At 43.0% G+C, this 117,749-nt stretch overlaps 5 protein-coding genes and 1 long non-coding RNA gene across 8 annotated transcripts; 2 read left to right on the top strand and 4 right to left on the bottom strand.

Moving 5' to 3' along the window:
* Positions 1 to 1,238: 1,238 nt before the first annotated feature.
* pms2 (PMS1 homolog 2, mismatch repair system component) lies at positions 1,239 to 11,348 on the bottom strand. 2 transcript variants are annotated; one of them, XM_052478057.1, is made up of 10 exons: positions 11,188 to 11,348; positions 10,134 to 10,221; positions 8,693 to 8,779; positions 8,478 to 8,580; positions 6,905 to 7,088; positions 4,416 to 5,953; positions 3,993 to 4,160; positions 3,804 to 3,904; positions 3,459 to 3,628; positions 1,239 to 1,673 (listed from the first exon to the last, which is right to left on the bottom strand). In XM_052478057.1, exons 1-10 carry the CDS (start codon positions 11,218 to 11,220, stop codon positions 1,530 to 1,532), a joined length of 2,616 nt encoding a protein of 871 aa, XP_052334017.1. In that variant the 5' UTR covers positions 11,221 to 11,348; the 3' UTR covers positions 1,239 to 1,529. The 2 variants fall into 2 exon arrangements, with proteins under 2 accessions (XP_052334017.1, XP_035657194.2); XM_035801301.2 differs by lacking the exon at positions 11,188 to 11,348 and adding an exon at positions 10,414 to 11,157 and having other exon boundaries at positions 10,134 to 10,273.
* Positions 11,349 to 13,163: 1,815 nt separating this feature from the next.
* On the top strand, positions 13,164 to 33,351 carry LOC118357713 (eukaryotic translation initiation factor 2-alpha kinase 1-like). The gene is given in 12 exon segments (XM_052478427.1): positions 13,164 to 13,186; positions 15,794 to 15,893; positions 15,981 to 16,061; positions 16,176 to 16,272; positions 16,403 to 16,463; positions 16,545 to 16,761; positions 17,781 to 17,817; positions 18,137 to 18,243; positions 27,532 to 27,652; positions 27,950 to 28,029; positions 31,072 to 31,305; positions 33,067 to 33,351. Coding segments are annotated over 12 exon segments (1,245 nt in total). The 3' UTR covers positions 33,154 to 33,351.
* Positions 18,245 to 26,869, bottom strand: LOC118402932 (ankyrin repeat domain-containing protein 61-like). The gene is made up of 5 exons (XM_035801302.2): positions 26,411 to 26,869; positions 25,289 to 25,383; positions 24,805 to 24,976; positions 19,245 to 19,445; positions 18,245 to 19,111 (listed from the first exon to the last, which is right to left on the bottom strand). Exons 1-5 carry the CDS (start codon positions 26,561 to 26,563, stop codon positions 18,455 to 18,457), a joined length of 1,278 nt encoding a protein of 425 aa, XP_035657195.1. The 5' UTR covers positions 26,564 to 26,869; the 3' UTR covers positions 18,245 to 18,454.
* A 399-nt stretch (positions 33,352 to 33,750) lies between the features above and the next one.
* Positions 33,751 to 60,937, top strand: LOC118402928 (ubiquitin carboxyl-terminal hydrolase 42-like). 2 transcript variants are annotated; one of them, XM_035801298.2, is made up of 18 exons: positions 33,751 to 33,910; positions 45,388 to 45,646; positions 51,375 to 51,584; positions 52,136 to 52,246; positions 52,566 to 52,665; positions 53,060 to 53,127; positions 54,197 to 54,267; positions 54,369 to 54,451; positions 54,579 to 54,690; positions 54,831 to 54,971; positions 55,221 to 55,321; positions 55,500 to 55,656; positions 55,737 to 56,348; positions 56,471 to 56,547; positions 56,874 to 58,010; positions 58,127 to 58,491; positions 58,610 to 58,716; positions 58,874 to 60,937. In XM_035801298.2, exons 2-17 carry the CDS (start codon positions 45,397 to 45,399, stop codon positions 58,675 to 58,677), a joined length of 3,663 nt encoding a protein of 1,220 aa, XP_035657191.1. In that variant the 5' UTR covers positions 33,751 to 33,910; positions 45,388 to 45,396; the 3' UTR covers positions 58,678 to 58,716; positions 58,874 to 60,937. The 2 variants fall into 2 exon arrangements, with proteins under 2 accessions (XP_035657191.1, XP_035657192.1); XM_035801299.2 differs by lacking the exon at positions 33,751 to 33,910 and adding an exon at positions 34,074 to 34,432.
* LOC118402929 (cytohesin-3-like) lies at positions 60,056 to 99,693 on the bottom strand. The gene is made up of 13 exons (XM_035801300.2): positions 99,264 to 99,693; positions 82,440 to 82,522; positions 81,847 to 81,911; positions 81,346 to 81,412; positions 80,948 to 81,066; positions 79,109 to 79,189; positions 78,805 to 78,917; positions 74,140 to 74,288; positions 73,955 to 74,066; positions 67,256 to 67,332; positions 66,302 to 66,373; positions 65,997 to 66,151; positions 60,056 to 61,739 (listed from the first exon to the last, which is right to left on the bottom strand). Exons 1-13 carry the CDS (start codon positions 99,280 to 99,282, stop codon positions 61,667 to 61,669), a joined length of 1,185 nt encoding a protein of 394 aa, XP_035657193.1. The 5' UTR covers positions 99,283 to 99,693; the 3' UTR covers positions 60,056 to 61,666.
* Positions 69,850 to 70,755, bottom strand: LOC127911433 (uncharacterized). The gene is made up of 3 exons (XR_008078478.1): positions 70,442 to 70,755; positions 70,310 to 70,408; positions 69,850 to 70,210 (listed from the first exon to the last, which is right to left on the bottom strand). It is a non-coding gene; the product is annotated as an uncharacterized LOC127911433 (long non-coding RNA).
* Positions 99,694 to 117,749: the final 18,056 nt, after the last annotated feature.

Raw genomic sequence — 117,749 nt, 5'->3', positions numbered from 1 at the left:
GGCAATTTATCTAAATCGATGTCGGAAACAGATTATTGGTTGAGAAATTAACATTCAATTCTCTGGCAACAGCTCTGTTGGACATTTGCCTTTTATTGTCTCCAGCACACAGTGCACATGTGTAATGATCATGCTGTTTAATACCATTTTTGATATGCCACAGCTTTCAGGTGGATGGATTATCTTGGCAAAGGAGTAATGCTCACTAACAGGGATGTAAACAATTTTATACACAATCTGAGAGAAGTACTCTTTTTGTGCATGTGGAACATTTCTGGGAATTTTTATTTCAGCCCATAAAAAACAGGACCAACACTTTACATGTTGCGTTTATATTTTTGTTCAGGATACAATGTGATATCGACACAATATGGAAATGGCATAATGAAATACCTTAAAGACATGTTCTCCCTGAAAATATGCCACACCTTCACCATGGAACTGCTTTTGATACTTATCATACTCGAGTGAGCAGATTGTTTTCATTGATCATGTAGTTAGCAGGCTGAGCAATTTATGCTTCCTTTATTATGGGAAAAACAAACAATATGGAGGCATTGTTTCATGTTCAGAGAGAGGCGAATGAGCAATGGTTTACCTTTGGACAATAATATTAGGAAGACCAGGGCTCATCACTTCTCTCAAATTGTTTGTCAGTGAATGGTGGTTGTCATTAAATGTGTCCTATCCCACTCTTCATCTACAACACAGGTGTCAAACTCATTCCACGGAGGGCAGAGTGATTGCAAGTTTCCTCCCCTCCCTTGTACTAAAAAAAACTCTCCACACCTGGTTGTCTAGAGCTTAATTGGAAACAAAAACTTGCAGACACTAATGCCACGTTCACGTTAGTCGGAACTAGGAAACTCTGAAATTTCCGACTTGCTAACTGGTTGTAGATATACACGTGCCGCAACAAATCAGCAAGTCGATTAGCATTTGAACACGGCATAGGCCCTCCATGGAATGAGTTTGACACCCCTGACAACGTGTGGTTCCAAGACAACACCAGCTTGCCAAAAGTTGACTTAATGACCGCTTGTGAGTCGTTATCTCAGGTTTTTTTCTGTTTAAACCCCTTTTGCCATTTCACTTTGTCATCCAGCTGATGCAGTTCAGTAAATATACCATGCTAAGGAGCTCAGTATGGAATCATCAGTATGTCAAGAAAGTATTAACAAAAAAACACAAATATTGTTCTATTCAAGTTGGGTTTATGTACTGAAATTGTCAGAGCATTTGTGTTTGGATTATTTTATTGAATGCGTACTTAAAATAATACAATTTGTAGAAATATAAAACAAATATGGAGGCTGAACATGAACATGCTGTGTCAAATTGGGGAAACGTGAAGATTGAAAAAAGAAAAACCTAACAGTGCTTGGTTTTACATAATGAGTTAGTCAATGTTTTGGGGGTGAAAAGCAACCTAGTGTCTATTCAGATAAGAGCAGGCCAACACTGTTTAGAGAGGTATTCAGTGTATCTGTTTGAGCTGGTCCAGCTGAGTTGAGAAACCAATGTAAACTTCAGTCTTCTGAGATGATATTCAAGTTTGCAAGGTGTCTCATAGTGGGTCTGCCATGTGGACAGTTCCAAGGCTGCTCTATGTCCCCCATATGAACCACAAGCTTCTTCATTTCACTGGTGCTCAGAGCAGTCCCGATCATCACCTTATGTGGGAGACAGAGTACATAGCATCATTGGACCAGGGCACAAATTAAAATTGTGTCGTTGGAAAACTAGCGCAAAAGTATGTTTAAAATACCAAACAAACATTTACACTTTCAATCACTGCATAACATATATTATAACTGGAGTATTTGTACTAATAATTCTTATTTAGTGGTTAAATCATATAGAACATTAAATCACAAGTCAATCACATTAATACATCACAAAAACATATACAGTTGAAGTCCGAAGTTTACATACACTTCGGTTAGAGTCATTAAAACTCGTTTTTCAACCACTCCACCAATGTCTTGTTAACAAACTATAGTTTTGGCAAGTCGGGTAGGACATCTACTTTGTGCATGACACAACTAATTTTTCTAACAATTGTTTACAAACAGATTATTTCCCTATAATTCACTGTATCACAATTCCAGTGTGTCAGAAGTTTACACTTTGTTGACAAGTTGACTGTGCCTTTAAACAGCTTGGAAAATCCCATAAAATGATGTCATGGCTTTAGAAGCTTCTGATAGGCTAATTGACATAATTTGAGTCAATTGGAGGTGTACCTGTAGATGTATTTCAAGGCCTACCTTCAAACTCACTGCCTCTTTGCTTGAAATCATGGGAAAATCAAAAGAAATCAGCCAAGACCTCAGAAAAACAATTGTAGACCTCCACAAGTCTGGTTCCTCCTTGGGAGAAATTTCCAAATGCCTGAAGGTACCACGTTCATCTGTACAAACAATAGTACGCAAGTATAAACACCATGGGACCATGCAGCCATCATACCACTCAGAAAGGAGACGCGTTCTGCTGGAGGAAACAGGTACAAAAGTATCTATATCCACATAACCTGAAAGGCCGCTCAGCAAGGAAGAAGCCACTGCTCCAAAACCGCCATAAAAAAGCCAGACTACGGTTTGCAACTGCACTTGGGGAGAAAGATTGCACTTTTTGGAGAAATGTCCTCTGGTCTGATGAAACAAAAATAGAACTGTTTGGCCATAATGACCATTGTTATGTTTGGAGGAAAAAAGGGAGGTTTGCAAGCTGAAGAACACCATCCCAACCTGGAAGCACAGGGGTGGCAGCATCATGTTGTGGGGGTGCTTTGCTGCAGGAGGGACTGGTGCACGTCACAAAATAGATGGGGAGGGAGGAAAATTTGGTGGATATATTGAAGCAACATCTCAAGACATCAGTCAGGAAGTTAAAGCTTGGTCGCAAATGGGTCTTCCAAATGGACAATGACCCCAAGCATACTTCCAAAGGTGTGGCAAAATGGCTTAAGGACAACAAAGTCAAGGTATTGGAGTGGCCATCACAAAGCCCTGACCTCAATCCCATAGAAAATTTGTGGGCAGAACTGAAAAAGCATGTGCGAACAAGGAGGCCTACAAACCTGACTCAGTTACACCAGCTCTGTCAGAAGGAAAGGGCCAAAATGTACCCAACTTATTGTGAGAAGCTTGTGGAAGGCTACCCGAAACATCGGACCCAAGTTAAACAATTTAAAGGCAATGCTACCAAATACTAATTGAGTGCATGCAAACTTCTGACCCACTGGCAATGTGATGAAAGAAATAAAAGCTTAAATAAATTATTCTCTCTACTATTATTCTGACATTTCACATTCTTAAAATAAAGTGGTGAGCCTAACTGAATTAAGACAGAGAATTTTTACTAGGATTAAATGTAATGAATTGTGAAAAACAGTGTTAAATGTATTTGGCTAAGGTGTATGTAAACATCCGACTTCAACTGTAACAGACACTTACCGACTTCCTGCAGGCCCTGGAGGCGAACATCTGCCTGACACGAGACGGCCGACACATGACCCCTGGGCTGTCACTCAACATAAAGATGAGCTCCTCGATGTCCCCCGGACCAAATGTCCAGTTCTTACTGGTTGGCAGGGACACCAGCTTCACTCGCTCCATCACCTGGGCTGGAACACAGAGCACAATGGAATTCAGAATCAGAAAACAGACAGGCGCCATACCCATGCATACTAGTTTGAAATCTACCTTTTGGAGAGTGTTATTGTAATTTCTTATGGCAAGGTATATTTTATCCCACTAAATATAGGAGTGAGTGAGCGTGTTGTTTTACATTTTTCTTACCCTCCTCATCTATGAGGAAATCAAAGCCATTCTTTCTGAAGATCTCAAGGTTCTCCATGAGAACGTTCTCGCTGACCGCTGTGAGGTGGAGATTCTGTGGACTGAGAACACCATAAAAACAAATACGTTTAACACAAAAGGAGTTAAGTTACCTATATAAAGTGGTGGTGAATGTCAGTGATTCCTTACACAATGAGTCTCTGTCCTTGCAGTGCAGTGTGTTGTTGAAGCATCTCAAAGTTGTACTTCTCGTCGGTGGCGTGCTGGTCTATCATGAAGATGTCAGAGTTGAGCTTAGTTATGATGAAGCCCAGGTTAAACTGGCCGATTATCTCCATGTCCTTAAAACTGTCTTTGCTATGGGGATTACAGATGGGAACATTTCAACAGATTTAAGTATAATAACTCGATAATAATCATATCGTTATGTTATGTCGACCCTGACGAATGCAGCGTGCACCTAAAAATTGGTTCAGAAATGCAATAGAAAAAATAAGATTAAATTGTGCCACTTTCTTTTATGGAGATAAAAGGTCAAATATAGTGGTCAGGAAAAAAATATTGTCCTTACAATTAACCAACAATAACCAAAAATATAAGTTAAATTCCCACCATATCTCTTTCTTCAGCTCATCCTCAGCACTCTGATTCTCTCCAGGGCTGATTTTGGCTCTGAAGCGTCTGTAGCGCAGCCTGTCTTCAGCCTTCTCTCTACGCTGTTCCTGAAGCCTTCTCACCCTCCCAAACAGCTCCTGTACAGAGAACTGCAGTGGCACTGTCCTCTTCTGTACACAGACTGGTGCGTCCACATTAGACCCAGAGGATCCTTCAGAACCGGCTGAATGTGTGGTCTTGTACTCTAAGGAGAACTGACCATCCTCTGGTTTGGCCTTCTTGGCGTTGGGAAAGAAGCTCATTTCCTCAGACATCTCTGAAATACGTGGTTCAATCGGCCGGTCGAAGTGCTTAGCAACTGTGCGTTCCTCGTTGAAAGGTTCATTGAGTGCCTCGCTTTTTATAATGGGCTCGTCATCTACTATCTTGTCTGGTGAGTTGAAGTCTGACCCTGTAGTAGCACAGAGACTCTCTGGGGTGGCTGTGGGGGAGCTGTGCTCCGACAGGACGCTCTCTCTGCCAGAGTCTATGTCGCTGCCCGGCGTCATTCCATACCTGAACCCCTCCAGCACAGACCTCCCCACAGGGGAACATTTCACTGCACCTCGACTGATTTTCAAAGGAGATTGTAAACTTGGCCCATGTGTGTTCTGACTCTTGTCAGAGCCTCCGAAGAAAGACTGCAGTTTCTTCTGGGTTGGACCAGTGTTAGCAGCTTTAGCAGTGCTCGACTTGGACCTACTGCCTGGGCTGTTGTGCACGGAGAAAGCAGCCTTCAATCCAGCCAAGTTGAGAGAAGACTGGGGGCTTGGTATAGCAGATTCTGAATCATCTCCAGCTTCAGGAGCCGTCTCAGATGATGGAACCTGGCATCCTTCCATATCAGATGGAGGCTCTGCTGGTCTGTAGGAATCTTGTAAAGTGTGTTTACTGGTGGTGGAGAAGGACATGTGGTTGAGGCTGATCTTGTTGACTCCAGTCTCGTACATGGCGATGAGAGAGCTCTTCATGATGGCTAGCAGGAGTTTTTCCTCCTGGAGGAAGATCTGACGCTTGTCTGGAGTGACGTTCACATCCACACACTCTGAGGCAACAGTGATGTTCAATGCAACAAACGGATACTGATGTCTGTTAAAGGTGTGATACACTTCATTCACAACCTTGGAGACCTTAGAAGGATCACACGGGCGGTTGTTGATGTAAAAGAACTGTCTGTCTGTGGCACTTCTCCCGACACCATGATCCCCTCGCGACACAAAACCGGAGATTGCGAAGAGGTCTTTGGGTAGGTCTGCATTACTCAGTCCATAATCCTCCTTGATGTTGTCTGTTGGCGAGAGCTGCTGGAATAGAAGCAGACTCTGCAACTGTTTGGGGCCAAATATGGCTCCAATGTTGTCTCTCATGCTCTGCCTGCCGCTGGTGCAGAGGACCGGGGTGCGTTTGCCCTGTCCCGTCTGGTTGGTGCAGGTGATACGAACCCCTGTTGAGACGATGCAGTAGGACTGGAGGATGTGAATCATCTTGGTGTATTCCTGCACACATACAAAGTGGGAGCACAATACTTTATGCATTCCCTAAACCAGTTCTGAAGAAAATACAAACAGTAGAATAAACCAGTCAAAGTAGTGTGTTGACATTCCTTTTAAAGGAGTGCTGTTATTTTAGTAAATTGTGTTGTGGTTGAGTAATGTACTGTCCAACCACAGCATGACACACCACTCAGTGTTGATCCAAATGAATATGACTGACTAAACTAATAACCTCCAGTATTTATGCTGCAATAGTTTGTGTCAGGGGGCTAGGGTCAGTCTGTTATATCTGGAGTATTCTCCCGTCTTATCCGGTGTGTCCTGTGTGAATTTAAGTATGCTCTCTCTTATTCTCTCTCTCTTATTCTCTCTTTCTCTCTCTCGGAGGACCTGAGCCCTAGGACCATGCCTCAGGACTACCTGGTATGATGACTCCTTGCTGTCCCCAGTCCACCTGGCCGTGTTGCTGCTTCAGTTTCAACTGTTGTGCCTGTGGCTATGGAACCCTAACCTGTTCACCGGATGTGCTACCTGTCCCAGACCTGTTTTCAACTCTCTAGAGACAGCAGGAGCGGTAGAGATACTCTGAATGATCAGCTATGAAAAGCCAACTGACATTTACTCCTGAGGTGCTGACCTATTGCACCCTCGACAACCACTGTGATTATTATTATTTGACCCTGCTGGTCATCTATAAACATTTGAACATCTTGGCCATGATCTGTTATAATCTCCACCCGGCACAGCCAGAAGAGGACTGGCCACCCCTCATAGCCTGGTTCCTCTCTAGGTTTCTTTCTAGGTTCTGGCTTTTCTAGGGAGTTTTTCCTAGCCACCATGCTTCTACAGCTGCATTGCTTTCTGTTTGAGGTTTTAGGCTGGGTTTCTGTACAGCACTTTGAGATATCAGCTGATGTAAGAAGGGCTTTATAAATAAATTTGATAATAACTGACCTTTTTGATGTTGCGTTGGAACTCCTTGTGTCGGACGGGCAGGGTGTAGAAGAGCTGCGACAGGCTGACCGTGGTGCCCTGCTGCCTGGGGTGGGGCGACTGTTGGGTCAGGTGACCGTTGTGGTCAAACACCAGCTTGGTGCCCACCTGTGCATCCTCATGACAGGTCACAACACTGAGGTCACTGAGGAGAGAAGAGAGGAGGTCAGCTGATAATACTGCAGAGGAGAGTAGGGAACTTGCATCTGACTCTTAGAGTAAGTACAACTACGTTATACTCTCCATCCATCCAGGATATACAGTGCCTTGCGAAAGTATTCGGCCCCCTTGAACTTTGCGACCTTTTGCCACATTTCAGGCTTCAAACAAAGATATAAAACTGTATTTTTTTGTGAAGAATCAACAACAAGTGGGACACAATCATGAAGTGGAACAACATTTATTGGATATTTCAAACTTTTTTAACAAATCAAAAACTGAAAAACTGGGCGTGCAAAATTATTCAGCCCCTTTACTTTCAGTGCAGCAAACTCTCTCCAGAAGTTCAGTGAGGATCTCTGAATGATCCAATGTTGACCTAAATGACTAATGATGATAAATACAATCCACCTGTGTGTAATCAAGTCTCCGTATAAATGTACCTGCACTGTGATAGTCTCAGAGGTCCGTTAAAAGTGCAGAGAGCATCATGAAGAACAAGGAACACACCAGGCAGGTCCGAGATACTGTTGTGAAGAAGTTTAAAGCCGTTTGGATACAAAAAGATTTCCCAAACTTTAAACATCCCAAGGAGCACTGTGCAAGCGATAATATTGAAATGGAAGGAGTATCAGACCACTGCAAATCTACCAAGACCTGGCCGTCCCTCTAAACTTTCAGCTCATACAAGGAGAAGACTGATCAGAGATGCAGCCATGAGGCCCATGATCACTCTGGATGAACTGCAGAGATCTACAGCTGAGGTGGGACACTCTGTCCATAGGACAACAATCAGTCGGTATATTGCACAAATCTGGCCTTTATGGAAGAGTGGCAAGAAGAAAGCCATTTCTTAAAGATATCCATAAAAAGTGTTGTTTAAAGTTTGCCACAAGCCACCTGGGAGACACACCAAACATGTGGAAGAAGGTGCCCCTGAATCCAATCGAGAATCTGTGGAAAGAACTGAAAACTGCTGTTCACAAATGCTCTCCATCCAACCTCACTGAGCTCGAGCTGTTTTGCAAGGAGGAATTGGAAAACATTTCAGTCTCTAGGATGTGCAAAACTGATAGAGACATACCCCAAGCGACTTACAGCTGTAATCGCAGCAAAAGGTGGCGCTACAAAGTATTAACTTAAGGGGGCTGAATAATTTTGCACGCCCAATTTTTCAGTTTTTGATTTGTTAAAAAAGTTTGAAATATCCAATAAATGTCGTTCCACTTCATGATTGTGTCCCACTTGTTGTTGATTCTTCACAAAAAAAATACAGTTTTATATCTTTATGTTTGAAGCCTGAAATGTGGCAAAAGTTAAAGGGGGCCGAATACTTTCGCAAGGCACTGTATAGAGAGATAGAACACATCTTTACCTGAGGGCACAAAGAGAGCTGAGGGCTTCCCCTCGGAAGCCAAATGTTTCCACGTGGATAAGGTCAGAGAAATCCTTCAGCTTCGATGTGTGGTGCTTCAAGGCTGTGGGCAGGAGGATAAAATCAAGGGCCTGAGTACAGTGTCCTACAAAAAACAGTATACTACAGTATGCAATATACAAACATACAATTGGCAGATAAATGGTGTTACTCACTTAGTCCTTCAAAATTAGCCTCTTCCACTCCTTTGCCGTTGTCAGACACTTCCACAAGCTCTGTTCCGCTGTCCTTCAATTTAATGTCTACAGATATGAGGTGGAAACAACTCTCCATATTTGGGATTTGTGCAACAACAACGCATTTCCAAAACAGAAACCATACTACATCCACAGTCCATTTACAGTACAGTATTTGCAATAGAGGTCGCCTGATTAATCGGAAATTAGGGAAGATTTTAAGTTTTCATAACAATCAGAAATCTGTATTTTTGGGAGTCGATTTGACGATTTTTAAATGTATTTTTATACCTTTATTTAACTAGGCAAGTCAGTTAAGAACACATTCTTATTTTCAATGACGGCTAAGGAACGGTGGGTTAACTTAACTGCCTTGTTAAGGGGCAGGACGACAGATTTTCACCTTGTCAGCTCGGGGGAGACAATCGTGAAACCTTACAGTTAACTTGTCCAACGCAATAACGACATGCCTCTCTTGTTGCACTCCACAAGGAGACTGCCTGTTACGCGAATGCAGTAAGCCAAGGTAAGTTGCTAGCTAGCATTAAACTTGTCTTATAAAAAACAATCAATCATAATCACTAGTTAACTACACATGGTTGATGATATTACTAGATATTATCTAGCGTGTCCTGCATTGCATATAATCTGAATGAGCATACAAGCATACAAATATCTAAGTATCTGACTGAGCGGTGGTAGGCAGAAGCAGGCGCGTCAACATTCATTCAAACAGCACTTTTGTGCGTTTTGCCAGCAGCTCTTTGTTGTGCGTCAAGCATTGCGCTGTTTATGACTTCAAGCCTATCAACTCCCGAGATGAGGCTGGTGTTACCGAAGTGAAATGGCTAGCTATTTAGCGCACGCTAATTGTCGTTGTGTTGCTGGTTCGAGCCCAGGGAGGAGCGAGAGGGTCGGAAGCTATACTGTTACACTGGCAATACTAAAAAGTGCCTATAAGAACATCCAATAGTCAAAGGTTAATGAAATACAAATGGTAGAGGGACAGTCCTATAATTCCTATAATAACTACAACCGAAAACTTCTTACCTGGGAATATTGAAGACTCATGTTAAAAGGAACCACCAGCTTTCATATGTTCTCATGTTCTTAGCAAGGAACTTCAGCTTTCTTACATAGCACATATTGCACTTTTACTTTCTTCTCCAACACTTTGTTTTTGCATCATTTAAACCAAATTGAACATGTTTCATTGTTTACTTCAGGCTAAATTGATTTTATTGATGTATTATATTAAGTTAAAATAAGTGTTCATTCGGTATTGTTGTGATTGTCATTATTACAAATAAATAAATAAAAATTGGCAGATTAATCGGTACCAGCTTTTTTGGTCAGCCAATAATCGGTATCTGCGTTGAAAAATCATAATCGGTCGACCTCTAATTTGCAAAGCACTTACCAACATTGGTGGCCCCTGCATCAATACTGTTTTCAACCAGTTCCTTGACAGCTGTAGCCAGGGTCAACACAACTTGTCCAGAGCAGATCTGATGAACAGAGTGCCTGTCAATGGCCTTGATGATTCCAGCTGGTTCAGAGCTGTTATGAAATATAATCATCATGACACAAATGGCTTTGGTACATGTATACAGGTGTTTTCATTCTACACAATTATGGTTCCTTGCAGTTGAGTGTAACATCAATGAACAAGGAAACATGTAGATGGGTACTCCTCTCACCTTGCATCCGTCATCTCGACTGTTTGAAGAAAACACCCTAGCTGGTGCACTGTCTGTCTGTATAAGGTCTATATTCTGTTTGTTGATTCTGTTTTCTCTGGTAGCACCATTTCACCAAATCAAATTCCGGTTACAACTAGATGGCTAGCGTCTGACAAACCAGCTAGCTAGCAGGCTGTCATACATGTTGTCAGCAAGTAAGAAAACTAACGTTCAGTTCACAGAATTCAGTTATCGCAACAACAAAAATCAGTAAACCGTGATTTAGAATGAAGTGGCTGCAATGAAAACAAAGGTAGACCTCTTCCTCCTCATGTTGACATCCATCTATCCGCGCGCTTGTTTTGGATTAATCACCATAGATTCTGCGCAGAGAACACGAGCAGAGCTCTTGCTCTTCCTCGTGTTCATCTTCTTCGTCGGGGTTTGTTAAACGGATCGCATCCAACTTTAATGTGCATACATTGCCACCTACTGGAGTGTGAGGCCAGTCACGGCCTACATTACATAAAATTTACATTTACATTTACATTTAAGTCATTTAGCAGACGCTCTTGTCCAGAGCGACTTACAAATTGGTTCTGCGCCACTCGGGAGACCCCGCAAATAGATTTTAACAAACAATTAGTCCCCCCCAAAATGCGGCCCTCCGTTGAATTTCAAAATCCCGCTGTGGAGCTCGAGCCAAAAAGTTTGCCCACCCCTGCGCTAGTGCCTACATTATATTCAACCCTCTTAGACAGTTTGTGTGCCTGTGTTATGACGTTCTCTTACTGTTAGTTGTTGGTGCGCAATGCGCATTAACATGTATCTCGGTTTCGCAGGGTCCAAGCAGGGTCATGGCTAGAAAGGATTTAAATTTGGTCAAATCAACGTCAAAAGTTGTTTGACAAAAGCAGTATCCCGTCTTTCCAAGACCATCCAGCGGGCCAATCCCTTGCTGTCTGCCAGAACCATTAAATTATGTTTTGCATAGGGTAAACCAAAGCCATATAATTTTGACTAAATATATGACTCTGGGGTGAACTATTGAACAAGTCAGTACTTGTAGTTTTCTTTTGAGCCCATCTCTAAAATGTGTATTTTTTTCTGATTAATAATATTTTTAAAAACATGTATGTCACCAATAAAGATTTGTAACATTTCATCATCATCCTTGCCAGGATCATGGACGAAATGAGATGCTGCTGGGAATGTCTGACTTGTAGCGCAAAATAATAAAACGAACAAGACCGCGTTAATGGATTACATGAATGGATAGGGTTACGGTTTAAAAGTGAAACAATCTCATCAATATATGATGATACAAATGAAGTCAGAATTGATTAATAATTCTCCTCACAGTGGACGTGAATTGATTAAACTGAACGTAATGTTCAGCTCATGCTTTTTTTAAGACACCCACCCTCTATTTCCTGTGTGTGTTGTTCAAAATGGATGACACTTGAAGGTATGGGACTCTTCTGGCGAGCTTTTGTAAATATTATTTGATAATAACATCTACCTAAAGTAGTTACCGTTCATGCGAAATGGAAAATATTAAAGCCAAAGTATTCTTACAGTTGGACATTGATTTATGCCAGTTAAATGGCCGACGTCAAATATGTTTAGCTCTCTAAACGGGCTCAGAGAGGAAAGTTCGAGTAGCAGCAGCATGATCAACCCCTTGATTCGCCGAAATCTAACGACCAGACATGAGGGGAGTGTGTTTTATTTGACCAACAGTGAAGATAGATACCTGAAATTGTTTCTACAAATATGGCTGTGCTGACTAGCCTCAATCTAACCAGCTAGCCAGAATTGAGAGAAGGTATGTAATGGTACTGTGGGCGGAGTCATCCTGCTGTCAGCCAACCTAACTACTGAATGTACCTGCAATAGGGTACAGTTGCGACGTCATCTCTCAGAGCAGTCATCCCTCAAGGGTCTCTATGCTGCCATCTACTGAAATGTTATCTTTCAATGCATTGCATCTCTCAGAAAAAGTGGGATATCGAAAAGAGTGGGCGTTTCGAAAGGGACCATATAAAGGAGAAGTGGGGATTTTGAAAGGAGTCAACACTAGAAGCGCTGGAATTCCATAAATACTAGAACCGCCATGACTTGATATTTCTATTATTATTTCAAATATTTAATAAAATACACTGTAAAATGAATGCTTCTTATAAGGTAGCTAACGTTAGCTACCATTTACGAAAAACGTAAAGTTACGTACATGGCAACGGGTAGGTAAAGTTCAAAGACAAAGCTCACTGTGAGTGAATAGACATTTTTCTTGGCTCCAACTGAAATTCCTTACTGTCATCTCTGCAGACCATGACTAAAGTCCGATAACACAAAGGACATCTTGAGTGGCACTTTTTGAAAACCCCACTTCTCCTGATATGGTTTCCTTCGAACCCCCCACTTTTCCTGAGAGATGCACTGCATTGAGAGGTTACATATCAGTAGGCGGTAGCATAGAGACCCTGAGGGATGACTGCTCTGAGAGACGATATCGTAGCTGGACCCCTTTCCCTACCTGGTCCGGTTTCCCAAAAGCGAATGCCGCGTTCAAAACAACTGGGAACTGGGAAATTTCTGACTTCAGTGCGTTCAAAACAACTGGGAACCCAGGAGAAAAAAAAGAGCTCCGACTGGGAAAAATCTATTTCAAAGGTCATCCAACTCGGTCCTCTTTCTAGAGAACCGACTTTCCGTCATAATTTTACGTCGTATTATTCAGAGTTCCCAGTTGTTTTGAACGCGGCATGAATTCGTTGTTAACACCTTCGTAAGAACATCGTTACATCTCCGAGCTGTTTCCCCAAACCAATGCATTTGAAAACGCCTGTAGTCTTACACCTGCCTCAGACCACTTGTAGAACAGCTAAGGGCATCGTTAGATGATTTTTTTGCACACTTGCGTCACTTTATACACAGAAGAGTATCCGTCTTTCTGTGTCCACAGCGTCAGAACAAAGTTCGTAAATTGCTTCCAGTGTGTCAGAATGCGCTCTTGACCACTTTTGTATCCAAAATATTGGCCGTTTCGTGGGCGTAGGTGTGAAACTAATCAAGTTAGTAAAAAAATAAGTTACGAACAAAATAGCACAATTGGTTACGGGCATGTAAAACGTCATCCATCCTCTTCGGCGCCATCATCTAGATATGTTGGTGCCACTGAATTCATTTAAAAATATTGATGGGAGACTGTTACGGAGTAGTGTAAATGCTTTTTATAGGCTGAATCATGTTGTTATATTTTTTAATTCTGTAATGTATTGATTGTTGCTGCCGCCTTGGTCAGGTCTCCCTTGAAAAAGATACTCTGGGTCTCAATGGGCTTTTCCTGGTTCAATAAAAAACTAATTTGCCTACATAAAGGTAAAATATATATTTATACAGTTGAAGTCGGAAGTTTACATACACTTAGGTTGGAGTCATTAAAACTCGTTTTTCAAACACTCCACAAATTTCTTGTTAACAAACTATAGTTTTGGCAAGTCGGTTAGGACATCTACTTCGTGCATGACACAGGAATTTTTCCCTCAATTGTTTACAGACAGATTATTTGATTTATAATTCACTGTATCACAATTCCAGTGGGTCAGGAGTTGTTGACTGTGCCTTTAAACAGCTGGAAAATTCCAGAAAATTATGTCATGGCTTCTGATAGGCTAATTTACATAATTTGAGTCAATTGGAGATGTACTTGTGGATGTATTTCAAGGCCTACCTTCAAACTCCGTGCCTCTTTGCTTGACATCATGGGGAAATCAGCCAAGACCTCAGAATTTTTTTTGTAGACCTCAACAAGTCTGGTTCATCCTTGGGAACAATTTCCAAACGCCTGACGGTACTACATTCATCTGTACAAACAATAGTGTGCAAGTATAAACACCATGGGACCACGCAGCTGTCATACCGCTCAGGAAGGGGAGATCTAGAGATGAATGGGCTTTTGTGCGAAAAGTGCAAATCAATCCCAGACGAACAGCAAAGGACCTTGTGAAGATGCTGGAGGAAATAGGTACAAAAGTATCTACATCCACAGTAAAACGAGTCCGATATCGACATAATATGAAAGACCGCTCAGCAAGGAAGAAGCCACTGCTCCAAAACCGCCATAATAAAGCCAGACTACGGTTTGCATCTGCACATGGGGACAAAGATCATACTTTTTGGATGATTGTCCTCTGGTCTGATGAAACAAAAATAGAACTGTTTGGCCATAATGGCCATTGTTATGTTAGGAGGGAAAAGGGTTATGCTTGCAAGCTGAAGAACACCATCCTAACCGTGAAGCACGGGGGTGGCAGCATCATTTTCTAGGAGAGCTTTGCTGCAGGAGGGACTGGTGCACTTCACAAAATAGATGGTGTCATGAGGAAGTAAAATGATGTGGATATATTGAAGCAACATCTCAAGACATCAGTCAGGAAGTTAAAGCTTGGTCTTCCAAATGGACAATGACCCCAAGCATACTTCCAAAGCTGTGGAAAAATGGCTTAAGGAGAACAAAGTCAAGGTATTGGAGTGGCCATCACAAACCCCTGACCTCAATCCCATAGAAAATTTGTGGGCAGAAATGAAAGGGTTTAAACACTGTTTCCCATGCTTGTTCAATGAACCATAAACAATTAATGAACATGCACCCGTGGAATGGTCGTTAAGACACTAACAGCTTACAGACGATAGGCAATTAAGGTCACAGTTATGAAAACTTAGGACACTAAAGAGGCCTTTCTACTGACTCTGAAAAACACCAAAAGAAAGATGTCCAGGGTCCCTGCTAATCTGTCTGAATGTGCCTTAGGCATGCTGCAAGGAGGCATGAGGAGTGCAGATTTGGCCAAGGCAATAAATTGCAATGTCCTTACTGTAAGACGCCTAAGACAGCGCTACAGGGAGACAGGATGGACAGCGGATTGTCCCCGCAGTGGCAGACCATGTGTAACAACACCTGCACAGGATTGGTACATCCAACACTTTTTTGGTTACTACATGATTCCATATGTGTTATTTCATAGTTTGATTGTCTTTACTATTATTCTACAATGTAGAAAAAAGTAAAAATAAAGAAAAACCCTTGAATTAGTAGGTGTGTCCAAACTTTTGACTGGTACTGTATTTGATACCGTTCCACTCAAGCCATTACCACGAGCCCGTCCTCCCCAATGAAGTTGCCACCAACCTCCTGCGGATGAGGGAAAATGTACCTACACGATTGTGTTGTCTCACCTAGCTATCTTCAGACGAATGCACTAATTGTACGTCGCTCTAGATAAGAGGGTCAGCTAAATGGCTGAAATAAAAATAAACGTACTGCTGTGTACTTCGTGTTGTGAGAGGAATTTGAGGACCTGTTTCTTTACTCATTTTCTTCATCTCACCGTAGACCAAAAGAGGGTCTGTTCCAGGCACAGACGTCTCGCTACCTCAGTGAGTTTGAAAAGCTCTCTATACTTGGAAAAGGATCCTATGGCAAAGTCTTCAAGGTACGGAACTGTCTTATCAAAATAAAAATCACACATTAATAAAACCAACAGTGGAATAAATTCCCCCTTTTTAATGTTTTGTGATAGATTAAAAACAAGCTGGATGGACAGAAGTATGCTGTGAAGAAAAATCTCATCAAGAATGTTTCAAGGGAAGACTGCATGAAGGTATTTCAAATGTATTGAGTTTTAATGTTCCAAAAATGCAGTATTCTTCAGTGAAGTATTAATGGACACAAGTGAATTTAGCAGTCATTTAGTATTTTCCTGTATTTGTTTCAGGTTCTCAGAGAGGTGAAAGTGTTATCCAGTCTTCAGCACATCAATGTAGTAGGCTACCACACTGCCTGGATGGAGCATATCACACATGCTTTTACTAGTGAGTTCCGTTACGTCTTTCCTCTGACATGTTCTAGTATAGAAATTCAAGTGATTTAGTTTATTCATAGCCAACCTCTCTTGTTTTTTCACTTTTTCATTTTACATTTGGTACCATTTCTTTATTTCAGAGCCTGCAGCAATACCCTCTGCACTGGAAATGCATGTGCTGCCAGAACGGGACAATTATTATCTCATATAACTGAATTACCTAGCCAATTATTATTCAGTATCATATTAGAAACCTAAACTTCTTTTCCCCCAATCTCACAGCAGTGAGGACAGTACAGTTAGTAGCAGCGGCTCCTCAAAATTCTTCACGAGCCCAGATCAGTCAAAGGAGCCAGTGGACATAGCTAAAGCACCAGTGAGCCTCCCAGTGAAAGAGGAGAAGAGCACGCAGGCGGTGGGTCCTAAAACCATGTGCCACACCCGTTTCCCAGATGTGTTGCTGGGACGGTGTGGTCAGACGAGGGACGGCTGCACTGTGGTCAGCTGGGATAGCTCGGCCTTGTCGGAGGATGACTTAGAAAAAACAAATGATAGTCCGACTAAGCGCAAACCAGATGGGATGGCGTATCATTGCAGAATGCTGTGGTAGTCATGCTGGCTAAATGTACCTTGAATTCTAAATAATTCACAGACAGTGTCACCAGCAAAGCACCACCACACCTGGAATACAAAGCACCCACAGGCCACCACCATGCTTCACGGTGGGAACTACACATGCGGAGATCATCCATTCACCTACCATGCGTCTCACAAAGACATGGCGGTTGGAACCAAAAATCGCAAATTTGGAATCATCAGACCAAAGGACAGATTTCCACTGGTCTAATGTCCATTTCTCATGTTTCTTGGCCCAAGCAAGTGTCTTCTTATTGGTGTCCTTTAGTAGTGGTTTCTTTGCAGCAATTCTACCATGAAGGCCTGATTCACACAGTCCCCTCTGAACAGTTGATGTTGAGATGTCTGTTACTTGAAATTACATTTACATTTAAGTCATTTAGCAGACGCTCTTATCCAGAGCGACTTACAAATTGGTGTTATCCCACTACTGGACAGCACGAAATCTGTGAAGCATTTATTTGGGCTGCAATTTCTGAGGCTGGTAACTCTAATGAACTTATCCTCTGCAGCAGAGGTAACTCTAGGTCATCCTTTCCTGTGGCGGTCCTCATGAGAGCCAGTTTCATCATAGTGCTTTTAGCGACTGCATTTGAAGAAACTTTCAAAGTACTTGACATTTCCCAGATTGACTGACCTTCATGTCTTAAAGTAATGATGGACTGTTGTTTCTCTTTGCTTATTTGAGCTGTTCTTGCCATAATATGGACTTGGTCTTTAACCAAATAGGGCTATCTTCTGTATACCACCCTTACCTTGTCACAACACAAGTGATTGGCTCAAATGCATTAAGATGGAAATAAATTCCACAAATTCACTTTTAACAAAGCACACCTGTTAATTGAAATTAATTCCAGGTGACCTTATGAAGCTGGTTGAGAGAATGCCAAGACTGTGCAAAGATGTCATCAAGGCAAAGGTTGGCCACTTTGAAGAATCTCAAATATAGAATATATTTTGATTTGTTTAACACTTTTTTTGGTTACCACAATCTATATGTGCTATTTCATAGTTTTGATGACTTCACTATTATTCTACAATGTAGAAAATAGTAAAAATAATGAAAAACCCTGTAATGAATAGATGTCTCCAAACCTTTCACGGGTACTGTAGGTAACTTGCACAATAGGATGCACCTCTTTGTGGCTTTGGTTTTTCATGCAACATTTATCACTTTTGATTAGGTTTACATTATGCAGAATTTGTTAATGAGTATGAGTATGTCTTTTGTTTTTCAGATCCTTATGGGGCTGTGGACACGAAACAAACCCTCAGCATTCTACATAAAATACTTCAAGGTGTAGAATACATTCACTCTAGAGGAATCATGCATAGAGACCTGAAGGTATGTTCTTTGCAAGTGTATATTATTTAATTTCATAAGAAAAAGAAGTGCACCATCAAATAATAACAAAGGAGGTTTTGCGGCTCTCTGATGAGGTTGATCACTTGTGAACCTCTCCATATCTCTGGAGATTCATGGAATATGTTGAGGTAATGTGTGTTAAAATGTTAAAGTAACATGCTGTAGCCTTCATCTCCTTGGACAGGAGGAGTTAGACTCCTTGAGGCATGGTGAAGTCCTCCATATTGGGAAAGCGGGGGAACCGAGGTGGGATGTCATCACCCTCCTTAACAAACATGACATCACATGCGTTTTCCCAATGGTTAAACACAAAGTCATGCACGCTGTCTGGCAGAACCTGCTTCAGGCATTCTCTACCATGACTCTTCCAATAGCGTTGGTAGATGTGGATCTTACATATGTCCATGAGGCTCCTAGGCTGCTGGCACAGGTTCAGTAGCTGGTCCCGCTGGCCAAAGTACTCTGGGAGCATTAAAGAGCTGGGCAGGTGGCCATCTCTGTTGCTGATGGTCAGGGGGTAGGTCATGGTGAGGAGCTTCCACAGCAGAGAGGTGTGCCTCAGGTTGAGCTTCTGATCCAGGTACAGGAAGAGGCAGTTTTCCCCTGCGGTGGTCAGCTGGTTGATGTCCGCTCCATACTTCAGGAGGAGCGCCACCACGGCCTCGTGGCCCCCGCTACAGGCCTCGTGCAGGGCCGTGCGCCCGGCATGGTTCACTGTGTTCGGGTCAGCCCCCTGATCCAGCAGCTCAATGATACAGCCCAGGTCCACTCCCAGGGCTTTCACTGGCTTGTTGGCCGCCGCCAAGGCAGCCAGGTGGAGGGGACTGTTACCCGACTTACTCATCACCTTCAAAGCAAAATATATTTAAAATGTGCACTTCTAAACATCAGTATGCTTTCACCAGAAACATTCCTCAAAGCTTGACAGCAGGAGATGAAAATCGGTTATGTAAAACACAAATAACAAAGAAACTAAAAACCTTGTTGACGTCGGCCCCAAGCTTGATCAGGCTGGCTGTCATCTCTGTATTGAGGATCCCTGCAGCCATATGCAGTGGCATCATCCCAAAGTGGTCGATGGTGTTGATTTTGGCACCGTGGCTCGCCAGGATGCTGATAGCGGGCAGGGCTCCGTAGCGAACGGCCAGGTGAAGCGCGGTGTGGCGGCCGTCACTGTCCACCTAAAATGTTGTATTTGTATTTACTATGGATCCCCACTAGCTCTTCCTGGGGTCCGGCAAAATTAAGGCAGCTATACAATTTTAAAAAACATTACAAAACATTCATTACAGAATTCACAACACTAAGTGTGTGCCCTCAGCCCCATACTCCTCTACCACATATCTACAACCCAAAATCCATGTGTGCATGTGTGTATAGTGCCTATGTTATCGTGTGTGTGTGTGTGTGTGTGTATGCATGTGTCTGCCTATGTTTGTGTTGCTTCCCATTCTCCACTCTTCCATAAGGTGTATTTTTTTTCTGTTTAGCCATCAGTTCCATGTAGTCATGGCTCTATGTAGTAATGTGCGCCTCCCATAGTCTGTTCTGGATTTGGGACTGTGAAGAGACCTCTGGTGGAATGTCTTGTGGGGTATGCATGGGTGTCTGAGCTGTGTGCAGACAGCTTGTGCATTCAGCATGTCAATACCTCTCACAAATACCAGTAGTGATGAAGTCGATCTCTCCTCCACTTTGAGTTAGGAGAGATTGACATGCATATTATTAATGTTTTCTCTCTGTGTACATCCAAGGGCCAGCTGTGCTGCCCTGTTCTGAGCCAATTGTCATTTTCCTAAATCCCTCTTTGTGGCACCTGACCACACAACTGAACAGTAGTCAAGGTGTGACAAAACTAGAGCCTATAGGACCTGTCTTGTTAATAGTGCTGTTAAGAAGGTAGAACAGCGCTTTATTATGGACAGACTTCTTCCCATTTTAGCATCTGTTCTATCAATGTTTTGATCATGACAGTTTATAATCCAGGGTTAATCCAAGCAGTTTAGTCACCTCAATTTGCTCAATTTCCACATTATTTATTACAAGATGTAGTTGAGGTTTAGGGTTTAGTGAATGATTTGTCCCAAATACAATGCTTTTAGTTTTTGAAATATTTAGGACTAACTTATTCCTTGCCACCCATTCTGAAACTGCAGCTATTTGTTAAGTGTTGCAGTCATTTCAGTTGCTGTAGTAGCTGACGTGTATAGTGTTGAGTCATCAGTATACATAGACACACTGGCTTTACTGAAAGCCAGTGGCATGTTGTTAGTAAAGATTGAAAAATGTAAGGGGCCTAGACAGCTGTCCTGGGGAATTCCTGAATTCTACCTGGATTATGTTGGAGAGGCTTCCATTGAAGAACACCCTCTGTGTTCTGTTAAGACAGGTAACTCTCTATCCACAGTATAGCAGGGGGTGTAAATCCATAAAACATATGTTTTTCCAGCAGCAGACTGAACGATATTGTCAAAAGCCGCACTGAAGTCTAACAATACAGCCCCCACAATATTTTTAGTATCAATTTCTCTCAGCCAATCATAAGTAATTTGTGTAAGTGCTGAGCTTGTTGAATGCCCTTCCCTATACGCGTGCTGAAAGTCTGTTGTCAATTTGTTTACTGTAAAATAGCATTGTATCTGGTCAAACAATTTTTTGCCCAAAAGTTTACTAAGGGTTGGTAATAGGCTGATCGGTCAGCTATTTGAGTCAGTAAAGGGAGTTTTACTATTTTTATGTAGAGGAATGACTTTTGCTTCCCTCCAGGCCCGAGGGCACACACTTTCTAGTCGGCATAAATTGAAGATATGGCAAATAGGCTATTATCTTCAGTAATTTTCCATCCAAGTTGTTAGACCCCAGTGGCTTGTCATTGTTGATAGACAACAATAATTATTTTCACCTCTTCCATGCTCACTTTACAGAATTCAAAATTACAATTCTTGTCTTTCATAATTTGGTCAGATATACTTTATAGCGTTTGTTGCTGGCCTGTCATGCCTAAGTTTGCATTAATTTTTTTTTTAATAAAGGAAACTCGATTCAACAAGATGGAATAATGTGTCCTTGAACAAAGGGGGGTCAAAATTGAAAGTAACAGTCAGTATCTGGTGTGGCCACCAGCTGCATTAAGTACTGCAGTGCATCTCCTCTTCATAGACTGCACCAGATTTGCCAGTTCTTGCTATGAGATGTTACCAAACTCTTCCACCAAGGCACCTGCAAGTTCCCGGACATTTCTGGGGGGAATGACCCTATCCCTCACTCTCCGATCCAACAGGTTCCAGATGTGCTCAATGGGATTGAGATCCGGGCTCTTCGCTGGCCATGGCAGAACACTGACATTCCTGTCTTGCAGGAAATCACGCATAGAACGAGCAGTATGGCTGGTGGCATTGTCATGCTGGCGGGTCATGTCAGGATGAGCCTGCAGGAAGGGTACCACATGAGGGAGGAGGATGTCTTCCCTGTAATACACAGCGTAGAGATTGCATGCAATGACAACAAGCTCAGTCCGATGATGCTGTGAACCAGCGCCCCAGACCATGACGGACCCTCCACCTCCAAATTGTTCCCGCTCCAGAGTATAGGCCTCGGTGTAACGCTCATTCCTTCGATGATAAACGCGAATCCGACCATCACCCCTGGTGAGACAAAACCGTGACTCGTCAGTGAAGAGCACTTTTTGCCTGTCCTGTCTGGTCCAGCGACGGTGGGTTTGCGCCCATGGGCGACGTTGTTGCCGATGATGTCTTGTGAGGACCTGCCTTATACAACAGGCCTACAAGCCCTCAGTCCAGCCTCTCTTAGCCAATTGCGGACAATCTGAGCACTGATGGAGGGATTGTGCGTTCCTGGTATAACTCGGGCAGTTGTTGTTGCCATCACACCTGCGGGACGGGTACAGGAGGTTCAGATGTACCGATCCTGTGCAGGTGCTTGTTGCATGTGGTCTGCCACTGCGAGGACGATCAGCTGTCCGTCCTGTCTCCCTGTAGCACAGTCTTAGGCGTCTCACAGTACGGACATTGCAATTTATTTTCCTGGCCACATCTGCAGTCCTCATGCCTCCTTGCAGCATGCCTAAGGCACATTCACGCAGATGAGCAGGTACCCTGGGCATCTTTCTTTTGCTGTTTTTCAGTTAGTAGAAAGGCCTCTTTTTTTGTCCTAAGTTTTCATAACTGTGACCTTAATTACTACCGTCTGTAAGCTGTTAGTGTCTTAACGACCGTTCCACAGGTGCTTGGTCATTAATTGTTTATGGTTCATTGATCAAGCATGGGAAACGGTGTTTAAACCCTTTACAATGAAGAAGTTATTTAGATTTTTACGAATTATCTTTGAAAGACAGTGTCCTGAAAAAGGGACGTTTCTTTTTTTGCTGAGTTTATTTGGCAATATCAGTCGTTTTTGTAATGAATGAGCCATCTGATTCAATGAATGATGAAGCTGAGTTTGCCATTTTTTCCAAAATTTCATTTAAGGTGCTCCAAAGCTTCGATCAAAATGTGGCTTAGGTGGTGGGTGTGGCAAGGGTGTGGCCATGGCCAATGATGAGGTCACCAGCCAGAATTTTTAGAGGCCCTCCGGTTGACCGCAGTGACACAATTTTTCTGTTTTAAAGCTATTTTCCTGCAATTCTACACATTTGGCCATGGCTTATGGGCATTTCCATCTAAAAGGACCCATGAGCATCAACATGTGAAGTTCATAGGAGCATTGGATGTCAAATGGGTGTCAAATGATAGCTGAGTCTATATAGTTTTGGGAAATGGAAAAACACTCTTGAACCATTTTCCATCTTAAAAATTAGGCATAATTAAAAGCTTTGATTTCTGGATAAACAGATGGAAAATGGGTCTTAGAAAACATCTACCAGAAAAAGCCTTGAAAGTTATCAAAAATACATCAAAATACAAAAATGTTGTCCTAAAGAAGAACCCTGCCAACTAATATCAACACTTTTATATTTAGTTTTGGAGAAATTGTTTACCTTCTGTAAGTTTAAGAAATATTGCCTTGCAATTCCGTTACCAAAAACCCACATATCTTTAGGATATTTTCTAATTTCTCTTCCTCATGAGGGAGGATAATGTAAACAAAAGTAACAAGGAATGGTAGACCTACCAATTAGTTATAGTGATTTTACTGAAACCAATTTTGTTTATGAATTATTAAGTGATCCAAACTCGTAATTCCATTACGTAATTGGTAACGGACATACCCAAAAAATCTGTAACGGATTAACTGCAACTGAATTGGCTACAATGGGAAATCATAACAGTCACAAACCATAGTTGGGTCACATGCTACAGTCCTCCCTTTCAGTTGCATACTGTTATGTTCAGCGCACTACTCTTTTCTTTGTCTTTCTGTTTGTATAACCAAGAATGTTAAAACAGCCTGTCTGGACAACCCCTCTCTTCTCTCTCTCTCTGCTTATCTCTCACTGTCCAGTTAATGTCACCTGTCCCAGGTCTTTCTGACACCTACTCATGAGCCCCCTCTCTTTCTGTAATTATGTTACCGTAAGTGTAAATCCACTTCACTTAGTCTAGTTAAATAACCAAAATAAATGTTTTCAAACTGTAGCTGACACCCTACTCTTTCAGCAGACATCTTTGAATCTTAATTCAGAGCAGATATTTAAGAATTTTTGGAAAATGTTGTTGCATGAAAACTTGAAGGCGATTTTAAAGTAATTCTGCACAGTTATTCCACCAATTTAGTTTTTGTGAACTAAGTGCATAGAGTTGTATGGTTTGTTAAACTTTGAAATCAATGGTTTTGGTTTGGCATACATTTTAAAGTGAAAACAGAGTCAAAGCGTAATTCTGTTACAGTGGAATAGTCCTTATGCTATCTGAGTGATTCAAACATTATAACAAAATCAATGGGGGCCCTATGCCATGACAAAAATACTCCTTAATGTATAGTTTTTTTAAATTTGAGATTCTTCCCGACTGTCTAGCTATTATTTGGGTGATTGTTAGTTCTCAAAGATGATCTTATTAAAAATATGTAGGTCCATTACCTTTTCTACATGGTTTTAGTCATTTTAAGTTTACACAAGTTTCAGTTTTTCCATCCCCAAAAACATTTTTTCTTTTTTCTTTACTTCCCAAAACTTTTCTATGCAGAAAAACCCCTGTTCATGACTTCTGGTTTAATTCCAATCGGCTGCGTTTAGGCAGCCCAATTCTGATCTACTTTTTTACTAACTAACTGGTCTTTTGACAAATCTGAATAAGATCTGATGTGAAAAGATCTAATGTGATTGGTCAAAAGACCCGTTAGTGGAAACAAATATCAGAATTGGGCTGCTTGTGTAAACGCAGCCCTTTAGGCACAGACCTTGGCTCAGCTTGAACCCTTGGGTGGAAATGCAAAACGGACAATAAGATCAGCATCTCTACAGGCAACTTTATCATGCTTTGTGTTTACCCTTGATAATTGGGTTAGTATATGCATACATTTTTCAACATAGGGATGGAACAATTTTAGATGAAATGTTCAATGAACCAATCAATCAACTACCTCTGCGTTGATGTTGACTCCGTGGTTGCAGAGCACCCTGAGGCAGGCCTCGGCCCGGTGCTGCATGGACATCATGGCCATCTCAAACTTGGTGCGTGGCTTGGGCCAGGAGGCCAGGATGGTGGGCCAGTGGGTGATCACCAGGTGCAGGGCGTTGCGCCCTCGCTGGTCCCTGAAGGTCGCAAGGAGGACATGGGAGAAATGGTCTTGTCAGAATGGTTTTGTTTTGTTGGTGGTGATTCTTTTTTTCACATAAAGGAGATTATGGAGACTTGTGGTGCCACTTCCAAATACTGGCATTACTCATAGAGCTTTTTTCATGTTTTAGGACATTTTGAATGGTCATGCTGAAGTTTAGGGGTGTAACTCAATAATCTAATGTTGCTTACTTATACAGAGCAGTATTATCATTTGAAAGCTCTAATATGGTCATCCCTTTTCAGTGTATGACTTAAACCAGTGGAACCTGTTCATATAGTGATACCTGATCTCCGGGTCTGCCCCGGCAGAGAGAAGGCTCTCAAGGCTCTTCACTCTCCTGTAAGATGCAGCCAGGTGGAGGGGGAGAATTGCTAAGCCCTGTAGGCAATGAGCGAGAGAGAACTTGTTTAAAGACTTAGAAAAACATGTTAGGAATGCTAAATGTTTGTTACCGAACGGGCTGGGGGACACCTGGAGGTCAGAGCCCCCAGATAGCATATTAACATGTCATACGCATGGCAAAATGTGTAGAATTGCAGGAAATTAGCTTTAAAACTACACAATTTTCTCTCCGTCTCATGGCAAAATGTGTAAAATTACAGGAAATTTGCTGAAAAACAGCACAATTTTCTCTCATTGTCATGGCAAAATGTGAAAAATAGCACAAGATAAGATATAAGATAATATAAGATAAGCTATAAAACAGCACATTTTTACAATTTCCGAAAATGTGCTTTTAAAACAGCAAAAGTATCTCTCAGCTTCATGCCAAAATTTGTAGAATAGCATAAAACGTACAATTTTTCTCTCTGCATCATAGTAAAATGTGTTGGATTGCAATGAAGTTTGCTGTTCCCTAACTTGTTATGTATTGTATTTTATGTATGTTGTATGCAAAATAGATTTTGCGATGGATATTTGAACGAGAGGGATAGCTGGGCCCAAAATCTGTATTCTCCAGCAGGTGGCTGTTTTTTTTTCTCTCTCACAAAGCGAGGAGTTTTTGAATGGAGGTCAATGAGTGTCGAATTTGGTTAACAAAAAGTTGCCAGGATGGCTTATTTGATCGAATATAAATTTCGGAATGCGTAACTTGTTACGAGTGTAGAGATAGATATAAGTAGGCCACTTGACATCCTGGCAACATTTAGAAAACACTTTATGTCGGTGTTGTGCCTGTTGTTCACACGCGTATCTGCCCTCTCATTGGCGAGAATGGCCCCACTTGAGTATTTAAACAGTATAATGGATAATCTGTGAGTAAACTAAATAACATGGCTATTACGCATGCTCAATAGTTTTGGAGGTCTGGGAGTTTTGGGTTAATAACTCCAGATTGCATGAAATCTTTTGTACCATACCGTTAAGAGAATACCATGTCTGAATTTTTTATTGTGGGGTTTACCTTTAAAAGGATTTCATGAAGAAGTCCCGTTGTTCTTAAATCGATGTAAAAGTTGGACCCCCGTTTTTGGGTAAAATCGTTAATACGCGCCAGGTCTTCTATCAAGATCGCATCATATAATTCAGCATCTGAAAAGTTGACGTTCGTATCCATACCCCATAGCTAGAAGATCAAGGTCCTACTAAAGTGTACGTTCGCTTTGCTCTACATTATTGAAAACGTTTTAAGGCTCTTTGTAAATGTCAGTTATCGTGAAATGCTGGTTATCAGCCTCAACATTAGCCTTTGAGCAAACAGTAAATTACATCGCTGTACTCTTGTCAGTGCTCTGATGTTTTTTCTCAAGAAGGCAGTAATAAGCACGTTTGGAAACGTCATCATTCTGCATCGCTGGTGACAGCTGTCGATATGATTGATGTTGGTGCCTCACCTATGGCTGATTTCACTGACGAAAATAACCTGTATGTATTATTACGCTTAGGCATATCCTACCTGAGCTATTTCATGATAATAATAATAAGGACTTTATTTGTTAAAAAAAAAAAAAAAACAACGCATAGACGCTCCATAAATTCTTACTCCAATTGATAGTTATTCCCTGTAAACGATGTACAACTTTTTGAGGGGCCTATATATTTAGGCTAGCGAAAATGGCATGTTTTTCAACACTTAACGTTACCTGTCTTTGAAGTGTAGAAAAAACAGTACAGTATTTCCAAATCTGAACAGGCTCATTGACAGGATGAGATCTTAAAAGCTTGATAATACTAGACACATCTCCTTTGACTATTGCTTCGTGAATTTTAAACTGCAAATGATCAAATTCACCGGGGACTCCATCGCTGAATCTGATTTTCTTATTAAGCTGTAGTTTATAATGCATGCAATAGGGACTAAGGCATGGTTTGTTACTAATATTACCCATTTTAAATAAAAAATGTAAGTTAAAAAATATACTAAAGCAATAACGTGGCCTAGAGGTAATGACAAAATAGAATTAATTACGCATTGTATAAAATAATCCCTGTTTTAGAATCTCCTGTAGCATTATGACCTCACAGACAACATAAAAATGGGATATTATGTGAATATTTTACATTTAGTATGATTTTGATTTACAGCCCAGGAATATTTTCCTGCGTGGACATAACTGCCATGTGAGGATTGGAGACTTTGGACTGGCTTTCAGGGATAACATGATGGATGACAAGGAAAAACCACCCTCCACCTCACAGAACACTGGTGAAAAACTGAATTAATCTATTTTTCTAATCTGTCTCTATCACCACAAGCTCAATGGTTGTTACAATATATATATATATGTAAACAGTTAACATCTCAGAGATGTATACAATGTATCAAAGTAGATCCATTGTACGCTTTTGTCCATGTGTAGTTCTTGAAATCACCAGAAGATGGTGATATGGGTTTGTGTAACTAAATCCCTTTTAGGGCATAGCACTGATCTTGACCCACACATTTCCCCTGGCTAGCTCTGGTCCTGTGCGTGTTCTTGATATGCTTGAAATCTTTCTGCAGGTTCCTCTCATACCGCTGGAGTGGGGACATTTGTTTACGCAGCACCTGAACAACTGGAGGGTTCCCACTATGATTCAAATGTGAGTCATCTCCATAATGTCAGAAATATATACACTACTGTTCAAAAGTTTGGGGTCACTTAGAAATGTCCTTGTTTTTGAAAGGAAAGCTAATTTTTTGTCCATTAAAATAACATCAATTGATCAGAAATACAGTGTAGACATTGTTAATGTTGTAAATGACTATTGTAGCAGGAAACGGCTGATTTTTTATGGAATATCTACATAGGCGTACAGAGGCCCATTATCAGCAACCATCACTCCTGTGTTCCAATGGCACGTTGTGTTAGCTAATCCAAGTTTATAATTTTAAAAGGCTAATTGATGATTAGAAAAACCTTTTGCAATTATGTTAGCACAGCTGAAAACTGTTGTTCTGATTAAAGACGCACTAAACTGGCCTTTAGACGAGTTGAGTATCTGGAGCATCAGCATTTGCTGGGTTCGATTACAGGCTCAGAATAGCCAGAAACAAAGACCTTTCTATTGAAACTCGTCAGTCTACTCTTGTTCTGCGAAATGAAGGCTATTCCATGCGAGAAATTGCCAAGAAACTGAAGATCTCATACAACTTGCTCTAACCAGAATAGAAAGAGGAGTGGGAGGCCCCCGGTGCACAACTGAGCAAGAGGACAAGTACAGTGGGGCAAAAAAGTATTTATATCAGCCACCGATTGTGCAAGTTCTCCCACTTAAAAAGATGAGAGAGGCCTGTAATTTTCATCATAGGTACACTTCAACTATGACAGACAAAATTAGGAAAGAAAATCCAGAAAATCACATTGTAGGATTTTTTATGAATTTATTTGCAAATTATGGTGGAAAATAAGTATTGTACATATTCTTTAACCCCTTACACTGTGTATAAGACAGTAGTTTTGGAATTGTTAGTTAGATTACTTGTTGGTTATCACTGCATTGTCGGAACTAGAAGCACAAGCATTTCGCTACACTCGCATTAACATCTGCTAACCATGTGTATGTGACAAATACATTTCGATTTGATTTGATTTGATTCATTAATTGTTTATGCTTCATTGAACAAGCTTGGAAAACAGTGTTTAAACCCTTTACAATGTTGTTTCTACTGTAAAAGGGACGTTTCTTTTTTTGCTGAGTTTATATATATATATATATTTCTTATTATTATGATATTTATATATTTTTTTGTTATGTTATTTTTTGTATTTTACTAGGCAAGTCAGTTAAGAACAAATTATTGTTTACAATGATGGCCTACCCTGGCCAAACCCGGACAACGCTGGTCCATTTGTGCGCCGCACTATGGGACTACGAATCATGGCCAGATGGAATACAGCCTGGATTCCAACCAGGGTCTGTAGTGATGCCTTTAGCACTGAGATGCAGTGCCTTAGACCGCTGCGCTACTCGGGAGCCCTAAAGATAACAGCACACAGGGCAAGAAGGTAGAGACAACAATGCATCACGCTAAGTAGCCACAAAAAATCAAATCAAATCAAATTTTATTTGTCACATACACATGGTTAGCAGATGTTAAATGCGAGTGTAGCGAAATGCTTGTGCTTCTAGTTCCGACAATGCAGTGATAACCAACAAGTAATCTAACTAACAATTCCAAAACTACTGTCTTGTACACAGTGTAAGGGGATAAGGAACATGTACATAAGGATATATGAATGAGTGATGGTACAGAGCAGCATACAGTAGATGGTATCGAGTACAGTATATACATATGAGATGAGTGTGTAGACAAAGTAAACAAAGTGGCATAGTTAAAGTGGCTAGTGATACATGTGTTACATAAGGATGCAGTCGATGATGTAGAGTACAGTATATACATATGCATATGAGATGAATAATGTAGGGTAAGTAACATTATATAAGGTAGCATTGTTTAAAGTGGCTAGTGATATATTTACATAATTTCCCATCAATTCCCATTATTAAAATGGCTGGAGTTGGGTCAGTGTCAATGACAGTGTGTTGGCAGCAGCCACTCAATGTTAGTGGTGGCTGTTTAACAGTCTGATGGCCTTGAGATAGAAGCTGTTTTTCAGTCTCTCGGTCCCAGCTTTGATGCACCTGTACTGACCTCGCCTTCTGGATGATAGCGGGGTGAACAGGCAGTGGTTCGGGTGGTTGATGTCCTTGATGATCTTTATGGCCTTCCTGTAACAACGGGTGGTGTAGGTGTCCTGGAGGGCAGGTAGTTTGCCCCCGGTGATGCGTTGTGCAGTCCTCACTACCCTCTGGAGAGCCTTACGGTTGAGGGCGGAGCAGTTGCCGTACCAGGCGGTGATACAGCCCGCCAGGATGCTCTCGATTGTGCATCTGTAGAAGTTTGTGAGTGCTTTTGGTGACAAGCCGAATTTCTTCAGCCTCCTGAGGTTGAATAGGCGCTGCTGCGCCTTCTTCACGACGCTGTCAGTGTGAGTGGACCAATTCAGTTTGTCTGTGATGTGTATGCCGAGGAACTTAAAACTAGCTACCCTCTCCACTACTGTTCCATCGATGTGGATAGGGGGGTGTTCCCTCTGCTGTTTCCTGAAGTCCACAATCATCTCCTTAGTTTTGTTGACGTTGAGTGTGAGGTGTCCAATCAGTGTCCATGATTGAGTCTTTGAATGAAGAGATAAAACGGTCCAGTTTGAGTGTTTTTTTGCAGCTCGTTCCAGTCGCTAGCTGCAGAGACCTTTTAACAGAATGTCACTGGCAGAACAGGTGTTGTATGAGGTGGATGAGGGCTGCATTAGACATCTCTGATAGAGGGGAGTATAAATAAGCATCAACCAGTGGGTCTTGCGACGGGTATACAGAGATGACCCGTTTACAGAGGAGTATAGAGTGCAGTGATGTGTCCTGCAAGGAGCATTGGTGGCAAATCTGATGGCCGAATGATAAAGATGATCTAGCCACTCGAGAGACACACAAAAATGATTGGGCACAATCAGTGTGACTTTTCTACATAAAACAAACTTATTGAATTGTAATGATGATAATATAACATTTTTATTTATAAAGTAATTGATACACAGTAAATCTAAATATTTGTCTCACTATGCCTTTTCTTCTCCAATGCAGTCAGACATGTACAGTATAGGAGTGGTGGCCCAGGAGCTGTTACAGCCCTTTGGGACAGAGATGGAGCGTGTTCAGACACTAGGGGACCTCCTTGAGGGGAAGGTCCCAGACTCCTCCTCCCAGCGCTGGCCTGTCCTGGCCAAGTACATCACACTGCTGACCAGCTGAGACCCCACTCTAAGACCCAGCGCCACACAGCTGCTGCAGAGCGAGCTGTTCAGCAGCAAAGACATGGTATGGATAACTAGGCTGGCTGGGAATGAGACTGATTGTTTAAAGTTTTATTAATCATATGTACAGGATACACATAGTATACGCCGTTGAATGAAATGGTTACTTGCAGGTTCCTTCTTGACAATGCAACAACAATAAGAAATAATAAAAGATAAGAATACAAACGTCAAGTAAACGGCTCAGTAGAATAGAATAAACATTTTAGCATAAGTTATGAACAACAATATAAAAGCAACATGTGACAATTTAAAATATTTTTCTGAGTTACAGTTCATATAAGGAAATCAGTCAATTGAAATAGTTTTATTTGGCCTGGGCCTGCCTGAGAGGGCATAGGCCCATCCACTTGGGAGCCAGTCCCAGCCAATCAGAATACGTTTTTCCCACAAAACAGCTTTATTACAGAGAGAAATACTCATCCGCAAAACATGAGATGGCATTGGGTTGTGTGACAAAACTGCACAATTTAGTGGCCTTTCATTGTCCCAAGCACAAGGTGCACCTGTGTAATGATCATGCTGTTTAATCAGCTTCTTGATATGCCACACCTGACAGGTGAAGGGATTATCTTGACAAAGGATAAAATGCTCACTAAAAGGGATGTAAACAAATTAAGTTAGTGCAAAAAACTTGTGAGAAATAAGCTTTTTGTGTATATGGAACATTTCTGCAATCCTTTATTTCGGCTCATGAAACATGGGACCAGCACTTTACATGTTCCGTTTATATCTTGGTTCAGTGTTTAATATGGGAAAGCACAATTTATTGTCCAATATTTACACGTGTCAGAAAGTGGGGATTGGGGGGCAAGTGTTTAAATTGTGCAGTATTAGCAATAGAAAATAAAAGTATTGTAGCAGCAATTGTGATGTGTGTGGGAGTGAGTGAGTGCATGTGTGCTAAGGTGCAAGTGGTTTGTCCAGTTCAAGTGTTTATCAGTTTGATGGCTTGCAGATAGAAACTAGCCTACCATTACACTTTACACTGAGCTGCTGTAATGGTTATATAAGACACAACGGAGCTGGCACAGGAAATGGGTCGGAAAACGCACCTCAATGCAGAAATGTTATCTTTATCCAAACTTATACATCGAGAAGATTGAAATACCTCTAGTTTACTGTCCCTTCTGTCCTCATGCTAGCATTGCGTTAAACAACAAAGAAGCTGATTGCCATTCCAGAATGACTGCAGTGGCTACTGCTCGCTAGCATGAGGACGAAAGGGACAGTTTTCTGGGAAAACGAGCAGTGTTTCAATCTTCTCAATGTATCAGTTTGGATTAAGGTAAAATTTGGAGTACAGTGGCATTTTCCGACCAATATCTCGAGTCGGCTCCACTGTGTCTTAATCTAATAATGATGGAGTTCAGATCCTGGTGTAACTCAGTGTAAAAAAGCATAATGGTCATTTGGAATCTTGTGGCTAAGATATAAACTTTCTCTGAGACAGTTGGTAGCTGTCCTCATGCCCCAATACTGTCTGCCCGACCATTAGGGATTGAACAGCTCATGACTGGGGTGTATGTGTTTGATGTACTTGTTGAATTTCTGCTTGCCATAATATTTTACACTGCTATTGTAAAAGCTCAAACACATATGATCCAAATGCTAGTAGCATCGCTTGGCTATAATGGTTTGACCTGTGTCACTTTCAGCCACATGTTTAATCTGGTGCCAACTACTGACAGTAAATATCAGGAGAAGAGTGTTACACATTGGAGATGTTTGATCTGTGATACCAATGTCCCTCTTCTCCTTACAGGTTATCCATGGCTTGCAGACAAGGGTTAAAGAGCAGGAATATGAGATAGTTCAACTCAGGAGACAGATCAGTCAGCTACAGACTTAGAGCATGAAGCAAGCATCCCATTCCACGGACAGGACCTGACGTCAACCATCTCTGCCCATCTTCAAATATTCGACCCCTTTACCTTACCAAATGTGAATAATTTGGTGCAAATGGTTGAATGTGTGTGGTCTCTCTGCCTGGATGTAACAATGTGACTAGAAATTAAAATTGTAGAATAAATCATTTAATTTACACTTATCTGAGAGTCTGCAGACATTGTATCTAGTCAAGAATCATTTACATATTTTGTGGTTGTGATTAACATACTCATATGATGAAGGTAATCAAGCCAATAAGACTGGGTTGTTTGTTTGACCACCCTTTAATTTGAGATAATTAAGACACTCACTCCTGTTAATTATTGTTATGCATGCCTCAGACAGTCATGAATCATCTGGGAGTAGTTGTATACGCTTTGCTTTCGAAGTAAACAGGCATAGCACACACACCTACGGATTGAAAACGAACCAAATATAATGTATGTATACAAACTCCCCATCAGCTGTGTTTAAAAATATATAGTATAAAGACAAGTTGAGCACGGTATTCACGATACAAAGGTCCGACGTGTACGTGCTTTCTACGACTCATATGAACACGTTCCACGCGGAGCCTAAGCGAATCAAGAGTTGCCTTTCTTCGGTAGTACCCGGATTTGCCCGTGGGGAAAATAGCTACGTCATTGTTCACCGACGGACTACCCCGCTTGAAATAAGAAATGGACCTACACGAATAATACATTTGTGAAAAAATACAGGTAAGGGTATTTCTGTTGTATTAAATACTGAACATTTTAGTTATATATTCGATGAATTCTAAACAATTTAACCTATTGGGTTTTGCTGTAGTTGGCTTACACCGGGCGGCTCACTGAGTGTCATGTCGGAGGCAAGCGTTCAACCACCAGTGAATTTTAAATCTCGAGCCCCTCCTTTTAGAATGTAGTTAGCCTAGCAGCTACATTGCTAGCCATATTTTCCGTTTAGATAAACCTGGGAAGGCTAACGTGTTTCGGGGTTCTTGTCTCCAGGTTAATCACGGAACCGTATATAAACACCACATTTATTGTTTTACAACTGAAAAGGCCAGCTAGCTAGCATTGTAACTAGCCACTAGCACAATGCTCATCGCCGTAGCATGTCTCGGCAGTATTAACTACGTTTCACCGTTACCATGGCGTTTGTGGTTACCATGCACTCACACCTCCGATTTAGACAGTCTTTGCTTGTTAATAAGAAATACATTGTTTACTTTCCGAACACTTGTTTACAAAAACACGGTAAGTAAGTTTGAAATTATTTTCTGATCTCCTTTTGAATTGCGTGTTTAGAGGCCTATCTCGTTAAAGCCTCAACCAGCCAGACTGCCAGGCAGAGGTGGGAGGGAACAGTTGTCGTAAACGTGCGTGTGTAAAAAGTAATGCCATTAATGGCTGGTTAGCTAGGTAACATTATTTGTTTGAAACAGCCACTTAAATCCAACGAATACTACTTTTATTTAAGTGCTTAATCGATGTAAATGTGTTTGTGTGATTTTAATAATCTGGGGAAATTGCGTCTCTAATTGGTAGTACTATTTTAGCTAGCTATTAGCTTTCTATGTGGTAATGTTAGTTAGCTTCTTGCACAGGCAGCTGGCTGTGCGGATGGTGATGCTTGAAATGCTGGTTGAATCATAGGAACCTCCAGAGAAAGCCAATGTATTAGCTAATTGGCTAGCTAAGTCTCCGCTCTTCTGATTTGGTTGACGTTAGTGGGATCCTTGGGATGTACTCCAAACCTTAATAACCGTAAAGCTGCATTATATAACTTTTGAGTCTACTCCACCAAATTTACAAAGAAGTGTTAGTAATAGCTCTGTCATTCTCATTGAAGCGGTTCGATCGTTTCTTTGCACTATTTCTATGCTTCCCTTGAGTTTCGTTTTTGCCTCTTTACTTTTGGTTTTGTACACAAGTTTCAGCAGAAAATATTTCATGTTTAAATAGTACAATTATTCTCGACACCCCTCAAACAGAACTCTGGACCTCGAAGCTTTTCAGTTGTTGCCCTCTAATCAGGAACTGATTTAGACCTGGAACACCAGGTGTGTGCATCACTGTTGACGTTGAGACTGGTATTTTGCGGGTACTATTTATTTAAGCTGCCAGTTGAGGTGTCGGTTTCTCAAACTAGACACTCTAATGTACTTGTCCTCTTGCTCAGTTGTGCACCGGGGGCCTCCCACTCCTCTTTCTATTCTGGTTAGAGACCGTTTGCGTTTTTCTGTGAAGGGAGTAGTACACAGCGTTGTATGAGATCTTCAATTTCTTGGCAACTTCTCGCATGGAATAGCCTTCATTTCTCAGAACGAGAATAGACTGTTTCAGAAAAAAAATGTATTTGTTTCTGGCCATTTTGAACCTGTAATCAAACCCATAAATGTGTCTTCCACATTTTACTCAACCCCTCTGAATCAGAGAGGTGCGGGGGGGGGGCTGCCTTGTGGGTCAACTGCCTTGCTCAAGGCAGAACTACAGATTCTTACCTTGTCAGCTCGGGGATTTGATCCAGCAACCTTTCGTTTGCTGTCCCAAAGCTCTAACCGCTAGGCTACCTGCCTAGTTCACTCAAGAAAAATCTTCAAACTGTACGCAGTGCCTTCAACCTGGTTTAGGTTATCAGTCAACCCTACCGGGGTATTTACAAATAGCACAGGAATAAAATCACTAGACATATTTAAGAAATTGCTTATTCCAGTTACTAATAAGCAAGCACCCATTATGAAAATGACAAAAAATTGTTAATTCCCCGTGGATTGATGAGGAATTGAAAAAAATTTATGGTTGAGAGGGGGTCGATGCAAAAGGAATTGCAAATAAGTCTGGCTGCACAGATGACTGGCAAACGTGTACTGTATATTGAGAAGTCGTGATTAACCTCTTGCCACGCAGGCGTCCCATCTAGACATCTGGAAATGCAAATGCGCTACGCTAAATGCTAATAGTACTAGTTAAAACTTAAACGTTCATTAAAATACACATGCAGGGTATTGAATTAAAGCTACACTCGTTGTGAATCCAGGCAACAAGTCATATTTTTAAAATGCTTTTCGGCGAAAGCATGAGAAGCTATTATCTGATAGCATGTAACACCCCAAAAGACCCGCAGGGGACGTAAAACAAAAAAATTAGCATAGTCGTCACTACACAAACCGCACAAATAAAATATAAAACATTCATTACCTTTGACCATCTTCTTTGTTGGCACTCCTAGATGTCCCATAATCACTATTGGGTCTTTTTTTCTATTAAATCGGTCCATATATAGCCTAGATATCGATCTATGAAGACTGTGATAAACGAAAAAAAATAGCGTCTAATAACGTAACGTCATTTTTTTTTTAATTAAAAAAAGTTGACGATGAACTTTCACAAAACACTTCGAAATACTTTTGTAATGCAACTTTAGGTATTAGTACACGTTAATAAGCGATCAAATTGATCACGAGGCGACGTATATTCTATATGGGGTACGTCTGGAAATAATGTCCGGGTAAATCTCAACCAAAATATCCGGTCGGAGACCTGAACAAATGGCTTGTCTCTTCTTCGTTTGACCAAGAAACAAAGCCTAGGCAAATGACAAGACTGTTGACATCGTGTGGAAGCTGTAGGTATTGCAACCTCAGCCCCATTTTAATGTGGTTCGCCTTTAACAATGGGTTGATGTGGCGGATGGATATATTTTTCCATTTTCAGTGATCAGATTTTCCTGCGCTTTTCGATGAAACACACGTTCTGTTATAGTCACAGCTGTGATTTAACCAGTTTTATAAACGTCTAAGTGTTTTCTATCCACACATACTAATCATATGCATATACTATATTCCTGGCATGAGCAGCAGGGCGCTGAAATGTTGCGCGATTTTTAACAGAATGTTCAAAAAAGTAGGGGGTAGGAGTAACAGGTTAAACTAAACATACAAAAATACAATCTAGAAAGAATGATATTTTTGGAGTTCCTTAAATGAAATTTTATGTAAAATGGTGAACTCTGCTCCATCCGTCATTGAATCAGATGGCTCATTCATCACAAAACCCATTGATATTGCCAACTACTTTAATGATTTTTTCATTGGCAGGATTAGCAAACTTTGGCATGACATGCCAACAGACTCTGAATCTACACATTAGAGGTCGACCGATTAATCTGCTTGGACAATTTTTAATTGGGGACGATTTCAAGTTTTTATAATCTTTAATCGACATTTTTGAATGCCCGATTTCATTGCATTCCACGAGGAACTGCGTGGCAGGCTTGACCACCTGTTACGCGAGTGCAGCAAGGAGCCACGGTAAGTTGCTAGCCAGCATTAATCTTATCTTATAAAAAAACAATCTTAACCATCACTAGTTAACTACACATGGTTGTTGATATTTCTAGGTTAACTAGCTTGTCCTGTGTTGCATATAATACATGTGGTGCCTGTTAATTTATCATCAAATCACAGCCTACTTCGCCAAACGGGGGATGATTGAAAAAAAAAAAAGTCATTTGTGGAAAAAAGGACAATCGCTGCATGAATGTACCTAACCATAAACATCAATGCCTTTCTTAAGGTTGCCGCCCGTTAGATAAAATACGGAACAGTTCCGTATTTTAGTGAAAGAATAAACATTTCTGTTTTCGAAATTATAGTTTCTGGATTTTACCATATTAATGACCAACGGCTTGTATTTCTGTTGTGTTTATAATTAAGTCTATGGTTTTATGGAGCAGTCCGACTGAGCGGTGGTAGGCATCAGCAGGCTCGTAAGCATTCATTCAAACTTTACTGCATTTGCCAGGAGCTCTTAAATCAAATCAAATCCAATTTTATTTATATAGCCCTTCGTACATCAGCTGATATCTCAAAGTGCTGTACAGAAACCCAGCCTAAAACCCCAAACAGCAAGCAATGCAGGTGTAGAAGCACGGTGGCTAGGAAAAACTCCCTAGAAAGGCCAAAACCTAGGAAGAAACCTAGAGAGGAACCAGGCTATGTGGGGTGGCCAGTCCTCTTCTGGCTGTGCCGGGTGGAGATTATAACAGAACATGGCCAAGATGTTCAAATGTTCATAAATGACCAGCATGGTCGAATAATAACAAGGCAGAACAGTTGAAACTGGAGCAGCAGCACAGTCAGGTGGACTGGGGACAGCAAGGAGTCATCATATCAGGTCGTCCTGGGGCTCAGGTCCTCCGAGAGAGAGAAAGAAAGAGATAATTAGAGAGAGCATATGTGGGGTGGCCAATCCTCTTCTGGCTGTGCCGGGTGGAGATTATAACAGAACATGGCCAAGATGTTCAAATGTTCATAAATGACCAGCATGGTCAAATAATAGTAAGGCAGAACAGTTGAAACTGGAGCAGCAGCATGGCCAGGTGGACTGGGGACAGCAAGGAGTCATCATGTCAGGTAGTCCTGGGGCATGGTCCTAGGGCTCAGGTCCTCCGAGGGAGAGAATTAGAGAATGCACACTTAGATTCACACAGGACACCGAATAGGACAGGAGAAGTACTCCAGATATAACAAACTGACCCTAGCCCCCCGACACAAACTACTGCAGCATAAATACTGGAGGCTGAGACAGGAGGGGTCAGGAGACACTGTGGCCCCATCCGAGGACACCCCCGGACAGGGCCAAATAGGAAGGATATAACCCCACCCACTTTGCCAAAGCACAGCCCCCACACCACTAGAGGGATATCTTCAACCACCAACTTACCATCCTGAGACAAGGCTGAGTATAGCCCACAAAGATCTCCGCCACTGCACACCCCAAGGGGGGGGGTGGGGGGGGGGCCAACCCGAACAGGATGACCACAACAGTGAATCAACCCACTCAGGTGACGCACCCCCTGCAGGGACGGCATGAGAGAGCCCCAGTAAGCCAGTGACTCAGCCCCTGTAATAGGGTTAGAGGCAGAGAATCCCAGTGGAAAGAGGGGAACTGGCCAGGCAGAGACAGCAAGGGCGGTTCGTTGCTCCAGAGCCTTTCCGTTCACCTTCCCACTCCTGGGCCAGACTACACTCAATCATATGACCCACTACTCTTAGCAATGCTTGCTTCACAGCGTGGTTTATGACTTCAAGTTTATCAACTCCCGAGATTAGGCTGGCAATACTAAAGTGCCTATTAGAACATCCAATAGTCAAAGGTATATGAAATACAAATGGTATGGAGAGAAATAGTTGACGAGTCATAATTCCTATAATAACTACAGCCTAAAACAAAAAAAAAGAAGCCCATACCGATTAAAAAAAAAAAAAAATGTATTTGTAATAATGACAAAACAATACATCAATAAAATCATTTTAGCCTCAAATAAATAATGAAACATGTTCAATTTGGTTTAAATAATGCAAAAACAAAGTGTTGGAGAAGAAAGTAAAAGTGCAATATGTGCTATGTAAGAAAGCTGAAGTTCCTTGCTGAGAACATATGAAAGCTGGGGGTTCCTTTTAACATGAGTCTCCAATATTCCCAGGTAAGAAGTTTTGGGTTGTAGTTATAATAGGAATTATAGGACTATTTCTCCCTATACCATTTGTATTTCATATACCTTTGACTATTGAATGTTCTTATAGGCACTTTAGTATTGCCAGTGTAACAGTATAGCTTCCTTAACTCTCCTTGCTCCTAACTGGGCTCGAACCAGGAACACAACAACAACAGCCACCCTCGAAGCAGCGTTACCCATGCAGAGCAAGGGGAACAACTACTCCAAGTCTCAGCGAGTGGCGTTTGAAACGCTATTAGTGCGCACCCCGCTAACTAGCTAGCCATTTCACATCACATCTTTACACCAGCCTAATCTCAGGAGTTGATAGGCTTGAAGTCATAAACAGCAGAGCTGCTGGCAAAATGCACGAAAGTTCTGTTTGAATGAATGCTTATGAGCCTGCTGGTGCCTATCATCACTCAGACTGCTCTATGAAGTCCTAGACTTAATTATAACATAATTACACACAGAAATGCGAGCCGTAGGTCATTAATATGGTAGAATCTGGAAACTCATCTCGAAAACAAGACGTTTATTCTTTCAGTGAAATACGGGACCGTTACGTATTTTATCTAACGAGTGGCATCTATCAGTCTACATATTCCTGTTACATTGCACAACCTTCAATGTTATGTCATAATTACTTAAAATTCTGGCAAATTAGATCGCAATGAGCCAGGCGGCCCAAAATGTTGCGTATATCCTGACTCTGCATGCAATGAACGCAAGAGAAGTGACGCAATTTCACCTGGTTAATATTGCCTGCTAACCTGGATTTATTTTAGCTAAATATGCAGGGTTAAAAATATATACTTCTGTGTATTGATTTTAAGAAAGGCATTGATGTTTATGGTTAGGTACACGTTGGAGCAACGACAGTCCTTTTTCACGAATGAGCACTGCATCGATTATATGCAACGCAGGACACGCTAGATAAACTAGTGATATCATCAACCATGTGTAGTTATAACTTGTGATTGATTAAGTTTAATGCTAGCTAGCAACTTACCCTGGCTTCTTACTGCATTCGCGTAACAGGCCGGCTCCTCGTGAGGCAGGTGGTTAGAGCATTGGACTAGTTAACCGTAAGGTTGCAAGATTGAATCCCTGACCTGACAAGGTAAAAATCTGTTGTTCTCCCCCTGAACAAGGCATTTAACCCACAGTTCCTAGGCCATCATTGAAAATAATCATGTGTTCTTAACTGACTTGCCTAGTTAAATAAAGATTAAATAAATGTGTAAAAAAAAAAAAAGATAAGAAAATCGGCAAAATTCGGTGTCCAAAATTACCAATTTCCGATTGTTATGAAAACTTGAAATTCGGCCCTAATTAATCGGCTATTCCGATTAATAAGTCAACCTCTAATCTGGACCCTCTCTTTCTAAAATTATTGTTGCAACCCCTATTACTAGCCTGTTCAACCTCTTTCATATCGTCTGAGATCTCCAAAGACCCTTCTTCAAAGGGGGAGACACTCTAGACCCAAACTGTTACAGACCTATATCTATCCTACCCTGCCTTTTCTAGGGTCTTCGAAAGCCAAGTTAAACATCACTGACCATTTCGAATCCACCGTACTTTCTCCGCTATGCAATCTGGTTTCAGAGCTGGTCATGGGTGCACCTCAGCCACACTCAAGGTCCTAAAAGTTATCATAACTGCCATTGATAAAAAACAATACTGTGCAGCTGTATTCATCGACATGGCCAAGGCTTTCGACTCTGTCAATCACCACATTCTTATTGGCAGACTCAACAGCCTTAATTTCTCAAATGACTGCATTGCCTGGTTCACCAACTACTTCTCAGACAGAGTTCAGTGTGTCAAATCGGAGGGCCTGTTGTCTGGACCTCTGGCATTCTCTATGGGGTGCCACAGGGATCAATTCTCAGGCAGACTCTTTTCTCTGTATACATCAATGATGTCGCTTTTGCTGCTGGTGATTCTCTGATCCAACTCTACGCAGACGACACCATTCTGTATACTTCTGGCCCTTCTTTGGACACTGTGTTAACAACCCTCCAGGCAAGCTTCAATGCCATACAACTCTCCTTCCATGGCTTCCAACTGCTCTTAAATGCAGTAAAACTAAATGCATGCTAGCATCACTATTCTGGACGGTTCTGACTTAGAATATGTGGACAACTACAAATACCTAGGTGTCTGGTAAGACTGTAAACTCTCCTTCCAACTCTCCTTCCAGACTCTCATGGCTCCAGGTCATCTAAGTCTTTGCTAGGTAAAGCCCCGCCTTATCTCAGCTCACTGGTCACCAAAGCAGCACCCACCTGTAGCACGCGCTCCAGCAGGTATATTAAACTGGTCATCCCCAAAGCCAATTCCAGTTGACTCCAACGTGGCGCTATGTGACTTATTCTGAGCGCCGTCTCAGGTTATTGCATGGTTTTATTTTTCCGTCGTTTAAAAAAAAAATCTGACACAGCGGTTGCATTAAGGAGAGGTATATCTATAGTTCCATGTGTATAACTTGTATTATCATCTACATTTATGATGAGTATTTCTGTTGAATCGATGTGGCTATGCAAAATCACTGGATGTTTTTGGAACTAGTGAATGTAACGCACCAATGTAAACTCAGATTTTTTAAATATGAACTTTTTCAAACACAACATACATGTATTGTGTAACATTAAGTCCTATGATTGTCATCTGATGAAGATTATCAAAGGTTAGTGATTAATTTTATCTCTCTCTGTGCTTTTTTTTCTCTCTCTCTTTGGCTGGAAAAATTGGCTGTGTGTTTCTGTGAGTTGTTGGTGACCTAACATAATCGTTTGTGGTGCTTTCCCCGTAAATCCTATTTGAAATCGGACACTGTGGTGGGATTAACAACAAGACTACCTTGAAAAAGATATGATACATGTATGTTTGAGGAATTTTAATTATGAGATTTCTGTTCTTCTGAATTTGGTGCCCTGTACTTTCACTGGTTGTTGTCATATCGCTCCCGGGATTGCAGCCATAAGAAGTTTTTTTATATATTTTTTTATTCTCGAATGATCTGGCACTGCGTAAAGCCTGGGTATCTATTTATGCTGGTGACTCAACATTATATACACTACATGACCAAAAGTATGTGAACACCTGTTCATCAAACATCTCATTCTAAAATCATGGCCATTAATATGGCGTTGGATGCCCCCCTCTGTTACTATAACAGTTTTCCACTAGATGTTGGAACATTGCTGTGGGGACTTGCTTCCATTCAGCCACAAGCATTAGTGAGGTCGGGCACTGATGTTGGGCAATTAGGCATGGCTCACAGTCATTGTTCCAATACATCCCAAAGGTGTTCGATGTGGTTTTGGTCAGGGCTCTGTGCAGAACAGTCAAGTTCTTCCATACTAAACTCGACAAACCATTTCTGTATGGTTAATGTACACAGAGTTAACATCAATGACATGCATGTCAATCTCTCTTGGCTTAAAGTAGAGGAGTGACTTCATCACTATTTGTCTTTTGTGAGAGGTATTGAAATGTTGACAGCACCGAGCTGTCTGTTCAAACGACTAGCACACAGGTCCGATGGCTACCCATGTATAACCCACAAGACATGCCACCAGGGGTCTCTTCACAGTTTCCAATTCCAGAACACACTCCGGGAAACGCACAGTACTACACAGAGCCATGATAACTACATGTAACTCTATTCCACATCAAGTAACTCATGCAAGCAGTAAAATCGAATTAACAAAACAACAAACTACACCTTATGGAACAACGCACACTGAAGAGAGACACTTAATCTAGCACTCTATACACACACGCACACATTTTAAAATTGTTGTATGGTGGTATTACACATTTTGTGCTGTAATGATATATTATTTTGTTTCATTTGTAGTTATTTTTGTGCCTTAATGTGTATGCACCCCAGGAATAGTAGCTGCTGCCTTGGCAATTACATGTTCTGTTTAGAGGCAAATTGTCTCTGTTTACACACAGGTGTTCAGAGGCATATCTAATTAGCTCAGGCAATCGACTGTCTTCCTTCTGTTTTCATTAAAACAAGCGCTGTAACATGGCAGTGTGGGAACCATATCAAGGTGTATAGTGATTTATCCTTTTTACGATTTCTTGCGGATATGAAAGATGTGTTCCTTTATGCTTCCAAAACCATACCGCAAGCTAAGCGCTGCATGTTGAGTAAGCATTGGGGCTCTTAGTATCTTCTGACCGGGTGTGTTTTGCTATCGTCAATAGGCAATGAAGGTAGTTAGTGTCTGAATGTCTTACCATAACCCTTACCATAACATTTTTACATTTCCACGTCAATGAGGACATCCAGCTGACGTCACTTAAGGATCTCAGATAGCAAGGACCCTTCTGATTTCAGGTTAAGATGGTGGATAAATTGTCTTACTCGGGCCGTTTACAATTGAAAAAAATTATAACAGTTCTGGTCTGCTTATGGGGTGGCTCTCCCATAGGCACCAATACCAAAGATATTGTGCCATTGCGATAGCAGCCGGGTCTGGTTAGTTCATTGACTAACCAGAAAAAATGAGGGAGTGGGAAGCCGAGCTTCCTCTATAGTCTCTGGTTTCATTTTGGTGATTGTTCCTGTATGTCATTACTACTATCTACAATGTTGTTCATTTGACTTCAGTTTTAGCTAGCTAATAACATAATCAATCACTACTACTGACTTGTAGTGATATAATTTTGTGTAATTTTAGTAAAGTTTTGTGTGTCAATGTATCTACTAGCTATACCAGTATGTCCCAGATGCAACTCAAACGCTGAGTCCCTACACCCTATACACTTGTGGTAGTTGTAAAGGTTCTAATTAGTTGCAATATGATGAAACTTCCACCTAACCTATCAGGACAAGGTGGAGCTATTTCAATATTGTTTGCACTTGTCAAATGTTCTCAGATCTCCACTGGAGCATAGGAGTCCATTTGGGATTTCGCCCTAGTCCCTGGAGTAAATGCAGTTAACTTTGTTGTAATAAAATATTACAACAAACTTGCAGTCAGTAAACGTATCACTAAAATCTGACTTTAAAGGGAGCTCTGTGTCACATGTAAATTCAATGCAAACCATAAGCAGAGCATGCCTTTGGGGCTACTCCACTGTCTGCAGAACTCCTCCTTTTCCCTCAGAGGCTACTTTTGCTTTTATATCCCACGGCCGTGGTGTTGTCTACATGACTTATGACCCATTTACACCACCAGACAGACCACCTGCTGGTAATTTAGTGGGTCAATCCTGTTAGATGCTCTGTGTGATTGGTGCTACCTACGCACTGAAATCCTACCCGGCATATCTAACAATATCAGTTGATTTATTTAGGCACTGGAAACCTGTTAGTCACATTGTGACATGATGATATTACAGACAATCTGCTGTTGCTGTGCAGGTTCTTAGAATACGACAACATACAATTCCGTATAGTGCAGTGAATTCTGCACAATCTGCATCTTCAAGTAGGATGGTAGTACTGAACCATTAGATTGTCAGGAAATAATGTGAGTTTGAAATAGGATGCTTTTGGGTGGTTTAGGGTCTGTTTCTGTAAAGGTCTTTCATCCTCTAGCCACAGAGCTAGTCTTCAAGACCAATTTTTGTCACAGACAACTCCGTTCACAGTTCTCCCAACTAAGCATAGGTTAGCTGTAGTATCTAAAGAAACAGCATTATCTAACTTCCTCTGTATTTATTTGTTTTTGTCTAACAGCAATGAACAATGACCATAGTTGACAGATCTTCAGAGAAATCTGACCACGAGTCAGTCGGGTGCAAGCGCTCCGGATCGCTGACCTTCCCCGGCGGCGACGGGAACGGGATGGACGGCGGGTGCTCCAGCTGGGGGGCGGGGGGTCCCTCATCCTCCGACACCCCCAGGGTGAAGATCGGGGGCTGCATGGGCCCAACCCCTGGAGCCACTGTCTACAGCAGCAGTGCTGTCATCACCGCAGACAGGCCCAAGGAGCAAGGTGAGGAGGGTTGATGTGCTCAATTCTGAAGTCTTTAGACGCTAACAGATAGGGATGGGGCGTCGGACGCATGAGCACCAATGTGAAGTTCATAGCAGCATATCAAATTGGGTGTCAAATGAAGACCAAGTCTATATTTTTGGGGAAATGAAGGCATTGCTGCATCTTTCAACCATTTTCCACCTTAAAAATTAGGCATAAGTAAAGGCTTTGATTTCTGGATAAACAGATGGAAAAGGGGTCTTAGTTTTTCTGGTAGATGTTTTCTATCATAAATCCATCCAAACACAATGTTGACAAACTAATGTCAACAATTGTATTTAGTAATTGAAATTGTTTACCTTCTGTAAGTTTAAGAAATATTGCTTTGTGGGTTTTTGGAAACAGAATTACATCTTTAAAGGTGCTACACAATATATTTTTTTTTAATTGTTGCATTGTAATTTCAGAAAATGTCATATATATATATATATATATATATATTCCACTATTAGTGATATATATATATATTCCACTATTAGTGATATATATATATATATTCCACTATTAGTGATATATATATATATATATATATATATTCCACTATTAGTGAGATGCTAGTGTTTCACAGTAATACTTACCCACCAGTTTTGTGATTGGCTGGGATATCCGCCTATTGATTTCTCCCGTCGGAATGGCATCTGTCAAACTGGGAAAGCTGTTTTAGTGTTTGCAGAGGTTGCATGGCCTGTATCCAGTGCGCGCTTTATGCACATGTACAAAACATTAGGAATACCTTCCTAATATTGAGTTTAGAGGTCGGCCGACTAATCGGAGTGGCCGATTTTAATTAGGGCCTATTTTCAAGTTTTCATAACCGGAAATCTGTATTTTTGGACACCGATTTTGCCTCTTAAAAAATATCTTTTTAACTAGGCACATCAGTTAAGAACACATTCTTATTTTCAATGACGGCCTAGGAACGGTGGATTAACTGCCTTGTTCAGGGGCAGAACGACAGATTTTCACCGTGTCAGCTCGGGGGATTCAATCTTGCAACCTTACAGTTAACTAGTCCAACGCAATAACGACCGTTGCACTCCACAAGGAGACTGCCTGTTACGCGAATGCAGTAAGTCAAGGTAAGTTGCTAGCTAGCATTAAATTTATCTTAAAAAAACAATCATAATCACTAGTTAACTACACATGGTTGATATTACTAGATATTATCTAGCGTGTCCTGCGTTGCGTATAATCTGACTGAGCATACTTAGATAATTGTATCTGACTGCGCGGTGGTAGGCAGAAGCAGGTGTGTAAGCATTCATTCAAACAGCACTTTCGTGCTTTTCTGCCAGCAGTTCTTCATGTGCGTCAAGCATTGCGCTGTTTATGACTTCAAGCCTGTCAACTCCCGAGATGAGGCTGGTGTAACCGAAGTGAAATGGCTGGCTAGTTCGCGCGCGCTAATAGCGTTTCAAACGCCACTCGCTCTGAGTCTTGGGGTGGTTGTTTCCCTTGCTCTGAATGGGTAACGCTGCTTTGAGGGTGGCTTTTGTCGTTGTGTTCCTGGTTTGAGCCCAGGGAGGAGCGAGGAGAGGGACGGAAGCTATACTGTTACACTGGCAATACTAAAGTGCCTATAAGAACATCATATAGTCAAAGGTTAATGAAATAGTCCTATAATCCTATAATAACTACAACCGAAAACTTCTTACCTGGGAATATTGAAGACTCATGTTAAAAGGAACCACCAGCTTTCATATGTTCTCATGTTCTGAGCAAGGAACTTCAGCTTTCTTACATAGCACATATTGCACTTTTACTTCTCCAACACTTTGTTTTTGCATTATTTAAACCAAATTGAACATGTTTCATTGTTTATTTGAGGCTAAATTGATTTTATTGATGTATTATACTAAGGTAAAATAAGTGTTCATTCAGTATTGTTGTAATTGTCTTTATTACAAATAGTTGTTTTAATAAAAAAAAAAAAAAATCGGCCGATTTAATCGGTATCGGCTTTTTTGGTCCTCCAGTAATCGGTCGGCCTCTAATTGAGTCGCATCCCCCCCTTTACCCTCAGAACATCCTCTATTCATTGGGGCATTGATTCTACACGGTGTCGAATGCGATCCATAGGCATGCTGGCCCATCTTGACTCCAATATATCTATAGTTGTCAAGTTGGCTTTGTGTCTTTTGGGTGGTGGACCATTCTTGATACACACGGGAAAACTGTTGAGCATGAAAAACCCAGCAGCGTTGAAGTTCTTGACACAAACCGGTGCACCTGGCACGTACTACCATATCCCTTTCAAAGGCATTTAAATATTTTGTCCTGCCTAATTACCCTCTGAATGGCACACATACACAATCGTTGTCTCGAGGCTTAAAAATCTTTTTTAAACCTATCTGGTATAAGAGTACCACCTCGACAACAGCCAGTGAAATTGCAGGGTGCCAAATTCAAAACACAAATCCAATAATTAAAATTTTGAAGATCAACTTCTTGTAAATCCAACCAGTGTCCGATTTCAAAAAGGCTTTACTGTGAAAGCACACCTTGTTAGGTCAGCACCAAGTCACAGAAAACCATACAGCCATTTTCCAGCCAAGGAGAGGGTTCACAAGTCAGAAATAGCGATTAAATGAATCACTAACCTTTGATCTTCATCAGATGGCACTCATAGGACTTCATGTTACACAATACATGTTCGATAATGTCCCTCTTTATGACAAAAAGCCTCCTTTTTGTTTGCGTGTTTTTGTCCAGTAATCCGAATGCTCAAGGCATGTGCACTAAGTCCAGACAAAAAGTACAATAAAGGTTAGAAACATGCCAACCTTACGGTTGTTCGGTTGTTTTTGTCATAAATAATATTTAAACCGGACAAAAGCTTTGTCAATAGAAAAAGAGAAACAAGAAAGGTGAGTTCCCGATCAGGCGCATGGCTGATGTCTGGAAATTTCCACTGGCCACATGTAGAAGAAGACAGAGCTTGTGAACTGGGACCTAAGTCTTTGTATGGTGGATAGGCTTTCAATAGAAAAACAACCTTTCCAAATAATAGTACTTCCTGGTTGGATATTCCTCAGGTTTTCGCCTGCCATATCAGTTCTGTTATACTCGGACATTATTTTAACAGTTTTGGAGACTTTAGTGTTTTCTATCCAAATCTACTAATTATATGCATATCCTATCTTCTGGGCCTAAGGCGGGTTAATATGGACACACGTTTCATCCAAAATTCCGAATGCTGCCCCCTACCCTAGTGAGGTTAACCTGTCTCTTCCCCTTTATCTGCACTGATTTGAAGTGGAAGCCTAGCGGTGAAGAGCGTTGGGCCAGGTCGCTGGTTCGACTCATCGAGCCAACTAGGTGAAAAATGTCGATGTGCCCTTGAGCAAGGCACACAACCCTAATTGCGCCTGTGAGTCGCACTGGATAAGAGCATCTGGCGCAGTGGTTAAGGGCGTTGTACTGCAGCGCCAGCTGTGCCATCAGAGACTCTGGGTTCGCGCCCAGGCTCTGTTGTAACCGGCCGCGACCGGAAGGTCCGTGGGGCGACGCACAATTGGCCTAGCGTCGTCCGGGTTAGGGAGGGCTTGGTCGGTAGGGATGTCCTTGTCAGTGCGCGCTAACCAAGGTTGCCAGGTGTTTCCTCTGACACATTGGTGCGGCTGGCTTCCGGGTTGGATGCGCGCTGTGTTAAGAAGCAGTGCACCTAGGTTGGGTTGTGTATCGGAGGACGCATGACTTTCAACCTTCGTCTCTCCCAAGCCCGTACGGGAGTTGTAGCGATGAGACAAGATAGTAGCTACTACAACAATTGGACACCACGAAATTGGTTTAACAAGCTACATCAATAAGGGATCGTAGCCTTTAGGGACCTGGTCAGTCTGTTGTGGAAAGTACAGGTGTCCTTAATGTTTTGTACACTTGGATGTGACCAGCTTTTTGCCTGTTTCACTAGGTCGCTTTCTTTGCAGTGTCTTTACAGCGAAGGGAAAGGGTTGCCTAGCAGTGTGCGTGCCCACTCCACCAGTGGTGTGGTGGCTTCTTGGGCATTGTTCAGGGGCATGATGATTGGCGATATCTGTGCTGCAGCGAGTTGGTGTTCTGTTTTGAGGTTTTATTGCTTGGATGTAACTGTTCCCAGTGTGGCAGCGTACAGGTTGTGCATTTATCTGAGTTACCACAATTCCCTGTGGGTTTGGAACTTGGGGTGCAGCAGTGCATAAAGCGCGCATCAGCAAGGTTACCACAGTTTCCTGTGGGTTTGAGCCTTGGCAGCGCGCGAGTGAAAGGTTTTAGCCTCTGCTTGCCCTGGTTCATTGACTATAGTCAATGCTATGCAGTGCGTGTGTGCTCTTTTACAAAGTCACGACAGGTGTTCTGTTTTGTACTTGCGGTTACTTGTATGCGTTCTGACATTTTCAGGCTTGCACAGTAAGTATTGTTCTTGGAACCTTTTTTGGTCTATGGACTTGAGCTGCAGTGGCAGCGTGTCAGTATCCATAGCCAAATTACAGCAGGTTTTGGTTACCGATATGAGACTCGACAGTTCAGGCCTCATGAGGCTCTCTGACAGTTCAGGCTTCTCAGATAAGTATTAGGGGAAAGGGTTGTCTTCTGTAAACCCTTTTTGGTGCCTGTGGAACTTGTGTGTGCTTGGGCTGCTGAGGGCCTCCTAGTTTTTGGTACCCTCTGAGCAGGCTTGGGGTGTGATTCTAAGTCCCCATAGTATGTTATACTGAGTGACCGACTGAAAGGGAATATACAGTTGTGAAAATAACTACTGTTCCCTGAAGGAGGGACCGAGGTATAACATATGTTGGCCCTATGCCGTCAGGCATAGGAGTGGAACTGATTGCAAGTCCTAGTATTATAGCCAGGACGGCAGGGCTTCCGAGGGTGTGCTTGGCATTCATTGGCTTGTTGAATGTGGTTTCTTCTTTTTTTCAGGTGAATGTGATTGGCCGTTGACTCTCCATACTATTTTATACCTCGTTCCCTCCTTCAGTGAACAGTAGTTATATTCATAGCTGTACATTTGTTAAACTTTCAAATCAATGTTTGTGGTTTGGCATACATTTTAAAGTAAAAAAAAACAGTCAAAGCGTAATTCCATTACTGTGGTATTGCCCAGTATCTTTGGTTGCAGGGCTCCAAATGCATAAAATTACAGAAGGAAAGGACCGTAATTCATTGGAAAATAGTCTTGAAAAATGTAATTCATGCCCGATTGTAATGAATGAAATCTTTCAAGACTATATTCCAAACAGGGAGTGCTGAGTTGAGTAGTGGTTTCCCAGATCTCTTCTCATAAGTGACTGCCTTAACCGGTTCCCCTACATGTTTCTATTATACTGGCCCAGTTATGTAACCATATTGCGGTTTTGAGGGGTGTAAATAGCCTGATGTACCCTGAACAATAGATCCTATGGCACCACATGTTATGTCAGTAAACCAGAAACACAGCATATTTCTGCTGTCCCCACCCACCCATCAAATATGCCTAGCTTTCAATTCAAATAAATTGATTGTCAATTTGAAAGTGCCTTCAAGTTGGAAGCAGTAAAAAAAAATGTATTCCCACTGATTTATCTACCAGGCAATGCTGTATTTCATTATTGCAACAAGAAAATAAGACATCTGTGATTTGAGGCTGCTTTCACACAGTTGTGCAATCTGGAAGACATTTGTAATATGTATTTTACCGTTGGTTTCCCTTTCCCCTCCGCAGTGGTGCTGACCAGTGGGGACGGCATCGCCTTGCCCCAGAAGGTGCTGTTCCCGGCCGAGCGGCTCAGCCTAAAGTGGAACCAGGTCAACCGCATTGGATCAGGTCTCCAGAACCTGGGCAATACCTGCTTCCTCAACTCGGCTCTGCAGTGTCTCACCTACACTGCTCCCCTCAGTAACTACATGCTGTCCCGGGAGCACTCTAAAACGTGTATGTAGATAATAGAACCAGGGGCTCTTTTGTTTATATTACATTTTCATAATGCAATGCAGGCGAAGGTTAGAAAGAGAAACATAAGTAATATTTAGACAAAGAAGAGCGGCTTCAAATCGATCAAAGTGTATGTTGATTCTTTGCCTAAAGGCCCAGTGCAGTCAAGTTTTTCCTGTGTTTTATATACATTTCCACACTATGTACTTGGAATAATACTGTGAAATTACGATAATGCTCTGTTTGAAAAGACTGCCTGAAATTTGATGTACTTTTGACCTGCCTAGTGACATAACCAGGTGGTAAATTAGTTAAAAGACCAATAAGAAAGAGTTCTAAACCGCTCTGCCAATAACAGCTAGTTTTCAGTTTCCCCTACGCACTAAGACCACTCCCAGACAGACCTAGCAAAAATCTTGCTTGAGAAATCGCTTTTTGCTAAAACACTTTCTTTTTTTGAACCATTTTAATTGAAAACACAGTAAGATACTGGCTGCATTAAACCTTTAATGCCTATTTACCCGATTGACCGCCTCTGTGTTGATGTTCAGGTCATGAGCCTGGATTCTGTATGATGTGCACCATGCAGAATCACATCACCCAGGTCTTTGCCAACTCTGGGAACGTCATCAAGCCGATCGGAGTCCTCAATGAGCTCAAACGTGAGTAGTATTTACTTTGGAATCAGAGGGGGAAAGACTTTCGCACAATGTGGATAGGAATTAGTCTTTGTGCAAACGTGTTGAAAGCCATTACAGCTAACCAACCTGTCAGCAAAAATTGTTTTCCATACAAAAATGGAAGGAGAGTTGAGACTGCATCACAGGTGTATAATTCTGGGAAACCTGGTCAGCAAAATTAGTTTTCCTCCTGAAAATATAGAGTTGATTCTGTAATTTTTGGAGGGAAAACTGACAGTGTCAAAGTCTAATTTATTATGTTGCTTCTTCACCTGTCTATACCTCTGTCACACCTGTGCAGGGATTGCAAAGCATTTCCGTTTTGGTAGCCAAGAGGACGCCCATGAGTTCCTGCGGTACACAGTGGATGCTATGCAAAAGTCCTGCCTGCCCGGAAGCAAGTAGGTGTTACACTGAAACTCACATCTCATCTGACCCACATTCACATTTCACTTACAGCACAGAGTGAGACATGATTAATAAATCATGTTTCAGTGACCATCTTCTATACACTAGGGACCCTTAACTGTCTTTAGAATGCCTTCCTCCTATGTAGAGTGGAGAGCTATTCTGCCCTCCATCAGGTTGCCTCTACTCTCTGGAATTACTTTTGCTCTATTTCTTCTGCTGTCTTCCTCCTCAAAGGGCTAGGACGGTGTGTCCCAATGAGAAATTAAATGAAGGCTATCTTGATTTAAATGATCCTGTGTGTACACATAGCCAGCAATTTCCCTTGAAGCTATTGGGAGTCGCTGATTGGCATCTTTAATGGTTTGACGTTTCCTTTTTCAACAGATTGGACAGGCAAACACAGGCAACCAGTTTCATCCATCAAGTCTTTGGAGGGTATCTAAGGTCCAGAGGTAGGCTTATTAGTGCTAGCTTGAAAAAAAATATATATAAATGGTACCAGTCAAACGTTTGGACACCTACTCATTCAAGTATTTTTCTTTATTTTTACTCTTTTCTACATTGTAGAATAATAGTGAAGACATCAAAACTATGAAATAACACATGAAATCATGAAGTAACCAAAAAAGTCCAAATGTATTTTATACTTGAGATTCTTCAAAGTTGCCACCCTTTACCTTGATGATAGCTTTGCACACTATTGGCATTCTCTCAACAAGCTTCATGAGGTAGTCACCTGGAATGCATTTCAATTAACAGGTGTGCCTTGTTAATTTGTGGAATTTCTTTCCTTAATGTGTTTGAGCCAATCAGTTATGTTGTGACAAGGTAGGGGTTGTATACAGAAGATGGCCCTATTTGGTAAAATACCAAGTCCATATTATGGCAAGAACAGCTTAAATAAGAAAAGAGAAACTACAGTCCATCATTACTTTAAGACATGAAGGTCAGTCAATGTGGAACATTTCAAGAAATGTTTAAGTTTCTTCAAGTGAAATCACAAACACCATCAATCATTATGATGAAACTGGCTCTCATGAGGTCCGCCACACAAAAGGAAGACCCAGTTACCTCTGCTGCAGAGGACAAGTTAATTTTCGTAACCAGCCTCAGAAGTCAAATATAAAATATTTTTTGATTTGTTTAACACTTTTTTTTTGGTTACTACATGATTCTATATGTGTTATTTCATAGTTTTGATGTCTTCATTATTATTCTACAATGTATGAAATAGTAAAAATAAAGAAAAACCCTTGAATGAGTAGTTGTGTCCAAACTTTTGACTGGGACTTTGTGTATGTGATATATATGATGCAGATACAAGCATTGCTTGCTCTTTGCGGTATTAGACCAGGTATCTGTAAAGAAACTTTATAAAATATATTGTATTGATATACTTTCTCTGTGTGTGCTGCGGGACACCATTAGAACTTTTTGAAGAGGCAATTATAATTAGATGACTGTCATAGTTGTTAATAGGTACGATATTATCTAATAATTGTCTACGCTGTCTTTTTACAGTAAAATGTTTAAACTGCAAAGCAGTCTCTGACACGTTTGACCCTTATTTGGATGTCGCTTTGGAAATCAAGGTAACAGTGAAGTACCTTTTTCATGGTGTACAGTGAGGAAACCTGTCAAACCTCTTTCTAAGAATACATTATTGACACGTGTCACCCATGTTACCTTTCAGACTGCTCCCAGTATCACCAAAGCACTGGAGCAGTTTGTTAAGCCTGAGCAGCTAGATGGAGAGAATGCCTACAAATGCACTAAGTGAGTATATCTGTATTCATTTATTGTTAGTCTCCGCATAGTGCTGCCTAAACCAGTGTTATTGCAACCTTGTGAACTGCGTTTTTAGTTTCATTGGTTTTTATAACTGTTCCAACTGTGTGTGCAGGTGTAAGAAGATGGTTCCAGCCTCTAAGAGATTCACCATCCACCGCAGCTCCAATGTGCTCACCATCTCACTGAAGCGCTTCGCCAACTACAACGGGGGCAAGATCGCTAAGGTAAGTTCAGAGTACGTTATTAGTAACAGAAACATTAACATGGACCACTTCTTTTAAGAACTGTTTTACCGGTCACATTTTTACTGAAATCTTTAATTGGGGAGATATCATCTCACATGGCCTTGCTCTCTCTCCCCTAGGACGTGAGGTATCCTGAGTGCCTGGACCTGCGTCCCTTCATGTCTCAGTCCCACGGGGAGCCCCAGGTCTATGTGCTCTACGCTGTCCTGGTGCACTCTGGCTTCAGTTGCCACGCTGGACACTACTACTGCTACGTCAAGGTAAGCCCCAACATGGACGCAAAACCACTGTTAAGACTGCTCCTAAACACACTCCAATCAATCAATGAGAGAGACTGCTTACAACCTCCAAGCGAATAAGCCTTTTACGACTTCTATGTCAGCCTGATGTATTTGATTACATATGTCTTCTACAGGGGGTTATGGTTACTATGGTGTCCGTGTGACGTACTGTATGTTTGTGGGATGCATGTCTATAATTTCTCTCCTTCTCCCCCCACTTTCTCTCAGGCTAGCAACGGCCAGTGGCACCAGATGAATGACTCCTCTGTATCAGTCAGTGACATCAGATCAGTCCTCAACCAGCAGGCGTACGTCCTCTTCTATATCAGGTGAGTAGCTAGCTCCCATTCACCTTTTGTTTGAATGATGAAAAATATATCTGAGCGTTGAAGCATTACGTGTGTTTCTAAAATGAAGTCTGTTTGACGATGCAATAGTCCTGTGCAGGATTTCCCTTTTAGTGGTTGTTTCTCATCTGTGATGGGTGCTGCCTGTTCTTGCCACCAGGTCACCTGATCTGAAGAACGGAGGGGACTGCAACCACATGAGTCAGCCCCCTGGACAGTCGTCCCCCCGCCCCATCCTCACACCCCGGGTCAACATTGGGCCACGACACACCAACACTTGCTTCATAGGACCACAGCTGCCCCCACACATGGCCAAGGTACAGCCTCAACACACACTAGCCTCTGCAGAATCTTCTGTTCAAAAGCAACGTGTAATAACTGTCTTTTTTCCCCCCAGAACACCTTTCACAATGGGAACGGCTCCCTAAGGGACTTCCCCTCTGGCTCTAAGCCCAGCAGTGGGAGCAGCAGCATGGGCAAGACTAGCTATGGCCTGCTCTCCTCTTCTTCTTCTTCCTCTTCCTCTCATTCTCTAAGCTGTCCTACAGGTATCCCTGACACTGCCAAGCGCCAGAAGCTCTCCTTCTTCATCGGTCAGGGCAAACAGATCCGCCCCTCATCATCCTCTTACGCCCAGCCGTCCTCCTGTTCTTCGTCACAGACTACCTCAGACATGTCCGCGCCGCGGGCTCCTTGCATAAACGGTACACCCTCCGTTAACGGAAACGGTCATGGAGCCTCATTCCTGGTGCCGTATAGCCAGGAGTCATCGGAGGAGTCTGACCAGGAGGGAGGCAGCGGTCTGGAGAAGGGCACAACCAAGCCTCACGTTAACGGGAGGAAGGGAGGGCCCGTCCCCAAAGTGCTGGCCCTCAAGCCCAACGGCATCATTAACGGCCAGGCCACCATGCACCATAACGGGTCTGGGACAAATGGCTCCTCCAAACTCAGCCAGATCGGACATCAGAATGGACACCACAAAGTTAATGGCATCAAACACCCGGAGAAGGTACTTCAGTCGAGACACACACACATATTTAAATACTTTACTTGAATCCACACATCACATTACATTTTCAGAATCTTCACACACACAAGCAGCTGTGTATTATCTGTGTTGTTGTTGTACAGGTCAACGGTCATGTACTGTCTCCTGGGTTGGGTCCCAACATTTCTAATGGGGTGGAGTCTCACCACAGTGGCCCAAGGTGAGTGTATCGCCTCGTGTACACCGGTTGCATCAAACTGTTCCGGCAGAAGTCTGTTTATTTGATTGTGAGGCTGCGACTCCTCTGCCGGACTAGGTTGTGGTGCGTGGCACTGCGTGCAGTGTGCCACATGCGTTGGTTTGCCGTGCAATGTGTAGCATGATACTTTTTGTTGTGATGCGGTGCATGGATTGTGAAGACTACGTGAGATGTACCATACAGCAATAACCTGTGTGCACGCAGCAATAGATTGTTTTACCTATTTTGTTTTATCAGATTCTCTCATGATCATTTTGATGTACAGTAATTGATGTATTTTTCTACAGCAAAGAGGTGTATAGTGCCATCCCCAGCCAGGACAGCCCGTCTCAGAGCCTCCACAGTGCCGACAGAGATAGCCACCTCTCCCCAACCCCAGAGAAAAGGACAACAACTCACTCTGACCCCCTCCCTCACCACCCACCATCAACCACTGCTAACCCGCCATCCTCATTGGCCGATGTTGGCACTAAGCCACCTACTGACACCATGAGGGAATCCAGCTCCACCTCCAACCCTGGGGCCTTACCCCTCCAGCCCACCCCCCACTCCCTCAGAACCCTAGTCTCTCCAGCCTTCTCCCAGCCCCTCTCTGGACCAGGCCTGGGGACCACAGAAGGCCTCGGCGCACCACACAGCAGATCTGGGGAGGACGTCAGGGAGACTGAGAACAGCCCAGCAGCAGGGCTGGATGGACGGCTGGACGGCAAGCCCAGCTCCAGAGAGGGAAGAGACCGGATGTATTCTTCTGATCGGGATAAGGGGAGAGACCGACTATATTCTTCGGACCGCGATAAGGATGGAGACCGGCTGTACTCTTCTGACCGGGATAAAGACGGAGAAAGGAATGGGTACCACCGTGACATGAGCCGTGAACGCAACTGGGACCGTGACTCAGACCGCTATCGACACCGGCGGGACCACAGAGATCGAGAACACCACCGAGACCGAGAACACCACCGGTCGTACCGTGATCGCTCGGCCAGCCGGGACAGACACTGGGAGTCAGAGCGTCGCTGGGAGAGGAACGCCTACCACCCCAGGGACAGGGACCGCTGCCACCACCACTACCACAGACCCAGAGAGAACAGGGAGAGGGACAGGAGGGAGCACAGCCTCCCCCACAGAGAGGAGCCTCACGGACGCTCCAGGTGGAGGGGGGAGAGGGGTGAACGTAAGGACAGAGGTGATGGTAAGAGGGGTTACTACCCTTCACAGGAGGAGACCCCCCTGCCCACCCCACTAAGCTCCAACACCAAACCCAGTCAGCCCCCCACTAGCCCAGACCTCTCCCCAGCCAGACCAGCTCTGGAGAAACGACCCGATCCTCTGAGAGAGGACAGCGTTGAGGAGCGTCGGGCCAAGAAACACAAGAAGAGCAAGAAGAAGAAGTCCAAGGACAAAGCTAGGCGTCGAGAGAATGGGTAAGGCAGTCGTATTTTTTTTCTACGTGTATTTTATTACGTCCACAGTAATAGATAAGGTGCCAGAGAAATTCATTCAGTTACTTTAACCCTGACCTGCGTGTTCTTTCTTCAAGGACCTCTGATGTGGATTCCTCTGACAGGGCTGCCGATGGCAGCAGGTCCTCCAAACACAAGAAGAAGAAGAAGAAGAGGAGGCACGACACTGACATGGAGGACGAGAAGTCCCGCTCTACCCAGAGTTCCGAGGGGCACCGTGACCCCAACGCCCCCCGGGAGAGTCGCAGGGCGAGCAGCAGTGACGAGGAGAGGGCGAGCAGGAAGCGACGTTACCAGGACGATGATGGCTCTGACAATAGCTACCCCGAGAAACACCATCGCTCCGATGACGACGACAACAAAGACCGCTTCTTCTCTCGCAATATATCGCCAACAGCCACCTCTCACAACGCATCGCACCACCACCTCAACGGGCACACAGGTAAGAAATGAGCTGATTTTAGAAACCATACAATGGTTTTGGTATATCAGGTCCACTAGTATTTTTCAGTTTGTAACTGTTCAATAATCTTGACCGCAATATGTTTTTTCTCTTGTAGGTAATGGCTTCAGTCGACCCAATGGAAACTCCCACGGATGTTCTACCAATGGACTGTACAATGAATGACATTAGATTTTCTCTGTTTGACCAGAGAAACAGAACAATGTAAGTGTCTTACTTTTACGTCGGTCTTACTCAGAGAATCTCTATGCTTGACTGTGTGCTTATGTGTAGAAACAGTAGCCATTTTCTTATCTTCTTGATTGTCCAGATACTGTAATGGGTCTGTATGCAAACGTAACACATCTCTCTCCCATTGCAGACTTGGAATGCTGTAAAAATCAACCTTTATGGAAAAGTGAAATGCAACAGGAATGTCATCCCGAATATTTGAACGTGGTGCTGAATTACTGGGAATATACTGTATTTTTACCACACAAATGTTTTAAAGATTCTACCAGATTTTTTTTTTTTTTTTTTTTCTAATTCATTCAGTAGACACTTGTAACTCAATGGACATTTATGAAAAATAATTAATATATATATACACGTTGTAAACAAAAAAGAAGCCTGGAGCTTGATCATCTCAACTGCTGCTTAGTGGAAGACTCAGGATTTGTTAAAATGAGACTTTTTCCTCCTCAGTGAACTGACCACTTGGTTAAATAATCGAACGACTATTGTTGTTGCCTAGGAGATGACCTGTTTGATATGACTTCAGTTGGCTGCAAGTTTGTCACCATTATCCACATATCTGTATAGCTGGAGTTGTTGGTAAAAAAAAAAAAGATGAAAAGAAAATGGAGGGAAACGTTATGGAGGAGTGAGGACCGTGTGGAAGAGAATGATCTGGCGGTGGTGACTACGTGTGCACTTACCACCACATCTACTCTGATAGACATAAGGACATTGCCAGCTCTTTGTTGCTTTCAATTACTTTTTAAAATTCTCTTAAGCCTACAATTCTTTCTCTCAACACGTCACATGTCACTGCATCCCTCTCTTCACTTGCTTTCACTGAGATATAATTTCTATCCTTAACTCATTCAAGGATTTAAAAATCATAATAATCATCATGTTATCTTATGGCTGTGGACCTGTTTTTTTTTTTTTTTTTTGCATCCAAAAGAATACTGTGAATTTAATTTTGAACTGTACTATCAGTTACTTTTTTATACATTAAAACAGTCCTGTATCAGGAATACCAATGTAGAATTTCTTTTTTTTGTTTTAGAATTCCCACAACATAATTTAGACTGTGTTCTATGGACATAAGTCAGTAGAATGGTATGATGATCTGCTTTTGGTCTGTTTGGATGGCTTTGTTTTCTACCTAAAAAAGACCAAAACATGTAAATGGTTGTTAATACATTTCTAGTTCTACAATAGCATGTCAAATTTATACATTGTACAAGGTATATAAAACGCCTTAATACATTTAATGTCATTATTATTGTTTTTTTTTGAGTGAATGCTGTTGATTGATTGGGGATGTACACACAGATGGTGAAAAGTTTCTGCCATTTTATTGGAAGGAGTAATTTGTCTGACTTTTGGTAAAAAATATTGCATATGAGTGATTGTTTAATTGGTTGCTTGGATAGACTGAAACACTTTGGATTTAGGGCTAACAGTGGTTAGGTAATTTTTCATATTGTTTCCAGGTTACACAATGGGAGTTCAAAACAGGACCTGTGTACTAATGTCCACATACAATAGACCGTGTGGAAGCTATAACCTAAAGAATAGATGGCTGGGTAGGTATCAGACTAGTCAGTTACACAGGAGAAGATCTGGTATTTTTACTCAAAATTCTCATAACATTAAGGCTGCTGTAACATTTTGAGATTCTCTTGGAACTTTACAAAAGTTGTGTAAAAGCTCATCTGTCTCACAACGGGGCGATTTAGATCCAAACCTGATCTATTCAAACTTTTTCGCTGAAGTGTTACACTCGGCACACTAGAAATTGAGGTCATATATGCAGCGTTTACCGTGAATGCAGTCTCTGCTAACGCGGGAACATTGAAATGTATTGGCAATCATGCTGTAACGCTGACTTCTACGATACAGAGTGAATAGAGCCATTCGTTTTCACCTTGACACCTTCCAATGTAAAAACCAGCTGGCTTGGCTGCTACATTTATCTGTTTCTTTTAGAAATATGAGAAGTTGTTTTTCTTCATTTGCTCTGTGGAGTTGGAGTTGAGGGTTTCTTCCACTGCAGTATGTAATCTGTAATGCTCATTGCTCAACTTTGAAATGTGAACAAACGGGTGTAGGCTAGCCATAACCTTTTACATGCTACAGAAACAAACTATGTACAGTACATATAATGTCAAGGGGAATACACTTTTGTAATTAGAAAATAAATATGAAAAGCAAATATACAGCAGTGGACTTTGAATCAATACAAACTAGCTTTGAATAACTGTCACACAAACTTGACAATATGTATTATTAATACAGTATATTATAGCTCTGCAGGAATTCACATTTGACCTTACATAGACCATAGTGATATCTAATATAAACTGGCAACAACTGGGTATGGCATTATAAAAAAAAAATTAAAAAAGGGAAAGAAAACACATTCTTATTGTACACTACTTGTATCTGTTGTTTTGCAGGTGAAAATCTGACCCGTTGATTCCTAAAAGTTTGAGGTTCTTCTGACATTGAAATCATACTCAATTCACCCACTAGAGGACAATGTGGAGCTAGCCAAGATGTCCATGTTTCTTCGAGCCTGCTTCGATGGTTTGGGAAAGCGCCGTCTGTATGGGGACATTGGGGAGGCCCCACACAGCCTCATACATACTGCTCAGACCATTGTCCTTTTCACAATACAGTACATTCACACATGCATCTGAAAATAAACTGATAACCAAAATGTGAAGTGCCCTTCCCGACTTGTCCTTTATCCATACTGATGAAGTGTAGACGTGTTGCATCCGAAGTCAAATCCCCACTAAATCTGGATCCCCTTGTCTGCTGTGGCGATGTCTCCTGTCCCTGGGCTGAGTGTGTGAGCCCCGCCCCCCCCTTCCCTGTCTCCTGGACCGATGGAGGTCCATGCTGGTCTGATGATAGGGTGGGTGTGGTCAGGTTCTCCTCACTTCTTATTGGCTATCCTCCGCTTCCTGGTGGCTAACATGTCATAGAAGGGATCCCTGCTGATGCTTGCTCTGTAGAGAGAGATGGATTGGTTATGAAAAATAAACAATGGTTGTGTATTACAGTAGCCTGTGTAGGCCTTTTGTGAGCAGGTCTGGGAATAGTTTCCCCAGCTTTTCTATATTCGGTATCGGCACAGTTCACATTCTAACCTACACTGTCGTCCAAGGAAAACATTGCAATTGGTTTCATGTTTTTCAGCCTCCTCTGAAGGAGTACCTCTCTATCAACATAGATGTAACACAATAAAGCTGTCTCAACAAGCTTGTTCTTCGGTACATTACTGCAGGCTATTATACACCCCCATATTCCCTTGAAGACTGCAGAGGGAAAAGCCATAGCGGTCCATTAAATTACTGAGAAAAGCCTTGCGTCCGGTCTGAGTTGGTTGTTGTTTTCTCTCTTCACACACAAACCCCAACGGGACAGTAATAGGGTTGAGTAATTCACTGCTTTCCCGGCAGTAGGAACACAGGACATGCTGAAATGGCCATTTTGTGTATGTGTGTCATGCTAACCACAGAGGAGACTACCTAAAGCTGAGTCAGGGTACAGAGTGTGAGCGAAAGCAACCCTGGCCTGTTCTGCACACAGTCTGTCACCCTGTCCCACAGTCTCACATCTACACATAGAAGAGTTCTATAAACCTGACCTACAGCTGTGATTTCATACAGGGCTGGTATGCACTGGGAAAGGCACTGGTTTCCCACTGTAAACTCCCTGTCCAACACCCTATCTAAGGTATTAATTGCAGAACTGAAGTTGACATTATGTCTCTCTGTCAAATCTCCTTAACTGTGTATGTCATCCACTTCTTCCAAACAAGCTTGGCAGTAAGGTTGTGGAACCCGTAGAAAAATCTATTTTGTTGATTCTAATGGAAACCCAGCTGTCAATTGCAAATGGTGTTTCTATATCATCATGCCTGATGAGAGTATCATATAATATGATTTCTGCCTCAGATATTGATCATTGAAAAGCTCAGCTGAGAGGAGCTATGATCAATCACCCTCTGGGTCCATTTTAACAGAGCATCTTACTCCTTAACAAGACAGCATTTGTGTATGATAAATAGTTTGGATTTGGCAAAAACACTAAGAGGAAAGAATTGAGGCAGAGTGCCAGAGAAAGCGAGTGTAATGCGTGTCTTCTAGCTCTCCTGTCTATAGGCTAATCTAGAGGGCTTTATCAACTGGAAACCTATTTAACCTCCAGAGAGCAGTCTTATCTACCGCACACTGTGAGAAAGTTAGCCTCTCAGCCATATGTGTTAGTGAGTCACACAGTTACATCAAAAAGTTCACACATGGGAAGAAACACATGGTCATAGTGCTATTTGTGTAAAGACCAATGTATCTTCAAAGAAGCGTTGGTGAATACTGGTGTAATCCTAGCTTTGTCATCACTTCCACATCACAGACAAACTGAATTGGTCCACCCACACAGACAGCGTTGTGAAGAAGGCACAGCAGCGCCTCTTCAACCTCAGGAGGCTGAAGAAATTTGGCTTGTCACCAAAAGCACTCACAAACTTCTACAGATCATCCTGTCGGGCTGTATCACCGCCTGGTACGGCAACTGCTCCGCCCACAACCGTAAGGCTCTCCAGACGGTAGTGAGGTCTGCACAACGCATCACCGGGGGAAAACTACCTGCCCTCCAGGACAACTACACCACCCGATGTCACAGGAAGGCCATAAAGATCAAGGACAACAACCACCCGAGCCACTGACTGTTCACCCCGCTATCATCCAGAAGGCGAGGTCAGTACAGGTGCATCAAAGCAGGGACCGAGAGACTGAGTTTAGTTTTACTTGCGTTTAAGAGCAGTTGGAGGCCACGGAAGGAGAGTTGTATGGCATTGAAGCTCGTCTGGAGGTTAGTTAACACAGTGTCCAAAGAAGGGACAGAAGTATACAGAATGGTGTCGTCTGCGTAGAGGTGGATCAGAGAATCACCAGCAGCAAGAGCAACCTCATTGATGTATACAGAAAAGAGAGTTGGCCCGAGAATTGAACCCTGTGGCACACTCATAGAGACTGTCCGAGGTCCAGACAACAGGCCCTCCGATTTGACACACTGAACTCTATCAGAGAAGCAGTTGGTAAACCAGGCGAGGCAATCATTTGAGAAACCAAGGCTGTCGAGTCTGCCAATAAGAATGTTGTGATTGACAGAGTCAAAAGCCTTGGCCAGGTCTATGAATACGGCTGCACAGTAATGTCTCTTATCAATGGCGGTTATGATGTCATTTAGAACCTTGACCGTGGCTGAGGTGCACCCATGACCAGCTCGGAAACCAGATTGCAGAGCGGAGACGGTATGGTGGGATTCGAAATGGTCAGTAATCTGTTTGTTAACTTGGCTTTCGAAGACCTTAGAAAGACAGGGTAGGATAGATATAGGTCTGTAGCAGTTTGGGTCTAGAGTGTCACCCCCTTTGAAGAAGGGGATGACCGCGGCAGCTTTCCAATCTTTGGGAATCTCAAACGATACGAAAGAGAGGTTGAACAGGCTAGTAATAGGGGTTGCAACAATTTCGGCAGATAATTTTAGATAGAGAGGGTCCAGATTGTCTAGCCCGGCTGATTTGTAGCGGTCCAGATTTTGCAGCTCTTTCAGAACATCGGCTATCTGGATTTGGGTAAAGGAGAAATGGTGGGGGCTTTGGAGGGTTGCTGTGGAGGGTGCCGGGCAGTTGACCGGGGTAGGGATAGCCATGTGGAAAGCATGGCCAGCCGTAGAGAAATGCTTATTGAAATTCTCAATTATAGTGGATTTATCGGTGGTGACAATGTTTCCTAGCCTCAGAGCAGTGTGTAGCTGGGCGGAGGTGTTCTTATTCTCCATGGACTTTACGGTGTCCCAGAACTTTTTTGAGTTAGTACTACAGGATGCAAATCTTTGTTTGAAAAAGCTTGCCTTAGCTTTTCTAACTGCCTGTGTATATTTGTTCCTAACTTCCCTGAAAAGCTGCATATCACGGGGGCTATTCGATGCTAATGCAGAACGCCACAGGATGTTTTTGTGCTGGTCAAGGGCAGACAGGTCTGGCGTGAACCAAGGACTATATCTATTCCTAGTTCTACATTTTTTGAGAGGGGCATGCTTATTTAAGATGGTGAGGAAGGCACTTTTAAAGAATAGCCAGGCATCATCTACTGACGGGATCAGGTCAATGTCATTCCAGGATACCCTGGCCAGGTCGATTAGAAAGGCCTGCTCGCAGAAGTGTTTCAGGGAGCGTTTCACAGTGATGAGGAGTGGTCGTTTGGTAGCAGACCCATTAAGGATGCAGGCAATGAGGCAGTGATCGCTGAGATCTTGATTGAAAACAGCAGAGGTGTATTTGGAGGGCGAATTGGTTAGGATAACATCTATGAGGGTGCCTGTGTTTACTGATTTGGGGTTGTACCTGGTAGGATCATTGATAATTTGTGTGAGATTGAGGCCATCAAGCTTAGTTTGTAGGATGGCCGGGGTGTTAAGCATGTCCCAGTTTAGGTCACCTAGTAGCACGAGCTCAGAAGATAGATGGGGGGCAATCAGTTCACATATAGTATCGAGGGCACAGCTAGGGGCAGAGGGAGGTCTATAGCAAGTGGTAACAGTGAGAGACTTGTTTCTGGAAAGGTGAATTTTTAGAAGTAGAAGCTCAAATTGTTTGGGGACAGACTTAGAAAGTAATACAGAACTCTGCAGGCTATCTTTGCAGTAGATTGCAAAACCGCCCCCTTTGGCAGTTCTATCTTGGCGGAAAACATTATAGTTAGCAATGGAGATTTCAGGGTTTTTGGTGGTTTTCCTAAGCCAGGATTCAGACACGGCTAAGACATCTGGGTTGGCAGAGTGTGCTAAAGCAGTGTATCACTAGCCACTTTAAACTATGCCACTTTATGTTTATATACCCTACATTACTCATCTCATGTGTATATACTGTACTCGATACCATCTACTGCATCTTGCCTATGCCGTTCTGTACCATCACTCATTCATATATCTTTATGTACATATTCTTTATCCCTTTACACTTGTGTGTATAAGGTAGTAGTTGTGGAATTGTTAGGTTAGATTACTCATTGGTTATTACTGCATTGTCGGAACTAGAAGCACAAGCATTTCGCTACACTCGCATTAACATATGCTAACCATGTGTATGTGACAAATAACATTTGATTTGATTTTGAACCACTGGTGTCTCGTAGCAGACTCTTGGTTGTGTTTACATGGTGGGCAAAAACCTTAGGTGGGTTACAGCGAAAACGTACTTGATGGATTTGATCCACTCCTCCTTCTCCTCTGTAGTGGGCGCTGAAATCCTGTACACTGTGTGGTTGCCCTCGACGACCCGGCCATCCGCCTCAGTCTTACACGCCTTGATCAATGAACCCTTGTGATTGGGGTTGTAGAGCTCGAAACAGTTCTAATTGGACGACAGGGTTAGAGAGAGAGGGAGATAAATAATTAGCTAGGGTGAATATTCAAGTGGAAAGTACACAGAGACTAAGTATCCAGTTAATTTAATTTGCCCATTCTCATGCATTGTTTTCTTTCCATATTTTGGGGAACTTACAGGCTTCCTGGGCTCATCCACCTCTCTTATGCTAAGGTTCTCTAGAGGAATGATCCCACGAGGTTCCTTGTCCTGGAGACAACGCAAAGAACACATTCAATACATGATTTAATATATAAACACACTGCATATAGTTATATGGCAATTGATTTATGCAGCTGCCCTTACATAAATGAATTTGTTGTGGCAAACTTCCTGCAAGTTTTGGCAAAAACTACATAGTGTGCCACAACTGTTTACCAGAAGCCTGTTTTTGGTAAGGGATTTCAAAAACTACAAGTAGGTTTTATATACACATAAGGGTGTATAAATCAGTCATACTCAAGACAGGAAAACAAAGTAACTTCCTAACTGTACATGGTCTGTATCCTACACACATTACAACTGTACTATACTGTTATTGTTCACACTGAGGTCACACAGAGTGGTGTACCTAGGGGAGAAGTAACCCAATCCTACAGTGGATTTCTATTGTGTCTGGGAGGCTCTGCAGGATGGGAGTCTGGGGGTAGTCTGGAAGCTGAGGAGACCTTGAAGAACAGAGCAGAACAGCCCCCCTGTCGTCCACAGTCTTTCTCTTAATGAGAGAACACAGCAGGGATGGGATGCCCGGGGACTGGACTGGGCTGGGTGCTCAGTGCTCAGTGCTGGGGGGTGGGCTCTAAGCAGTGTGTATGGGTGTGCTGGTTTGTGCCTATGTGTGTCAGCGTGTGTAGGGTAATGGGGGAGGGGTCTGGGCTAGGCCAGATGTGCAGCAGACCGCCCAGATGTTTTCCATGCATCGTGTTAATTGCTGGCCCGGGGTGCATTTAGGTCAAAGGGCCGGGCTGCATCTGCTACAGACTGGCTGTGGCTGACTGGCTACAAATGACATACAATAGCCACTCTCTCTGACTGTCTGCCTATAATTTATCTCTCTCTCTCTCTCATTGACAAAACCCCACGCTAACTTACCGTTGTGTATTCAAAATAGTACAGGCAGTTGTCAGTCAGAATGAACCACCGTCTCTTCCAGGTCTTCACTCTTCCACCTGTAGAGAAACATACCAGACATGTTGAGTAACAACATAGTAACATCATCACAGAGAGAGAGAAGAGCAAATGGCCAAGCCATGCGGAGAGGGAGTGTTGTAGGCTACACAGCCAATGAGATGATACTGCTAGTATTGCAGATAGAAATGTCATGTTTAGAGCTGACATGATTCCCTATATTCTACATACACAATACATTTCTATCTGAATGTTCTGTAATGTTACACCCGCCTGAATAGACCCCAGGGCTACGTGTGGATGCTACATTAATCACTTGGGCCTTTACAATACTATGGAAAAGCAACTACAAGGGTGTAAGATGGAGGCTGCTTAGTGTCAACGTTGAAGCAACCAGCACAGCCTTTCTCTCAGACACATTTCAATGCAAACTGCAAAAGCAGTTATGCATATTTCCATTGAGACTCAATGTTGAGACAGACAGACTAGCCTATAGCCCAGCCCTCAGTCCTTAGGAGGAGTACCCTACCCCTACCCTATCCTAGCCCTCCTACCCCCCAACCTACCCCCAAACCTTCCAACCCTACCCCTCCACGTGCCACATCTGGTTCTGATCAGCAGTCTGCCCATTAAGCTGATTCAATCAGTGGTCCAATATTCCCCCCCAGCCTCCCCTCCCGGTCCCCAGAGGGCCCTACGCAATGTGCGGTATTGCTTGTGAAAACAGTCAAAATGTGTGTTCAATTTGGGTGAGAATCCTAGAAACGTAGCCTTTCACGTGTGACGGCATTGCGTTGGCTCAGCCGGAGCTGGGGAGCATGGTTCATTGGTCAGGGATGGCTAGGCATGTGACAGTATACCCAACCCACTACATAATAAAGACATTTGCCTCTCAAATTAAGTGACACATCTTAATTTATTTCATTATTTTATGGATATAAAGTGAAAAGATACAGAGGGACAATTACTCATTCCGCATTTCTGTAAACTAACCAATGGAAACATGTTCAAGTGTTTGACATAATGAGTATACTTCAAGTACTAACAATTCAAAATGGGGATTTTGGGCCTATTTCTAGAAGCATTTATCAGTCTCAACTCAGCTGTTTTCCATTGGCCGAATCGCTCTCTCTGTACCGTGAAGGCAGCCAAAGCCAGTCTGTCTGTCCAACCGACCAGGAAGTGTGAAGAACAGAATGAGTAACAAGATACAATTCTCAGACATTGCATTTTTTTCAAGAAGAATATCTCCTCACAATTTGGAGTTAAGGTTAACCCTTCTCTCCTTGAGTCAAGTCTCAATCAGTAGATAAATCCAGACATATAATTCTCTACAGTTGTACAGATAAGGATTATTTCATGCAAAATGATGCAAGCAGTCAATAATCCATGTAATGATAATACATTGTACAACACTGAATGTACAAAACATTAGGAACACCTTCCTAATATTGAGTTCCAACCCCTTTGGCCCTCAGAACAGTCTGAATTTGTCGGGGCATGAAACTACAAGGTGTCAAAAGTTTTCCACATGGATGCTGGCCCATGTTGACTCCAATGCTTCCCACAATTGTATCAAGTTGGTTGGATGTCCTTTGGGTGCTGGACCATTCTTGATACACACGGGAAACTGTTGAGCAGGAAAAACACAGCAGCGTTGCAGTTCTTGACACAAACCGGTCTGCCTGGCACCTACTACCATACCCTGTTCAAAGGCACTTAAACATTTTGTCTTGCCCACTCACCCTCTGAATGCGACACATACACACAATCCATGTCTCAAGGCTTAAAAATCCTTCTTTAACCTGTCTCCTACCTTTCATCCACACTGATTTAAGTGGATTATAGCTTTCACCTGGTCAGTCTGTAATGGAAAGAGCAGGTGTTCTTAATGTTTTGTCCACTCAGTATATTATTATTATTAGTTTACTTATAGAGTGCTATAGAATCCTATAGTTTTATGTGGAATGCACTGTTTACATATTGTACAAACATACTGACATTCTAAAATAGGTATATGGGGGCCCCTGCAGTTCACTGTATTTTCCATGCAATACTCAAAGCACAGATGTCAGCCTGCCTGCCATATCATGTCAAAACCTGACATTGATTTATGTATTTATGCTGATGTTCCACATAGAGGGGAGCTCTACTAGACTCACAGCAGAGTACACCTACAGAGCTCTAACCTCAGTTAGGGCAGCTCAGTCGCTTCCATTTAACTACCTGACAGGCTGCTGTGATGACTCAGTTCACTACCTGACAGGCTGCTGTAATGACTCATTTCACTACCTGACAGGCTGCCGTAATGACTCATTTAACTACCTGACAGGCTGCTGTGATGACTCAGTTCACTACCTGACAGGCTGCTGTAATGACTCATTTAACTACCTGACAGGCTGCTGTAATGACTCATTTCACTACCTGACAGGCTGCTGTGATGACTCAGTTCACTACCTGACAGGCTGCCGTAATGACTCATTTAACTACCTGACAGGCTGCTGTAATGACTAATTTCACTACCTCACAGGCTGCTGTAATGACTCGTTTAACTACCTGACAGGCTGCCGTAATGACTCATTTAACTACCTGACAGGCTGCTGTAATGACTCATTTCACTACCTGCCAGGCTGCCGTAATGACTCATTTAACTACCTGACAGGCTGCCGTAATGACTCATTTAACTACCTGACAGGCTGCTGTAATGACTCATTTAACTACCTGACAGGCTGCCGTAATGACTCATTTCACTACCTGACAGGCTGCTGTAATGACTCATTTCACTACCTGACAGGCTGCCGTAATGACTCATTTCACTACCTGACAGGCTGCTGTAATGACTCATTTCACTACCTGACAGGCTGCCGTAATGACTCATTTAACTACCTGACAGGCTGCTGTAATGACTCATTTCACTACCTGACAGGCTGCTGTAATGACTCATTTCACTACCTGACAGGCTGCTGTAATGACTCATTTAACTACCTGACAGGCTGCTGTAATGACTCATTTCACTACCTGACAGGCTGCCGTAATGACTCATTTAACTACCTGACAGGCTGCTGTAATGACTCATTTCACTACCTGACAGGCTGCCGTAATGACTCATTTAACTACCTGACAGGCTGCTGTAATGACTCATTTAACTACCTGACAGGCTGCTGTAATGACTCATTTCACTACCTGACAGGCTGCCGTAATGACTCATTTAACTACCTGACAGGCTGCTGTAATGACTCATTTAACTACCCCACAGGCTGCTGTAATGACTCATTTAACTACCTGACAGGCTGCTGTAATGACTCATTTCACGACCTGACAGACTGCTGTAATGGCCTCTTTAACTACATCATAAAAAACACAGCTTCTCCATCAGGTAGCTCCATCCAAAGGGATGCTAAAATTAGCATACAGACTTATTGCAACTCTGAGAGAGGAAAATTGGAACTAAAATGATCTGGCAAGCGCAGCTGGTGGGATGGAAAGAGAGGGGGGCATGGAAATTGGATAGATAGAGGATGCATTCCATAGGGCACCCTATTCTCTATGTACGGTGTATTTGGAAAGTAGTCAGACCCCTTCACTATTTCCACATTTTGTTACGTTACAGACTTATTCTAAAATGGATTAAATCATTTTTACCCCATCAATCTGTATATAATACCCCATAATAACAAAGAAAAAATGGGTTTTTAGAAATTTTTGCTAATTTATTACAAATTTTAAAAAACGGAAATATCACATTTACATAAGTATTCTTTGTTGAAGCACCTGTGGTAGAGATTACAGCCTCGAGTCTTCCTGGGTATGATGCTACAAGCTTGGCACACCTGGGCTTGACACACCCGGGCTCCCGAGTGGTGCAGCGGTCTGAGGCACTGCATCTCAGTGCTAGAGTTGTCACTACAGACTCTGGTTCGATTCCAGGCTGTATCACAACTGGCCGTGATTGGGAGTCCTATAGGGCGGCGCACAATATGCCCAGCGTCGTCCGGGTTAGGGTTTGGCCGGGGTTTGCTAAATAAGAATTTGTTGATTGACTTGCCTAGTTAAATAAATAAATAATAAATCATATTTGGGGAGTTTCTCCCATTCTTCTCTGCAGATACTCTCAAGCTCTGTCAGGTTGGATGGGAAGTGTCGCTGCACAGTTATTTTCAGGTCTCTCCAGAGATGTTTGATCGGGTTCAAGTCTGGGTTCTGGCTGGGCTACTCATGGAGATTCAGAGACTTGTCCCGAAGCCACTCCTGCATTGTCTTGGATGTGTGCTTAGGGTCATTGTCCTGTTGCAAGGTGAACCTTCACCCCAATGTGAGGTCCTGAGCGCGCTGGAGCAGGTTTTCATCAAGGATCTCTCTGTACTTTGCTCCGTTCATCTTTCCCTCGATCCTGACTAGTCTGCCAGTCCCTGCCGCTATAAAACATCCCCACAGCATGATGCCGCCACCACCACCGTGCTTCACTGTAGGGATGGTGCCAAGTTTCCTCCAGAAGTGACGCATTGCATTCAGGCCAATGAGTTCAATCTTGGTTTCATCAGACCAGAGAATCTTGTTTCTTGTTGTCTGTGTCCATTTGATGCCTTTTAGCAAACTCCAAGCGGGCTGTCATGCACCTTTTACTGAGGAGGGGCTTCCATCTGGCCACTCTACCATAAAGGCCTGATTGGTGCAGTTCTGTTGTGATGGTTGGCCTTCCACAGAGGAATGCTGGACCTCTGTCAGAGTGACCATCTGGTTCTTGGTCACCTCCCTGACCAAGGCCCTTCTCCCCCGATTGCTCAGTTTTGCCAGGAGGCCAGCTCTTGGAAGAGTATTGGTGGTTCCAAACTTCTCCCATGAAGAATGATGGAGGCCACTGTGTTCTTGGGGACTTTCAATGCTGCAGAATTGTTTTACTACCCTTCCCCAAATCTGTGCATGGACACAATCCTGTCTTGGAGCTCTAAGACAATTCCTTCGACCTCACAGCTTGGTTTTTGTTATGACATGTACTGTCAACTATGGGACCTAATATAGACAGGTGTGTGCCTTTCCAAATCATGACCAATCAATTGAATTTACCACAGGTGGACTCCAATCAAGATGTAGAAACATCAAGGATAATCAATGGAAACAGGATACACCTGAGCTCAATTTCTAGTCTCACAGCAGAGGGTCTGAATACTTATGTAAATAAGGTATTTAAGTTTTTATTTTTTAATAAATTCTCTTTGTCATTAAGTGGGATTGTGTGTAGACTGATGAAGCCAAAACAATTATTTAATACATTTTAGAATAAGGCTGTAACATAACAAAATGTGGAAAAAGTCAAGGGGTCTGAATACTTTCCGAATGCACTATAGTGCAATACACAGGCCCTGATCAAAAGTAGTGCACTATATAGTGAATAGGATTCCATTTGACATGCAACCAGATAGGAGGAAGTAGGAAGCAGCAGGAGGTGTTTCAGGCCTGGAGGGCAGCAGGAGGTGTTTCAGGCCTGGAGGGCAGCAGCAGCAGGAGGTGTTTCACAGCAGGAGGTGTTTCAGGCCTGGAGGGCAGCAGCAGCAGGATGGAGGAACTCAGAACATCACAGGATCAGCACATACTGTAGCTAGCATACAGAACACATTCTCATAGTGCAAACCCATGACCTATATAAAGGAAATGCACCCCTTCTTAGGGCCAGGAGTTTTTCCTGATCACTCTGGGTCCCTATTTTTAAACTCTAGCTACAAACCAATAATAACTGGTCCTCAGTTTTTCCTGGTCAGGTAACGAGGGCCGTAAAAATCCTGGCCATACACCGTTCCCCAAAAGTGAAATAGCATGTTATCATGGTTAACATAAATGGGAGCTGTGTGAGACAGATGTTGGCCAGTCAGAGGAGGAATGTGATGGGTGGATCCTCATCCAAGATCAAAGAGATCACACAACCCATTCTAGATAACCCCATCACCCCTGTCAACCATAAGTCACAGATCCACACACATCTCTGCAACAATCAAGCTAATAGATGACCACTAACCAGCCAGCAGCTAATACATCTGTTGACTTGGAAGATAAGAGCTAAATGTTGTTAGCATATGGGACCTCAGGATGAGGTAAAGCAGAGGGGTGGGAGGCAGGGAGGGAGAGTAGGAGTAGAAGCTGTCCTAAACCATAGATCTAGTATCAGTTTACCGCCACCCTCAATCCTAACCATAACCATTCATGGGGATGGGGAAAATCTGACCCTGTATCAGTGGTTAGGGGTAACTTCTACTGGGATTTAGGGGGAGTACCTACCTCCTAGTGCAGAGTAAGAAGAAACAGCCAGTCAAAGAACAGAAAGGTGACAGGTCAAAGGGTGTGAGGGAAAACAAGAGGGCACATTTAAAACACTACCTAATTCAACAGAGACAACAATGACGCAGTAAGGACATAAAAGGAACGACAGAGCAAGGAGCAGCTGAATCACACAGACCACGCTTGGAGCGAGAGAGGGGGAAACAGAAGAAGAACGAGACAGTAGTGCAGAAACACAATACGAGACGAAAGAGTTGCTTCGCCAAGTTCGCAACATTTCTCGCATCGCTAACACTTCCATCTGCCCTAAACGTGGCGAATACAGATATAGTACATTTGTATGTATGTTGGTGAACCAAGTACCAAGATGTGGATTCTTTGGTCGTCACTCACCTAGTTTCAGTAGCCATCCCTCTCTGTCGGGGTTGAAGAACGTGTGTGTAAGATCATTGCCATCGTCTTCTGGGATTTTGAAGGGTTCATTTTTGATGCTATCAAATAAATTCTGCAAAACAGAATACAAAAGGTTGAGTAATGGAGGAAAGGTTTCCTCTCCACGCACACTATCTCTGTCTTACCCTGAGTAGTTCCTCTGGCAGGTCTCCTCCCTCGTTGATACCTCTGTTCATGGAGATGAATCTCTCTACAGGGGGCTTGTCTCTGACGTTGGGGTTGTGCAGGCTGGTGTTCAACATGATGATGGCAAACGACAGCACATAACATGTGTCTGCAGGAGGGAGAGAAGTAATGAATATTTAGTACTGATACGCACCTTAACAGACACACCTCTCTGCCTTTCACTGAGGTTAACCAGGGATACTAAACACTAGAGTCAATTAATGTGTTTGGGGAAGACTGTTGTTCTCAATATATCGATCATATCTGAATATTGATCTAGAAGCAATAAACAACTTCTTCTTTCCTTTTCCTCTGCTCTCCTGCATCCATGACACTCCTGCACTACATTTTGGGATTAACGGAACCTAAAACCCAGAGTCCGTAGAAAGTAGACATTCCATTGTACTGGTGGTATATTAATTCCCTGCTGACACATACCAGCCCATGTCTGTACATAAATAATTATTCTCTGTTTCCCTCTGACGCACTCCTGTCTGTCTGTCCGTCCGTCCGTCCGTCCAGAGCTACGGAGTGCATTGTCTGTCTCTACCACAGAGGCCCCCACTGAGTGTGTTAGGAGTTACATTTACATTTACATTTAAGTCATTTAGCAGACGCTCTTATCCAGAGCGACTTACAAATTGGTGCATACACCTTATGACATCCAGTGGAACACCCACTTGCATCTAAATCTTTTTTTTTTTTTTTTTTTTTTTTTTGGGGGGGGGGGGGGAGAAGGATTACTTACCCTTACTTACCCTATCCAAGGTATTCCTTGAAGAGGTGGGGTTTCAGGTGTCTCCGGAAGGTGGTGATTGACTCCGCTGTCCTGGCGTCGTGAGGGAGTTTGTTCCACCATTGGGGGGCCAGAGCAGCGAACAGTTTTGACTGGGCTGAGCGGGAACTGTACTTCCTCAGTGGTAGGGAGGCGAGCAGGCCAGAGGTGGATGAACGCAGTGCCCTTGTTTGGGTGTAGGGCCTGATCAGAGCCTGGAGGTACTGAGGTGCCGTTCCCCTCACAGCTCCGTAGGCAAGCACCATGGTCTTGTAGCGGATGCGAGCTTCAACTGGAAGCCAGTGGAGAGAGCGGAGGAGCGGGGTGACGTGAGAGAACTTGGGAAGGTTGAACACCAGACGGGCTGCGGCGTTCTGGATGAGTTGTAGGGGTTTAATGGCACAGGCAGGGAGCCCAGCCAACAGCGAGTTGCAGTAATCAAGACGGGAGATGACAAGTGCCTGGATTAGGACCTGCGCCGCTTCCTGTGTGAGGCAGGGTCGTACTCTGCGGATGTTGTAGAGCATGAACCTACAGGAACGGGACACCGCCTTGATGTTAGTTGAGAACGTCAGGGTGTTGTCCAGGATCACGCCAAGGTTCTTAGCGCTCTGGGAGGAGGACACAATGGAGTTGTCAACCGTGATGGCGAGATCATGGAACGGGCAGTCCTTCCCCGGGAGGAAGAGGAGCTCCGTCTTGCTGAGGTTCAGCTTGAGGTGGTGATCCGTCATCCACACTGATATGTCTGCCAGACATGCAGAGATGCGATTCGCCACCTGGTCATCAGAAGGGGAAAGGAGAAGATTAATTGTGTGTCGTCTGCATAGCAATGATAGGAGAGACCATGTGAGGTTATGACAGAGCCAAGTGACTTGGTGTATAGCGAGTGGTGAGAGCGCGTGGTGAGGAGACAGATTCTCGCCACGCCACCTGGTAGGAGCGACCTGTCAGGTAGGACGCAATCCAAGCGTGGGCCGCGCCGGAGATGCCCAACTCGGAGAGGGTGGAGAGGAGGATCTGATGGTTCACAGTATCGAAGGCAGCCGATAGGTCTAGAAGGATGAGAACAGAGGAGAGAGAGTTAGCTTTAGCAGTGCGGAGCGCCTCCGTGATACAGAGAAGAGCAGTCTCAGTTGAATGACTAGTCTTGAAACCTGACTGATTTGGATCAAGAAGGTCATTCTGAGAGAGATAGCGGTAGAGCTGGCCAAGGCCGGCACGCTCAAGAGTTTTGGAGAGAAAAGAGAGAAGGGATACTGGTCTGTAGTTGTTGACATCGGAGGGATCGAGTGTAGGTTTTTTCAGAAGGGTGCAACTCTCGCTCTCTTGAAGACGGGAGGGACGTAGCCAGCGGTCAGGGATGAGTTGATGAGCGAGGTGAGGTAAGGGAGAAGGTCTCCGGAAATGGTCTGGAGAAGAGAGGAGGGGATAGGGTCAAGCGGGCAGGTTGTTGGGCGGCCGGCCGTCACAAGACGCTTTCATCTGGAGAGAGAGGGGAGAAAGAGGTCAGAGCATAGGGTAGGGCAGTGTGAGCAGAACCAGCGGTGTCGTTTGACTTAGCAAACGAGGATCGGATGTCGTCGACCTTCTTTTCAAAATTGTTGACGAAGTCATCTGCAGAGAGGGAGGAGGGGGGGAGGATTCAGGAGGGAGGAGAAGGTGGCAAAGAGCTTCCTAGGGTTAGAGGCAGATGCTTGGAATTTAGAATGGTAGAAAGTGGCTTTAGCAGCAGAGACAGAGGAGGAAAATGTAGAGAGGAGGGAGTGAAAGGATGCCAGGTCCGCAGGGAGGCGAGTTTTCCTCCATTTCCGCTCGGCTGCCCGGAGCCCTGTTCTGTGAGCTCGCAAGGAGTCGTCGAGCCACGGAGCGGGAGGGGAGGACCGAGCCGGCCTGGAGGATAGGGACATAGGGAGTCAAAGGATGCAGTAAGGGAGGAGAGGAGGGTTGAGGAGGCAGAATCAGGAGATAGGTTGGAGAAAGTTTGAGCAGAGGGAAGAGATGATAGGATGGAAGAGGAGAGAGTAGCGGGGGAGAGAGAGCGAAGGTTGGGACGGCGCGATACCATCCGAGTAGGGGCAGTGTGGGAAGTGTTGGATGAGAGCGAGAGGGAAAAGGATACAAGGTAGTGGTCGGAGACTTGGAGGGAGTTGCAATGAGGTTAGTGGAAGAACAGCATCTAGTAAAGATGAGGTCAAGCGTATTGCCTGCCTTGTGAGTAGGGGGGAAGGTGAGAGGGTGAGGTCAAAAGAGGAGAGGAGTGGAAAGAAGGAGGCAGAGAGGAATGAGTCAAAGGTAGACGTGGGGAGGTTAAAGTCGCCCAGAACTGTGAGAGGTGAGCCGTCCTCAGGAAAGGAGCTTATCAAGGCATCAAGCTCATTGATGAACTCTCCGAGGGAACCTGGAGGGCGATAAATGATAAGGATGTTAAGCTTGAAAGGGCTGGTAACTGTGACAGCATGGAATTCAAAGGAGGCGATAGACAGATGGGTAAGGGAGAAAGAGAGAAAGACCACTTGGGAGAGATGAGGATCCCGGTGCCACCACCCCGCTGACCAGAAGCTCTCGGGGTGTGCGAGAACACGTGGGCGGACGAGGAGAGAGCAGTAGGAGTAGCAGTGTTATCTGTGGTGATCCATGTTTCCGTCAGTGCCAAGAAGTCAAGGGACTGGAGGGAGGCATAGGCTGAGATGAACTCTGCCTTGTTGGCCACAGATCGGCAGTTCCAGAGGCTACCGGAGACCTGGAACTCCACGTGGGTCGTACGCGCTGGGACCACCAGATTAGGGTGGTCGCGGCCACGCGGTGTGGAGCGTTTGTATGGTCTGTGCAGAGAGGAGAGAACAGGGATAGACAGACACATAGTTGACAGGCTACAGAAAAGGCTACGCTAATGCAAGGAGATTGGAATGACAAGTGGACTACACGTCACGAATGTTCAGAAAGTTAAGCTTACGTAGCAAGAATCTTATTGACTAAAATGATTAAAATGATACAGTACTGCTAAAGTAGGCTAGCTGGCAGTGGCTGCGTTGTTGACACTACACTAATCAAGTCGTTCCGTTGAGTGTAATAGTTTCTACAGTGCTACAGTGGTACAGTACTGTTGTTCTGCCCTGGTTAAGTCAGAGCAGAGATCCCACTGGGCACACACTGGTTGAATCAACGTTGTTTCCACGTCATTTCAATGAAATTACATTGAACCAATGCGGAATAGACACTGAATTGACTTCTGTGCCAAGTGGGATGTGTCTTGTGTGAAAAGAGCACAGATTCACTGCACAGTCCCTCCCTCTCTGGATAGAGCCATGACAGGCATAGAAATTGAACTATAAAGTATGTATTACCTATTGTGGAAATACTATCCTTACTGTAGCTCTTTTTTGTAAATAATTCTGGATTGTGTGGGAATAAGAAGTTGTCTCATCCGTTCCTACTGTATTTCATCCACCTAAGAGATGCTTACATGGCCAGATGTTTTGGTGGCTAAACTACTTGTTGTTGATTCCACAAGTGAACTTTTGACCCAGGACAGATGGCAACGGCAAAGGTCTCCAATCAAGATCAGGAAGTATTCATTAGTGATATTTGAATTACTTCCGTATAAGGAGAATGCAAGGCTGAGGGTGACCAAGACCCACAGTGGTCAACTCATAGGAACTAATCTAAAACAGTGAATGGACATTCACTATCACTAAATTCCAAATGGCACACTATTCCCTATACAGTGCACTACTTTTGACCAGAGCTCCTATGGGGCTTACCAATAGTGAATGTCAAGTTTCAATGTAGCAGCGTTTTGACCCCTGTGGGTCTAGACAGACTTAATGTTGAATGTTGAGGATCTGACCTGTTGACTGGAAAACCCCCGGATTACAGCCGCAGTACCGCGAGGCAAATGCCTCCATCATCCGGTCAATCTTCTGAGCCTCACCAGGAAGACGGAAACTCCACAGGAACTGCCTGCAACAGACAGAGAGCCGAAACATTCAGACACTTCATCGAACACAGATGAACACAATTAACTTTCATCATCAGTATTGAGTGTATACCATATAGAGTCTATTTTTATGTAGAAACGTCTCCATCTGTCCCTTATAAAAGCAGTTTTGTTTAGTTTGTTCCCTGTTAGATGATGGAAACATGCAGCTCACCTTAAGGCCTGGACGAGGTTGAGGTCAGCAAACTCATGGAGCTCTACGAACGCCTGCAGCACCTTGAGGTTAAACTCATCTCTGGGGACACAAAGACAGGTATTCTAATCAGGAAGTGTTTTTTTTCTCAAGGCATTTTTCCAAAGCAAAGAGTGGTAATATTGTCAAGGGAATATCCAAAACATTTCCCGGAGAAGAGATTGAATAGTTCCACACATGCAGGTTGAACCCAGAAGGGAAAAACAATATTTCCACTGCAAATGATTTATTTTGCCCAAGCAAATGCCTTTTCCTTTGAATTCCAAAAAATGTTCTTCCTTCATTGATATACAAAACAACTCTGCAAGAGTCTGGAAGCAATCTTAACAGCTGGCCTATTGAAATGGATCCCAATACCTTGAGGTGCTGAGCTATTGAAGCTTGACATGGTCAAGGATGCATTTGATTGGTGAAAAACAGTCTTTTGTGAGAGAGATTTGTTGAAGAAAGTCAACATCACCTTTGAAGCATAGTAGCCTGTGGTCCTCTGAGGTGGTTCATTTAACATCCAATTTAATGTTCCTGAGCCTGAAAACTCATTGTATAATGTATCGCTCATAAACTTCAGAAGGAAACCAAACTCAGGAAATGTTTCTGTAACAATGTTTTCCAAGTAAATACGAGTTGCTGTGTGTACAGAGAGAAATACCTGAGAAAGAAGCTGATAAAAAAAAACAGCTTTATTACTAATGTATGTCTGAATCTCACTTAAAACAATGATCTGTGAAAAAAAATCCAACCTTGTATTGTATCAACCGGAGGAATAAGAGGAGCTAGGAAATCAGGACAGGATTACTAACATATTACCAAAGATCCTGTCCGATTGTGTCATTTAAGACAGATTCGTCCACTCTTTCTCCCTCTCCATCCCTCTCTCGCTCTCTTTCTCTCCATTAAATCTGTAATTACAGTGTGTGTAATGATAGGTTCCAGATCCTACCGTAAACTCAATTAGGACTAAATGCTAAGTATAGCCGCCCCACCAATGTTTACAGTTATTTCCACTGAGTGGGCTGGCTCTTTGATCATTCCCTCTGGGTTTAGAGGCGGGAACAGTAGAGGACGTATGGGGGATCATAGATTTAACATATAGACTTTTAATATTGACGACTGACTCCAACACACCCACGTCTGACACACACACACACACACACACACACACACACACACACACACACACACACACACACACACACACACACACACACACACACACACACACACACACACACACACACACACACACACACACACAGTCTGATGCAAACACACACACACACACTCTGCGTCACACTGCACATCTCTTTCAATACATAGACTCTCTCTCTCTCCATTCATCTATTCCTCCTGTTTTTCATATAACCTAACCTCCCGGTCTTTCACTTCTGATATCATCTGAAGCTGCCAACAGTGCTGTCTTTAAATCCTTTAAACTGCCGTATCTCTAGTCTCAAGCTGACGCCCCTCCTCTGTCACCTGACATTGCGTTTCTGGGCTGAGTTGTGGAGAATTAAGTATTTTTTATTGCTACGCAGGTGTCCACAGAGAGTTGGCATAAGCGGGGCAGACGAGACCAGAGACACCCACGACAACTCGTTGCCAAGGTGATTTGTATTCCAAGGGAACCTGGTGGTCACTTTCATCAATAAATCCAGACCATAATATCCCGCTAGGATGGCCTTATATTCGCCGAGCGAATGGACTAATCACGCGGTGGACATAAATCTGCAGCGTGGCTTTGGGAGCACGACAGGGAGGGAAAACAGTTTCTCTACTAGGTAGATAGATAGGATGGCTTACCGCTCCCCTAAGTAGTCTCCGATGACCGTCTTGTTCAGGCCCTCGCCCTTGTAGAGGAACTGAGAGATGTCTTCTGGGGTGTGCTGCAGAAGGTCGTTCTCCAGGAGAAACTGGATTCCCTGGAGACAAAATGGACGACAGACAGTGGGCCGTTTATCTCAATCAAGGGTGAATGATTCTAGCAGAGCAGTATATCACAGGGTTCCATTACTGGACAACACCCAGAAAACCAGGACTGAAATAAAAGACTTGAGGTCATACACGCAAACGTGAACATGGCTTTTCACTCTACTGGACACAACACCACCACAAAAGCTATCCCAAGGCGGAAGAAAATACTTAGACGTGGCCCTCCCTGAACCCAGAGGGTCTGGTTATACACATAAACATGAAAATACCTTCTTAGGATCCATGTTGAATTTCTTCCTCCCCATGGCGATTTGTTTGTTCCGCTGTGTTGTTTTGCTGTGAGACATGAAATGGAAGGAAAGCCATGAAAAACCCACAATACAACCAAGCAACCTCTCCTACAAACATATGACTATTTCTTTACGTGTAAAAAGCCACAGGTGTCTTTTTAACCTTGGTCTGTTCGGACACCTGTGACCCATTAGTGCCTGTGACCCATTAGTGCCTGTGACCCATTGAGCCAGATTTAAGACATGTCTTTTCTCACCGGATGTCCCAATAGGGATCAACTAGTGATGGGAAACGAAGCAGGCTGATCGTGATAAATGAGATTATAAGGTAGTTCTGTCACATTTTGGGTATGGAAATTAGATATGGTTCATCGACTACGGTTGATTGAAAGCACTGCACAGAATTCTTCACCATTCAAGTTAGAACAGTGAAAAACAAATGCAAGCACCAGTGAATGAGACCATGGGCTGTTCACTCACCTTTCTCCTACACATGTTAGTTGCTCAATCTCAGTCATGACTTCAGCTATCTCAAACTTCAAGCGCTTGAGAGGGGAAGAAAAATAAATATAATTGGATTCTTGGAATAGGCTGTATTCAGAGAAAACTCTTCAAGAGTGAAAGCAGTACTGTACAAAAACATATGTTGAATGAACAGAGACACCGACAGAGATCCAAAATAGTAATTCTGAGAAAATGATAGAGGCTACAGATGTAGAATATTAATTTGACAAGTTTCTCACAGCAGGAAAATTATCCTGCAGCAACAGGACATGATAACTATTGTATGGATTATAATTAATGAACATGTTTGTTGGGGTTGATAATTTTTTTTGTCAGGGCAAATGAAGTCGGACATTTTAAAGTGGAAATTACAAACTTTATAAGTGTTTTTTAGACTTTGAATACACTACAAGTTTGCATTTCCGGCGGTGTAGAAAATGTACTGCAACAGTATAATCAAATTAAAGGTCCTACATCTGTACACGAGCACGTCAGAAAAATACAAGACACTCTTCCTCAAAGCTTTCCCAGCTACGAAGCCGAGGCAAAGCAACTTCAAGGCTACCCACTTCAATATCATCCAGCAGCTCTCTCTTCCTCCGTCGGATGTTTGACAGCTCACCCCTCTCTTCCAGTGAGAGATCCTGAGGTACTAGAAGAGAGAGATCACAGGGAGAGAAACATCCTTCGTCTACTGCCGATGCATCTTGTTACACTCCGTGTCACACACATCAAAGCAGATACATTTGTCTTAATTCGTGAGAAAAAAAAGGTGAATGGTCTTAACTATTCCACATGAAAGTGTTTTCTGACCCCTTTTAATGCTCGGGAATATTCTATTAATAAAACCAATCCAGATTAAGTTTCCGTTCATTAAATGCGAATTTGGTAAATTAACGCAACCATCGCCCTAGACTCTTTAACTGCCCAAGGGCTTAGAGCTGAGGTGAAGCGAACACGAGTGCCCTCGCTCTCGCTCTCTCTCTCTCTCTCTCTCTCTCTCTCTCTCTCTCTCTCTCTCTCTCTCTCTCTCTCTCTCTCTCTCTCTCTCTCTCTCTCTCTCTCTCTCTCTCTCTCTCTCTCTCTCTCTCTCAATCCCTCTTTCATCCCCCTCTCTATCCCTCTCTCCATCTCTATCCCTCTCTCCATCTCTATCCCTCTCTTCCCCCATCTCTCTCCATCTTTATCCCTCTCTCTTTCTCTCTCTCAGTGAAACCACCAGAGAAGGGTCTCTGTGATCCGGCTTCATTAACCCAGCTAAGAGGCAGATAGATAGGCTATACACCCACTAAATCTCTCTTCATAGAGCAGGAACATGACAAGACTGATATTAATGCCAAGCCACTGCGTACAGATACTGTGGAAACATACAGTATTTACTTCACAGTTTCCCTTTATACAGAACCGAATAACATTACCAGTGAACTAAAGCCATGTCTTGCCAATTAAATAACATGGGAGCCTAGCCAAGAGCTGCCCAGTGCTAATTTAGCAGTTGGCAACTCGAGTTCTTACAAGAGGTGCTCAGGGCTCTAAACATTGATCGCAGCAATGATATTAATAAGACTAACAATTAAACAAATGCCTGTGTAATGTATTTTTAAAATTATATTTCACTTTTTTTAACTAGTCAAGTCAAAATGACTGTTCCCTTAACTATTTTATGTAATCCTATGTTGCACTTTGTGTCCGGGGGTCAGGTAGTGAGACAGAGAGCCAGTCAAGCATTTCCTCCTGGTTCACTGTGCTGCTGTCCGTGTTGCTCTATGACAATAGAAGGGATGTGGAGCTACAATAATCACTGACTGGAGTTCAACATCCAAATAGAGACAATAATTAGCTGGCTATCCTCGGGGTTAACGTCGCTTTGGTTATACAATCTCAGTGGAACTGTGACTGAATGTGATGCAATTAGTTTCAAGTTCAAGTTGACACAGCTCTCAATTGAGAAATGACTAAAGTTATTATTTCAAGTGGCACAATGTTATCTATGATAGGAAATGTCTGCTCATTTCAATTTGGCCTATTTCAAAGCAGAAATGTAATGAATTTTATTATTATTACCAAGAACACAAGAAATCTTAAATCCTGTTTACCAGAAACTCATTTGAGTCTATTTCTATAATAATGTGAGTCATCGACTCAACGCATATTAGATTATTGCTTTTTACAGCAAATATATTTAGATGTATGTAATTTGCTTGTTGGATGGATGATATTCTGCAAGTCAGTTAAGAACAAATTCCTATTTTCAATGACAGCCTAGGAACAGTGGGTTAACTGCCTGTTCAGGGGCAGAACGACAGATTTGTACCTTGTCAGCTCGGGGATTTGAACTTGCAACCTTTCAGTTACTAGTCCAACGCTCTAACCACTAGCCTACCCTGCCACCCCATAGAGAGAACATAGCCTGGTTTTTCCCCAGCCTGAGACCAGAGGCTCTAATATGTCTCCTGGTTAATAGGACCGTCTGGGTAAATTCATCTGGCTGATTACTATCTGATTCATCATGGATGTTAATGAGAAGGTGCATGGAAGCTAGCCTGGTTAAACCAGACTGAACACTGCTCAGACTGAGCACACCACATGAGTGCAGCATTCCGCCTGGTTTAAGCAGCCGAGATGTGAGGCTGAGCTCCCTTCAGAAGCCTCCCTACACCACATCTGCTCTGACCATTATATCACCCTGCAAAACACACCTTCATCTATCAGATCAACAGGGAAACAAGCAAAACAGACACAAAACAGGCAAAAGCAGGGAAGGTACATTTAAAACGGGTAATAAATGGACCCTTCTGGTCCAGTGGTGGTGGACATTAAACATGAAGATAGGGGGTCTTACAAATTAGATTGCTAATACAATCCACCCTGGCAACCGCCCTCTGACTAATCCAGGAAATGAGTTTAGTAGAGTCTCCAGTTGGCAGACAGAGAAAGAGTCATTTGTGAATCTAACAGGGTCCAGAGCTCTGACAGTCACAACAACTGAATGGTTCCTTCATCAACAAAACAAGTCTTTATCAGTCTTACTTTCAGCAATCGTTAATGTCTCTTCACCAGTCTGTATTCCACCTGTTTACACCGTCTCGGTGCCACAGGTACATTATCGTTCAAATGTTTAGGGTCACGTAGAAATGTCCTTGTTTTTGAAGGAACAGCGCAAACTGGCTCTAACCAGAATAGAGGAGTGGGAGGTCAGGGTGGACAACTGAGAAAGAGGACAAGTACATTAGAGTGTCTAGTTTGAGAAACAGACGCCTCATAAGTCCTCAACTGGCAGCTTCATTAAATAGTACCTGCAAAACACCAGTCTCAATGTAAACAGTGAAGAGGCGACTCCGGGATGCTGGCCTTCAAACTAGACACTGTAATGTACTTGTCCTCTTGCACAGTTGTGCACCGGGGCCTCCCACTCCTCTTTCTATTCTGGTTAGAGCAAGTTTGTGCTGTTCTGTGAAGGGAATAGTACACAGCGTTGTATGAGATCTTCAGTTTCTTGGCAATTTCCTGCATGGAATAGTCTTCATTTCTCAGAACAAGAATAGACTGACGAGTTTCAGAAGAAAGGTCTTTGTTTCTGGCCATTTTGAGCCTGTAATTGAACCAGCAAATGCTGATGCTCCAGATACTCAACTAGTCTAAAGAAGGCCAGTTTTGTTGCTTGTTTAATCAAAAAACAGTTTTCAGCTGTGCTAACATAATTGCAAAAGGGTTTTCTAATGATCAATTAGCCTTTTAAAATGATAAACTTGGATTAGCTAACACAGCGTGCCATTGGAACACAGGAGTGATGGTTGCTGATAATGGACCTCTGTACACCTATGTAGATATTCCATACAATAGTCATTTACAACATTAACAATGTCTACACTGTATTTCTGATCAATTTGATGTTATTTTAATGGACAAAACATGTGCTTTTCTTTAAAAAACAAGGACATTTCTAAGTGACCCCAAACTTTTGAACGGTAGTGTATGTCAACAAAGTTTTATCTGAATCTCAAATTGATTTGAGAGTTGCAGTTGTGTGCCACTGAAATAGCTACACATCTACTCTGTCAAATCTACTCCAGTCAGTGGAGTGACAGGTTGGGTTGAGCAGGTGCAAAAATGGTGCCAGGGGGCAGGGGTTAAATAAATTCCAACATGTGCACCACAGAGCAGAGCCTCTGTAAATCTATAAATAACCATAACCCTCTATAAATGTACCCCCAAAACAAATCCCCTCAATCTCATTTTAGGAGTAAATCCCTACGATGAAGTCCTCATCCAAAAACGACCAACTGTTCACTACCCTCCCTCTGCAACTGGGTAGTTAATGATACAGTAACAGAGACAACTTCTGACTTGAGATCTGTGCACATTCCTCTGTAGAATCTCTGACAGGATGGGATACATTTGGGGGTAAGAAAGCCCACCTCATTATGTTTAGTCAGCTTGCAGTACAAACTACCCTTGCACATGATACACATTCAAATAGACCCAAAACAGACTGTCCATTTCATCACATTTTATCCACTTGTTGGACTGGAACGTGTGATAACCATCTATTACTAAAACCCCCACTCATCCCAGCTTGACCAGTGGAACAGAGTAGGACTTAGACCAAATCCCATACTCTGTTACTGTACATGGGCCAACTTACCATTTTAAAAGCTAAACTGGGTAATGGGCACAGCCTGGCGGGTTGTCTTTACTGTCCCCTAGCTAGCCTGGTCTGTGTGTTGGAGCATGGGAGAACCCTGTCACCCCACTGGCCCCAGCAGGGAGATGGGATGAGATAGACAGGCCAGGCAGGCTGTCTCTGAGAGCCTCCTCTGGCTATATAACCTGTAATCTAAAGCCTGTTGTCACCAATCCCTTTAACTTTATACCACTTGGACTCCCCTCACTGGCCTCACATGCACGCACAAACACACATTTACAGGGACACACGTCATGCACACACGCAGATGCAGGAGCACATAGACAGACACGCACATAGATACAAACACACATATACAGATGCATGCACATCAGTGGAGAATGCTGAGGGGAGGAAGGCTCATAATAATGGCTGGAACAGAATGAATGGAATGGTATCAAACATATGGAAACCATCGGTTTGATGTTGTTGATACCTTTCCACTTATTCAGCTCCAGCCATTATTACGTGCCTGTCCTCCCCAATTAAGGTGCCACCAACCTCATACCTTAGGAGGTACCTTAGGACTCCGTTCCATTTATTACATCAATAACAATGAGCAGTCCTCCTATGGCTCCTCCAATCCAGCCTCCTCTGATACATACATAAATACAGTGCATTCGGAAAGTATTCAGACCCCTCGACTTTTTCCACATTTTGTTAGGTCACAGCCTTATTTTAAAATTGATTCAATAGTTTTTTTTACCCTCATCAATAAAAACACAATACCCGATAATGACAAAGCAAAAACTGTTCTTTAGAAACGATAACAAATGTATAAAAATGTATAAACTGCAATAACACATGTACATAAGTATTCAGACCTTTTTCTCAGTACTTTGTTGAAGCACCTTTGGCAGCGATTACAGCCTTGAGTCTTCTTGGGTATGACACTACAAGCTTGGCACACCTGTATTTGGGGAGTTTCTCGCATTCTTCTCTGCAGACCCTCTCAAGCTCTGTCAGGTTGTATGGGGAGCGTTGCTGCACAGGTATTTTCAAGTCTCTCCATAGATGTTCGATTTGGTTCAACTCCGGCCTCTGGCTGGGCCACTCAAGGACTTTCAGAGACTTGCCCCAAAGCCACTCCTGCGTTGCCTTGACTGTGTGCTTAGGGTCGTTGTCCTTTTGAACCTCCGTCCCAGTCTGAGGTCCTGAGCGCACTGGAGCAGGTTTTCGTCAAGGATCTCTCTGTAATTTGCGCCATTTATCTTTCCCTCGAACCTGACTAGTCTCCCAGTCCCTGCCGCTGAAAAACATGCCCACAGCATGATGCTGCCACCACCACCATGCTTCACCTGAGGAATGGTGCCAGGTTTCCTCCAGACGTGACGCTTGGCATTCAGGCCAAAGAGTTCAATCTTGGTTTCATCAGACCAGACAATCTTGTTACTCATGGTCTGAGAGTCTTTAGGTGCCTTTTAGCAAACTCCAAGCGGGTTGTCATGCGCCTTTTACCGAGGAGTGTCTTCCATCTGGCCACTCTACCATAAAGGCCTGATTGGTGAAGTGCTGCAGAGATGGTTGTCCTTCTGGAAGGTTCCCCCATATCCACAGAGAGACTCTAGAGCTCTGTCAGAGTGACCATCGGGTTCTTGGTCACCTCCCTGACCAAGGCCCTTCTCCCCAGATTGCTCAGTTTGGCCGAGCGGCCAGTTCTAGAAAGAGTCTTGGTGGTTCCAAACTTCTTGCATTTAAGAATCATGGAGGCCACTGTGTTCTTGGGGACCTTGAATGCTGCATAAAAAATGTTACCCTTGCCCAGATCTGTGCCTCGACACAATCCTGTCTCAGAGCTCTACGGACTATTCCTTCGACCTCATGGTTTGGTTTTTGCTCTCTGACATGCACTGTCAACTGTGGGACCTTATATAGACAGGTGTGTGCCTTTCCAAATCATGTCCAATCAATTAAAATTACCACAGGTGGACTCCAATCAAGTTGTATGAACATTTCATGGATGATAAATGGAAAATAGAAAGCTGACTCAAGTTTTCCAAAAAGCACCTGGAAGCACCTAGATGATCACCAAGACTCTTGGGAGAATGTTCCACAGACAGATGCGTCAAAAGTATAACTTTTTGGATGACATTGGTCCCATGATGTCTGGCGAAAACCAAACACTGGATTCCACAGTAAAAACCTCATACCAACGGTCAAGCATAGTGGTGGTATTGGGATGGTTTGGGAATGCTTCGCCAAAATTCCTCCACAGCGATGCGAGAGACTGATCATCAACTACAGTAAGCATTTGGTTTCAGTCATTGCAGCTAAAGGTGGCACGACCAGTTATTTAGTATAAGAGGGAATTACTTTTTCACACAGGGGAATTGCGTGTTGCATAAATGTGTTAATTAAATAAAAAATAATAAGTATTATTTTCTTTTTAAACTCAGTTTCTAATATTAGGTTTTGGATGAAGATCTGATAATATTCAGTATCAAACATGTGCAAAAAGAGAACATTTGAAAGCGAGCAAATACTTTTTCACAGCTCTGTACATGCATACATACAAACTGTAGCACACACACAGGCACACGCTTGTGCTGCCAGCTGGCTTTAAACCCACTAACACCCACCCCCACAGCTCTTAATCCCAATCGGACCATGGGGCTGACGGCCACAGTGGAAGTGGGATGTATACAGTGCAAACCCACAGATGTTGTTTCCAATGGCCAGCCAGCCAGCCAGCCAGCCAGCCACTCTTTCTCTCTCTTCTGTAACCTACTTTGGCAGTGACAACACGGACAGACACAGTAACAAACATTTGTAGTCTTGTTTAGCTATACGGAGACGCGACCTGGCAGTTTGTCAAGACGCAAGAATGTGGGGAATGATTAGTACAGGGCAAGTCAAAGGGCAGTGGGTTATGATGAGTGTGTGTACTGTATTCTGTATGTTAGTCAGTGTAGCTAATGGAAGTGTATTATTTTCATGAACGTATGATCTGGCTGCTGTTTGGCCTTTTCAATAGTTGAGTATATTGCACCTCACTGCTTTGTGGATCCAGAAAAAGTACTATAAATGTGCATCTATGGATGTGTGTATACGACAATGCAGGAGCGATCCCTATACCATTATTTTGCAGTAATAGCTCACATCTTTGAGCAGGAGGAGAGCAAAGATTGTGGGGGGGTAATATCTTGGGGTTTAGCTACTAGAGCAGGATCTAGTACCCGGGTGTAGAGAGAGCTAAGATCTAGTACTGGGGGGGCTAAACTAAACTGCCATCCAATGATTGCATTGTTTAATCTGCTGTTTTAGGGAGAGGGAGCGGACCCCTGCTAGGGGGTGATCCATCCATCCGGGTGGTCCCTCCCTCCACCCTGGTCTGTCCAGACATCATGTCCCCTCATGCCCAACATCTGCTCAGGATCACCACTAGAATGTAAATATTTTATTTGATGTGCTGGGGCCTTATATCAGCTAGGGCCTGATACTTCACGCCCATATGCCTGCTGCCAGTACATTCTAATTTCTGTAGATTTGATACACCTTGGAATGAGATTGATGCTGTTTCTGGCACCCACTTCTAATCAGAGAGCTGGATGGGGGTCGAATGACTGTGAAGACTGAAGACAAACCACTTTCCTGGAGATTGTTTCCTGGAAGTCCAGGATGTTGATGCTTGTCTACTCTGACCGGGTAGAGCAAAGCTGTGTTTGGCTGACCTGCTGGAGGCTTGAAAGACTAGATACACAGGCCACTTCAAAATAACAGTCATGAAACACCTAAGACATTTACTGACTTCTGTGTTATATATTGTGTTAGGGTGGACTTTTATACAATCTATAAGCACACCTTTTAGAATCCCTGAAAACACAAGTCTTGTCAGCACACTTCTTCCTTTTTAGAATCCCTGAAAAAAATTTAGCACAACACACTTCTTTGCCCTTTTAGAATCCCTGAAAACACAAGCACAAAACACTTCTTCCTTTTCGAATCCCTGAAAAAAGAGCACAACACACTTCTTCCTTTTAGAATCCCTGAAAACACAAGTCATATACTGGAATAAAGACTTCTTCCTTTTAGATTCACCTGCATAACACTGAAAACACAAGCACAGCACACTTCTTCCTTTTAGAATCCCTGAAAAAAAGAGCACAACACACTTCTTCCTTTTAGAATCCCTGAAAACACAAGCACAAAACACTTCTTCCTTTTAGAATCCCTGAAAACACAAGCACAAAACACTTCTTCCTTTTAGAATCCCTGAAAAAAAGAGCACAACACACTTCTTCCTTTTAGAATCCCTGAAAACACAAGCACAGCACACTTCTTCCTTTTAGAATCCCTGAAAAAAAGAGCACAACACACTTCTTCCTTTTAGAATCCCTGAAAACACAAGCACAGCACACTTCTTCCTTATAGAATCCCTGAAAACACAAGCACAGCACACTTCTTCCTTTCAGAATCCCTGAAAACACAAGCACAGCACACTTCTTCCTTTTAGAATCCCTGAAAAAAAGAGCACAACACACTTCTTCCTTTTAGAATCCCTGAAAACACAAGCACAAAACACTTCTTCCTTATAGAATCCCTGAAAACGCAAGCACAGCACACTTCTTCCTTTTAGAATCCCTGAAAACACAAGCACAGCACACATTTTCCTTTTAGAATGCCTGTGAACTCTAAATAGGTGTTCTGGTTCTACATACTTGTGTTCTCAGGGCCACAGGGCTGAGTGCTCCAGAGAGTAGAGTTGGGATGGTAAACCAAAAATTATCGATACCGACCGAACTAACCATTTATTGAGGCCATTTTACTGATATCGATAAGTAGCCTTTACTAGAGGAATGTGACATTTGAAATGAAATAAGTCTTAATATAGGCTATTGCTAATGGGATAATTGATAGCCACAACATTCAATGTAGTAGTAGTAGTTTAAAGGGTAATGTAAAAAAGTAACTGGTGCACACTAATGTTGTAAACTTAGCGTTCAATTGATCGTTATCATGATAATTCAGTCAATTTATCATGATATGGATTTTTGTCCATATTGCCCAGCTCTACCAGAGAGCAGCAGTTACCTAGCCTGGCCAAGAAACACACACAACCCACGTAGCCTCCAGCCTCTATCCAGCCTCTAACTACCCCCTTAAAATGGGATCTACTTCCATTTAGTTCCCCTACTAGTGAAATAAGATCATTATTACTCAAGGAAAGTACCGTCTCTCTCTCTCTCTCTCTCTCTCTCTCTCTCTCTCTCTCTCTCTCTCTCTCTCTCTCTCTCTCTCTCTCTCTCTCTCTCTCTCTCTCTCTCTCTCTCTCTCTCTCTCTCTCTCTCTCTCTCTCTCTCTCTCTCTCTCTCTCTCTCTCTCTCTCTCTCTCTCTCTCTCTCTCGCTATTTCTCAGTCTCTCGCTTTCCTTCTCCATCTCTTCTCCTCTCTCCCCCTCCATCTGAACTCCACCACTGTCTGCCTCTCTTCTCATTCTTCCTAATTTGATAACTCATTAACAATCGAGGCAATAGATTGCATCCAAACAAAATGATCTGTGGGACATGCCAACTCTTCCAGACTGTCGTACGTGCTAGTCCACTACCCTCTCTTCCGTGGCACTGAAAACACATTGGGAAGCCTCCTCAGTATTCCCCATAATCAATTCCATATGTGGTGTTTCTCTACAGATGAGGCAGCAGTACTGGAATCCTTTAAGAGTCCCTCCTTAAACTAGTCTGTGCAGTGCCAATGATGCCTCACCCCTTAAACTGTGTGTGTGTGTGTGTGTGTGTGTGTGTGTGTGTGTGTGTGTGTGTGTGTGTGTGTGTGTGTGTGTGTGTGTGTGTGTGTGTGTGTGTGTGTGTGTGTGTGTGTGTGTGTGTGTGTGTGTGTGTGTGTGTGTGTGTGTGTGTGTGTGTGTGACAGTCAAAATGAACAGAAGTATTTTATTTCTAAATCTCCTTTTAAGCTGTTTCAATAAGGCAACATGGTAGCTACCTTAAGGATGGACAAACAGATTATATTCTCATTCTGGTCATCTCAAAATAATCAAGTTAAAGCCTATTTTGGCCTTTAAATATAACATGTATCATATAGCACATAGAGTAGAAATATGTCATGAAGATACAGTTGGGAAGGAAGACAGTAAGACACCGGATGGTAAAAGAAAACATAAGAAAGAAAACAGGACTTACTCTGACAAACCAGAAGGGCAGAGAGAAACAGCTGTGTAGGGGGGCTAGTTAGTTGACTGGCTGTATCTGATGTAGCCATATAGCCTATGGCTGTAGCTAGCAGATGCCTTGTGCAAGCCAGAAGGCCCTCCAGGCAGTGTTCGAGCTACAGACCAGCCAAAAGGCACCCACAGCATGGCAATAATGACTTCCTAATGTCCCCTCACACCCCTCACCCTACCGCCACAACAAAGACTGCTGGCCAACGAAATAGACCTATAGTGTAGATTCGGGGCAGGAAACCACTAATGTAAAACTTAAACTCATATAAAACTTCAACACCCCAAAGACTCAAGCAGTTTGTATTGATGTTCTTCTCAAAGAACATGTATGTTTCCATGCCCAGTAAGATTGATAAATGGCATAATTACAGTCTCCAAGATACAAAATGAAAGCCAAAGGACTTGACAGGAAAATGGAGATGAATTCAACATAAAATAATAAAGTATTAATTTGAAAGAATAATTGTTGTCAAGGTGCCCATTTCTGATAAGAAAAGCCTATTGACAGAATTAACTGCCACTCAACACCGTAACCTACAGTCCCAAAGAACAAATACACACACACACAATCATGCACACACACACAAATCATACACACAAATCATGCACAAACACAGACACTTTCTTCCCAGAGAGAATGGAAGGAAAGGGGTTTCCTTGGTGTTTCCCACGGTCAGATTGAAGAAAGCATGTTGAAAGAGAGAGGGTGTCACTAAGGTTATCAGGATCCGGACACAAGAAATACTGACAAGACACACAGCACTTAGTAAAAACCCCATTGCAACAGAGCACTTAGTAAAAAAACATTCCAACAGAGCACTTAGTAATAACCCCATTCCAACAGAGCACTTCGTAATAACCCCATTCCAACAGAGCACTTAGTAATAACCCCATTCCAACAGAGCACTTAGTAATAACCCCATTCCAACAGAACACTTAGTAAAAAAAAACATTCCAACAGAGCACTTAGTAATAACCCCATTCCAACAGAGCACTTAGTAAAAACAACATTCCAACAGAGCACTTAGTAATAACCCCATTCCAACAGAGCACTTAGTACAGTGCCATGCGAAAGTATTCGGCCCCCTTGAACTTTGCGACCTTTTGCCACATTTCAGGTTTCAAACATAAAGATATAAAACTGTATTTTTTTGTGAAGAATCAACAACAAGTGGGACACAATCATGAAGTGGAAAGACATTTATTGGATATTTCAAACTTTTTTAACAAATGAAAAACTGAAAAATTGGGCGTGCAAAATTATTCAGCCCCTTTACTTTCAGTGCAGCAAACTCTCTCCAGAAGTTCAGTGAGGATCTCTGAATGATCCAATGTTGACCTAAATGACTAATGATGATAAATACAATCCACCTGTGTGTAATCAAGTCTCCGTATAAATGCACCTGCACTGTGATAGTCTCAGAGGTCCGTTAAAAGCGCAGAGAGCATCATGAAGAACAAGGAACACACCAGGCAGGTCCGAGATACTGTTGTGAAGAAGTTTAAAGCCGGATTTGGATACAAAAAGATTTCCCAAGCTTTAAACATCCCAAGGAGCACTGTGCACGCGATAATATTGAAATGGAAGGAGTATCAGACCACTGCAAATCTACCAAGGATAACAATCAGTCGTATATTGCACAAATCTGGCCTTTATGGAAGAATGGCAAGAAGAAAGCCATTTCTTAAAGATATCCGTAAAAAGTGTTGTTTAAAGTTTGCCACAAGCCACCTGGGAGACACACCAAACATGTGGAAGAAGGTGCTCTGGTCAGATGAAACCAAAATGTAACTTTTTGGCAACAATGCAAAACGTTATGTTTGGCGTAAAAGCAACACAGCTCATCACCCTGAACACACCATCCTCACTGTCAAACATGGTGGTGGCAACATCATGGTTTGGGCCTGCTTTTCTTCAGCAGGGACAGGGAAGATGGTTAAAATTGATGGGAAGATGAATGGAGCCAAATACAGGACCATTCTGAAAGAAAACCTGATGGAGTCTGCAAAAGACCTGAGACTGGGACGGAGATTTGTCTTCCAACAAGACAATGATCCAAAACATAAAGCAAAATCTACAATGGAATGGTTAAAAAATAAACATATCCAGGTGTTAGAATGGCCAAGTCAAAGTCCAGAGCTGAATCCAATCGAGAATCTGTGGAAAGAACTGAAAACTGCTGTTCACAAATGCTCTCCATCCAACCTCACTGAGCTCGAGCTGTTTTGCAAGGAGGAATGGAAAAAAATGTCAGTCTCTCGATGTGCAAAACTGATAGAGACATACCCCAAGCGACTTACAGCTGTAATCGCAGCAAAAGGTGGCGCTACAAAGTATTAACTTAAGGGGGCTGAATCATTTTGCACGCCCAATTTTTCAGTTTTTGATTTGTTAAAAAAGTTTGAAATATCCAATAAATGTCGTTCCACTTCATGATTGTGTCCCACTTGTTGTTGATTCTTCACAAAAAAATACAGTTTTTTATCTTTATGTTTGAAGCCTGAAATGTGGCAAAAGGTCGCAAAGTTCAAAGGGGCCGAATACTTTCGCAGGGCACTGTAATAACCCCATTCCAACAGAGCACTTAGTAAAAGAAACATTCCAACAGAGCACTTAGTAATAACCCCATTCCAACAGAGCACTTAGTAATAACCCCATTCCAACAGAGCACTTAGTAATAACCCCATTCCAACAGAGCACTTAATAAAAATAACATTCCAACAGGACACATAGTAAAAAAAGCATTCCAACAGAGCACTTAGTAAAAACACCATTCAACCCGAACACTTAGTAAAAACACCATTCAAACCGAACACTTAGTAAAAACACCATTCAAACAGAACACTTAGTAAAAACACCATTCAAACCGAACACTTAGTAAAAACACCATTCAAACCGAACACTTAGTAAAAACACCATTCAAACCGAACACTTAGTAAAAACACCATTCAAACCGAACACTTAGTAAAAACACCATTCAAACAGAACACTTTCCTTTATCCCCCTGACAAAGGCAAAGCTGAAAATGTCCCTAGAGAAACTAGAGGAAATAGAGGCTCTAAAAACCCACAACCAGCATCAAGTGAGTGCTGGACAATTTGTAGGCCTACAATGTATTCATTTCTGCTTTCACTCTACCAGCCTAACTACACAATGAGTCTATAAAATAGACTTTGTGCCATACAACACTTGTGATTTAGGGTCTGTTTTACACAATGTGAGCGCAGACGTCTGTCTTGTGGCATGTAAACAGCACAGAGGAGTGTGCCAAGTGTGTAGAAGTAGGAGTAAACACGCATTAATGAATTCCATATTCTACTCTACTCACTGCCCTAGTTTCTCAGAGTGTGCCGGAGTGTGTGTGCGTTATGTTCTTCTGTGTAATTATCTCTGTTTGTTCTCCTATGAGAGGCAGTATGCATGCTCACTATCAGCACATATAAGAACATGAACTAATCCTATATCATGTCCCTTTTTCCCTCTCCTTGTTAGCAGGCAGTAAACGGAGGCAGAACAAATTATGCCCCAACTTTGACCATATGCTGCACAGCACAGTACAGCTCCATGACATCATGAAGCGTTACACTCTGCACAGCACTGATTTGAGTTTAAGGGTTTTGGCTTGAATTAAAAAGGCATTTTAACCAGCACTACTCTGACTACCAGGGGGAAATGTTGCATGCCAGCATAGTGTACAGTATGATTTGAGCAGACACACACACACACACATTTTACTAGACACTCTTATCCAGAGCAACTAGGGTTAAGTGCCTAGCTCAAGGGCACATTGGCAGATGTTTCATCAAGTAGGCATGGGATTCAAACCATCGCTCTTAACCTCTAGGCTACCTTCTGCCCTTAAACCTTAATTTAACCAGGCAGGGGTTATGTAGAGCATGAAAAGGGTTAACACTACAGAAACAGGATGGACCCGTGTGGGCTGAAGAGGGGTGAGATATGTAGAGGGTCCCCTCTTCAGCATCTGCTAATCTCTCACAGTTTAACTGCCAAACAGTTATTCTGCTTCTCTTCTCAAGGCAAATGTTTACAACACATTTACATGGCCTTCGCCCCCTGCCTTGGGATGGGGCTGGAAGATTATCCTGTTTGGATTTGGTGTTTGTGTGTGAGATTGTGTAAGCGTGTGTATCTCACCCCTCCTGTGTGTGTGTGTGTGTGTGGGGGGGGGGGAGGTTCTCTTGTATCATGGAAGCAGTAGACCTATGGGATGCCATAGGGTGTAGTTTAGCACTGTCACTTAAATACAGTTGAAGTCGGTAGTTTACATATCATTTTTCCAAATACATTTAAACTCAGATTTTCACAATTCCTGACATTTAATCCTAGTAAACATTCCCTGTCTTAGGTCAGTTAGGATCACCACTTTATTTTAAGAATGTGAAATGTCAGAATAATAGTAGAGAGAATGATTTCTTTCAGCTTTAATTTCTTTCATCACATTCCCAGTGGGTCAGAAGTTTACATACACTCAATTAGTATTCGGTAGCATTGCGTTTAAATTGTTTAACTTGGGTCAAATGTTTTGTGTATCCTTCCACAAGATTTCCACAATAAGTTGGGTGAATTTTGGCCCATTCCTCCTGACAGAGCTGGTGTAACTGAGTCAGGTTTGTTGGCCTCCTTGCTCGCACACACTTTTTAAGCTCTGCCCACAAATTTTCTATAGGATTGAGGTCAGGGCTTTGTGATGGCCACTCCAATACCTTGACTTTGTTGTCCTTAAGCCATTTTGCCACAACTTTGGAAGTATGCTTGGGGTCATTGTCCATTTGGAAGACCCATTTGCGACCAAGCTATAACTTCCTGACTGATGTCTTGAGATGTTGCCTCATTATATCCACATAATTTTCCTTCCCCATGACGCCATCTATTTTGTGAAGTGTACCAGTCCCTCCTGCAGCAAAGCACCCCCACAACATGATGCTGCCACCCCCGTGTTTCACGGTAGGGATGGTGTTCTTCGGCTGCAAGCCGCCCCCATTTTTCTCCAAACATAACGATTGTCATAACGGCCAAACAGTTCTATTTTTGTTTCATCAGACCAGAGGACATTTCTCCAAAAAGTACGATCTTTGTCCCCATGTGCAGTTGCAAACCGTAGTCTGGCTTTTTTATGGCGGTTTTTGAGCAGTGGCTTCTTCCTTGCTGAGCGGCCTTTCAGGTTACGTCGATATAAGACTCGTTTTACTGTGGATATAGATACTTTGGTACCTGTTTCCTCCAGCATCTTTACAAGGTCCTTTGCTGTTGTTCTGGGATTGATTTGCACTTTTCACACCAAAGTACATTCATCTCTAGGTGACAGAATGCGTCTACTTCCTGAGAGGTATGATGGCTGCGTGGTCCCATGGTGTTTATACTTGCATTCTATTGTTTGTACAAATGAACATGGTACCTTCAGGCATTTGGAAATTGCTCCCAAGGATGAACCAGACTTGTGGAGGTCTACAATTATTTTTCTGAGGTCTTGGCTGATTTCTTTTGATTTTCCCATGTCAAGAAAAGAGGCACTGAGTTTGAAGATAGGCCTTGAAATACATCCACAGGTACACCTTCAATTGACTCAAATTATGGAAATTAGCCTATCAGAAGCTTCTAAAGCCATGACATCATTTTCTGGAATTTTCCAAGCAGTTTGAAGGCACAGTCAACTTAGTGTATGTAAACTTCTGACCCACTAGAATTCTGATACAGTGAATTATAAGTGAAATAATATGTCCGTAAACAATTGTTGGAAAAATTACTTGTGTCCTGCACAAAGTAGATGTCTTAACCAACTTGCCAAAACTATAGTTTTTAACAAGAAATTTGTGGAGTGGTTGAAAAACGTGTTTTAATGACTCCAACCTAAGTATATGTAAACTTCCGATTTCAACTGGAAAACCATTTGGAACGGATACCACTCTGAAGGATCTGATGAATGTTGCAAAAGTTCGCTTTCCTGGTTTAAAAATGATACCTTTATCTTATCTTTTTCACACGTCCAGGGCCTTGAGCGGCTGTTTCAATATAACTGCTTTATAATGGAAAGAAGCGAAGCGTAGCTAGAGCTCCAGCACAAACTTCAAAGCGACATTAAACACAGACGAATTTTGTCGAAGAAGCACTAAACATTGCATGCGTTTTTATGCATTCCTCACACTGAGGTAATTTACTATATACCCTCTTATTTGATGGATAATCATAATTTATTGTCCCACCTGATGATTAAGAAATATGAACAGTAACCATCCTCCACTAGGTATCTTTATACCCTACCCCAGATGTAGCCCCATGTCTGACAACAGTTGATAAAATGCCATTGTAGTTCTTAACACCTTCGTGTTGAAGGAAAATCAAGATCAATTGCTGATGATTAAATGCATGCATTGGTGGTTACAGTTGTATGCCTCGACTCATGCTTTACGGCGCATATCATATAGTCCCTATCAGTACATGCACACATCACAGCAGATGGTGGAAGAGAGAGGGGGAAAGAGAGACGGTGATTGAATCATCGTGGGTCTTACCTTGATTGTCTTCGTCCATCTCGCGAATGCCGTGATGAGACAGTCCAGATATCAGATCGGTGGGTCAAATTTAGATGTCAAGGTAGACGTGTTTTTATTACTGTCTATAAACGGTATATAGGCTACGATCTATATCCTGTAATGACAGACCGACGACTCACAGGGAGCTGAGCTGTGCACAGTCGAAATGCAACAGCGAAAATATATTAATAACAAACAAGCCTACCTTCATGAGAAATCTAGGGTACCACCAAATAAACATCCATGTATTACGATTAAAGATGTAAATGTATAAGAAACGTTTACAAGAATTGTATGTATTAAATCCGATGATAATAGTTATCCTGCCACTACCATCCCTCTCTATCCAGGTTAGCCAACCTACTCCAATGCAGTCCAATGCAATGCAAAGGATAGCGGATTCTCTACATGGCTAAACGTTTACCATACGTCATCACTCCGCTCCGCCCGGGTGGTGACAGACAACCCCTCACCCTCAAAAAATGTTTCATTAGTTCCATGTATATTTATATATATATATATAAATATTAAAAACATATGAAAAACTTAAGAAAAATTGCACTGATAGAAGATAAAGTCTTATTTGGTGCAACAAGCTTAATCTGTCATTCGGCGGTGTAGGCAGAAATCCGTCGATGGCGGGGCCAGCAAAAATGTAGGTGGACCACAATTTGGGCACTCAAATCATCATTCAATTCTCATACAAACATAGCCTACCCTATACCCTACTGTAATCGATCTAACACAACAAACCATCTGACATGTAATTTCGCATTACAGACCAGATAGTCTTGAAATCCAAGATTATTGCATTTAACATAGGACTCACATAGACCCGAAACATAATAAACCATAGGCCTATAATTAATAGATTTTGAGATTAGAACATAATGCCCTGATATAACAGTAATAATCACAATAGGCAGCCATAGCCTATATAGACTAGAACAGTGGTCACCAACCTTTTCTTAGTCGAGATCACTTTATAAGTCAAAATCCGAGTGCAATTCTCTGCTGGGCGCGGGAGACCAAGTGCGCCTACAATGTATTGTGTGATATAAATTAAATGCCAATAGGGCCCAACTATAGCGCATGGGTGGAGAAGCATAGGGCAAAGTTATATTTCCAATTAAATTCGAGTCGAAGTGAAGCGTATTTCATGATTTCTGAAAGTCTTTAATAAATCAAATTGTATTTGTCACATGCGCCGAATTCAACAGGTGTAGACCATACCTTGTTTACGTACAAGCCCGTAATCAACCATGCCGTTTTAATAAAACAGCGAGTAACACCGTAAAAACAAAGGGGGGCTTGGGGTAGAAGCTGTTAAGGAGCCTTTTGGACCTAGACTTGGCGCTCTGGTACCGCTTGCTTTGCTTGCGTTAGCAGAGAAAACAGCGTTGTAGTGCTGATAATTGTCTCTGAATGTACTGAAACTGTATTTAATGCGCTTGACTAGATCAATGCGATCAGTGATTGATATAGAGAGGGACTGGAGGCCCTTTATGACAAAATCACTGATATCAAATAAATTGACATTTTCTCCAACAAAAAAATGTACCTGTGAGCTTTCTTTAGCCATTGTACTTGTTTTTGCTAGCCAAGTTGGCTAGTGAGTCTTAGCTAGATAGATAATGGGGAGTAGCCTACACAGTGTATCCAAGCCTACACAGTGATGGCTACTGTTTACTGCACATGGTATCAGTGCAAGTGACAAGTGCCATAACCTGCCCGTTATTTTGCACATTTTTAAGCTGATTTGTTTTTATTGTTTTTTTCCAGTAAATAATCAAGCATAATTCAAATTCATTACATAGGCCTAAATGATTGATTTTATGTGCAGCACTAGATTTTATGTAAGATGTCCTTGAGTGTCCTGACAGTCATCTGCCAAATAAAATGTATTATTATTATTATTATTGCCAATATCCCTTTCATTTCCCCACCTGCCCACCCCCTTCCATCTGAGGGTGTATGTGTGTTTAAGCCAGTGCTTGACTTGGATTGAAATAGGTTCCAGTACTCATTTTGGGTGCAGGTACCGTTTATATTTACTATTGCACTAATATTCTATAGGAGGGGCAGGAACTCAAGCAGAATAACATTTGCGGTGCTGGTCCTGGTGAGCTCCTGCCCAAGTCTAGTGCTGTACTCAAGTAAAATAACAATTCATGTCCCGTTTGGAACACTGAACACTTGATGGGCTTGGCTTTCCAGTGGATGGCTCTGCACCCACCCAGGCCCACCAGTGCCTACGCCCCTGTTGTCATTTGATGGTGATAATGACATTAATATATTCATCTTTTGTAATGTGTTTGGAATTTGCAAATGAATAATGAAATGGCATCATGTATGACACGATTATTGAATTGCTCTCGGAGTGTTGGCTCGAAGGATCAAATCAAAGTGTCTGCTGTATCTCTCCTATTTCTTTGGGGAATGTTAGAGGCTCCTCCCACTGGTGACATCACAGATTAAAACAACAGTTAAACATAGTAAATTATTATATATATTCAGCATGTTACAGGAACTCCTGGCAGTTCCTCCTGTCAATCCTCAACATAGTACTGACATCATGACTTCAGTGCATCCGACCTGCAAGGGCACGTGTGACTCACTCACAGGAGTACATGTTAAGTCCACCTACACGTCCAGAGGACTCATGTCATTGCACAATGGCAGTTGAGAGGAAGAGCCATTGTACAGATTGGAAGGGTCAAGGGAGGGGAGGGTGCTCTGTTGTTCCGGCTGGTTTAGACCTACTGCTTCAGGGTTTGGAGGAGGAGTGGATGGGATGAAAGACAGCATACAGTGAGAATTAAATGGGTTTCCAAGGAAAAACAACCAAGTCTTGGGACAGATCCAATCCCTTAGAGTATAAAACAAATCTAATTTGGCCCCATACTGTTGGCTTAAACTACTTCTTGCCTTTTCCCATCTCTCCTTAGTTACTGATACACAATGAACCATACTGTGAGGATAGGAATACATTGGATCGCTCCCGTTTCATGGATTGCCAAAGGATTGTGTAACAATTATAGAAAACTGACCTCACTTCACCACACCCCTTACATCATTTCCACACTGACGCGTGTTGACCGTAGAACAGCCATGACATAACTATTACATAATGAAATTAGAAAGGGCGGCAGGTAGTCTAGTGGTTAGAGTGTTGGGTCAGTAATCGAAAGGTTGCTGATTAGAATACCTGAGCCGATAAAGTAAAAAATCTGTAGATGTGTCCTTGAGTAAGACACTTCACCCTAATTTGCTCCAGGGGTGCCGTAATTCTATAGCTTTATCCTGCTAAACAACACATTTCACTGCACCTATCTGGTTTATGTGACAATAAAAAAACAGTTGTTTTTTTTCAAGAGGAAGTCAGTCGGCATTGATTGTTCCTTTAACTTGGTATGACTTTCTCTTACAGCTTCTCTTACACAAAGGCAATATACCCTTATAATGTTTTACCTTTTTTTCATTCGTTCTCTTTATCATATCTAGGCTAGTCCTACATAGTATACAAACAGTAGTATAGTATAGTATACGAATACACATTGAATACACATATACTATATATACAAAAGTAAAGGGACATCCCCAAATTAGTAGATTCAGCTATTTCACCCACATCCGTTGCTGACAGGTGTATAAAATCGAGCACACAGCAATGCAATCTTCATAGACAAACATTGGCTGTAGAATGGCCTTACTGAAGAGCTCAGTGACTTTCAACGTGGATGCTATTTCCAACAAGTCAGTTCATCAAATGTCTACTCTGGTCAAATGTAAGCTCAGTTATTGTGAAGTGTAAATGTCTAGGAGCAGGTCACACAAGCTCATAGAACAGGACCACCGAGTGCTGAAGCCTGTAAAAATCGTCAGTCCTCGGTTGCAACACTCACTACCAAGTTCCAAACTGCCACTGGCAGGACAATAATTGTTCTTTGGGACTGTTTTTCATGGTTTGGGCTAGTCCCCTCAGTTCCCGTGAAGGGAAATCTTAACTCTACAGCATACAATGGCATTCTAGATGATTCTGTACCTTCAACTTTGTGGCAACAGTTTGGGGAAGGCCCTTTCCTGTTTCAGCATGACATTGCCCCTGTGCACAAAGCGATGTCCATACAGAAATGGTTTGTTGAGATCAGTGTAAAGGAGCTTGATTGGCCTGCATAGAGCCCTGACCTCAACCTCATTGAACACCTTTTGGGATGAATTGGAACCACGATTGCAAGCCAGGCCTAATCGCCCAACATCAGTGCCCAAGCTCACTAATGCTCTTGTAGCTGAATAGAAGCAAGTCCCCGCAGCAATGTTCCAACATCTAGTGGAAAGCCTTCCCAGAAGAGTGGAGGCTGTTATAGCAGCAAAGGGGGAGACCAACTCCATATTAACGCCCATGGTTTTGGAATGAGATGTTTGACGAGCAGGTGTCCACATACATTTGGTTATGTAGTGTAAAGTACATAGGATGATATGGATCATGATATCCACACAATATAATATAGGATCATACAAATTATGATACTCACATTCATTTATGCAATCACTGACACAGAAGACAACCAGGAGATGTTTATCTGACCAGGATAATGATGCAACTGTGCTGTCTGTAATGAACATGCGACAAGCGTTTACTGGAACAGAAAATGAATGGTCCTCTCACAAAGGCTGCAGGGGTAAACAAATGAAGATTCCTCCCTGCTTTTGAGCGTGGATGGTTACAGCTAATTCACAGAAAGACCCCATACAGTCCTATTGATATGCAGAGGCCTCCCTTAGCTAGAAGCACAAAGCAGTTTAGATTTCAAATCACGCAATATTATAAAGAAACTTAAGGGGAGAAAACCTTTTTGTGACACAGTTGAGAATCTTCCAGGAGTTTAAGGGGTTATCTCCTGAGGGCAAGTCCTACAGTACTGTACATGATGTGTCAGATTTGGGAGATGATGAAGTTTGTATCAGAAGACAGTGAACAGAGGTTAGGCCAATATAGACTCAATCCCATCCTCCTTTACACACCAAATCAAACCTCCCCTTGACACTCCTTTCTTTCTCCTACTCCTTCTCTCGTCCTGTCTTTCCCCCTCTCTCTCTCTCCCCCCTTCTTCTTCTCCACTTCTCCTCACTCTTTTCCCTCCTCCTTCTATCTCTCTCTCTCCCTCACTCTCTCTTCCACTGTGACACAGCTGTTTTATCTCAGCTACAACAGAGGATGCCTGTGATGCAGAGAGTACTGCTAGCTGGTTTAAATGATGCACCGAGGACCACTCATCAAAGGAGAAGAACAGAGAGAAAAAAATAGATCTAGAGTTCAATCCAACACACACACACACACACACACACACACACACACACACACACACACACACACACACACACACACACACACACACACACACAGGGAGACAGTGTGGGGCCTCCATTTTGGAGAATGATTTCCTGTGTTGAGAACAGATGTCCGGCCTGGTCCAGGAAAGGCTCTGTTTCCCCCCCAGTTTTACTCCCTTTAAAAATGTTGCTGTGTGTAGTTGTGGAAGGGTGGAGTAATGAAAAGCACTCTCAATCAGACACAATTCCTGCTCTTTCTTGAAATCAATAAAAACTAATGTAATGGGTCTCAAATCTCTCAATCCATTGCCGTTGCTAAGGTACAGCTGAAGTCCATCCCCCCCATGACATTTCTGTCGCCTTTTTTCATTTTCAAATGACTTTATTGTCTTGGATTTATGATACATTTTGATCTCCCCACCCTCAACCAAACTGTCCAACTTAATGCTATGTTTTTGTTGACAATCAGAGGCTAAAGGAACATCCACATGATGCTCTTCATTCCATATTTAGCTGGAGGCTGTCATGTTCCCTGAGGCAGCATATGTCTGTCAGATTAAGGCATCAGTCCTGGGGAATGGTGGGAAGCTGACCGAGTTAACATGGTCCGGTGTGTGTGTGTGTGTGTGTGTGTGTGTGTGTGTGTGTGTGTGTGTGTGTGTGTTAACTTAGGCTGTGCTGAGCCGTCATATATGATAATATTCATCTGCCACCCTGCCTGGGAGCTGAACTGAGGGCTGCTACACAGCCTCCCCCCACCCCACTAGCAAGCCCTCACTGCTATCTGAATGCTGCCTTTTCAGTCTCTTGCACACTGTTCTGTCTATGAGATGTACACTTCCTTCTTTCAAGAAGACAGCGAGAATATATCCAATTTCTGCATGAAATGTTGCTCCCTTTTGAAGAATTTGTGGAGTCAGACCAACGCTCATGTTTTATTTCTGTTCTCCAATGGACCAATATTGATGAAACATTACTTTGTAAAACAGTAGGGGACACACAGACATGTTTTCCTCAGCTAGTATATCTTGCGCTATTGCTGCTCTTGGTAAAGTCTAGGCAACATATTTGAGCAAGATAACATGTTACGTGACCCAGAAGGTTATAATGGGGCACCTCTTGACTACAACCAACTGGCTGAGTCTCAGTCAACTGTCCAGGAAATACTGTGACTATCGTATCTCCAGTCACTCTGTGAGTTTTAGGGACTCTCCCTGAGTGTCCACATAATGTTGCTACATGTCCACGACTGGCATTAGACTCAACAACCATGGTTGAATAGTTGTGAGAATCAGTTCATTGACAGAGAAATCAGATTGAATCTCATGGCAGTGATTCCCGGCAGGGCGGGAATATTGTGATATATTTGTCAAGAATGTAGAAAGTGATGAGTCACTAAGTCAGCTGAGTTTAAGGATGAACCACCTGTCTTGTCACAAATCACAGATCAGCCATCCACATCCACACTCATTAGATCAAATCAGTGCCTTTTTACAGTAACTTTTGTGTGTTTTCTTCTTACAACGTTTAGGGGGTAGCTCATAGCTCAGACTCATCGGACATGGAAAAAAGCATGCCCATCTACTCTCCAAGAACTACTGTACTCCACTGTAGTTCTAAAGCAAATGAAAACATCTGAGTATGTGTGTCGACCCACTACACCACACACAGTGAAGTGAATGTGATAAGCTTCCTTTCTCACAGAGGGAGGGAGAGGGTGAAACGGTCAGACGAGGGAGTGGGAGACAGAGCTGGAGGGAAAGGGAAATGTGGGGGACATCCTTCCTTCTCACAATGTGATGACCTTAGACCTAAAGTAGAGCAAGGCTGCTGGACAGGACACCTGCTGGACAGGACACTTCCCATCCCCCTACAAACAGGAACATTCCTTCTACTGTATAATTTCATTTGGATCTGATTTGTATTTGAGGTGTGTTTGCGAAACGGCACAGTACACAGTTGAGCAGGACGCATCACTGAAATGGTGGTTACTGGTTATGGCTGAATTTTTTCTCACTGAAAATGTCCTGGTTGCTGATTAATAATGCAACAACAAAGAACTCTGCTGCTGGTTGATGAATGTGCTTCCATACGTTAAACAACTCATTACAAAATACGTTTCTCACACAAACAGCCTAATGATCATGTACTTTCATTAGTAGGTCTATTTTCATGCAGGCAGCCTCACAGCAAGAGCCTCTGGCTTACATACAACAATGAGGTTGCTTACACAGTAGGGAATCCTTCTGCCACCATCATAGAAGAGCGAGATAAGATTTATGACTATAATCCATAAAGTAACCAGGGAAGGGTAAAGCTAGAGGGGGTTTGTTAGGGGAAGAACAAATAGAGATGATAGAAGTTCATTTGAGATGCAAAGACAACATTTCCGGTGCAGATTTACTGCGCTGTATATTTTCAAAGTGTTGACACAGCTGTATATGGCTTTCCAGCAGGCAGCGCTGGAATAGAGAAAGCCTTTGTGGATGTGTGGATGTGTGGGTGTGTGTGTGTGTGTGTGTGTGTCCTGCTGAGATGGTTGGCTTGGCTGGACAGCCCGTCATGGACTGGCAGGTATTATTCTTTGGTGACTGAGACAACCATGGTATATGGCTTGCATCGTTTTCATGCTCATCAAACCACTCAGTGACCACTCGTGCTCAGTGGATGGCAGCATTGTCATCCTATGGGGGTATAGCCATGGTAGCTAAAATAATGGCCTGCGCAGGATTTTTATAAATGGCCCTAACTAAGCATGATGGGATGTTATTTGCTTAATTAAATCAGGAACCACACCTGTGTGGAAGCACCTGCTTTCAATATACTTTGTATCCAACATTTACTCAAGTGTTTCCATATTATTTTGGTAGTTACCTGTACATTTGTAAAGGAGTTGGCTTGACTGATCCGTGGAGAAATGACATCAAACTAGAATGAATAAATGTTGGTCCTTGGACCATGCACGTGTTCCTCTTTTTTAATTGGCTAGTCTCTGTCGGCCATTTAGACTTTTGTCCGTGAAAATTGATGAACGTATGGTGCTTTCAAAACAAATGGGAACTAAAAAAATAGGTCAAATGATGATGTCAGTGATCTGCAGGTCGGAATGCTGGCGTTCTAGAAAGATGCCTGAGTTTCCGACTTGAAATTCCGAGTTGGATGACCATTCAAAAGGTTTTTCCCATTCGGCGCTCGTTTCTTTTCAGAGTTCTCAGTTGTCTTGAGCGCACTGAAGTCAGTGATTTCAGAGTTCCCAGTTGTTTTGAATGCTGCAATTTAACTTAACGCCTCATTTCCACCAGATGCATCAAACTCTTTGGTTCTGGCGGAAGTCATTCATTGTCAATGGAGCAGTCCAAAACGTTATGTTGGGGGTGTCGCACTAGGCTGCGGTGCGTTCAGCATTGATTTACCATGCGGTGATACAAACGAAAGTTGAAAAGTTTGTTGGAGTCTGCTTGTGCAGGCCTACTTTTGTTTGTATCACCGCATGGTAAATCAATGCTGAACTCATGAGGTAGAGAATGCACCGCAGCCTAGTGTGAGACCCCCAACATAGCGTTTCAGACTGCTCCATTGACAATGAATGCCAGAACGCAAAGAAGTTGATGGTCAGCTGAGATGACACGTCCATATCCTTACTCACTACTTTAAATTGGTCTGGATAAAAAAATCAGTGAGCCAGTCACACACAGCCTACACTTACATAGAATTTGTTTGAAAATCCATCAGGAATCCTATACCGACACGACTGCGTCATTGTATAGATCAGGGTTTCCTAAAGTTGGTCCTGTGGCCATACACTACACAGCTGGTTCAAATAATTAAAGCCTTATGATGAGTAGGTTAATCAGCTCTGTAGTGCTAGGGCAAAACCAACACGTTCACTCAAAGGAGGTAGGACCGACTTTGGGGAACCCTGGTATATATATATAAATTCCACCTTTATTTAACCAGGTAGGCAAGTTGAGAACAAGTTCTCCTTTACAATTGCGATCTGGCCAAGATAAAGCAAAGCAGTTCGACACATACAACGACACAGAGTTACACATGGAGTAAAACAAAAATACAATCAATAATACAGTAGAAACAAGTCTATATACGATGTGAGCAAATGAGGTGAGATAAGGGAGGTAAAGGCAAAAAAAAGCCCATGGTGGCAAAGTAAATACAATATAGCAAGTAAAACACTGGAATGGTAGATTTGCAGTGGAAGAATGTGCAAAGTAGAAATAAAAATAATGGGGTGCAAAGGAGCAAAATAAATAAATAAAATAAAAGAAATACAGTAGGGAAAGAGGTAGTTGTTTGGGCTAAATTATAGGTTGGCTATGTACAGGTGCAGTAATCTGTGAGCTGCTCTGACAGCTGGTGCTTAAAGCTAGTGAGGGAGATAAGTGTTTCCAGTTTCAGAGATTTTTGTAGTTCGTTCAAGTCATTGGCAGCAGAGAACTGGAAGGAGAGGCGGCCAAAGAAAGAATTGGTTTTGGGGGTGACCAGTGAGATATACCTGCTGGAGCACGTGCTACAGGTGGGTGATGCAATGGTGACCAGCGAGCTGAGATAAGGGGGGACTTTACCTAGCAGGGTCTTGTAGATGACATGGAGCCAGTGGGTACAGGTCGCAATGGTGGGTAGTATATGGGGCTTTGGTGACAAAATGTATGGCACTGTGATAGACTGCATCCAATTTGTTGAGTAGGGTATTGGAGGCTATTTTGTAAATGACATCGCCAAAGTCGAGGATTGGTAGGATGGTCAGTTTTACAAGGGTATGTTTGGCAGCATGAGTGAAGGATGCTTTGTTGCGAAATAGGAAGCCAATTCTAGATTTAACTTTGGATTGGAGATGTTTGATGTGGGTCTGGAAGGAGAGTTTACAGTCTAACCAGACACCTAGGTATTTGTAGTTGTCCACGTATTCTAAGTCAGAGCTGTCCAGAGTAGTGATGTTGGACAGGCGGGCAGGTGCAGGCAGCGATCGGTTGAAGAGCATGCATTTAGTTTTACTTGTATTTACGAGCAATTGGAGGACACGGAAGGAGAGTTGTATGGCATTGGAGCTTGCCTGGAGGGTTGTTAACACAGTGGCCAAAGAAGGGCCAGAAGTATACAGAATGGTGTCGTCTGCGTAGAGGTGGATCCGAGACTCACCAGCAGCAAGAGCGACCTCATTGATGTATACAGAGAAGACTGCCAGAGGTCCGGACAACAGACCCTCCGATTTGACACACTGAACTCTATCAGAGAAGTGGTTGGTGAACCAGGCGAGGCAATCATTTGAGAAACCAAGGCTGTCGAGTCTGCCGATGAGGATGTGGTGATTGACAGAGTCGAAAGCCTTGGCCAGATTAATGAATACGGCTGCACAGTAATGTTTCTTATCGATGGTGGTTAAGATATCGTTTAGGACCTTGAGCGTGGCTGAGTTGCTCCCATGAGCAGCTCTGAAACCAGATTGCATAGCAGAGAGGATATGGTGAGATTCGAAATGGTCGGTAATCTGTTTGTTCACTTGGCTTTCGAAGACCTTAGAAAGGCAGGGTAGGATAGATATAGGTCTGTAGCAGTTTGGGTCAAGAGTGTCCCCCCCTTTGAAGAGGGGGATGACCCCAGCTGCTTTCCAATCTTTGGGAATCTCAGACGACATGAAAGAGAGGTTGAACAGGCTAGTAATAGGAGTGGCAACAATTTTGGCAGATAATTTTAGAAAGAAAGGGTCTAGATTGTCTAGCCCGGCTGATTTGTAGGGGTCCAGATTTTGCAGCTCTTTCAGAACATCAGCTGACTGGATTTGGGAGAAGGAGAAATGGGGAAGGCTTGGGCGAGTTGCTGTGGGGGGTACAGTGCTGTTGCAGTGCTGTTGACCGAGGTAGGGGTAGCCAGGTGGAAAGCATGGCCAGCCGTAGAAAAATGCTTATTGAAATTCTCAATTATAGTGGATTTATCAGTGGTGACAGTGTTTCCTATCTTCAGTGCAGTGGGCAGCTGGGAGGAGGTGTTCTTATTCTCCATGGAATTTACAGTGTCTCAGAACTTTTTTGAGTTAGGGTTGCAGGAAGCAAATTTCTGCTTGAAAAAGCTAGCCTTGGCTTTTCTAACTGCCTGTGTATAATGGTTTCTAGCTTGGCAGAACGCCATATGATGTTTTTGTGTTGGTTAAGGGCAGTCAGGTCTTGCGAGAACCAAGAAGAAGGCGCAAGAAATTTGGCTTGTCACCTAAAACCCTCACAAACTTTTACATATGCACAATTGAGAGCATCCTGTCGGTCTGCATCACCACCTGGTACGGCAACCACACCGCCCATAACAGCAGGGCTCTCCAGAGGGTGGGGCGGTCTGCACAATGCATCACCGGGGGCAAACTACCTGCCCTCCAGGACACCTACAGCACCCGATGTCACAGGAAGGCCAAAAAGATCATCAAGGACAACAACCACCCGAGCCACTGCCTGTTCACCCTTTTACCATCCAGAAAGTGAGGTCAGTATAGGTGCATCAAAGCTGGGACAGAGAGACTGAAAATCGTTAGGCATGGGTAATTTCAGTGTAGGAAAGGATGAAACAGCGTCTGTGCCACCAGTAAGTACAGACAGTAAGTACAGATAGTAACGTTAGTATAAATCCCCTTCCACGGTCCCCGCAGCCGGACAACTTTCTCATGGTTTCTGTAGGGAAATGCTGTAGGAATGCTCAGCTGGTGTCGCCCATTCAGCCGACAGAAACTTTCAACCGGTTTTACCCATTGAGCAGCGAGTCGGAGTCTAAGGCCGAGCCTTCTCTAGTTCTACTCCTCCTGTTACGAGGTCTGAGACGCCGAAGGCTCCCACCATTAGCTTGAAAAATTGAATACCCTAGTCATTGGCGACTCCATTACCCACGCTATTAGACTTAAAAAGAATTATCCAGCTATCATACACTGTTTACCAGGGTGCAGGGCTACCGACGTAAAGGCTAATCTGAAGATGGTGCTGGCTAAAGCTAAAACTGGCGAGTGTAGAGAGTATAGGGATATTGTTATCCACGTCGGCACCAACGATGTTAGGATGAAACTGTCAGAGGTCACCAAGCGCAACATAGCTTCAGCCTGTAAATCAGCTAGAAAGATATGTCGGCATCGAGTAATTGTCTCTGGCCCCCTCCCCGTTAGGGGGAGTGATGAGCTCTACAGCAGTCTCACAACTCAATCGCTGGTTGAAAACTGTTTTCTGCCCCTCCAAAAATATAGAATTTGTAGATAATTGGCCCTCTTTCTGGGACTCACCCACAAACAGAACCAAGGTTGAGGAGTGACGGACTCCATCCTAGCTGGAGGGGTGCACTCATCTTATCTACCAACATAGACAGGGCTCTAACTCCATAATTAAATAGGATTTTCCTCATAATCCTGGACTATCAGACCACCATTTTATTACGTTTGCAATCACAACAAATAATCTGCTCAGACCCCAACCAAGGAGCATCAAAAGTCGTGCTATAAATTCTCAGACAACCCAAAGATTCCTTGATGCCCTTCCAGACTCCCTCTGCCTACCCAAGGACGTCAGAGGACAAAAATCAGTTAACCACCTAACTGAGGAACTCAATTTAACCTTGCGCAATACCCTAGATGCAGTTGCACCCCTAAAAACTAAAAACATTTGTCATAAGAAACTAGCTCCCTGGTATACAGAAAATACCCGAGCTCTGAAGCAAGCTTCCAGAAAATTGGAACGGAAATGTCGCCACACCAAACTGGAAGTCTTCCAACTAGCTTGGAAAGACAGTACCGTGCAATATCGAAGAGCCCTCACTGCTGCTCGATCATCCTATTTTTCCACCTTAATTGAGGAAAATAAGAACAATCGGAAATTTATTTTTGACACTGTCGCAAAGCTAACTAAAAAGCAGCATTCACCAAGAGAGGATAGCTTTCACTTCATAAATTCATTAACTTCTTTGAGGAAAAGATCATGATCATTCCGTCTTCAAGAGAGCGAGAGTTGCACCCCTTCTGAAAAAACCTACACTCGATCCCTCCGATGTCAACAACTACAGACCAGTATCCCTTCTTTCTTTTCTCTCCAAAACTCTTGAACGTGCCGTCCTTGGCCAGCTCTCCCGCTATCTCTCTCAGAATGACCTTCTTGATCCAAATCAGTCAGGTTTCAAGACTAGTCATTCAACTGAGACTGCTCTTCTCTGTATCACGGAGGCGCTCCGCACTGCTAAAGCTAACTCTCTCTCCTCTGCTCTCATCCTTCTAGACCTATCGGCTGCCTTCGATACTGTGAACCATCAGATCCTCCTCTCCACCCTCTCCGAGTTGGGCATCTCCGGCGCGGCCCACGCTTGGATTGCGTCCTACCTGACAGGTCGCTCCTACCAGGTGGCGTGGCGAGAATCTGTCTCCTCACCACGCGCTCTCACCACTGGTGTCCCCCAGGGCTCTGTTCTAGGCCCTCTCCTATTCTCGCTATACACCAAGTCACTTGGCTCTGTCATAACCTCACATGGTCTCTCCTATCATTGCTATGCAGACGACACACAATTAATCTTCTCCTTTCCCCCTTCTGATGACCAGGTGGCGAATCGCATCTCTGCATGTCTGGCAGACATATCAGTGTGGATGACGGATCACCACCTCAAGCTGAACCTCGGCAAGACGGAGCTGCTCTTCCTCCCGGGGAAGGACTGCCCGTTCCATGATCTCGCCATCACGGTTGACAACTCCATTGTGTCCTCCTCCCAGAGCGCTAAGAACCTTGGCGTGATCCTGGACAACACCCTGTCGTTCTCAACTAACATCAAGGCGGTGGCCCGTTCCTGTAGGTTCATGCTCTACAACATCCGCAGAGTACGACCCTGCCTCACACAGGAAGCGGCGCAGGTCCTAATCCAGGCACTTGTCATCTCCCGTCTGGATTACTGCAACTCGCTGTTGGCTGGGCTCCCTGCCTGTGCCATTAAATCCCTACAACTCATCCAGAACGCCGCAGCCCGTCTGGTGTTCAACCTTCCCAAGTTCTCTCACGTCACCCCGCTCCTCCGCTCTCTCCACTGGCTTCCAGTTGAAGCTCGCATCCGCTACAAGACCATGGTGCTTGCCTACGGAGCTGTGAGGGGAACGGCACCTCAGTACCTCCAGGCTCTGATCAGGCCCTACACCCAAACAAGGGCACTGCGTTCATCCACCTCTGGACTGCTCGCCTCCCTACCACTGAGGAAGTACAGTTCCCGCTCAGCCCAGTCAAAACTGTTCGCTGCTCTGGCTCCCCAATGGTGGAACACACTCCCTCACGACGCCAGGACAGCGGAGTCAATCACCACCTTCCGGAGACACCTGAAACCCCACCTCTTTAAGGAATACCTAGGATAGGATAAAGTAATCCTTCTCACCCCCCTTAAAATATTTAGATGCACTATTGTAAAGTGGCTGTTCCACTGGATGTCATAAGGTGAATGCACCAATTTGTAAGTCGCTCTGGATAAGAGCGTCTGCTAAATGACGTAAATGTAAATGTAATCATTAGAAAGCAAATTACAGACTCCTCTTTAAATCTGCGTATTTCTCCAAAGCTCAGTTGTCCTGCGTCTGCACAACTCTGCCAGGACCTAGGATCAAGAGAGACACTCAAGTAATTTAGTACTATTTCTCTTAACATAATGATGAAAATAATCATGGCCTCTAAAACTTCAAGCTGCATACTGGACCCTATTCTAACTAAACTACTGAAAGAGCTGCTTCCTGTGCCTGGCCCTCCTGTGTTGAACATAATAAACGGCTCTCTATCCACCGGATGTGTACCAAACTCACTAAAAGTGGCAGTAATAAAGCCTCTCTTGAAAAAAACAAACCTTGACCCAGAAACTATTTAAAAACCTATCGGCCTATATCGAATCTTCCATTCCTCTCAAAATGTTTAGAAAAAGCTGCTATGCAGCAACTCACTGCCTTCCTGAAGACAAACAATGTATACGAAATGCTTCAGTCTGGTTTTAGACCCCGTCATAGCACTGAGACTGCACTTGTGAAGGTGGTAAATTACCTTTTAATGGCGTCAGACCGAGTCTCTACATCTGTCCTCGTGCTCCTAGACCTTAGTGCTGCTTTTGATACAATCGATCACCACATTCTTTTGGAAAGATTGGAAACCCAAATTGGTCTACACGGACAAGTTCTGGCCTGGTTTAGATCTTATCTGTTGGGAAGATATCAGTTTGTCTCTGTGAATGTTTTGTCCTCTGACAAATCAACTGTAAATTTCGGTGTTCCTCAAGGTTCCGTTTTAGGACTACTACTGTTTTCACTATATATTTTGACCTTTTGTACATTTCAATGAAACATGGTGAAGCCCCAAAATTGCCCTCGCTAGAAGCCTGTGTTTCAGACATAAGGAAGTGGATGGCTGCAAACCTTCTACTTTTAAACTCGGACAAAACAGAGATGCTTGTTCTAGGTCCCAAGAAACAAAGAGATCTTCTGTTGAATCTAACAATTAATTTTGATGGTTGTACAGTCGTCTCAAATAAAACTGTGAAGGACTAGGGTCAGTCTGTTATATCTGGCTATGGAACACTGACCTGTTCACCGGACGTGCTACCTTGTCCCAGACCTACTGTTTTCAACTCTCTAGAGACCGCAGGAGCGGTAGAGATACTCTTAATGATCGGCTATGAAAAGCCAACTGACATTTACTGCTGAGGTGCTGACCTGTTGCACCCTCGACAACTACTGTGATTATTATTATTTGACCATGCTGGTCATTTATGAACATTTGAACATCTTGGCCATGTTCTGTTATAATCTCCACCCGGCACAGCCAGAAGAGGACTGGCCACCCCTCATAGCCTGGTTACTCTCTAGGTTTCTTCCTAGGTTTTGGCATTTCCTAGCCACCGTGCTTCTACACCTGCATTGCTTGCTGTTTGGGGTTTGAGGCTGGGTTTCTGTACAGCACTTTGAGATATCAGCTGATGTAAGAAGGGATATATAAATACATTTCATTTGAACATCTGCTAACTATGTGTATGTGACCAATAACATTTTATTGGATTTGAACTGAATAACACCATGGCAGAGGGTTCAGTTCTGCTAAGGAATAATATCTTTACCACAATCTGTATCCATCAGAAGGTTGGAGAGTTCCAGTGGGCGGATTCCGATTGTGCAGGGCACTGGGCAAGGTCACCGGGCGAATGCAGGGAGGGAGGAGCACCATTCTCAAATGGAACAGTAGGCAAATCTGTGCCACTAGGTAATTTTGTCAACAATGGTGCATCGACCAGAAACATACAACATCTCTGTTCCATAAAATAAATGTTTGAATTTTCTCTTCTATTTTTCATTGGGAAGGCAGATAAAGCGTTTTTATTAAAAGCAATCACTTTTGCATGGGAAAACACAGAATCCTCCTAATTACTACACGTGCTTAATTACGTCACTTTTGTTTTGAAGCCATCTTCGTGTTGGGCTATGAACGGAGCACCTGGCTCACGACCGGGAGGCAACCCAATTCCAAATCGAATGCAATCAACTTTTAGCTGACACATAACATGCCTATACCGCTGCCCGGGCGAGATTGATCGAACTCCCTCATTGACTCTTCCAGCGTTCTAAAATGTCATCCAGACAATCCATGCTCTCGCACGGTGCCAATTACTGCAATCGTGCAAACATTTACATGACGATTCCCCACAGACTGTTATGCAAATGAACTTAGCGTTTTGAATGCGGTAGTTGAGAGATGATTCAAAAACATAATGGGAAACATAATGACCAGGTGACAAACACTCAGATCCTGAGCTTGGAGAGTGAGAAAGATCTATTTGCATGAATTAACTTCTATCATTTCCACGCTAGTGTAATATACCATGAGAAGGAGACACCATAAATGGTGTGTTTGCTCTACTCTCTATAGCTCTAGCAGAACACTTGCTTCTGGGCTATACTGTAGTGTTGCTGATCTGCATGCTTTACATTTAGTAGCTTTCCATAGCTTTATCAGAGGAGCCTACCTATGCATCAGGATCAGAATCACCTTTATTCACCAAGTACATTTACACATACCCAGAATTTTACTTGGTGATATGGTGCTGCTAGCAATAGACAACATATAGACGCAGAAACAGACAGAGGAATTTACACAAAGTTGACATATTTTATATACAAAATAGATAGTTTGGCATAGAACTGTAGCGTATGAGTGAATTTACAGTATAAATATACACATATATTTACATGTATGTGTATATATATATATATATATATATATATACTGCTCAAAAAAATAAAGGGAACACTTAAACAACACAATGTAACTCCAAGTCAATCACACTTCTGTGAAATCAAACTGTCCACTTAGGAAGCAACACTGATTGACAATACATTTCACATGCTGTTGTGCAAATGGCATAGACAACAGGTGGAAATTATAGGCAATTAGCAAGACACCCCCAATAAAGGAGTGGTTCTGCAGGTGGTGACCACAGACCACTTCTCAGTTCCTATGCTTCCTGGCTGATGTTTTGGTCACTTTTGAATGCTGGTGGTGCATTCACTCTAGTGGTAGCATGAGACGGAGTCTACAACCCACACAAGTGGCTCAGGTAGTGCAGCTCATCCAGGATGGAACATCAATGCGAGCTGTGGCAAGAAGATTTGCTGTGTCTGTCAGCATAGTGTCCAGAGCATGGAGGCGCTACCAGGAGAGGCCGTAGGAGGGCAACAACCCAGCAGCAGGACCGCTACCTCCGCCTTTGTGCAAGGAGGAGCAGGAGGAGCACTGCCAGAGCCCTGCAAAATGACCTCCAGCGGGCCACAAATGTGCATGTGTCTGCTCAAACGGTCAGAAACAGACTCCATGAGGGTGGTATGAGGGCCCGACATCCACAGGTGGGGGTTGTACTTACAGCCCAACACCGTGCAGGACGTTTGGCATTTGCCAGAGAACACCAAGATTGGCAAATTCGCCACTGGCGCCCTGTGCTCTTCACAGATGAAAGCAGGTTCACACTGAGCACATGTGACAGACGTGACAGAGTCTGGAGACACCGTGGAGAACGTTCTGCTGCCTGCAACATCCTCCAGCATGACCGGTTTGGAGGTGGGTCAGTCATGGTGTAGGGTGGCATTTCTTTGGGGGGGATGCA

This window comes from Oncorhynchus keta, chromosome 24 (assembly GCF_023373465.1).
Source record: "Oncorhynchus keta strain PuntledgeMale-10-30-2019 chromosome 24, Oket_V2, whole genome shotgun sequence".
In the NCBI taxonomy this organism is placed as follows: domain Eukaryota; kingdom Metazoa; phylum Chordata; class Actinopteri; order Salmoniformes; family Salmonidae; genus Oncorhynchus; species Oncorhynchus keta.
The sequence above is the reverse complement of the archived record's forward strand: the minus strand, read 5'-3'. Positions and strand labels throughout refer to the sequence as shown.

Excerpts from the sequence above, each read along its gene's own strand:
- pms2 (XM_035801301.2), bottom strand. Across the intron at positions 8,780-10,133 it reads TGCAGGGGCCACCAATGTTG|ACATTAAATTGAAGGACAGC; the intron begins GTAAGTGCTTTG and ends TCATATCTGTAG. Across the intron at positions 8,581-8,692 it reads GGCTAATTTTGAAGGACTAA|CCTTGAAGCACCACACATCG; the intron begins GTGAGTAACACC and ends TCCTGCCCACAG.
- LOC118402929 (XM_035801300.2), bottom strand. Across the intron at positions 81,413-81,846 it reads CTAACATGTGTAGGAGAAAG|CAAAACAACACAGCGGAACA; the intron begins GTGAGTGAACAG and ends CATGTCTCACAG. Across the intron at positions 67,333-73,954 it reads GGGATGGCTACTGAAACTAG|GTGGAAGAGTGAAGACCTGG; the intron begins GTGAGTGACGAC and ends GTTTCTCTACAG.
- LOC118402928 (XM_035801298.2), top strand. The coding sequence starts at position 45,397 with ATGACCATAGTTGACAGATCTTCAGAGAAATCTGACCACGAGTCAGTC. Across the intron at positions 55,657-55,736 it reads TGCCCCCACACATGGCCAAG|AACACCTTTCACAATGGGAA; the intron begins GTACAGCCTCAA and ends TTTTCCCCCCAG. Across the intron at positions 58,492-58,609 it reads CCACCTCAACGGGCACACAG|GTAATGGCTTCAGTCGACCC; the intron begins GTAAGAAATGAG and ends TTTCTCTTGTAG.
- LOC118402932 (XM_035801302.2), bottom strand. The coding sequence starts at position 26,563 with ATGGATACGAACGTCAACTTTTCAGATGCTGAATTATATGATGCGATC. Across the intron at positions 25,384-26,410 it reads TTCATGAAATCCTTTTAAAG|GGCTTAGCAATTCTCCCCCT; the intron begins GTAAACCCCACA and ends CATTGCCTACAG. Across the intron at positions 19,446-24,804 it reads GAGTCAACATCAACGCAGAG|GTGGACAGTGACGGCCGCCA; the intron begins GTAGTTGATTGA and ends ACAACATTTTAG.